General features: G+C 42.0%; 3 protein-coding genes and 1 long non-coding RNA gene across 5 annotated transcripts; 2 read left to right on the forward strand and 2 right to left on the reverse strand.

Annotated features, from left to right (window-relative positions):
- Positions 1-24861: 24861 nt before the first annotated feature.
- Positions 24862-29812, forward strand: si:dkey-8e10.3 (serine/threonine-protein kinase SBK1). Its single transcript, XM_049018473.1, has 4 exons — positions 24862-25091; positions 26530-26685; positions 27042-27244; positions 27819-29812. Exons 2-4 carry the CDS (start codon positions 26538-26540, stop codon positions 28473-28475), a joined length of 1008 nt encoding a protein of 335 aa, XP_048874430.1. The 5' UTR covers positions 24862-25091; positions 26530-26537; the 3' UTR covers positions 28476-29812.
- An 8246-nt stretch (positions 29813-38058) lies between these two features.
- LOC125744838 (deleted in malignant brain tumors 1 protein) lies at positions 38059-51987 on the reverse strand. The gene is made up of 16 exons (XM_049017112.1): positions 51889-51987; positions 48524-48841; positions 48137-48232; positions 47759-47956; positions 46773-46982; positions 45895-46194; positions 45471-45770; positions 44608-44910; positions 44229-44519; positions 43380-43664; positions 42388-42684; positions 42011-42292; positions 40958-41254; positions 39508-39633; positions 38647-38748; positions 38059-38443 (listed from the first exon to the last, which is right to left on the reverse strand). The coding sequence occupies exons 1-16, from the start codon at positions 51929-51931 to the stop codon at positions 38289-38291; spliced, it is 3603 nt and encodes a 1200-aa protein (XP_048873069.1). The 5' UTR covers positions 51932-51987; the 3' UTR covers positions 38059-38288.
- An 8143-nt stretch (positions 51988-60130) lies between these two features.
- kcnd1 (potassium voltage-gated channel, Shal-related subfamily, member 1) lies at positions 60131-119236 on the reverse strand. Of its 2 annotated transcripts, none has more exons than XM_049018472.1 (7): positions 119060-119236; positions 116020-117821; positions 68697-68859; positions 68221-68304; positions 63084-63179; positions 62283-62515; positions 60131-61417 (listed from the first exon to the last, which is right to left on the reverse strand). In XM_049018472.1, the coding sequence occupies exons 2-7, from the start codon at positions 117132-117134 to the stop codon at positions 61213-61215; spliced, it is 1896 nt and encodes a 631-aa protein (XP_048874429.1). In that variant the 5' UTR covers positions 117135-117821; positions 119060-119236; the 3' UTR covers positions 60131-61212. The 2 variants fall into 2 exon arrangements, with proteins under 2 accessions (XP_048874429.1, XP_048874428.1); XM_049018471.1 differs by having other exon boundaries at positions 60131-61438.
- A 19411-nt stretch (positions 119237-138647) lies between these two features.
- On the forward strand, positions 138648-139063 carry LOC125744522 (uncharacterized). The gene is made up of 3 exons (XR_007398422.1): positions 138648-138707; positions 138867-138921; positions 139013-139063. It is a non-coding gene; the product is annotated as an uncharacterized LOC125744522 (long non-coding RNA).
- The last annotated feature ends 2969 nt before the right edge of the window (positions 139064-142032 follow it).

The following is a 142032-nucleotide window of genomic DNA, read 5'->3' on the forward strand; positions in this document are numbered from 1 at the left end:
AAGAAGTAAGGTACGCACATTACTTGCTACTGCTTCATCTTGGGTGGTCCAGCATCATAGCAGGTGAGGTAATTGTCCTTTAATGAAAAAGAAGGGGGGGGGTGACTTCAGACACAGCAAAAACAGGACTGAAAATGATACTGAAGATTCTTTCTCAAGGAGTTACGATGCTCTAGCCAAACTGAGACTAGGTACGCAATTAGTATATACTGTAAGTGGAGTGAATGAATCTGACCTGGTGGGGTTCCCTGCATGCTCACACCCCGGCAACCATCCTTTCAAACAGCCCAGCACGGCACCCCCTGGTAGGTGGGAGCTTGCTACTGCTGCTGTGAGCCACCCACAGTCTCGGCGTAGTAAACATCTCCCTTTTTGTTTTTATGGAGCCTACTGCCATAGCCCCAAGAGAGTGACTAACGTCCAATTGTGTAAAAACAAAGGAATAATGCAAGAACATGCGGTGTGGCGTTGCATCACAGCTGATGTTCATTAGGAGGCGCGCCACTCAGCCCGGCACTCTGCCGCTGCTTTACCGGTATAATCTGGATCAAAGCAAGAACGATACAAATTTATGCTGCGTTTTAAAAGGCGTTACACACGTAATGAATACAGTAAGGGTCATAGGAAATATGGCAGATTGGGGTTGGGGGGGGCGTGTACCCCACAATATTTCATTCCCCTACAGGAGAGGAGACCAGAAGATTTCAGAAAGCTTAGTATATATAAATATCCATATATTTAGTAGTGTTGCAGTTCTTTTCTCAAAGGCAAAGCCATGTTTGTCCGCATATCATGACTGTTTGCCAGGAAAAGGAAGCAGTGCGCAGGAGAATGCAGAATGCTGACATTTAACGGAACGGCTGAGCATGTTGCATACTGCAGTGTTTTTTTTCACCCCTTAATGGAAACATGACCTCAACTGAGAATAACGGAGAGCCTTATATGGCCGAACAGAGAAGGGCATAAACCCGGCTTGACGTCGGCGCTGACCTAACCTTCCGCAGGAAGAACTTCAGCGGCCCGTTGGGTCACTCTGGCTGGAATGATCAGAGTGAGTGCCGGCGGCCCGAGGGGAGTGTGAGTGCGGTGAGGGGGTCACGTGTCAGGCTCTGTCACACCTCCTGAGATCCTGTGACTCCCATTGTGATCTGGAGACCGGCATTCAGACAATCAGTTGACTTTTATGTGACGCTCAGCTGGAACTTAGCAGCTGAGTCGCTGGCAGCCACAGGCACATTCCTGACGGCCGCGATGCGATAACGCCGACCCCGTGGCACACCTCCTGTGATCATGTGCCCACCCCCCCCCACCCCCCGATAACGTGGAACCCTGCCGACTGCGGCAACAGTCATATGGCTTAACTTTTATAGCCCCCGTGGCTCCCTTGCTATCGCAGAGCGATTCCACACATGATTGCGATGACGACGGACACGTGCTGCTGCACACTGCCGCTCCCGCACCTCTCTTGAGCTCACTGCACCGCCCTGCAGACGAGCTTTCATTTCTGCTGAATTATTTGAGCTGCAACGTGACCAGCCAGCCGGCAGTAAACCAGAACTTCATCAGAATTCCCTCCTGTTGGTTTTCCTGGAATTCCATTTGCACTCAAACAAAAACCCGGAGCTGGCAGGCGATTATAAATGCGGAGCCGGGACAGAGAAGCCTCGCCTTATTTGGTTATCAAAGGTGCTGCAATGTAAACAGCACCGTGACAGTGGCCAGAGCCTCCCAAAGAACGTCGGGGCCCGTTTCCAAGGAGACGCGACTCCCCGCACCTGCACTTATTACTCTTCCACAGCGAGGGCCGTCGCCTGGTATCATGTGACACCGCAGTTCTCATTAACCTCTCATCAGGAGGAGTGCTGCCACGCATTTCACAGCCCCTGCAGCCAGGGGGCACCCACTGTGGCTAGCATTACCGCCACTGATAACGGTTATAATAATAATGCTGACATGAATAATGCAAGCCGCACATGCACACTCGTGCGCGGCAGCGCTCATTCGGAGACACTTAAGAAATAATGTCTATAAACCATATTCCGAGCTTCCCATCCTTGTAATGTAGCTACTACCACTGAAATAGAGTCCGCACAGATTAATCCGGAATGTAATTCAGTGTCTCGGCCTATCCCCATTCTCTATTCGCCATTAGCGAAATAACATTCGGATTCTCAGTCCTGCCGGTAATTAAGCTCGGGGGGGTTACCTGAACGTGACAGGAGCAGGTGACCAGTGGTGCGTGCTGGTGAGGGGCTGGTGTCAAGTGAATGTGTGAACCGCGGATTTGCGAAACCCCACCGCATGCCACAATTTCAGAGTCACACACTGAATTCGACTGGCACCTTTCATGCATATTGCTTTTGGAGTCTTCATACAGTACATAGCTCCACACTGTTATATAATATCCATCCATCCGTCTTACATAACTGTATATGCGGTGGAGGGTGACGACCAGCCTGGAGCCCATCCCAGTAAAGACAGAGTGTCAGGTAGGGGACACCCTGTACAGGATGCCAGTCCATCACAGCTCTATTTATAACAGTCTACCATATTTATATAACTAGATAGTACTAAAAAAAAAGGCTAGTACTATCTGCCTATACAGGGTAATGATGAAAAAGCTACACGTATTTTGTTTTCATTATTCACTGACATTCTCTATAAATGTTTATTATTATTATTGTGCATTATGAATGCTTTATGAAGCTCTCATCTATAATGCACTGTAGATACCTGCATAATGCAGTACAAAGCATCCTTAATGTTTATAGTAACCAAAATAATGCATTATGAAGGTTTCAGTGGTATTTTATAGATGAGAGCTTCGTTGGAGCTTATGAGATATTGTAGTGCCGGGCAAGGTGGTCTTTACTTGTAGTGTTTAAAAGGACCACACACAAGCAACAACAACAGTAACGCATTGCATGGCATCGAAACATGGGGAGGTCGGGAGGGCTGACACATAGTAGATCATTACACAATGGCTAGAGACAAGCGAGGATCAGGCAAGTACCGAGTACAAACTCAGGTGAGGGAACACGTGACAATTTGGTACACGGCACAACAACTATTTACACTAAGAAATACATACAGGGGCTATGGACAGGACATACAAAGGGCTATGTACCGAATGTCCAAGCCTTCGAGAGGCTTACTGGGACATGCAGACGGCTCTGCTACTTGGAGCCATCTCACCGCCACTACACTATTATAATCAACATTATAATGCCTTATAACTGTCAATAAGAGATGCTGTAATGCTTTATTAAGTCTTATACCGACCATTACAATGCATAATGAATCCAATATAAAGGATAAAGCTTTAAATAAAGTGTTATCCAATGTGAAATTGGAGTGACTAGGCATATCTTATAGCTTATACTAATTGCATCTGATAAAAAGCGGAATTGATAATTAGAATGAGCTGTTGCTATGTGTCAGTTTGAAGATGATGGTTTAAGGAATGCTTGCTATTTTTGCTGGGAACAAACTACACCCTTCCTTCACATCCATTTTTTTTTTTTTTTGTCAATTAACGCTATAAATCACATTGTTAGATCAGTATTATACCATTATTGGTGAATCTGATCAATTCAAACTAAGTGCATTTTTTTAATTCACCACTGCAGTTGCGTAATCACCAGCCCTCCATCCCAGGATGGTGTAACTCATGCAGTCACAGAAAGTGGCCTCGCTGTCTATTCTGCTCATGCACACGTTGCAATAATTGCATGCAATAATCAGCAAGGGGCAGGGGAGGCATGCGAGAGAGTAATTAGTGTGAAGAGCTCGACTCGCAGGCCTCTATAGGTTTGTCTACTTGAACATGTGCCCTTGACTCGCCAACTGCTTAATTCAAAAGAAAAATGAGTTCAGAGATGTCTGTATTCTGTAGGAAGATCTGGAGATGTGGAAAGCTGTGCACTCGTGGCGCGTGAATCTTTAATCGGGAGCAGGGTGCGTAAATGTTTCCAGTGTGATGTATAACAGGACGTGTAAGAAGACACCTAGGAAGCGGTCAGTGTGATACAGTTACTGGACATGCAGGTGGCTGTGTATGGCGTCCATGTACCTGTATCTAGAAGTAGGACACACAAGGCAAGTATTTTTAAGTTGCACGGCCTGTAGGGCTGATATTGGAGAGCAGGGAAAAAAATTGGTTTAACTCTCACACTACACTGACATAGACGTGTGACATCAAGGGACAGATGAAAGAAGAGATGCTTCAATGAATCTTATTTAAGAGACCCCCCCCCCTCACCTCTCCATTCCGCACTACCATCCTCCAATGAACACACACTGCTCTATTTTCATTATACGTACCCCTCCCCCACCCTCATTATAGGAGAGGATTAGTCCAAGACCACAAGAAGAATGGAGAACTGGAGCTCAGCTGACTAAACTGCCAGTAAGGGAGAGATGGTTAGTATGCAGTCTAAAGATGCACATGCTGGCAGTAATTATTTGCGCCTGCTTGTGTCTGTGCACAGAGAGCACACAGTACCTGGAAGGGAGCAGGGAGCTGCTCCCCTCAGCCCTCCTCTGCCTCTGCGCAAAGAGCCGACTGTCTCAGGCGACATTTGCCTTTGCAAAAAACAGCATGATAAAGTCTGTAATATTGACTGAAGCTGTTTTGCTGGAAGAGACATAAAATTTCCTGCTCAGATGATGCTTCTGACACGACTCCTAAGTGCGTTGAAACCATGTCCCAGTAAGACCATGCGTCCGTTGCCCTTACCGCCATTTAATCTCCATGTCATCGCTTGACCTTTTTCCTCAGCGACCCACATGGGTTCTCTTTCTTTGTTTGGGCTCCCAGCTTTTGACAGTCGTAACTCCCACGACCATTAATGTCTCCAGGAACACCGAAGCGGCAAGATCAGTAGGGGTTAAACTGCTTCACAATGGCATTGTTGGGATAAAAGGTGAACCGTTGAGTGATCGCTGACCCTTAGTGACCACCGTCTCCTCCAAGCATCTGACAGCAGGGGGAGAGTGTGTGTGGGTGGAGTGGTGGTCTGACTATGGACTTGAGATGTTCAGGCTGAAGGGATCATAAACAGAGGGTGGCTTTTCTACATGTTATCAGAGCAGCAGTGATTAATGAAATTCCTTAAATTCACAAAAAAGGCGTATCTCACATGCACCGTGGAGATGGGATCTCAGGCCCCCAGACATCGCTGCAGAGCTCCCATACATGTTTCTTAAACATCTGACATTCCAGTCACCCAGATTCCAGAAGGGCAGACCACGCGCCCCGCCGTTGCTCCCTTAGCTGATCCCTGAGGTACCTCCCACCTGCCTTTAACATTGGCTTATGCTGAGGATCCTCCGGAATCCGCAGAACATGCCGGTAACCAGGGTAAAGCATGGAAGGAAGTCGCCAGGGCAGTCGGCTGGGGTTCGTAAAGAACACGGTGCACTGTACCCTATCAGAGTCTGTCTACCGCTGTCCTTTGCCAGGCATGGTAGCACCCACTGTTCCAGAAGACAGACCACAGTAAACCTTTCCTAATGTGTTTTCTTTTTTCTTGAAAACAATATTGTACCACAAAAAGTTTTCAGACGGAAAGTAAGGGGAAATCTGATCTATGATCATTGGCCAAATTAGAGCCGTTATTGGCTGAGGCGAATGTGACATTTTGAGGTTCCGGAATGTAGGGAGCAGAAAAAAATGTGTGTGCAGTGGTGAGGCAGCACTAATTACCCCCGGAATGATTTAGATTTATATTATAATTTCTGCACACCCCAACCCAGGGAATCAGGCCAGTTATGTACTTCTGTTCAGGGTAAGCTATTACTGAATAAAGAAATAAAATCATCAGACAATCTCAGATCTGGCTCCCATCTGAATCCAGAACATTTTTCTATGCCCAGACTGCAGCGTCTTTCGCATCCTCAGCATGGGAGACCCCCCCCCCAGCCAGCCTGCCTGACCATCAAGAAGCTCCCCACACGAAAGGGGCAAAAGTGGGCTGTTCAATGGCCAACAGCCCAGCACCTCCCCCAAAAGGGCCCGGCATTGAGAGCCACTGGCCATGAAACAGGATTCGGGAATGCAGTGGCGGGAATCCCACCAGACAAGGCTGTGAGAATTGTCTACCCCCCCCCTCCCCCTCAGGCCCCTCCCCCACCGCTGCAGGCTGGTGGGAGCAGTACCTCTGTCCTCCTGCACACAGAAAAGGTCAGGGCTCTTCCTGACTGTCCCGGCCACTGCTGCCAGAGCTACAGAGTGTCAAACAGCAGCTCCTTCACTTACTGGCAGGAATCCCCCGAATGCAGTAAGGACAGGAATCCCCCAAGGTCAGGCTGTACAGTGAGGGGAACAAGGTCTGCTTAAAATTTTGATTGATTGCATTGTAATTGGGGGGGAGGGGGGAGATACCAGGAGGAAGCATTTTAACATTAAGTATTTAAACATAGCTTTGGTGGGAGTTTCTGTGTACATGTACAATGACAATAAAGACTATTCTATTCTATTCTATTCTATTCTATTCTATTCTATGCTATTCTATTCTATTCTATTCTATTCTATTCTATTCTATGCTATTCTATTCTATTCTATTCTATTCTATTCTATGCTATTCTATTCTATTTCACTTCATATTTTTATTCTGGAGATTCCTAGAGATGTGTTACTAGCTTATTTGCCCCAGCAGCAGAAAGCGCTGTAGACCACTAATGGAGCTGATTCAATAAGCGATGCTATGACTTCCAGGCCGGATGCTATTAAACAAACCGCATCTCAGAGAGCTATTTAAACCCCACCTGTCTATTTCTTGGAAAACCTAAATGGAGCAATCTGTCCGTTATGGTGTTTATTTGATTTTGATTGTTGTGTTTCTCCCCGGCAGAACGGGAGAAGAGTATTTAGGCGTCAGCGGGTCTAATAAGGTAGGATAGCTTTGTTTTCCAGTGAAGAAGGGGTTCTGTCCAGGGAAACTGAAGACGATGGAAGAGCGTCGACCCCCAGCAGTGAGTCGCGTCTCAGTGAGCAGAAGATACGTTGCCATAACTGAACATTGATGATGCTGCTAATGCTGATGAGCCAAAATTCCATCCATCCATCACCCATTTTTCCAGTACAAGGTCATAGGCAGCCTGAAATCTGGTTGCCAGCCATAAAAACTTATGAATATGGCATTAAAAAATATGGCATGGATTATGAAACATAAACTGTTTATTGTTTAATTTAATAAATAAATATGATTTATGTGGCCCGTCATTATATATTATTTATTAATGCTAATTAATATATTAAATTTAAGAAATGCCCAGATGAATGTAAATGTAATCAATACTTCGTGGTAAAATTCTAAAGAATATGTTAATGAATGAAACACACACACACACACAGGTTTGTAATTATATCTTTGTGGGGACTCTCCATTCATTTCTATGGCAAAAACCCAAATCCCAACATAGCAACCTTAAGCCCTACCCAGCCTTAACCTTAAACATAAGTAGCCAAACTAAATACAAGACTTCTAGAATTTTTGATTTTTTGACTGAAGTTGCAGATTTTTTCTAAGAATTGGTTCCAACAACAGTTTTTTATCACTTTGTGGTAAGATTTGGTCACACACATATCCCCCCCACCACACATACACACACACTTTTCCTTGATGTCTTTGTGTGTCTGAGCACTGGAAAGCCCGACAATGGCCTCCACAGCAAACATATCCAGATTCCCGCCATCACAGCCACATACACTCACCTTTTCCTGGAAGGCCTCCCACACGCAGCATCGTGCAGTTTCAGCTCACACAGGCACTATGTGGGTAACCCAGGCTCACTGCACGGGTAACCCAAGCTCACTGCACGGGTAATCCAGGCTCACTGCACGGGTAACCCAGGCTCACTGCATGGTATTTATGATTTTTGTATTAAATGACACCCCCAGTTTTATATCAGCATGTGAGAGCTTCCTACGAAGAGCGATGGGTGGGTGGATATTGCGCAAACTAATATTCCGGATTTCACAACACCATTGATAGAGGACCCATCTGATCTTAAGCAGTAAACCCCATCTTTATGTTCTTTTAAGAGACTGTCCCAGACGTTGTCCTACTGAAAAAGGTCCACAGTGGCAGGGGAGGGGCCCTTCAAGTGGTTTAAAGAAATGGCCATAAATAGAAGCTAAACTCTTGTGAAAACTTCCTAGTTCATTTCCTTGCCTCTGACCCTATTGAATCCCACCCACAATGCCCTGCTGGATTGCCTGGTGGGTGGGCGGATCTCCGTGGCCAGCCACATTCCAATGGCTGGGATTCCAGCCGCTCACGGCAGATGAAAGGCAGAGGGGCCCAGAAGAGGGATGGTCTGGGGGCCTCTTCCCATGGCCTCAGCAGCCACAGGACCCCACAAAGTCCCACACTCAGGCTTATCCAGGAGAAAACTAGTCAGAAACAATTACCATTGATGGGGAGTTTCTTAGGAGGGGACGAGCAGAGAGGGGAGTCGGGACATTCGGTCATTTCATTCACCAGATTAGGATTACCCTATATAACTCCTATTATATTACTCTTTATATAAATATATTTTAAAAATTCTCTTGAGAAATCAGAACAGCAGCAAAGAGTGTATAGTTCATGGGTTCAACAGCTCCATAGATCATTTTTTTTAAAAGGTTGCCTTAATACTTTCAAACATGCTTTCTTTCGGAAGATGTAAGCATTAATAATACACGGCAAATCTTTGTGGAAATTCCTTATGTGCGCACATTCTTATTTTATGAGGAGGAGAAAGAGCAAACGAGCTCCACATCTCTGTACATTTTCATTTACATTGAGCTGTAATCTCCACTGCGTCCACTGCAAGCTGGCTGGGGAAAGCCACGTGCAGGAGCAGGAGCCATGCAGGGCTGTCGGGCAGGGCTAAGGCAACCCCCCCCACCCCCACGCCCTCCCCACCCCCCTGGAGAGTGCACACCGCCCTCGGGACTCTGAACTGACTGCACCACGCTGCTACAGAGAAAGTCTCTGTTCTGTGGAAATGCTGGCAGAGGCGGAAAATGGCTGCCCAGCTTTGAGAAATTAGAGAGAATGAATAAAAATTCCCCAGACCTTTGTGCTGGCTGGAAATACTGAAACAGTGTCACATGATCACGTCTGATCTTCCATGTCACGCTTATTCCTGGGAACTCTGGCCCGCGCCACTAACCTTCATAGATGGAATTTCTTAGCAGATATATTCCTTTTCTTACCCAAGGTCTGAGAGAATGTCTGATACGTCATTACTGCAAGGATTCATCTATCTGCAGGTTTATATGTGCTGAAACACAGGCAGCAAGAACGTGCTCATGGCACAGAGTTTGCAGTGATAAAACAACTTCCTCATCCGGTCATTTTCCCCTCGCTGCAGCATTGGAAGCGCGTGTCGTTTCCGCTATCAGAGACTGATTTGGCGGGCAGCCGTCATGGAATGAGTACAGACATCCAGTGTGTTCCTCAAGGGTGTGTGGGAGGGGGGGCTGCAGGGGCTGCAAGGGTTGCAGGTTCATGGTGACGCTCTGCCGTTTGCCCACGTTCTGATGGTTCGGCCCATTTTTGCCCTCTTCCTGAAGCCCCCGCCCACTCTCCTCATCCCTGGCAGCACACACACGCTCTGTCGTACGCTGATGAGGTGGGCAGACCGAACACTTGCCCAGAATGACCCCCCTTAAAAGGCTGTTTTTACATACTCTGATATCTACAGTGTTTCCATAAAATATGAATAAATATGGCCTTATGACTGTAATAATACCGGGGCAGCGGAAGGCGAGTTACGAGCAGCCTCTTTCCGAGTGGCGGTGCGCTGTGTACGGGTGCCAGTGTATTTTCGTGATGCATGTGTATATTTAGGTTGCTGTCTGTGTGGTGGCGCTCGGCACTGCAGGGCTTGGCTGCCAGCCAAAATCCCACTGTTACCTTGGAAACCATTTACTACAGCTTGATAAAAAGAGAGAGAAAATCCACGTCCAAACGCAGCGGTGGCTCGCCGGGCCGACGTCACACCGAACGAACCCCCGAAAGCCGTGCGTCCGTGCGTGCGTGCGTGCTGTGAATCACGACGACGATGACACCTGTGGAAAGTTACCCTTCGCCTCACAGTAAATGCGGCTGCAAATGCGATCGGCCTCGTTATGAAAGTGGGACGGATGGGTCGAGACAAATGAACAAGCTTTTCGGATTCGCATTCTAGGGGAGTGAGGCTTCGTCGCAAGGAGCTTAAACTTGCCAGTGGGATTGATTTGCTCCTGATTACAGCCATATCATGGGGTTAAACCGAGTTGCGAGTTCAGCTGCTCAACTGGGATTTTAAGCTCACTTCAAACATATGTACATTTCCCTGCCACAGGGGGCGCTGTGACAGGGATGGTGTTTTGGGGAAGGGGAGCATTGCGTGCAGTTGGGTTTCCTCACACTGCAAGCATCACACAATGATCGGCGGCATGATTAACATCCCAGTGGACCTGAGCAGGCCCCAGCATGAGGGCACGAGGCGAGCTCCAATCAGCAGGCCCCTGGCGAGCTGCTCAGCAGCCTGGGGCCGTCCTCCGCCACACCGCAGGGAAAAACACGCCGTACCATGTTGCGGCCACAGGGGCCCAGGCCCAACGGATGGAAACGTAAACAATAACACTCCTGCACGTGTGTCACTGGCTGGGAGGTGGCGCATGGCCGTGGCGTGGGGCTGGATGTCGCAGGGGGATCACGCCAGTGGAGCGTGCTCACACCAGGGACAGCTCAGCCAGGGCGCTGCTAATTAGGGGACACAGTACACAGGAAGGAGCCGCTGTGGGAGCCACAGTTGACCGTTAACTAGAGCACTTCTGCTGGGAGCACGGAGACAGCAGAATCATCTGTGCCGGAGTAATAGCCCAGCACCAAGAATATAATACATCTCATTTTACACAACAAGCCACACAAGTGAGCAGAAATGAGACAACTGGGCCTGGGTTCGTCATTCCTCATTAAATATAACTTAAGCTATCCTAATGCTTAATAAATACCCAAGGCCTAACTCCTGAAATATTATTAATATCGCCTAGTTAGACCACAGAAAACAGCATGGTAGAGGAAAACATTATGACTATCACTAATAAAAACCAATTAACGTAAAGCAGGGCGTGCTATTTGTGTTAAATGCAGTATAATAAAAATTAAGAATGGCCTGTTACGAGAAGCGAGTAAACAACATACAAAAAGTGAACAAATGTCAGAGGGCTGAGTCATTAAGGGCACCGAGTGAGAGATTCAGCCCAGACTGGATTTGCTCAACGTGTTGCATTATCTCTTGTCGCCCCCTGTAGGCCTCTGCTGGGAAAATCCTGAATGAGCATTAGGCTTTGGTGTCTGGTGTGTTTTCAGCGTGGATTTGGAAGCCAATGGACAGACTACAGCTGATATTTTCACAAAATTCCAGTTTTGCACTGGAATTCCAACTGCACATTTCTCAGTGGCCATGCCAGCCTACCTCTGCAGAGCCTCACAGTCCAAACAGAGGGACGGTCCACCAGGGAGACTCCTGCTGGCTGCCCTCTGTAACTTCATTGTCAATGGGGAACTTTACTCTCTTTGTATCATTTTAAGCATCACTCTAGATTTCAACTTCTGGGCTCGGCACTAAAAATGCCAGCATTTCATTGTGTCATAAGTGGAACTGCCACTAACTGGAACTGACTGGGGCTTTTCCAGTAACAGAACGGGTCACTTCTCCTTTCTTGTGAAGAGGAACCACTTAATCTCACTTTCCAAATTTGTAAATCCTTCTGGTTCTCATACAGTTGCTTATCGCTGCACACTGAGCTCATCCACAACAATGCAGCACTGACTTTGGGAAAAACACTCATGCAGAAAATAGGGCCAATTTGTTGTTTGGTCTTGCAAGACCAAAAACGAGCTCTGCTAAGTGAGTCACAATCACACACATGCACACATCAGCCCTGGGTCTTGCACACTTTGTGTGATTCATTACAGCCTGTTTTAGTCACTTGCAGCTGATGCTCATGAGATGCCGATTACAGTAGAGTTGGAGGTCCGGTTTTGAGGGAGCGGGGGGGGGGGGGGGGGGGGTCTGCTAAGGCTTCTCACACTCCAGCCTCCTTTCTGCCTGCTAGGGAATGAGAGTGGGGGCAGCACTAATGACGAGCTTTGAGGGGTACCACAGTTGAAGCGGGTACCACACACCCGACGATGCCTGAACCACCCCAGGGTGACCCCCGGCAGAAAGGCAGCCCCTGTATGAGCTTGTGTCAAAATCACAGCAGCGTCCATAACCCTGCGACCTCGTTGCTCGCGATAACGGTCCTCAAGGACGAGGCCACCCCACTTCCGTGATGGAAACACTGACGCGTTCACTGTCACATGCCCTTTGCGGGCACGACTCAAGCATTAGTAACGATCCCCACGTAACACCGACCCAGACACCGAGAGAGATCCTTTGTCCTTCAATAAAGAAATATTACTGCGTAACAGTCTCTCCTTACACTGGCATCACAAATCGTTAATAGCAGCTAAAATATATATGATGACCTTTATGGTCTGGTAGCCTATTGCCAGATTAAACATTATTCATGTTGTTGTGCTGACTTTGCCGTATTTGTAGTCCGTTCTCACGGGCCGCTTATTCACGCTAATGCGTGGCATGTGCAGCTGGACTAAAAAATAAGTGATAACGCAACTCTTCCTTTCGTTTTTCATAAAACAAGAAAGTGAAACTGTAACGTAGAACCACTGCGCTCAGCTGGAGCGGCTTCTCTTCCATGTGGACTTGAGTAACCTTTTGAGAGGGTTAGGGTTAGCTGTATTCGTTTTGAACTGAAGTCGTCCTAAAGTGCAGTGAAAGGATTGGCGAGGGAATGAAACATTCATCAAAGCAGCAAATGTGCATGTTTGCATTCCTCTGCGAATTAGGCACGGTTGTATATTCACTACACCAGTGGCAAGAGCCTAATCCATAGTCTATATTAAACTAAATCCAGATTTCATTCAGAATTTACCGGAGAAAGTTTAAGTTTCAGACCTGAGGGGTGACTGCCGGATCCTGAAGTACAGGCGTGTCTGACATCAGCGAAACACAGGCCTGCGGGAAAAGCAGAGACAAAAGGACGGCATGTGACTCCGCGTCTGTCGGGATGTGGCTGTTTCATTCAGCCTTTCTCAGACATGCAGCACCACCATCCATCCATCCATCCATCCATCCAACCATCCATCCCCAGCAGCATGTACATGTTACACACACACACAGGTTTGTAATTATATCCTTGTGGGGACTCTCCATTCATTTCTATGGGGAAAACTCTAATCACAGCATTACAACCTTAACCTTACCCTAAGTAACCAAACCAAATATAAGACTTTTGGCATTTTTAGTTTTTTGATTAGATTCACAGATTTTTTTTTATAAAATAGAGTTTCAAAACTGTTTGTCTAAGGACTACAAGAGGAAATGAAGGGCCTTGAAATGTTGGTTTAAATACATAAATCATGAAATAAAAATGTACAGTCTATCACAGACAAAATGTAATTTTTAAAATAATCATCAGTATCGTGTTCAGTAAGGTAGGCTAATATAGCCAAATGACATCACGGCTGCCCAGAACTTTTACGTTGCTTTTTCTCACCTCAAACAAAGAGCAGGTGGATGTACGTATATGGCAGCTACGATTACATCAGAGGGTGAGCATCACAGGCAACTGGTACAGTACATATAAATACTATTACAGTGGTACCTCAGTTCTCGAACTCATTAGAACCTGAATTTCTTAAAAGTCGAACCAAACAGTTCGAAAATTTTTTTCGAACAAATTAATTGGTTTTCTATTATTTCTTATGGGGAAAATTCTATCAGAACTCAAACTTTTTAGGATTCGAGCCCAAGTTCTAAACGGAAGTTCGAGTTTGAGGTACGACTGTATTGAGTAAAATATTGTTGTTGTTTTGTTTTCCCCTAGTGGCAGACTTCGGTACTTCAAGTATCTAGGTTAGGGTTGATGGTTAGTCTATTTTTCATTATAATGCTTTAATTAAAAGACATTAATGTGCATATAAAAAAACAGCAAAATTAACTTTTTAAAATGTCAATGTTACAGAGCTAATACATTGACATACCAAAAGAAAAACATTTCTAAAAATGCCTGTTACCTTCTATTAACCTTCATCCTTTTGTGCTTTCTGTTCCAATCTCTTAACATGTTAAACGGGTTGGTGCCGACCCGTGTCTTAAATCAGCCATAAAATACCCTCAGAACAATAATTTATCATCCAATTAGTTTCTTACCTCTTGGTTACCTTGTTATGCTTCCTTATCCATGAAAAGATTGGTTTTAATACTTTTGGTGAGGCTTTCTGGACCTTGCTTTTGACAGCATACCTCTTGTTTTGAATAAAAAATTATGGTAAAATAAACCTCAAGAGAATCATATAAATAAACTGAATTGGTCTCATCTTGCCTTACATATATCTTGCCTTGATTTTGTTTTAATTTGGTTTGTTTAAATAGAGATTCCTGACAAAATCAAAAAGCCTTGATGCTGTACACAAATCTATGTGGTGCTTTTATGCATTTTAAACTTAAAAACGGGACAGTGTTTACCCAAACACAATAGCAAGGTTAAGTTACGCATGCATAAAAAATTAAAATTATTAAACACAGATGTAGCACCTTAGCTTTGCAAGCTTTTGTATTCATGGAAGCTCAGGTCATATTGAACACCCCAAGAGACTGGTGACACACAGCTGCCTTGTTACTTAGGACTGGTTCATAGTAAAGGTTTTTTCGCTTTTATTAATATAAGGATTAGGAGGCTTATACATATAGCATTTTTGCATCATCTTTTTTTTAAGACTACAATGATAACATTTTATCTTACATCACAAGAGGGCAGCAAAAGCTTGCCAGAGCTTTTTTACGTTTAGCAATCATTGTCGCTAGGCTGCTTACTTTAAGCGACTTTGGGATTCTTTCTAAAATTACTTATAATTTCATTAAGGTGGTGCCGGCAGTTTCCATACTGATTTTTTATTTTATTTAGGTTTTTAGAGTTGCTGTACTGCCTCATTCCTCTTTTGATTCACACATTATGCATTAGTTTCCTTCATGGCTAGTTACTGCAGTTCTGACTAGCTCAGGTGATGTAAGAATTTACATCATTTTACATCTATTAATTAAAATTTTACTTTTGACCAGAATTTGATATTGAGCTTACATGACAATTCTTGTAATTGGGGCTGAAGGGGGTCCAGCTCACTGCTCACAAACTGTCGAAGGTGATTGAGTACGATCCTCTCCAAGCACTTCATCAGATGGGACATCCAGGCTACTGGCCTGAAGTGACTGGGCGCCCTGGGTTACGCAGTCTTGGGGACAGGAACCACACAGGAGGTCGTCCACATGGTGGGGACTCTCTCCAGACTGAGACTGAGGTTGGAAAGGTGGTTTTGGACAACTGGGCTCTGGTTGGTGAATCCTGATGACTTAGTGGGGGGCAGCATCAAGTCTGTTAAAAAACAGATTCAGTTTGTTGGCCCCCTCCCTGTCACCAGATTCTGGACCCCGTCCACTGACATTACCATGGCCTGCTTTTTTCCCCTGAAGATGCCCCTCCAGGTTCCTCCTGTAGGTGTCCTATCCCTTCCTGATTTCCCTCTTCAGCTCCCTCTGCACTCTCCTCCACTCTTCTTTGTCTCCAGATCTAGAAACCCTCTTCTAAAAGTGATGCAGCCTATTTGAAATGACCAACCTATTAATGCAGCATGATGAGTTTTCAGAGATCCAAAATAGAACATTTGCTCTTTGGTCTGATGTTATAATTTTTACCCTATTACCTTACAACATCATTACAATATCATAGCCATCAAAAAATTGCAATTTTTATATAAAGCCTGTAGTCTTGCAGAAATTAGCGCAGCTACACCTTGGGGAACAAAATTAGCTACTTGGAGAGATGGAACTATTCCTTTATTCCAAATACAATAATTTGATCCGGACTGCAGCTGGTCGCCCTCAGATGTTTCCCTCCAAGTAAAATACTCCAGCTGGTCAAAGTCCAGCACTGGTGATTCATCGCATTGTCCCGGAGGTGGCAGCTGAAACAAGGAAATCCAGGCCGTAGTCAGTATGGCGCTCATTTAATCCCTAGCACTGAAAAATGTCTTTCCACAGGAAGCAAATCAACATGGTAGCAAATGTTTGATGTGCTCTTTTTGGTGGTGTCTATAAATGGCAAATGATTTTGGAAATTCACTTCACAATAGTGTCACAATTCTGTTTGGGGAAATAAAAAATAGCTAGATGTTTTTGCATTACGCTACATGAACGGCTGAAAATTCAAAACCAATAAAGTTGTGGCAAAATTCATCTATCCTGGTTATTTATTGAGATGTGCATACACATTAGGCAGCAGATGCAGGCCCCCGCTCATATCCCTTAGCCCCATCCTCGTGAATTGTGGAAATATGCATAAACATCACCTACTATCCCTAACCCTATGAATCCTATGAACATATTGCAGTCTCCCAAATTTTTATAAATTAGATCCTTTATTTGCCATTTGCACAAGTACCTTAGAAGGCTTTTGCTCTCCATAAGACACGCAGACAGGGGAGAGCAAGCTTGGGGTGGGGAGGCATAGCATAGGGCCTTGCTCAAGGCTCCACAGACATCTGGCTGTTCTGGTAAAACCAGCAACCTTCCAGTCACGGCCCCTTCCATTCGTAACCCACTCAGCCACTCACTGCCCTCACAGTTACATAACTTGGTCTCTGCCCTGTTTTTTTCCCCCGACTGCATTGAAATATACATATTTCAATTATAGGATAAAAATTTTTGGGAGAGTCGATGGATAGGGCGGGCAGGGGTATTCCTCTCAGAGCTCCAGGAACCTAATGACATGCCCATTGCTCAAGATTTCCATAACACTCACGGGCACCTGCTCCGCAGCAGTTAGATCACAGACAAAGTCTGTTCAGCAGCAGTTACATCACAGAAATCTTCAAAGATGTTGCATAGATGAGCTTTTTGCCACATTGTGTCTCACATGTACAGGTGGTGATGTGTGAATCAAACTGATTATACTAAACAATGGTGCATGTTAATGATGCCCAAATCATTGACATGCACCATTCCTAGTTTAGATGTTGTGAGTAAGTTCATTGAAAATGCTATTAAAATATGAAATATTGACATTGGATAAGTTATATGTAATACAGTCACCATGCTAGTGAGGCTGCCGTGGTGTATCAGCGGGTTACAGTGTTGCCTTGCACCTTCCGGGCGGGTGGTTGGAATCCTGCCAACGATGTGCGTGTGGAGTTTGCATGTTCTCCCTGTGTCACATGAGTTACCAGCCAGTACTCAAATTTCCTGCTCATTAAATTGTGTGTGTGCGTGTGTGTGTGTGTGTGTGTGCATGTGTGTGTGTGTGTGTGTGTGTGTGGTGAGTGACAGCCTGTCATCCCAGTATGGAGTATCCCTGATCTGTGGCCTGCATTTCTTGGAATAGTCTCCAGGCCGCTGCCCCCAGCCCCCATGATCCTGGCCAGGATAAGCAGTTGGAAGATAGATGTGCTGGTCAGTGACAGAAAAGGGCCATTTTTTTTGTAATAATCACTAAATCAAGCCATTAATTACAAACAGAATAACTGCGCCAAAGGTTAACGCCCAATCAGCTTATCATACTTTTCCTGGCCTATCAAGTGCATATACTTCTAATTGTTGTATAAATCTAAATATTATATAAAATGTGTCTTTGGGCTTCTTAAAACTTGTGGCCACCATTTCAGCTGTGCAGCATCCCGAGAAACTGAAATGTGTCATTTCTTCCCAAGGTCGCTGGATGCATGCTTTCGCTGCAGTGTTTTGCTATCATCGCCGTACTTCTCTGCCTTCGGCAGCATTCGCAGGCTTCTCTTCTGTGACTCAGTCTGACACACAGACTCCTACCGGGGAGTGATGCAGGTACTGGCAGTGTCCGGGTGCCTCGTCGTGTTGACCGCTGTCACTGGGATGATCAGTGTCAGATACTCAGTCTTACCCCCCCAGTCTGCGCTGTTATAAAGGTTCATTGCCTTGAGGATTTGCATTTCCCTGACTTTCATGGAGTAATTTAAATCCCTGACTGAGGGACTGAATGACCTGAAATCAACAACTAGGAATCTGTCCCTTTTCTGATTGACAGCCGATTTGTGCAGATGCCGCTTTCCTATAGCAAAAGGCACTGAAGGCCTGGATGAAGGCAACCAAAACTTTTACATCTGTATGCCCATCGGTTGCAAAATTACATTGTATGATATTATCTTTTTTCGATAATATTTGCAGGGTAGGAGGTGAAGGCCAAAACTACGAATTCAGTAAAAATAATGTTATAATTGACCACTACAGGAAGTGACATCCTCCCTGGGTCACCCGGCTGTTAGCTCCGCTGTCTTTGCTTGTGAATAGAAGGTGAGGTACCACGTTAGCAAGTAGGCTGACTACTGGGCAGGGAAAGTGGAAGACGTTCCGAGGCCCAGACACTGGTCGGGGGGGGGTTCAAGGGCCTGATTATGTCTTTGTGCAGCCTGAGTGAACAAGGAGCTTAACACCGTACAACTCCAGAAAAGAAGTGTCCCGTTGATGAAGGTTGGATGACAGATGATGCGTTGCCTGTGGCTTTGGCAGATTTGGCAGACTTGCGCTTGATTTAGACATGTGTACGATTCCAGTTGAATGGCTGGCTGTATTTTCTTAACTGACAAAACATTCAGTACTTTCAAACAATGAATTAGACAGCTCAAAATGAATCATTGAAGCCTGTAGTCAGTAGCAAAGAAGCTAATAAGAAATTAGCTAAACTAAAAGAAATATACAGAGAATCAAAATATATGAAATTTCTTATTTTCGGTCATAGTGGTTTGTGGCTCAATGTCTGACGCAACAAGCACAAGTACAGGCTGTAAATCCCTCAGCCTTGTTTACAGAAAGCAGCCCAGGCAAAAACAGCTTTTGTGGTAGGAAAGAATGAACGGTATGGGTGAGTTCTCTCACCTTGTAGCCAGCATGTAATCGTCTAACATGTTACAGCATTTCACTTGTAATTGCTGACCTTTTAAATGACAGGCTCTCACTCTAACATATTTAGAGGATCTGAGGTGCTTTTGCCCATGGAGAAGCAATTATCCAAAGTCGTTTTTTTAACGATAGCTAACCACTGTCAAATATAGCCCCAATGAGAGCACGTATCTCTCTCGCTCTCTCTCTCTCTCTCTCTCGCTCTCTCTCTCTGATTCTGTCTTTCTGTATGCACACAGGCATGCACAACATATGTGGAAAATGTTGCCTAACCAGCCCCATCCATTAATAATGATCAAAGTCATTTGTCTAGCAGCAAGACCCAAAAAAATGTTCCTTGACATGGGTGTATTAATAGAATCGAGGTGTGTGCCCCTTAATGACCAGTCGGCATTCATGCCAGGCAAATGCTTAATAGTTAAACACTTAATGTCACCTTTTTGTGTCAAACCAAGGTAATCCTGCTGTGGAATTAATTACGCTTGTTTCACCACAGATGTCATCATGTAACACTCTCTTAAAGAGCTTAGACCTTTTACTAGCTAACAGATACAGCATCGGTATTTTCAAATAGCTTTAATCTATTAAGACTGTGGTTGGACCAAAAGCTGGCGTACATGAGTCCTCAAGAACAGGATTAAGATGTGTATTTTTAAAAAGTTACACCATATCCCAAGGGGACAGTCATTTTACATACAAACACTCAGGGGCCTCAGGACATCAATTCATCACTGAGGACAGGTTCAACTAGTGCCAGGAACACTGGCAGGCATGCTGAGCTGAAACTGTATACCACTGGTCTGTGCTCACACACGCTGTCTACACTCTGTAACCCATCTCCCCCACCAGAACTGTTTATTAACCTTTCTATATTAAGCAAGCGGCTTCCTCTCTTTAAACCCTTTCTACTCTCCATGCAACAGTTCTAGCTGGCAAACATTAAGCTCCCTGCTATTCCTAACCGACTTGAATCTATTTTTATGCTTTTGTTTCGAAAAGAAATTGTCTGTATCTTCAGTTCATTAGTGATTAGGTTGAGGAAAAAGAAGCAAGATGTAGTTAAAGGGAACAAGCCTAAAAATGATAAAAAATGATAAAAGTCAATATGATAAGTGGCCCTCGGAACTTCCAAAGCACCAACAAACAAATCAAAATCCCAAACCTAATAAAGTTTACTCTTTAGCTAATGACCTGGAATGCCATTAAACTCACAAGTTTAATTAGTTTATTAGCATTTCCACCTGTCTGTGACATTTCTAACAGACCTGCCTACTTGGGACAGGGACTTGGGGCCCTATTTTACTGTGCCGCAAAGCGCAAGGCAAAGTGGTTTTGCTAGTCTCGTAGCAGCGCATTGCTCATTTTCACGCCATGTGCACCTGCTTTCCGTGTCTCCCCAGGGCTCCTCCAGTGGTTGAGCTGCCTGGCCATGGCTGCGTCCTGATGTTGTCTGGCCAGCTTGTGCACAGTCCGTACATGCTCCCGTAGTCACCAGCGAGCTGAACACCAGTTCCAGTGGGGTCCACAGCTCACAGCTGAGGGTGGAGCAGGGTGCAGCCAGTGCTCTCCTGCACTACTGCACGATATGCCAACAGGACCAGGGGAAGGTAGGTGTCCCAATCATACAGGAGTTTGCCTATGCGGATCACCGGTTGTGCGACTAAGGTAGGGTGGAACCGCTGGACCAGCCTGTGGTCTTCGCAACTCCCAGCCGCCGGCAGACCTCACCAAATACCTGTGCCTCAAACTTCCGCCCCTGGCCTCTGTTTCAGCTCTTTAGGGGTCCCAAACCTGCAAAAGTACTCCTTGACCAGTTAAGTCGCTGTGGTGGTGGCATTCTGATATGCCTTGGGCCACTTTGTAAAATAGTCCATGGCCACGAGTATGTAGCTGTTCCTGACCTTGGTGTAGGGGATGGGGCCCAGAATGTCCACTCCCCACATGCTCCAGGGGAGCGCCCCCCCCCAGGTATGGCTGCAGGGGAGCCTGGGACTGCTGGCTAGGACCCTTTCCGAGCTGTGCATGTATCACAACAGTGCATGAAATGCTTGGTGTCCTGCAGCTTCCTGGGGCGATGCTGGACCTCGAAATCAAACTCCGCCAGCACATCCAACTAACAGGGGACGAGGGGTCCGTTCTCACCCAGAACTGCAGGCCACTGGGGTAGGGAGGGAACTGCTTACGTGCCTGCAGCATGGCTAGCAGTTCCCGTCGGGTCACACAGTAATAGTGCTCCTGCCTACTTAGCGTTTGGCTGAAATACAGAACCACTCGCTCCCCTCCGGCTGCTGCCTGTGAAAGCACAGCGCCAAGCCCCTCACCACTAGCAAGGATGACATAGCTCTGGGTACACTAGCATGGGAGCATCAGGAAGTGTAGCGCGGAGCTGGTTAAATGCCACAGCACAGACATCCAGCCACATGAAACCTCCTCTGTCTTCTCCAGGTCAATGACCACACCTTCCTCACTGACAACCCTTCCTATCAGATCATGGAGAGCACAGTTTTGAAATTCCAGAGTGCCCCAGTAAAGTCAATGACATGCGTGAGCAGACTGAGAAAGACAGCGCACAGGGTCCGGGGAATGTTAGCCAGGATGCACTCCATAAGCGTCTTGAAAATGGCTGGAGCATTGCACAGGCCGAACAGCATCGACTGAAGTGTCATAGTCCGAGGTCCAAGAAGCTGAATCACGTTGACCCGGCGTGTCATATCTTGGATTGTCTGCTCCACCTATTGTCAATTTGCCAGGGATAGTCTGCACGGATGTAGCTGGATGGGGGGGGCATCTCCTGTATTGATGTGGTCATGCACCTGGGATGTGGGATGGCACTCTTTGTCCCTGGCAGCGAAGATGTCCCAGAATGAGTCCAACAGAGCTTTCATCTCATCTCACTGCTCCAGCATCAGGTCCAGGCTGCTACACTGCCATAACTCCTGGACAGCTTGCACCATCTTGGGAGCTGCGATGTTACTGTGCTCCACAATCCGGGCAGGACATGGGGTTGTGTCACCAGTGATCTTCCTTCAGAAGCTTCTTCTTGCCCCCCACCGCTGTCCATGGCCGTCACTATCACACTGGTGGGCCGCCACGTTCATACTATGGTGGAGGGCTGCCCCCGGAACATTGATGGCAGCCCCGAGACGAACTAACAAGTTCAGCTCAATGATGCAGGGGTCAAAGATGTCGGCCAGTCAGACCTCCTGTGACACCATGTAGCCTGCTATTAGACCCCGTGTCCACCAGGGCTCGGCAGGGAGTTCCATCCACCAGGCAGTCTGGGTTGGACTGGTGTGCATTGCAGGTGGGGTCCCCCTCTCAGCAATAACATCCCCAGCCTTTTACTAGCGCGCTGTCGTAAATTCTCCAGTTTCTCTCTCATCTTCCCCTCTGACTGTCGGTGGCCGAACCGCCACTCCAGTACAGTAATCAGGGCCCCACAGTCTCCGTTTCTTCTGGAGAGAGGCTTAGAAGAGCCTTCAGCGCCACCCCTTCCAGTGACATGGCCAAGCGACCCGCCATTTCCCCAGGGGGCCAGGATCTGAGCCATGCTGCTAGCCGGACCTGAGTCAGGTAGGGCTCCAAGTGCGCCTTTCTGTCATAGTGGGACAACTTCGGGGGGGTCTTGACCTCGACCAGGTGCATCCCCGTTCCACGCTGCTGCCGCTTGGGTAGGCGTGGGGCGCTAGTGCCATGCGCTAGATTGCTTTGGGAAGGCAAAGCTCTCAGTTCCCGGAGCTTCCCTCTGGTTGCCCCTTATGTCTTGTGTTCTTCGGAGCTTTTCTTGTTCCATCTTGAGCTCCTCGATGATTGCCCCTTGTTCTGACACCACTGTAGTGAACTGACCGAGCATGGTACAGTATCAGAGGGCATAGTAAGAGCCAAGAGGCAATAGGATTGAACCACAAGGGGGTCCAGCGCTATGTTTAGAAAAATACTATTTTGCAGTTCATTAATTGCGACATGACATTTCCAAAGTAATCGTGTTAAATTATTGTGACCTCGATATCGACTAAAATAATCATGATTATGATTTGTGCCATAATCAAGTAGCCCTTATGCCAATCTTCTTGAAAATTTTAGCCTATTCCGGATACAGTGACTGCTCGCATAATGCGTAGCTATCATGTGCATCTTTTCAGCTCTACAGAGATTCTAATTTGCATTTGATAATAATTCAGTGTCCCTGTAACAATAAGATTTTGGGTTTAAAATCAAATTCTGGGATAGTGTTCGTTTCCCGTTTCTGTGGAAGTTAGGAAGGAAAAGATAAGTACGGCGACACCTAAAGTCAAACTGCTATGTAATGACCCATTACATTAAGCGATGAATTTTCAGTAGCAGCACCTTCATTTATTTTAATGACTCTGCTTTTATGTTTCGATTTCGAGATTCCACACCAAAGGTCAGGCCAAGAAAAAAAAAGTTTTAGCTCAAGGTGCTAATCCAGGCAACAGCTGGGCCTCAACATTCTGTAGTAATGATGTTTTGTAAACTAGATCCGGATTTAGGTGCCAGAGTAGTGCTAGTCTAAGGATCACCCCGTGCGGCTCTGTAATTCCATGCCCAGACTGAACTCGTGGCTTGCAAGGCGAGATGAATGCAAAAGGGGTGAAATGTGTCACAAGCCAATGTCAACGATGGAGGCTGGCATGCAGAATGGACACCAAGTCACTCCTGTGTGTAACCATGATACCAATTGCTGGCTGTCAGCTATTTCAGGCTGTACCCCTCAGTGTCTGGAAATTTATTTTGCTTTCGTGTTTCTAATTAGACTTAGTGAGATACAACTTGAGGTTCGCACTGCAAAGTTTTGCTGGAGTCCTAAACGAAAAGACTGGCTTGCAGGATGTGTCCCATGGCGGGAACATTACGAGATGTGACAGGCTTCTGTTTAATGTTGCAGCGTTAAGCATCCTTAGTGGTGAGTGACAGAAAGAAGCATGTGTTCGAATATTGTCATTACGGTAAATACTAACTGAAATTTCATGTCGTTTTGCTGTATCTTTGTAATTGTGTATTTCAGATTTATAATCATAATTCATATTATAGGAATACAAGACAATAAATGTTTGTATGTAGACAATGTAACAGTATAATTGAGCTTCTACTTGGTTTGGGGAAATCAGTAAATATTTCAAGGTATATAATGTGAACAATCTTATAGTAAAGACATGTAGAGAGGATTTAATGTCAGTCCTTGAGGTTAGTAGACCTACCTCTTCACAAGAGGCCTGCATGAAGATAGCAGGCCACAAAAACACCCATTGCTTGTCTACTGGGCACCTCCAACAGGAATGCAGTCATAAGCGATGTCAGCAAAGACAGAGGAGCTGCCTGCCACAGTGATACATCTCAGACTGGCTCATTCAGAGCCCGAATAGGGGAGAACATGCCCCATCTCTTCCCATAATTTGCAATAAATCCCAGCTGAGATCTCAGAGTCCATTTTGTTCCCAGAAAAGGTTTCAGTGTGAAAGCCTAGAAGGAGGCATCGCTCCCATAGTTACCTAACTGATCTGGAGCTAAAGGACACAACATCTATCTGCACATCTGCTTTGGTATCTGCTGCTTCTCCATGAAGGATAACTACCTGAAATTTTTTAAAAATAAACCAGAGCATCATTGCTTACACCTCGACACATTGTCAGATACTAAAAATACCAAGTTTACTCAATCTCTGTGCAAAAGCATTTATAATATAATATGTAGATATGGGATTAGATATCTCCATAGTGTCCAGGGATCTCGTTTTATAGTATTACCAGCCATACTGCTGGACAGCAGCTGTGCACGGGAGTGTTTGAGGATGCAGAGGGATGCTGGGTGCTGTTCCCAGTCAGTGGTGGGGCGGCGCCATGCTGAGGCAGAGATGCCTGGGCCATATAAAGCAGAGCCCATGCCCTCGGCTGAAGCCAGACCCCAGTGGTAGCGGTGGCAGAGCAGAGACTCAGGTGACACTCCATGTGTGGGACTGCCGCTCATACGGCGGGACAGCAGGACAGCGGGACAGCTGCAGCTCGACTCGGAGAGAGGCCCGGGGGAGACGCAAGCAGAGGGTACCTGCTCTTAGTTAATACATGCCTGCACGCTTTAGGAGAAAGAGTGTGTTTGTGTATGTGTGTGTGAGTGTGTGTCTGTATGGATGAGATGGTTAAAGGGACAACAAATATTCACCATGACGTCAAAGATCATTCTTCTTTTTTTCCTTCTTTCTGATAACGTGAATGTATTTTATAAAACATACACAGATATACACTCATTTTAGTATTTCATTTCAGTATTATGGTTATAAATATGTAAAATTAAGATTTTTGTGAATTCTCTTACAGTATTGTTACATTTAAAATCGGTTCTTAATTTTTAAATACCCTAAAGATTATTACACTTCTCTCTGTATTTATATTTACTCTTCTATACATTGCAGCATCACCATCAGATTTAAGACAAACAATAGACAATTGTAATCCCTGAAAAGTATCGGGACATTTACTTAAAAGGATACAGATTAAGTGTGTTTGTCGCTGTATGACTGAAGCAGTGTTTATTTAAAATGTACCATTCCCAACATCCCTATACTGAATTAGAGGTTGAGTGATAAATGCAAGAGTATTTTGGGAGACTATTTTGTAATACTTTGTTTAAAGGGTAACCACGTTTGTAGCTATGATATGACTTGAGGATTTTTCCAAAATTTTACAAAATTACCATATTCTTCGTTTTCCTTAAGCGTACGTAAATGTTCATACTGAATGAATATTGTGAAACTTGTAATAGACAGCTTAACATAGATAGATAACAGATACATCTATTGTAGTATATCCAAATACTTGCAATGCAAGTGGAAATTCAAATTATCCAAAAAGGACAGATTATTTACACAGTCAAAGTTTTAAACAGGAGCATTAGTAGCGATTTATGAAAGGGGGTCTAAGCCTTTACTATTAAGTTATTAAGGAAACTGAATAAGAGCACAATATTTAAACTCAATTACATGACATTTATTGGTGCGGCTAAAGAATATTTTAGGTTGGTTAGAGCCGCCCCGAAAGCCGCCCTAGCAGTGCCCTTCATTTGAAAGGTGAACTATGCATTATTTATTGTGATCAGTCACAAGAATTGTGCAAACCTTTTAAAATTATGGATGTTCAGAACGAACTTTGTATCGCCAGGCGTTCGATATAAATATGTTCAGTGTTGACAAGTAAGATAAAAAGCATCTCTAAGTTCAAAATTAAATACATGCTAAAGACCAGGTATTTACCTAGTTTAATAATATGTTTATTTGTTGAACTTCATACATTTTCTGATATAGTTCATTAAATTTCCAGGTAACACCATGTAGCACCATGTAGCTACATCTTAGAACTGCTTGTTAAAAGCGATCTCAAATTAGTAAACGAACAAGACCGACAACTTGCTGGTATTTTGTTTATGTTACTGTGTTTATGCTTTCCATGGAAAATTCCCCCCGATCTAACTCCTGACTCTCTCCAGAATCAGCTATGGCAGATGGCAGCCATATTGACGAACTGATGGAGCTGACAGCCCAGAGCTTAAGCCACCTTGAGATCAGTGAGCATTTCAACATCATCAAAGAAATTGGCCGTGGAAAATATGGCAAAGTGTTGCTGGTTACTCATCGCTGCAAAGGTGTGTCTGTGAAAGATGCCTGTGAAAGATTTGTTCATGTTTCATACTCATGGCAGGGATGTATCTAAATATGCACCCATCCATCAATCCGTCTTATCAGTGACATATATTTAAGAATGTATGTTTATTTGTTTTTAAATAAAAGAAATTGAATCTAAAATCTTACCTGAGCTTACCTGACCAATACTAGTAACTGCAATATTATAGTACTAGTTGCAAAATGTTGCTAACTACTAATTGTATAACCCTTACTCATTACAAAATCTTTCCTTGTGACAAGTTGCCGGCATGCACGTATTTTCTATAATATGTGTGACTGTTGATTTGATCGTCTCTTTTTTCCTGTTGCTCTGTAGGTACCCCAATGGCCCTGAAAGTCATGCCAAAGACCTCTACCAAGCTGCAAGGCTTTCTGCGAGAATACTGCATCTCACTGCAGCTGTCCTGCCACCCCTGCATCGTAGGGCTCTTTGGAATCGCCTTCCAGTCTGCAGAGCACTATGGATTTGCACAAGAGTTGGTGATAGGGAGGGACCTGTTTGCTGTGATTCAACCGCGGGTGAGTGAAGGACTAGTCACAGTGGGACATAGCCTGTATTTTGTGTGTCATGTTCTATTTTTGCATCAAACGTTTAGGGCCTTAAATTTTGATGGAACTCCACAAAAGCTTCCAATTCTTTGCTATGGTGATTTACACGCCTTCACTATGGTGATTTACACACCACTTTACATATTAGAATTTTTTGGTGGTGTCAGTTTCAGTTCAAGTTGTAATTTCAGAGATAAAATCTTTTGAGATCTGTGACTAAGCAGCCTTGAAATCTAAATAAGTAATTAAAGGCATACTCAGATCATTTTACAGGAAAGTATCTTGTTCCACATTCACACTTTAAATATCAAAGCAATAATGCAGTTATTGCAGTTTTGGTGTCTGGTTTACTTTGGGATGAAGCAGAACATATTCCACATCACCATGTTCTGTTACTTCCTTGGAGAATAGGGTCTGCTATTCCAAGTTGCAAGAACGATAAAGTGATGAATTAAATTCAGATTCTGCCTGAATGGGTCACACTGCAGAATTCAGAGTCATCACTATTTGCTTGTCACATGGTGCACTTTCTTCATGCTGATAGGTGGGCATCCCAGAGGGGGCCGTGAAGCGCTGTGTGCTGCAGGTAGCCAGTGCGCTGGAGTTCATCCACGAGCACGGCCTGGTGCACCGTGACATCAAGCCCGAGAACATCCTGCTGTCGGATCGCCACTGCTGCCGGGTCAAGCTGGCCGACTTCGGTCTATCCCAGAAGAGGGGAACACTGATCCGCTTCATCTCAGGCACCTTACCCTACATGGCCCCGGAGCTGTGTGCGATGACCTTGGAAGCTGGGCAGAAGGCTCCCAGAGCTGCCCCGCTGAGTGTAGAGCCAAGCCTCGACACCTGGGCCTTTGGTGTGCTCATCTTCTGTATCCTCACAGGCTTTTTTCCATGGGAGCACTGCACCGCATCTGACGACTTTTACCAGGAGTTCGCCGATTGGTGCCAAGAACCCGCCGGGGCTGCATTACCATCTCAATGGAAAAGATTCACACCAACCTCAATGGAAATGTTCAGCAGGCTGCTGGCGCTAGATGCTAAGACAAGGTGTAAGGTGACTGAGGTGAGAGCCTATTTGAATGCAGACTGGGTGAGGACAGTACCCCCTGATGGACAGACAGTAGATCATACCATGATCAAGGCTAGGTCGACCCTCAATGTGTCCAGGAGCAGCCCAGTAACGGTAGAGGTGGAATAAAGAATCTCGATAACTAATTATTTGGTAATTAAGCTTAATTATTAGTTTTTAGTTTATTAATAAAAGAAGTTCATACATCAAAGTATATTTAAAAAATAATGTATAGTTCTTAATACCACTGGCTTGCTGTTTAGAGAGCGTATTGCAATTTAGAAATGATATTTTTGTTATCTTCAACATACATCAGCCATAGCATCAAAACCACAAGCCTCATTGTGTACGTCCCTCATCATGCCACCAAAACAGCTCTGACCCATCGAGGCATGGACTCCACAAGACCTCTGATGGTATCTGACACCAAGACATTATCAGCAGATCTGTTAAATCCTATAAGTTCCTAGGTGAAGCCTCCATGGATCAAATTTGTTTTTTCAGCACATTCCACAGATGCTCGATCAAATTGAGATGTGGGGCACTTGGAGGCTAAGTCAACACCTTGAACTTTTTTTTCCTCAAACCATTCATGAAAAATTTTTGCAGTGCGACAGGGCAGATTATACTACTGAAAGAGGCCACTGCAGTCGGGGAATGCAGTTGTCATGTACTTGGTCTGCAACAATGATTAGGTAGGTGGCATCCAAATGAATGTCAGGATCCAAGATTTTCCAACAAAACAAGACCTCCGGCTTGCCTTCTTCCCATAGTGCCTCCTGGTGCCGTCGCTTCCCTAGGTACAGTAAATGATGTACACACACTCAGCTGTCCACCTGATGTAACAGAAAATGTGACTCATCAGACCAGGCCACCTTCTTCCAGTGCTCCATGGTCCAGCTCTGATGTTCACATGCCCAGCAGGCAAGCTGCGATGCACTGTGTGATCTGACATCTTTCTATCATAGCCAGCTTCTCAGAAAATTGTGCTATAGTGGTTCTCCTGTGGACTGGGAGCCAACAGGCTAGTCTTTGCTCCCTACACGCATCAATGAGCCTTGGGTGCCCATGGTATTACTACTGGTTCACCAGTTGGCCTTCCTTGGTACATGTTTGGTAGGTACTAACCACTGTATACCAGGAACACCACACAAGACCTGCAGTTTCGGCGATGCGCTGACCCAGCCGTCTAGCCGTCACAATTTGACCCTTGTCAAATTCACTCAGATTCTCACACTTGCCCATTTTTCCTGCTTCCAACATATCAGGTTCAAAAACTGACTGTTTACTTTCCCAGTATATAATGGCTCCCTTGACAAGTATCATTTTAACCAGATATTCAATGTTATTCACTTCACCTGTCAGTGGTTTTAATGTTACGGCTGATCAGTGCAAAACATTTTGTTTAATAATACTCATTGTAACAATTGTAGCATTGTCAATAAAAATGGCTTAAGAAACTTAAACTGAATGCTTTTTTTTTACAACGGTAAATGCAACTGGATAAAATACAAGATGCATGTCAACAACTGAAGAGTATTTGTTGCATGATGAGAGCATGTCTGTGGTTTTCTCTATAATTTGGTGCGATTCATTCATCTCATCACCATCTTAAATGGGCGGAGCTGTCACGATTGCGTGGTGTGGGTGGTGCTTTCCTGTCACTGAGGAACAGCAAGGGTGGCACCACCAATCAATTAACGAATGATTATCCCCATCCAGGGACGCCAAGTGGCTGCCAAGCTGTTTAGCTCAAGCTGTGATTCAGCAGTTCGTGCTGCTGTAGAATTTACCTCTCCTTGTGTTTGAAACCTCTTGGCTGTAGCTTTGTTGGCTTTCTCCATAATATGGCTTTGGAATAGCCCTAACCCCCATTCTGACTGATTCTTCCGCCTTGCTCTTGAGAGTGGACCAAAGACCAATGCGACCGAAGGCCCGGAGCAGATTTATATCAATCTGGTAAATGGTCTGGAGGCGGCTGAGTCCAGATGTTGATCTGTGGTGGGTGTCCATGTGACAAGAGCACAAATGACCTCAATGGGTAAATGTGTCAGTTCACAGTCGACCACCAGGGCAGAGATCAGATTTCCTTGTTTGCAGCCACCTCCGCAGCGTGTCTGATTGCGGTGGCCTTTCTCCCGCCCAGGGTTCAGCACTCTCTACCGACACCCGTTTCAGCCTCAGATAATCTCCTGGCAGCTGGTCCTCTTTGATGGATGCTGGCTTTTGTGTTGGCCGTGCCTCAGCAGGGCCGTTTCTGGATCAGTATTGGGTGTGACAGCGGAACAGCGGCAGTTTGGCCAGGGGCCTGGACTGACTCATCCTGCTGCTTTGCATTGTATTTAACCAGCTAATCCAGCCAAGGTTTACCCAACACAGTGGCTAAGGAAACCACTGTTGTGATTTTTCTTTACCCTGCTTCATCCTGGTGCTCATTCTGCCCATGCCTGCCCATTTTGTGCTTCGCAGCATTCCGCCATTCTCACACAGGCCCAGTCTTAAGGCATCATAGCGATATCAGGTTAGCTTAACTTCATTTTCATCAGCCAAAAGCCAAAAATAATCTTCAAGTATGTCACGCTGATTGTACCCCCCCAATAAATTGTGAATACACACACGCGGGCATTTATTCAGACTGTCAATAACGTAAGATTTCCTGACCATTACTGGAGGTTTTCGTATTGCTAGTATAAAATTAGATGCTCACTACATTTGAATCTTTCCCTTTTAGTGTAATTACAAATGTTACAATGTTACAGAAAGTTTTGATATGTAGTAGCACAGTGTCCTTAATATCTTGCATATTAATATGTAATATTTCCTCATGTTTTATTACAGTTGTCATAGATGATGTTTTCTTCACTGGAAAAAGGAAAACTTTACACATGACCACTATTTCACAGTAGTACTTCAGCAGATTCTCAAACCGTGAGACGACTGGTATCACCTTACACTTACCACCGAGTAACTGTATCAATGATTGCATGAATGAAAGCCTATCCTCTATGTCAGTTTTTTACTATGTCTTGCCTCAATTGAACCCTTTCTAAATGTCACCTATTCTGTCCTTCTAGGATTATTTCCGAGCAAAAAGGAAATGGCTCTTAGTGGAAGTGTTGTTTGTGTCAGTCAGCTGTGGGCATGTTTTAACGTTTGTGAATGCGGGTTTGCACTGTGCTTTAAATTTGCGGACTTTAAAGAATTGCTGCTCGCGCTTGTGTGGTCACATATTGTCCTCATAAATCATACTGAGGAGAGCGCTCGCTTCAGCACAGGGCGGGTGCGAGTCAGGGCTTAGAGCTGCCATCCACCACACACGCAGAACCATAATCCTCTTAAACCTGGAGCATCCATCGATGGCCGTGTCGCGGGACGGTTTGAGATCAAATGTTAGGAAGGCGGCCAAGCGGAGCGGAGTATAGACAATCTTGGCTTAAATGTCCCTTTATCTTTACATCTCGGGAAAGTGCAAGAGCAGGCAAACTCCTAGAACATTTCCGTTTCTTGTAGCGTGATCTTTTTCTTCCGTCTGCCTTTTTAAGAGTCCGGCCGTTGCGTAAGTGTGACAGGATGGTGAAAGGTAGAGGTGCGTGTCTCACGGCATCTGTGACGGTTCAGACGGCTCTGTCCTCCTGCCGTATGCCGCTTTGAACAAAAGCATCTGCTAAATGTAAATAAATAAAAATGATGGAGGGGATCTCACAAGCTAACTGAGCTGCCTGTCCTTTTTATCGAGTCATTAATCTGTCAGAGTGTAATGCAAATGAGAGATTCTCCCGATCATTCAAACCCAAGCTATGCCAGGGATAATCTTCACAGGGCACAACCTGCAATAAACTCAGCTGATAAACAAGCACCTTGTTTGAATCCCTTCATTTTTTTTTGAGGTTAACGATGAAAGATGAGAATGTGTGTCTGATTCGAGCTCCTGAGTGGTTATTTAATCCGTGTCATTTATTTGGCAAATATTTCAGCTCAGTAAATAAGCAGGCATTTTCATACATGGTTCTGGTAAATATTATGCACAGATCATGGGGCCCAGAATTCCAACCAGCTTCTGAATTACTAGGAATAGGGAATTCTTCAGTATTTCTGTAAGATGCTTTTAATGATCTAGGTTTCCTTTATTTAAATTGTTACTAAAATACCTCATGGTCTGGATTTATGAGGATTCATCTTATGTTTTCCCTGCCAATTTACAGCCAGTGCACATGCTTAGGGTTTGAAAGAGCTTTCGGAATGCAAAGCCATCTGTGGTGACAATGTCAGAAGGATTAAGATGAAAGTGACCAGTTTTATAAAAGTGCAACAGAACATGCAATCAAAACTGGTACAAATTGGAAGGAATTCACTGAAGCAACAGTGTCTGCCTTACTGGCAAGATGGAGAATGGTGGAGGTTCAAACCAACTATCTACCCAACCATCTTCCAAATGCTTAGTCTGATAAGGGTCACAGGGAGCCTGGAGTCTCTCCCAAGCAGCATAAGGCAGGTGTAAATCCTCAACTGGATCCCAATTTGTCACGGGGCATGCACACTCTCATTGTGTGCAATTTAGAGATGCCTATTAGCATAAATGTAGAAGGAATGACATACGACAGAGAGGGAACATGCAAATGGCCTTTAGCCTAAATGCAGAAGGATGGTCACGTGACACAGAGTGAACATGGAAATCCCCCTCCTCCGACCCCCACACATGCAGCGTGGAGACAGCAAATGGACTCCCAACCCTGGAGATGAGGCATTCAGTCACCAGGCTGCCCTTGATCAAATCACCTTTAACTTAATAAGTAACTGCATCAAGACCAGTATCATACTGAGTAAATTATGTAAAACTTTGAATAAAAGCCTTCATAGAAAAGATGCTAAACCAAGTCAGAGGAAATTACTTTACTCTGAACGATGAAGTTTACCTGGATTTTACTCTTTATCTGATGAAGGAACATGCTGCATGAAATTAAACATCTGCTTATCTTCACTGCCAAATCTCTGTTTTTGGACCGACCTGCAACAAAACGTACCAGTAGGTTAGATATGTTCAGATTGCTTCTATTCTACTTTTTTAGGCTTATGTTAGGGCTCATACTCTGCGCCCTCCTGGTCCTGCCCAGCAGTTCCCTCAGCGCCCTCCAATCCCATTTGCCCCTTGGTGCCATCTTGCTCCTGCCAAGCACTCTTCTTGGCACCCTCCTGCCTAGCAGTTCCCACGGCGCCCTCCTACTCCTGCCCAGCAGTTCCCTCGCTGCACTGCTGCTCTTGCCCTGTAGTTCCCTTGGTGCCCTCCAATCCCATTGGCCCCTTGGCACCACGCTGCTCCTGCTAAGCACTCTTCTTGGCACTCTCCTGCCCAGCAGTTCCCATGGCGCCCTCCTACTCCTGCCTAGCAGTTCCCTCGCTGCACTGCTGCTCCTGCCCTGCAGTTCCCTTGGCACCCTCCAACCCAGCTGGCCCCTTGGCTCCCTCCTGTCCTGCTGTCCTCTCAGAGCCCTCCTGCCCTGCAGTTCCCTGAATTTGGTCCCCTTGGTCCCCTGCCCTGTTCACTCCGGCCATGCTTACCTAAACATACTTGCACGCCTGATCCTGATGTGCTGCATCTAGTGCTTGTTACCTCTCATTTGTCCTTGATTTAAGTACCTGTTTGTCTTGTTAGTGCCAGTGCGGTTATTGACGTCGAACCCTTGTGTTGCCTGTGCCCTTCCTAGCTCCACTCCTCCTGCTTTGATCTTGTTTATTTCCCGCTTATGTTCTTTAAATTCAATAAACCCTCTTTCTGTTTCTTCACAACGCCTGACCTCAGGTCATTCGCTCCTCCAGCCCTGACACACCATTTCATTTTGGGGAATTGAGTACTTCCACTATGTACTGGGGGGCATCAGCTTTTTTTCATAAAACTGTATATATTTTGTTCATTAACATACATGTAGTCTGATACCAGAGGTACTTTTTTGAACAGGCTTACTCAGGCTGAAGCCGGGGACTCAGCTAAACGGGGGCCTTAACCAACCCTGTGGTTTAACCCCCCCAATATCTATATCATCTTAGAAAATAGTATCTGTTGCTTCTTTTGTTGGAAGAATAGTAATTAATCTTTAATCATTTCTAAGAGAATGAGTCATGTTGCCCCATCTCAAGCCTCTTATTCACGTCAGCTATAATATCCACCATCATAGTGCCACATAGGAAAACACTTATTAATGAGATTATAAGAAAAGGCTAAGCGCTAAAGTGACGCATTATTTAAATGGCTTGTAGCTGCATATATCTAACTCCACACCCGCTGTCTATGTGTAGCGCGTTGTCAGTCTATACACAGGAAACTGCAATACCGACAATGAGATGTTCTTTACTTACTGTTCAGGCACAGTCAGTGTCTTCTTGGCTTCCAGGATCTATCATTGCAAGTTCCAATTTCCCCCCATCCTCGTACCTAGTTGGTCTAAGGCAGTGTTTCCCTCCCAGGACATTCTGGAGGGGGGGGGGGAGACCAGGCTGGGGAATATCGGTCTAAGGAATTTCATCTGGAAACCTATAACTGGCCTCACTCGATGGGTTTGGCTTTCACTGCCTTATATAAAGTGCAAACACATTATTCCACTGAAAATGTAATCAAAAAAAGAACTTCAAATGATGCTGATGTTTTCAACTTAGAGTCCCTAGAAGGTTATTGTTGTGTAATTTCTGGTTTTATGCTATATGTTCATAATACAAGTCATGTTTGTCCAGATTTTGTTTACCCCTTGATTTTTTGAGAACCACAAGATCTTAAAATGAAATGGCAATAAAGGGCATGGATTAGAGCAATGGTGTAGAAATGAGATGGTCTGAATGAGGAAATGAGCTCAAAGCACAGGAGCAGTATAACCCCAAAGGCTGGTGTCCTGCTATTTCCCAGCTGTCCTGAGCCAAGGCGAGAACATTAACTGATTATGTCATTTGTTGCCCTTTTACATTACATCACCCTTCTAGGTCCCATTGTGCATTCAGACAAACAGATGCCACATATGCTGAGACCAACCCAATGTCAGGACATTGCGGGGTAGTTGGCAGGAACTTCGACAGATGCAATCAACTGATTCAATTGGAAAATTCACACAACGGAAACCTTCAATGAGCCAAGAGCTCCACCTTACAGCACCCCAAAGGTTTGTGGTGATGCAAGAGAGTAATGGAAGCTTGCATAAAGTCCCCCCCCCCCCCCCCCCCCGCCCCATTCCTAAGAGGCAATACGACAGAATGTCAGGTATGGGATGACATAGCTGAGGTTTCTAACTTCATTCCAAAACCTACACACTGTTTACAAATTCCTTTTTTGTACAGTGCATGACTTTTTACTTTTTTGGGGTGAGAGAAATGACAGCAGTCCCTTTAAATGTTTTGTTTTCTATTTTAATGTTAAAAAGTTTAATAGCAAGAAAGTGAATTTACAGTTGCAACCACCTTTCTCCGGCCCCAGCGCTCCCAGGCCCCAACGTTCCCAGGCCCCAATGTTCCCAGGCCCCAATGTTCCCAGGCCCCAACGTTCCCAGGCCCCAACGTTCCCAGGCCCCAATGTTCCCAGGCCCTGCCGCTCCCAGGCCCCAATGTTCCCAGGCCCCAATGTTCCCAGGCCCCAATGTTCCCAGGCCCTGCCGCTCCCAGGCCCCAACGTTCCCAGGCCCCAATGTTCCCAGGCCCCAATGTTCCCAGGCCCTGCCGCTCCCAGGCCCCAATGTTCCCAGGCCCCAATGTTCCCAGGCCCCAACGTTCCCAGGCCCCAATGTTCCCAGGCCCCAATGTTCCCAGGCCCCAATGTTCCCAGGCCCTGCCGCTCCCAGGCCCCAACGTTCCCAGGCCCCAATGTTCCCAGGCCCTGCCGCTCCCAGGCCCCAACGTTCCAAGGCCCCAACGTTCCCAGGCCCCAACGTTCCCAGGCCCCAATGTTCCCAGGCCCCAACGCTCCCAGGCCCCAATGTTCCCAGGCCCCAACGTTCCCAGGCCCCAACGTTCCCAGGCCCCAACGTTCCCAGGCCCCAACGTTCCCAGGCCCCAACGTTCCCAGGGCCCACTGCTCTTAGACCCCGCTGTTCCCAGGCCCTACTGCTCTAAATGAATTTTAAATTACAAACTTCTAATATCTAACATATTTACAATATACATTAAAATTAAGATGAGTGTGATGCTAAATCAAATATATAGGAAATAATTTATTTGCCTTGAATTAAGTTTATGATATTTAAAGAAATGTGTAACCATGCCTCAGCCAGTGACAGTGTGTTCCCTACCCCTAGACCCCAGAGGGTTAAACAGCACCACCATTTACATCTGCTGATTACTGGTGTTCATGTATGTTAAAAACTTTTATTCATTATGGTAGCACATGAAGTAAAATAAATGAAAGGGAAAACTTAAAAAAAAATGTAAACATTTAAAAAACACAGTGCGACCCCCTTTAGGATTTGAACCTGCAGTATTTTGGCAGTAAGTCCCACTCGCTGCCTGTTGCTCCATCTGCTACCAGCTGCTGCAGTGATCCATGGCCATAAAAGCCAATGCAGTGAGTGAAGGGTATTGCTATGTAAGCCACACGATGCTCTTCTGGGAACAGGAGGCACAGCAGAAGTGGACAAGTTGCCCCTTTGCGGGGGCTTTGGCATGCGTACGCGGCTCTTTCCCTGTCTGCCCCTTGAGACATTTTAAGCCTGCATCATTTTCCAGAGCAAACGCGAGGTTGCTGGGATGTTGTGTTTGTATTGTCCTGTAGGACATACGAGTGACAGATTAGCCCCCAAGGGTGTATCCTGTGACCATAAGGCTTTACTCCTGCCAAAACGTCCCATGTAAAGACCATGAAAGGATTTGTTTCTTTGGATTTGCCGTTGACATGAAATGATACTTCTGCCACACTTTGAGATCCTTCTGAAACGTATCATGAAATGATGCACGCACATCAAAAATATACAGCTTGCTGCGATTATAAAATCGAATCTCATGAAGCTCAGGTGTGGAACATGGTGTGAAGTGGAAATCCATTTCTACTTTAAGCACTTTTTAAGAATCATAATGCCTTGAAATTAAAAGTAACAAAAAAGAACATTTATAACTTAAATACTAAGCTCAAATGTCTTTGCAACTGATTACTCAATAAAACAATTACATTAGAATAATTACCTAATAATTACAATTATTTAATCAGACTGGGTGTATGTGATGTTGTAGAAAATTGCCCTTTGTGCTGTATATCAAACTATAGAACCACAAGTAACATACAGTTTGATGAACAACACCAAAGGAAATTCCCAGCTAAGAATGTGTGTTTGTCCCAAACTAACCAACTGCTCCATCAATCCCCCAAGTCACAGCGACACACTGGATAGTGGCTCTGCTTGAGTAGCTTAACTATAATCCATGACCTTTTACATCATTCAGAATTTTGCAAATTCAGGCTCTTATGCATTATTATACCCTACAGGACTATTATTTGCTTAAGGTATAGTGTGTTCCCTAGATTTTCTTAATTTAAATATTTATAGTATACATGATAAAATGATTCGCAAATATGTTTACTTTTATTACGTGTTTCCGCTGCTAATAAATATTTACTTTTATGCAAGGAAAACCATAGATACTGTATGTATCACTAAGACTGCATTTTTTTTATTAGTTCTGTCAAAAAATAATCCCAAGCACATTTTCAAAAGTTTCATATAAAAAAGATCCAAGATGGCATCTCTATTTCATTTCTATGTGCACATATGTTTACCGAAAGCTAAAAAAAACTAAGCGCAGGGAATTGGAGTAAGAAGTGACATGTTCTGTAGAAGCGGTTATCAAAATAAGAAAACAAGCAGTTTAGTAGAACAAATGAAGGTAGCCTTAGATAGCCATAGTTTCACAAGATACATATCTAAACCCAGCTAACTGACCACTTCTGGCTGGTATTTGATGTGTTGGGGATAATTTCTGTCATTCGTGCTCCCCTGGTTGACCCTCATTACTGTGCTCTTGAGAAGGCAGTGACCTTTGAAGAACAGCTGTCTCCTCCTCACACTCAAGAGGTGCGACATTGTCGTAGTCCTCCGAGGGAGCGGCCTCTATCTCACACACCACAGCTTCTCCTTCTACAACAAACAGGTAAAAACTGTCACATAACCAATCATCGATGGACAGTGTAACAGGCAGTTACAGTATCAGCATGCAACACAGAAATAAAGTTACAGTGATACAAAAAAAAAACAGTAGTTTTTTTCTCGACTACAGGAGTGGATCATGCATTTTTGGACTTTATTGTGCAAGAGGGGCAAGCCTCAGTCGTCATACTAACCTCCTTCATGCATAGTCATGCTCATCATTTCTTTGTCATCAGAGGCCACATCCTCGTATTCACCACTCTCAAAAATAGACGGATTTTGTTCTGTACGTGTCGCTGTAGAACACATTGTGCATGGTGACCTTTTAGTATAGCCCCCTGACCTACATGTCCCATATTTTCGAGGTTAAGAATACTAAAGTCAACATATGAAAACTGTTATGACCAAAATCAGGTGTCTAAAGCTCTGTTTTGATTGTGATAAAACATCTTAGTTCAACTATTCTTGGTTTTGAAGAAAACACTATAATTTACCCACCCACCCACTCTGAAGCCGTTTTATTTAATTTCAAGTTTCAGTGTCAACATAGTTACTGTTTTGCCTTTGTAGGGCAGAATGACACATCCAGGTTTTTAACTGAACAGTGGTAAAATATATATTTTTTATCACAATACTATCGTAACCCACCCCCCACCCCCAAATTCTATAATGATTCTATAATGTGTCAAATTGTCATCGCATGGTATTTTCACAAAAATGAAATAATGCTAAAGAAGCTGTCAAAACATTTCATTTGCTCGTAAGTTAAATTTTCCCTAAACTAGTAAAAAAAACAACAGGAAGAGCGCCCTCTGTTGGTAGTCTTCAGCTTTGTCTGTGATTCACAGCTGAGCTAAGTCTAAATGATAATTACATCTCAAATATTTTCCTTACATGTTCATATACTCTGTACTCTACCATGGAACTATGGTTCAGCCATGAGACAGGAAGTTTCAAAGCACTTCCTGTAACCTGAGTTATATTGTATTTACTGAGGGTTACCCTTCGGTATTCCTTTCCAAATCCCATCAAATTTAACCCCTTCCTTCACTTACATTTTCTGGATTTTTTGCGCCTTGCCTGCCAGAAGATGAAGGCAGCTATCATGATAACAAGCAAGGCGCCCAGGATCACTCCCACGATCAGACCAGCTGAGCCGCGGCGTGGATCATCTGTAAACTCTGAAACCAAACACATTAATCGGGATGAGCTTCAGCATAACGACACACATATGAATCACACTCACAACCCTCTCTTAATAGGATGGCATCAATATCACAATTTATGGGTCTAGTTCAGTGTTTCTTAACTCGGTCTTCAGTGACCGTAAGACAGTCCATGTTTTTGCTCCCTCACAGACGGTCCATGTTTTTGGTCCCTCCCAGACAGTCCACGTTTTTGCTCCCTCACAGACGGTCCATGTTTTTGGTCCCTCCCAGACAGTCCACGTTTTTGCTCCCTCACAGACGGTCCATGTTTTTGGTCCCTCCCAGACAGTCCACGTTTTTGCTCCCTCACAGACGGTCCATGTTTTTGGTCCCTCCCAGACAGTCCATGTTTTTGCTCCCTCACAGACGGTCCATGTTTTTGGTCCCTCCCAGACAGTCCACGTTTTTGCTCCCTCTCAGACGGTCTATGTTTTTGATCCATCCTCCCAGCTCCCTTCCAGATGATCCCTGTTTTTGCTCCCTCCCAGATTGTCCCTGATTTTGCTCCCTCCCAGATTGTCCCTGATTTTGCTCCCTTCCAGATTGTCCCTGATTTTGCTCCCTTCCAGATTGTCCCTGATTTTGCTCCCTCCCAGATTGTCCCTGATTTTGCTCCCTCACAGATTGTCCCTGTTTTTGCTCCCTCCCAGCTCCCTCCCAGATGGTCCATGTTTTTGCTCCCTTCCAGCTCCATCCCAGACGGTCCATGTTTTTGGTCTCTCCTTCCAGCTTCCATTTTGGACTGTCTTTGGATCTCCAAAGACCAAGTGAATCAGGTTGGGAAACACTGGTCTAGTTTAATTGATGACGCCGGTACGGTGGTCTAACATCATCCTGCACTGCTGCACATAAACTAACTGAGTAACACATGAGACATAAGCATCCCTGCATTATCTTCCCACACAGTCCATGTGAATGTGCTCTCAGAAACAAAAATAGCAGCTGCTTCACATGAGACACTTTAAGCTTAGATGTTTTAATCGTAGAAAGTAGTACAGCGGCGTAGGGGACAGGCTTTAAATTTGGCCCTGTGGCACTACATCGGAGCTCTCCTTGAATGTGAATGGGTTTCTCTCCCGTAGTCCAAAGATAGCAATTCCGATGATGTCGCCCTTAGTAAGCAGATATGTGTGTGAGAGTCCTGTGACTTGTCTCTCACCCAGCACGTATCTCGTTGTGAGTGCAATATCCCCACAAGCCCTGACTAGATGAGTGGCTACTGAATCTTGAGTGGAACACGGGTTAGCATAGCATAGCATTACCAACGCATATGTGTTGAACTAATATTTAGCCTCACTTTCGCAGTAGACCTCGGCGAATGTGTTTGAGTTACAGCCTGTTCTTCGTACACAGTACTTGATGAAGTTTTCAGGGCCTTTGCACTGCAGAGAATTTCTCAGGTTGAGAGCAGGAACTGAGGAATTTGGGATGCTCCCCGATTCGTTCCGGACATTTCCGCACGCCAGCTCTGAACATATCATTTGTTGCTCCTTTTGAGAGTAGGGGCCGAGGGAGCAAACGGGTTCACAGCTGTGTCCGTAGCAAATTTCAATCACCCCTCCACAATTCTTAGACAGCCGAACTTTGATGCTATCTGGAATGAGAAAACATTAAAAACGAATTAATCTCTCTCTACATCTATATCTTCATAGTATCTTTGCACTTATTTAGGCCTGGAAAGTCATGTTAGTCCCTTTGAAGAGCATCTTTTAACCTTTAATAACAAAATGGTAATAGATACTGTTCTGAATAAATTGTTTTACTTTATCCCAAATGCACAATCATTTAAGCAATTTTAACTGTACCCTCCCTATCACAACATTTAATTTCGAGAAAGAAATACAGCTGTTTTTATTCATTAAAAATAGTGGAAATAAGTAAAATAAAAAATTTAAAAAGTCTTTCATATTTAATGGCTATTTATATACCACTTTAATGTCAGATATGCATTAATACTGTAAATTTTTTTGCTTTCATTTTGCAATAATTTAAAATTGATTCACACAGCTAAGTATCTTTTTAAACTGAAATACATATTTTACTGGAAATAATCAAACTTAAGAAATGTGCTCCATTGAAAATTTTACGGAAATAAGTGACGTAGTGTTCTCTATCTTTTGTTTCAACAGTAATAAAGATTAAGGCAAATGGGCAGTTTTATGGCATTACCAAACAGCTCCATTTCAGAAGTCCATCCACGACTACTGTACATCCAGTTGAGTAAAAGCTTCCTTCCCGGTCTGGAATGCTTTCTACACTCCTCTGAACACATTGCTTCACTGAGTGGTAGCTCAATGAGTCTCTCTCATTTAGGCATAGCTAGTAATGTTTTTTGGATTGGGTCACATACCTGTGCAAGTCACAGAGACCTTACTATTACAGTAGCCCAGCTCTGATTTACACTGCCCGAGATTTGACTCTTCACCGACGCAGTCGAGATGGTAGGCCTGATGTTGAACTGAGAACGGAGTGATGTGGTAGAAAGCATCTCCACACCCCAGCTCCTGGCAAACCAATCTGGACTTTGTCAAGTTCCACCCGTCACCACAAATGTTCTGTATTGCACCATTATGGCGCATCTGTACCGTGCCAGAGCAACTGCTGCCATTAGATATCTCCACGGTTCGGTTATCTGTGAAGGAGAAACGAAGCACTTTGCCGTTAAAAACTGGTCGGCGCTAGGAGTCACTGTGACTTTAAGAGGGCTCCCCTCAGGTTCCATTTTACCTGAGCATTTGATATAGAGCTGCTCCTCAGTTATGCTCGGCCTGCTGCTTGTTTTACAATCCCAGATTTTATTCTCCTTCCCAGTACATGTGTATGCCTTTGGCCACCACTTTTCCAGAGTTCTTTTCAGGCCCTTGTGCCGGATGTACGTCCCACATTGCAGGTTTCTACACAGCACCTGGTACTCAGTTACAGTCCAGCCCTCCACATTCACGGGTTGGAGGCTCTCCCCACTCACCACAAACACCCTTCCCTCGCACGAATCATTGCTGCCGACCAGCAGCATGCGGGCCCAGCCTGGGAGCAGGACAGGGGAAGATGGGGTGAAAAAAAGAATTGTCAATTCCTGCTCAACAAGATGTGGCCCTGGAAAAGGCAGCAGTAATTGAATCTCAGCCAATCATTATACAGTATATAGTCAAAAGTATTGGTACACTTGACCATTACACCCACAGGAACCTTTTTGACATCCTATGGTAAACCCACAGGTATCAGTATGGAGTGCATACCAAGACATTTTGGACAATTTTATGCTTCCAACTTTGTGAGCTGAATGGGAGTAGAATGGGAGTGTCATAAATGTACCTGTGGGAGCAACGGTCAGGTGTCCCAGTAATTTTGTTTATATAGTGTATTGTCATTTAGTGTACTTACAGCTAAAGGCAACTTGGTATTTTGCCTCATCGGTAATGTATATATATTTTATGTAGCATTTAAAATAAGCACGCCGTACCATAGCCATGTCTTGGAAAAGTTCTTAGAAAACGCAGCAACGTTTGTAAAAGAAACTGTAAAAAGTATTACTGAATTACGAATTGATGTTAGCAGGGTAAAAGGAAAAGCTGAACGTCTTGAAGCAGTATCCACTTTCGGACAAGGTCGTAAAGCGTGTTTTGCACATGAAGACGAAGAGGTGATTGACAGCACAGTGTCCCCCGGAACACCGACCGTGCGTCGGGTTATAAGGAGCACCACATGCCGGACGTACATACCGGAGCACTTTAGGTTGACTTGATTACACTGATTCTTCCTATGTCCTATTTCACAGTGTTCTATGGAGGCCTCACTGTGGCATTTAATTTCCTCCAGTCCTAGCCTAGATGAGTTAATGGGGTTGATGCTCTTCTTTTTTCCACAGCCTGCTTGTTCACAGATCAAATCAGGAAGGTTTTCTTTTAGTGTGTCTGAGCAAATGGGACTCCACTGGCCCAAGTGGAAGATCTCGGCGGTGCCGGAACAGTGATCCACCAAGTCCCTCAGTTTAGCTTTTAAACTTGCTGAAAAAGACCCACAACATTTATGAACATGTTATTTGTTTGCAGCTGTTGTATATATGACGCATGCACATATGGACGTGTAGCTTCTGCAGCTCCGCAAGTAGAGCATCGCGTTAACACTGACAAGAGCCTGAGTTCAGATCCGGAGGAGCAAACGCGCACTGCATCCTTCACTTCTACTGCGAGTCACTTTGGAGGAAAATGGCTTAAAGGTGTTTCAAGCTTGAAAATAAAGTGTTTGTGAAGCCTGTAATCAACAGGATGTGGAGAGCGAGTAGCTTTCAAGCAGTTTCCGGGGGATGGTGAGAATCCAATCTTTGTGGGGGGGGGGGGGGGCATGATAAAATTTGGTGAGCGAGGAGGTTATTATCAACCAAAACATTGGTCCGGATGCAGTAGCAGGTAGATTTACCTTTACGTATGTTACATTACAGAGGCCAATTTAGGGGGATGGTGAATTTTTTTCCCACAGTGGGGATGCCATCCACATGCATTCCATTACAACGTGAAACCTGCTTTTAAGGAATAATTAACCTAAATACAAAATAGCAAAGATGATGCTACCTGAGCAGAACACATTGACGGCCTTCTTGCAAGAAGAATTATTCTGAAGCTTAATATTGCACTGCGTTATGTTTTTAGTTTCTGCTGGGCAGTAGATACTGTTATATCGGTATGAACTATTCAGGCTGTGCTTGTCCATCACAGGAAAAGATTTTCCACAGCCCAGGTTCTCACACAGCATCTTAGAGAGATCCAGTGTCCATGAGCTAGCACAGACAGGGCCACATGTCACATTTTTGCATAGCTCCACCTGCCCCCAGCAAGTTTTTTCCAAACGAACAGACACACTGCCTGCAAAGACAGTAGGTGCATTAGAATTCTGACCGCGATGCATTAAAAGTAATATTATAAAGAATCAGCAGATGTCCAAACACTTTACCTGAACATTTCACGTAGGCCACTGCACTTTGGTTGGCACGCGTTACTTTTTCACAGTCAAAGAGGGATGTCTTGCTTGATGAGCAGTTGTACAGGTACTTCCACCACATCTGATTTGCCTCTCTAGATAGTCTGCTTTCAAAGGAAACGGCATACCCACATTGCCTTTCTCTACACACCACGGCGGCCGACTGACTGTTCCAAGTCTCCTCAGATGCTGCAAGCCAATAGTTGTTGCCCCTGTATTCGACCGCTACTTGACCAGCACAGGGCACCTGACCCTGAAGGTGAAGAGTTCTGTACTCTAACAAGGAGGGAATGAACAAGAAGAATTAGGCAAGATCTGTGTGTAGTAAGTCACGGGGAAATGCCTCTGCCGTTGGTGGAGGGGCCCTGTGTGAAGATATAGTGCTAGAAATAAGGTCTTGTTAAAATATGCTTAGTTTAAAACAGGCAAATCCCTAGTCAGCTTGTATATAGATTATATTTCTGAATTTATTGTAAACAAAAAAAGGTGTGTATGCCAAAGTCCTAAGCTTTTACAGAAACCTGTTTTACTTTTCTGTTTTCCTTTCATTAAGATTCCTCTTTTTGACACGGAAAATTCATGCAATGTGAATTTCACATGCAATTTAATTACAAGGAAATAAGCCAAAAATTAAATATTTGCCTGTTGACAAAATAATTGTGAATGTTTCTTAAATGGGAAAAATTCACAAAATAACTTCATTGAACAGAATGAGCAGTATGTTTTTGATTGGATTTCTGTTGTGTTTGCCTGTCATCTGGAACTTAATACTCATTACTATGGTAAGAGAATGTGATGTCTGCAGAGACTGTCCATGGAAAACACGCCCTGCTTACCTTCACATGTTACTTTGATATTGTGGTCAACAATTATATTGGATTTAGTTAAATACCGTCCAATTGAAGAATCATTCTCCGGAGAACCCTGCACCTTAATCCAAACTGGTGCCTCTCCCTCCATATATAACTTGCCACTGTGGTTATAGCTGAGGCCACAACCTTGATTTTTGCAAATGAGATCTGAGTGATTCTTTGTCCAGCCGTGTTCACTCACACTCATCCAGGTGCCACCATAAAACACCTCCACGATGCCGGAACACTGGTCAATGCTGTGAGTAAGACGCACCTCTACACTCCCTGTACACACAAAACACAGCACATACCTTTATAAAACCTTTATAAAAGCCTAACTACCACCCATTACTGGACCAAACATGAGGATGAAACCATAACATGACATTTATTAAATGATAATGCTGACCTTCGCAAATAACAGTAGCTTTCTTGCACTTAGCGATCGGTTTATGTCGGGCTACGCAGTGCAGAAGGGAGGATTCCGAGCCATCACAATCCACGTGGTCAACCTGACCATCTCCCTCAGTCGTGGTTTGGCTAAAAGACAAACCTTCTCCGCATTTCAGCTCCCTGCAGACCACACTGGTGTCCTTTGTATCCCACGAATTAGCACACACTGCCTCGTACTTATCATTTCTTTTGAAATGCACAGCCCCAAAACAGTGTCTCTCCTTTTCTTCCACCAAGAGCACCAGTGTAACATTGTCTGCCACAAAAAGAAGGTGTTTGCACGCTGTCATATCGCTGTCATATCGCTGTCAGTGTGTAATATAGATAACCTGCTGTTCATTGACTCATTTCATTAGACCATGGCCACATGCAATATTAACTTCATCCATCCATCCATTTTCCAAACCACTTATCCTACTCGGTGGTAGGGAGTCCGGAGCCTATCCCGGAAGCAATGGGCACGAGGCAGGGAACAACCCAGGATGGGGGGCCAGCCCATCGCAGGGCACACTCACACACCACTCACTCACACACGCACACCTACGGGCAATTTAGCAACTCCAATTAGCCTCAGCATGTTTTTGGACTGTGGGGTTAAACCGGAGTACCTGGAGGAAACCCCACGACGACATGGGGAGAACATGCAAACTCCACACACATGTGACCCAGGCGGAGACTCGAACCCGAGTCCCAGAGGTGTGAGGCAACAGTGCTAACCACTCTGCACTATGCCACCCTACAATATCAATTTACTATTCTAAATCAAATATCTATTTTAAGTGTTAACATTTTCAAATAGAAGTGACATTAAGAAGAGTAAAATCTTTGCTTTACCAGAACAGGTGAGACTGACGTCTTGAAAAGTATTACAGGATAAATGTTGGTGAAGGCTCGAGGTACCACAGTGCAGAGCTCTGCATATAGTGTCAGGATCGACCGCAGGATAGCTGGTGTTACATACTGGCTTCCATGTCTTGCCCACTTTCCCCTCCAACCTGCCTGCACAGAGGTGTTCCCCGTCGCTCAGACGCAGATGTGTATGATCTGTTAAAAGGAAAAAAATGAATTTTTTTGCCCCGCGTGGCTCCAGTTTAAAATACAAGAACAAACCAGTGAAATAAGAGAGAAGAAATTCAAATGGAACTTAGTAAGTTGCTTCAAAATCACAGTTCTTCATTTTGTACAAATTAGTTACATTAGCTTTTCAAAAGGTTTCTAATAAGAACATGAGAACACAATAAATTTACGAACGAGAGGAGGCAATTCAGCCCATCAAGTTCGTTTGGGGAGAACTTAACTAATAGCTTATCTAGCTCTGATTTAAAAGAACCCAAGATTTTAGCTTGCGCTACACTAACAGGAAGACTATTCCAAACTGTAACTACATGCTGCGTAAAGAAGTGCTTTCTCAAATGTTCTCCCACTAATTTCTACCTATGAGTTCTTGTATTTGAACTAATATTGAAGTAACTATTAAATATTTAGAATTAATAATTCTACTATTAAAGATCTTGATGTGTTCTTTTTAGTTTCTTTTATATATTTTGCAGGAAAATGTAAATATTTTAAAAGGATGGTATGAATGTAGTACAAATGATATTTCAGTTATTTTATTATAACATAATAATAATAATAATAACAATTGTTGTTGCTGTTGTTAATATTATTATTATTATTATTGTTGTTGATTATATTATTATTGGTATTGTTGATATTAATATTGCTATTATTACAACAATATTAATTATCACCCTTGCAGTTAAAAGTACGCTGGTAGCAAGGAAATACAGCATAGGTCTGAAAAACGGTCAGAAACTTACTTGAACAAATGACTCCTGCGGCACTCGAGCAATTTTCTTTGATCGTTTTCTCACATTTCCAGAGGTGCTGCTCGTCGCCGGTGCACTTCACAGACATCATGGTAGTGAGCCCTTCGGCTGAAAAGATTCCGGCTTGTGGGGTGCGGTCAGCCTCCCCACAGCCCAGCTGACGGCAAACTACATTGGCTGCATTTTCATCTAAGCCGAAAGGAAACGCACGGCATAGAATGAGAGCCGCTCTTCAGGTAGCGACTTTCACAATAAAAATGCATAGTAATGTGTGTGCAGAGGTTGATAAAGGTTTCGCATTAAAGAAATGTCTCACTGGAGGAGGGTCATTGATAAGCTAATGAAATGAAGAGCCACTGACAGTCTTACCCCAGTTGTGATCGTGGCACACACGGCCAGTTCCATTTGAATTTGTGATCTGAACGGCTCCAGCACATTTGTTTGTTAAGTTCAGCACTATATTTTCTAGGGTGATATGAATAAACAAATAAACAATCAAACATCCCAATAGATGAATATATCTGGGCTACACCCTGAATGGGAGACCAGTAAACTTGCACTTGAAACACACAGAGACAGAACTAGCTATTGAATAAATAAAGTCTACAAAACTTTCGTACAAATAAAGTAATTTGCTTGACCGAAAAGCATGCTAATTGGGACGGACACGCAATGCATTATCCGTAGAATGCATTACGTGTTGCTAGCATGTTTTATATAAGTACTCAAAATGTTAATTAGGTAGCACTTTTGAACCTGAGCATTCGACGTTGGCGTGATCAGAATTATGGCTGCATGCACTGATGCCCCAGCCAGGGAACCTGCAGTTCCACAGATTTGTTTCGTTTCCCGAGCACTTGACATTATTCATCCACATCGTATCAGGTACGTCAGGGTAGCTGTATCCCTGGGTGTATGTCACAGGGATCCCGCATCTTAACATGTTGCAGATCACTTGGTCATTGTTCTCGCTCCACTTCTGGCTACAGACAATGCCCCAGCTGCCATTGTATAAAACCTCTACACGGCCAGTACAGGGCTTTTTGCTCCCCTGCAGACGAAGCCTCTGGCTTTCTGTAAGAAAGAACAATGGAAAAACGTTCTATATTCCGAAGATTGCATAAATTCAGGATAGAGTATTAACATACTTAGGTGGTAGGGTCAAGTCTTTTTTTATGAATGATCACTGGTCATTGGACATAGTATTATGCAGTCTGTCCATCGTGTTACATAACACTATTATGCAAGAATTCTGATGCAAGAAATAAGCAAATAAATGGTGGTAACGTATGTTAACTAACAAAAAAGGTTACATTTTCATGTTTAATGAAGGGTGGCAGTGTTAGTCGGAATTTACGTCTAGGGCATGTACATATAGTTTTCCATTATATATATATTATGAGAATCTAATGCTGAAATAAGTGGTTTTCTGAAGGATTCGGCAGACCCACTTTTGTTGCGATAGCGCCAAAGCAACATTTAGCAGAAAAATGGCTGACCACATTTTCTGCTGAAACGTACTTCGCTCTTATCACTGATGAGTTTGTGATGTGGCTATGAAGATAAGTACAACTCAGTAAGAGTCTGACTCAGCCTCATCAATCATTACAACCACAAATATGCTTTTAGATTAGAGTATTTTTTAAGTTCAAACTTTAAGGTAGTAGAGTTAAAAAAAAACTGAAGGGAAAAAAAAACTATTTATAATGATGAGCTCACTATGGTGCTACCTGGAAATTAGAATTTATATAAGAGCCAAATACTATATATACTGGATAGTGTGTATTTGCACTGGAAAAAAAACACAATTTAACATTGGAACATATGTAAATTAACAGTAATACAATAATAAATAAAGAAGAATTTCTTCTGTTCTACAAAAACTTTGTTGGATACCTGGATGGAACCAGCTCCTTAGAACAAGGGCACCTCAGTCATGCCAACCCAATTTCACCACTAGCTTAATTAAAATTAATGAATTAACTTAATTAGTTAAATTACTCAATGATGCATTCCTTAGCCAAACAAGGTGAGGTAGCAGTCAAGTCAAAAAATACATGGACACATATTCGACAGTTGCTGCAAATACTGGCATGATCTTAGGAGAAATTTTGAAATAACTAAGCTAACACACTTTAACAGATTTAATATCATAGTTTAATACCAACATGAATATTTGAGTATAATCTAAGACTTTTCCATAGTACTATCACTTTCGCTGTTATAACAATCGATTGCCACCAGTATCGCTTTGAAAGGTGAATGCGTACTCGTCTACCAGTTTTCTGCATCCCTGTATAAATACATACATATAAATAGCCTTAAGTAATACCTGTACATTTCACCTTCATTTGTCCCATGTTCACTGTATGTTACATTTTATCAACAATATTGCAAGTAGTATAGTTGTATATTTTTTTATCTGAACCGAGGAAGGGAAAATAGTCTTGAAACTATGGGCAGTGACGGTTATGGACAAGAAACCAGTCTGTCCTGCCGCTGGTGTGTTACTCACTTTCACGTCCATCCATGCACAAGCCACCCTTGCTAACCACTTATCCAACAGAGAAGTACTGTCACAAAAAGCTAAAATATTACTTTCAATGACTGACAATATTTTAGAGGGAGCTTTTCATTATTAAATAATCCAAATTAATAGTTTCATACATTAATGTAAACTGTGTGGCGCACAAACAATTGTGTAATTAATGATTACTGGTTTAATTACTCAGTACTCTATTAGGTTACAATACTGTTGATCACGTTAAATGAGAAGTCAAATGCATTCCTGACATTTCTTCTGAATGCCATATTCTTGGCAATTAATTTTGTAATTAAAAGTGTATGCTTGCATTTTTTTGCATTTGGTTACTGTATGAAATTTCACCAGTATTTGATTAATTATTCTATTTTTGTAATAATATGGAAGTGAATGTTACATAAGCATGTGTTTAGTATATTATTCATGCAAAATAAAATCCATAAAAGCTACTAATTCAGTTAATATGAGCTTAATGATTGTATAACTTTTTTTTGTCCATCTGTTTTCTGAAACTGCTTGTCCTGCTCAGGGTCACAGGGGGTCTGAAGTTCCCACACGACCCCTCAGAATGACACGGGGAGAACATGCATACACTCCACGCACATGGAGCCTTGGCCCCAGGTCCCAGAGGTACAGATGTTTTTAAAAAAAAATCTAAAAACCTATCTTTTTAGAAAGACATTTAGTTGAGTATTTTTACTTTTTACTCTTTATAGTCTAGTCTTTGTATTTTATATTATTTATATTATTATATTATTATTATTAAATTTTATAGTATTTTTATTACACTACTCTTCTACTTTGCAGCACTTTGAGATTGCTAGAATATAAAGTGTAATACAAATACAATTTATTATTATTATTATTATTATTATTATTAGTATGTGGGGCAGTTATAACCAAAGTGCCACCATGCAGCCTGCATTTGTTTTACAATATATAATTTTCATTACTTAATTTTTTAGTTAAATATGGACAACTTTGACACAGAGCCGCAAATAATTCAAATGAAAATTATGAGACTTCAGATTATTAATATAAATAGCAAAATATTCACCTAAATAAAGAATCAATAGCAAATTAATTTACTTCAAGCAAGAGGTTATTGATAAAATGATTTTATTAAGCTATGCTGCTATTATTGTTGATAACGCAAATGGTAATAAAGTGAATGTGAGATTCTGCTCCTATTCAGCGCAGGTCCAAAAAGCTCATATACGTTTAGACATTTATATCCAAATTAATTAATTATTAAGAATGCAATTAGAGTAATACAAGTTGCTGAATGTGAAAGTAATTATTATTAAATTTAGGATGAGTCTGAACCCTATTAGACAAAGGTTCTGCTAAAAGAACAATTAGTGACTTTTTAAATTATACTTTTATAAATCTAAAATGAATCTTTTAGAATTATACTATATATTATTATTTCAATTTTGTGTAGAAATTCATTTTTGCGTACATTAGTACAACTTTATTATTTAAACCAATTAAATGCTTCTTAAACATGTACTGCATAGGCTCCGTTCCCCATAAAAATCGCAGTGCAAGGCTTTTTGAATAACTGGTAAATTCTCACCACATAACATCCATGCAGACAGGAGTAGTAAGGTGACCCTCATGTTTCCAGCACAGAAGCCGCAGTGAGTTAAGCTCAGACGAAAAGCTGACGCCAGTGTACGCCTGCCAGTGTGATAGACATCCTGCCCATCTTGCCTTTATAAGGAACTGCATTCTAAAATGGTTTTAACCAAACTTCAGAATTAGATATTACATGAAAATAAAGCATTACTGTTTTATTATCTTACATTTTATTATTACTGTTTTTTATTTCTTAATGCTTTTGAAGATGAGTCAAATATTTGCATACAGTATATAAATACACGTCAGTTAATTCCTTATAAGGACATGTGATTTGGGTGTATGATGCATTAGGAATGTTTTGTACTGAAGTTTATATTAATATGAGATACATGTGTTTTTTTATCTGCATATTAGCAATATAATATTATGTGCGTTTGTGAAAATTGAGCGCTGTACAGTATATCGTCAATCTACCTCCAGGACCTGAAGGAAAACAGCTCTGACATTTACAGTATCTTGCTTGCAAGAATGTCCACCAAGATCTCATTTTCAACAACAGTATCCACTGCAGATCATAACACCAGAGTATATCTCGCCATATACTTTTACCCTTAAACGTCCATTAACCGAATGATTTTTATTTTATCACTTCATTAAATCAGGCATTCAGAAATACTTCCCAAAGATAGACAATCCTGTCTATCTTTTTCTTTCTCTCTCTTTCATTCTTTCTCTCTTCCCTTCTCTTCTTCCAATCTAGACTTTACCACCTGCCCAATTCCACCACTTCCAAAGATTTCAGTTTGTTCCGCTGCCTCTCCTCCCTTTTGCTCTGTGCGTCTGAGGGACTGGGTCCCCCGGCGCACTGGGAATGAATCCCCGAGCTGATCTGGGGTGGGGGCCCTCTGGCCCGCTGGGGATGGGTCCCTGAGCTGACCTGGGGTGGGGGCCCTCTGGCCCTCTGGGGATGCGTCCCTGAGCTGACCTGGGGTGGGGGCCCTCCGGCCCGCTGGGGATGCGTCCCTGAGCTGACCTGGAGTGGGGGCCCTCTGGCCCTCTGGGGATGGGTCCCCAAGCTGATCTGGGGTGGGGGCCCTCTGGGGATGGGTCCCCAAGCTGATCTGGGGTGGGGGCCCTCTGGGAATGGGTCGCCAAGCTGATCTGGGGTCGGGGCCCTCCGACCCGCCGGGGAGGTGTCCCTGAGCTGACCTGGGGTGGGGGCCCTCTGGCCCTCTGGGGATGGGTCCCCAAGCTGATCTGGGGTGGGGGCCCTCTGGCTCACTGGGGATGGGTCCCCAAGCTGATCTGTGGTGGGGGCCCTCCGGCCCGCTGGGGATGGGTCCCTGAGCTGATCTGGGGTGGGGGCCCTCCGGCCCAACAGTAAACCAATCAAACTCTAGAATAGGGATGGCAGGTTGTGCTAGGCGTGGTTTGCCTGACGCAGGGTCATTGGTGGGACGCTGTGCTGGGGGCTGCCATGCATCTCCCTTTAGCCTGCCCACGGTGCACGGTGGGCCCGGCCTGCCTTGGCTGGCCTTACGACAACCTTCGCCCTATTTGCTCTCCCTTTTTGCTTCCACCTCTCCTCTCTTCCATCTGTACTTCCTAATGTAAGTCTGTTATCTTCCCCAACACACATGCTCATGCACATGCCAGCCATCAAGGGGGGCCGTATCGTATGCAACCTAAACAGTTCACACATTCACTGATAATAATTATAATTTTTGCTTACTTATTTGAGTTGATTTAATTTTTCTTCATTCTTTTGTTCTTTCTTTCCTTTCCACAGTCTGATGACACCTTGTTGTATGTCTTTGACCCTTCAATAATAAAAAAGAACAAAGTAGATTATAATATTAAAATTAATTTAAAATTAAAAATAAGAAACGCCACTCGATGCAAAATTTAGCAGCGTTTTTCCACTTGATTTGTTCTGAAAGCTTGTCCTCAGGATAAATCCCCTGACTGAGCCTCATGCGTGTTGCATAGTCTTGCAAAACCATTCATTTCCTCTCAAGCTACCTTCATATTGTGGTTTGACATGAACCACCACCAGTGCTGCAGTAGGCAGCTGCTCTGTGGCCAGTTGTGGCCCCCCTGCCGAGAGATATGCAGTGTGTAATGATGAGCATCGGAAACACCAACATAAGATGTGCTGCTTCTTCCATATCTGTGAAATGTTAGTAAACTGCTCTCAAATATCGGAGTAGCTGAAATTTACGACGGCATTAAAGAGAGCATAACTTTATAGGGAAATATTCTGGACATTTCGTTCTCATACTATGATAGGTCTATTCTCAACAAGTGTCCTTAAAAATATGTGTTTTGCAAAATTACTTAAATAATTTATCACAACATATTAATGTCACTGCAGTAAGATAGGTTCCATGTTTCCAAAAGCTATTGATACATTACATAGTGTCAGTGCATTAAGTGGAGAAAAACAGGTGCTGGAACCCTCCTTGTTATTCAGAACCAAATGCTCGCTATTCAGTACCAAGTACCAGTACTCCTCTTGTTATTGAGTAACAGGTGCTGGAACCCTCCTTGTTATTCAGAACCAAATGCTCGCTATTCAGTACCAAGTACCAGTACTCCTCTTGTTATTGAGTAACAGGTGCTGGAACCCTCCTTGTTATTCAGAACCAAGTGCTCGCTATTCAGTACCAAGTACCAGTACTCCTCTTGTTATTGAGTAACAGGTGCTGGTACCTTCCAGTATTGGTACAGTACAGTATTGGTATTTCCCTTGTTATTCAGTACCAAGTTCTGGTCCTCCCTTTGTCATTCAGTATCAGGTGCATGTACCTTCCTTGGTATTCATTACCAAGTACTGTCATATTTTCTTATACATAAAATATATATTTCTGTTATATTTTATTAATTGTATTTCACTGAATTAACATGTAGTGCAGGAAATTTATCTCATTAGTGAAAAAAGATGCTCTTGCGTCTCCCTCTAAGATACGAACAAACTCCAGCCCACGCAAGCACTCAGATCAACTAGATGGGTTTTCCTTCCGCTCTTAAAATGTGTTTTTGTCAGCTAATCTGAATAATGAGGTCATAATGCTAACCTTAAAATCTAATAATAAATACCTTTACCCGTACTCTGGATTTCCTTTTAATTTGCTTAAAATTGCTTTAAATATTAATACCAAAATATACGTTTGGTACGAAAGGGTCGAAAGTTTTTCAGTTTGCAGCTTCGCTTTTTCATTTTAATGAAGTAACAATGCATAATTTCTCAAATAAGTGGATGAATTTACAAATTATCATATGTTTTGGGGGGGGGGGGGGGTATTTTAAACAGTGAAAAAGCAGCTAAGGCATCCTACACACACAGAGCACTTTCTTCAGGAAAGAATAATGAATTAATTTAACTGCAGAATAAATCCTGTCTTTTTAAAGGCACCGTTATCTCGCCAGACCGAATATCTGTATTCTAAGTAACAGGCATTTGTTAGCATAACATTGCTACGTGTCTGAGACACAAGGCAGCTGCTGTGGAACTTTCATGGACTAACGGGGGTGAGTTAAACAGCTGAGAATTCGTCATAATTGGACTCACTGGTTTTGCTTGAGGATCTCGCCTCAAGTTCAACCAGGATAGGGGCATCACTGACATCACCTTCCTCTCAGCAATGACTGCAACTTTCCTTGCGTTTTTGTGACATGAGTAGGTTCTCATCCTGAGAGAGACAATTTGGAGAAAAACCGAAATACTTAGGATCACATATTTTCTTACTAACATGGTAAATTCAATGTATATTGAATGTATGTTTATTTGATTGTTTCTTCAATACTGCTAAGTCTCCTAAGTTTAGTATTTACTATTTAAATAAGAATACCATTTTGGACACCAGAGGGCGCTGTCACGTTTTTTTCCGTTGCTGTACTGTGCCAAGAAATATGCAGTTTTTTTTTGTTCTTTTGTAAGTTCTGGAGAGAAGTTGCTACAGTGACTGAGTGAACCCTGCATGCGAGTCCCATATGTGCCACATACAGAAGCAACCAAAAACTAACTAAAAAATAGCTAAAACTCTAAAATATACTGTAAGTAAAAGCAAGCCACATTTAATTTAACGAAGTATATCTCCAGGGGCATTCAATTCAATTCAATTCAATTCAGTTCAATTACACACGTGCAGGTATTTTATGCATTTACACACAGAACCCCTTTTTACGTTTAGATAAACTTGGCATAACATTTTGTGTAGATGATTTTATTTATATAGGTCTTTTTCATTTTGCCAGTTTATTTGTATTTTATGTGTATTGCGTGACATCACAGCACATGCTTTAAAGGCAGTAATTGGCCTAATAATTAATATATGTGCATGACTGTAGCATCCTTTATTGCACAAAATTCTTGTTGGTAAAACAGCATAGCTTATTTAAACTATTTCAAATTCAAATTAAAAAAACTTTATTTGTCCCCGAGGGGCAATTTAAAAGGTACAGAGGAGCAGCGCACACAAAACAGCTGTAACATTTGACACAACAGATGACACACAATAGACACACAATGAACTTTGAATTTTTTTTTTTCAATATGTTCAGTTAAGTTACATTATGTTCTGCATGACTGCTGGAGTCTTTATTGAAAGGGTGGATATTTTTATTATTTACCTTGTGCTATCCGTGCCCCTACTGCGTCCCTGGGTAGGGTCCCTGTAAAGTGCTGGGCCTCCCTTAATTTGGGAAATAAGTTCCTATGCATGTTTTTTTGTGTTACGCTACTCATCTGAACCATTTATGATCATGCCTGCACTTCAATAAACTGACTGTCGCCGTCTCTCAGTGACCAGTTCTTGTTCGCTTTTCACCTCCATGCTCATGTTTGTTGACTTTCTCACAAACACACCCACCTGTCTTTGAGTGAGCAAGGACGAACAGCAAGGACGAACAGCAAGGATGAAAACTGTTATGAATGAGTTGGAGAGCGCGTGTAGAGAGCGCGTGTAGAGAGCGCGTGTAGAGCTCCTGCAGAAGCAGTGGTAGTAAACTTTAGTCTGATTTTAAAGCATATACTCGATAATCGTTTAGATTGCAGCTCCCTAAGTTTTGTTTCCTGAGACAATAAAACAATGTTTTAGCTTAAATTATTGACGGTCTAAGCTGAGTTTTGAGGTTTCTCAGCTGAGCGATACGTAGGGCGTGAAAACTGTCACATTAGTATGGTGTGACGTTCATGATCGATCTGATTTCAGAGAATAAGTGCCTTGCAGGAATTATTGTTTACTCCATGCACAGACTGACAACTGCTCCCCTCCTCGACCGTGGCCAGTGAGTGTCAGCGACGCATGTAAGAGCATCCTGTAAGTGAGCAAATGATTGGTTGCAAACTAAACCTAGGCCTGAACGTATACACTTATAGTGAATGAACGAACAAGAACAGTGAATGAAACTTGAGCAAGGGGTTGAACAAGAGACTCAGATAGGCTGCCTCTTGGTCGTGACTGAACAAGAGACCTGAAGGAGTGGACCAAGTTGGAGAGTGATTGGGTGAACGAGAGATTCTTTAATCTATGAAAGATGTGCCACATATTCTAGCGAAGCTGATAATTTGGTTATTATTTGCGTAAGAGCTATGAAGACTACATAAATTACCAGGAAGAATTCCATATCTTAATGTTACAATTGATCTTCAAAATGAAACATTCAGATGGAAAGACTCCATATTTCAGTATGGATCCACACATGCCTAATAGGCATAGTTACATCTGATTAGTTAGGCCAGTAGGCCTACCAGAAGCATTGCATTGGACAATTTTCATTATCATGCCAAACACTACGTTGCCCTTCTGTTCTCCAGCCTGTTTTCAGATGTGAAGAACTGTAGTAATAGCAGGAATACAGAAATATTGTTGGTCATTTTTGTAATGTTTCTTCTGTGAATGTGTTATCAATGTTCCATATTTTTAAGTACTGCTTAGCTTCTGTCTCATTACAGTTAGAAGGATGGGATACTTCTATAATAATTTGGATACATACAAATATTTTACTAAAACAGGCCCAATATCTCGATCAGCTAAAATACAGGCGTACTGTACCTTATTATAAATATTTCGCTCCCATTCCATGTGCTCTGGTCTTTTTATATGGCATCCTTTACAGAACAGAAGGTTTCATTCAATCGGAGTTAAAGCACTAATGTCATTAAAATGAGGCAAGATTGCAAAGTACAGCTGTTTGGTTTGGAAACTGAGACTGGTGGTGCAAGATTGGTTCTGCAGAGGATTCCATTTTGCACAGCTCAGACTGTGATTACATAGCAGGAACCTACTAATGCAAAGTGAGGCTCGGCGTGGTACAGCCATCAGGTGCTGTATTTACGCAGAAGGGGTGCTGGTGAAACACTTTATTTTCCATCCATAGAAAGCTGTTGTTCAGGTTCAGTCCAAATCTTACAATTTGTTACGGATAACGGTGTGGCAATCATATGGTAGATCTTTAATTCCACATTGAAATGATCAATCAATTATTATTATAATTCTTTTTATAATTATTATATTGCACATGTGTTTCCACAAGATGTGGATTATATATATTTTAAATAGTACATTGAAGAAATGTAATCAGGTCAGTAGAACATCCCGACACTATTATACTTCCACCATCATTTTTGACTATTTGTATGATGTATTTGCTTTGCGCTGTGTGATTCAAAACGTCCCACTTTATCCACAGAATGTTATTCCAAAAGGCCTGAGGATCATTCAGTTGATTTTTAGCAAATGAAAGACAAGCATTGACCTTTATCCCGGTTAGGCCTGTTTTCCGCTTTGCTACATTACCATTAAATCCCATTTTTGCCTGGTGTCTTTTGTATTTTTGCATTGGAGTCATGGACGCTAACGATGCCTGAGGTTACATCGGCCTGAAGTGCTTTGGATGTTTCTGTGATTTTCTTGATGAGTAATTACTGCATCTTTATCATAATTTTAGCGTTCCAGCCACTCCTGGGAAGATTCACCACTGTCCAAGTGTTCTTCATTCGGAGATAATGTCCCAAACCCAAAGAAATGCTTTGTACCGGTAACACTTTTCAGACTAATGTATCTCAACATTTTTTTCCCTTATTTGGAATTTCCTTTGACCATTATATAATGTGCTTGTGGAAACGTTAATGACCACTTCACTCTGATGGTAAGGTAATATCAGTGAGGCTTAGATTCAACAGCACTGGCTGAAATCAAGCCCAGCTCTGTTGAACCAGATCATTCTAATTATCAGTTAAATTTCGTTTGTCAAGTGGCTGCCACACTGACACAGTGGTTAGCTTGGTTCCCTTACATCTCTGGGGACCTCTGTTCATGTCTCCCCCCAGTTCTATATTTGTGGATTTTGCATGTTCTCCCCATGTGGTCATGGGGTTTCCTCCAGGGTCTCCAGTTTCCCCCCACAGCCCAAAAACATGCTATTCAAAATAGACTCCAGATTCTTGTGACGTTACACAGGACAAGTCAGTATGGAAAGTGGATGGTTTATTCAATAAATAAGAGAGTGTTGTGTTTCTTTTCTCTCGGGTATATATTCATATATTCCATCATCCATAGCGAGTCAGTAGATGTCTGTTAATGACAACGTTCAAGGTATTTGACTGAATTTGCTTTATTGGACTTTATTAAATTAATTTGCAAACACAACTGTAGTAAAGTGTCAAACAGTAAAGTGACAGACAATGTCCAAAATCCCTAAAAAGAAAACTTGCGAGAATATTTAGTGTGTATGACACTAAACTTCCAATTCTTATTACAGTGTGCACAGAAAAAAAAGTGAACAAAAAATAAATAACAAACTATTAATATTTGGGAATTCTGACATAAGTTAGTGAGCATCACCCACATTTCATATTACTCAGTTCATGAGTGGCAATTCATTAGATATCCAGTAGGGGGACATTGTGAAACATTGTGAAACAGCTGAAAACTGAATGCTTGAATCAGTGAATTAAGCTTTAATTGTGAACTTGACTAAGCTGTCGGTGTTAGCCAACTCGTTTTGGTGCACCATCGTCCTTCTAGCCAGCTTTATGTTTTCCGTGGAAAGATCCGTGGGCTCCTAGTGTCACATTAATGTCCAGTAAAGCTGAAGCTCTTCACTTCATATATATATATATATATATATATATATATATATATATATATATATATATATATATATATATAGTGATTTTCTAACAAGAAGAAAACACGTAAAATACCTACAACGGTATCCATGCATATTCGTGATCAGTTAACGTAATTCCTCCCAGGCTAACACACACACACACACACACACACACACACACACACACACACAAACACACGCACACACACACACACACCGCCCACTTCCATGCATTCCCCTTTCATTCTTGTGAGGAACATGCCTGATATTTTTTTTTCTATTTGATAATTCTTATTCAACTTTTTTTTTTATTCAAACCTAATGTACACTTCCAGTGCAGGACCTCTTGTTTAAATATTCACATCAATGATATCGGGAGAAAGGAAAACTGACAAATTGAAGGGGGAAAAAAAAAGATATCATGCATGCGGAAATGAGAATAGAGGATCAGCAAATCTATTCTCTGCTGGCAAATGTACAAGAACATGCACTGTTTGTATTAAGCTAGTCAGTACACTCATCTTTTTTCTCGTAAAGTTGGAAGATGCATTGGATTGGGAGAAGTTAGATATAAAATGTTATATATGTACCACCAAGATCTTTAGAGTGACTAAATCAACAGCAGAATGCAATAGTCATAGTAGTCTTTTTCAGCGTCTGTGCATCTGTGTGTGTGTGTGTACATATTGAGGGATTTCTTTAATTACTATTTCCTAATTTTGCATATTTTTGAAATTTAATAGGTCTTCAATGTCACCCAGAGTTTTCTTTGTCTTTTTTGTGTTGTTGTTGTTTAAAAAGTCTCTATCCAGCTCATCAGTGTCCATTAAAGGTTCCTGGGTTCTTGTCACAGTTTTATTCTTTCCCAACAAAAATATGACTTGATCATTATCTATGCTAACAATCCTTTTATTAACCTGCACTCATCCAACCCTTATTTGCTCTGCATCCACCTGATCCATAAAATCTATATATTTTCCAGCATATCTTCTGAGTTTATTAAAACGTGATTTGCATAATATGTTTTTTTTTCTTCATTTCTGAAGTATAACCTTTCAGGAGACATTTCTCGTTTTAGGACTGAAGCGTTTATCCAACAGTATTGAAGGGCTACTCTCTATATTGTCTTTTGTGCTCCACTGTCCTCCATAGTGAATGCCTTTGCTTCACTGGGCAGTAGGGGGCGCTCTTGTGCTTGGTACGATTATAGCGAGGAGATCTTGACCGTTTCGTGGGTGAAGCTGCCGGAGCGAGAGTTGCGCAGGATGCCTGGTACGGCTGGTGAGGGAGGTAGGCTTTCATCGGGGGTGTTGGCTGGAGGGGTGGGGATGCTGATGATGGCTGCAGTGAAGTCCCTGTCGTCACAGTTCAGCTTCAGGTCCTCGCTCCTCGCGTTGAGACTCGAGCGGCTGCTCGCGCACACAGAAAGCCTGCAATAAGTTCCACACTATGCACTATACCACATGCTGAACTGTAAGGTGCCGTTTCCATGATGCGTTTTCAATACAGTTGTTTAAAACAAATGTGTACAGCTGTTATTTTAGCTCTAGGATCAATCCTCTGTTTATTTCTTAATGATTACGTACCCAAATATAGTCTGCCCTCAGTGACTATTACCATTCATAGTGTACGTTGTACCGTATTAGCTATTGCTTGTAGCTTTAAAGATGCGAGATAAACTGTTATCATTTAATGCAGGAGAAATCCGCTTCACCCTGAATGTTCTCCTCTGGTAAAAAATGCAAATTTCCCACAACAGATTGGGTTCTGTGTTGATATCTGTTTATAGACTTTATAAATTTATGTTATATACATCCATATAAATTATATGTTTTAGTTTTATATGTTTTCTTTCATTGTCATGAGCAGATTGTCATATTCATGGAATCATTCATTTTTATTAAACGCAAAGTGTGAGAGTTTCATCCTACTCTCTGCTTTTAAAAAATTTGGTATTTAAGATAATCTTAGGATCACAGGTGCAGTTGGGTAAAATGTCCAAAGACCAGGGTATACAGTATCTGAGGAACCATGAAAACTAACGTCTATATAAACCTTGTATGTGTACCAATATATAGTGACAAGGCTGTGGGCCGAGACCTAAGCCACCAATTTCTGAGGGGGGTGCCGACTTGGCAGCTAGTTTCACTTTGGGGGGGGTGGTGAAGCTTGCCTGGGGCGGCACATGGAATCGGGCTGGTACTGGTGTACTGGAGGAATATGGGAGGGGGCGGGTAGGATTTCCTGGAATTCAACCGAAGTGGTCATGCCTACCTCTGGTGAGCGACCTTCTGAACGTGCAGCATGTCCAGCTCCTGCACGCTGCCCCTGCTCACGGACACGGTGGAGTTGGCCAGGCGGATGGCTCGCCGCTTGGGTCGCCGGGGGCAGCAGGAGGACGACAGTCCCTGCTGGCTGGACAGCGACGTGCTCCGGCTGGTGCGGTAGCCCACCGACTCCGTCATGCAGACCTCGCTGTACGTCAGCTCGTCCGTGAACTCATGGTTCTGCAAAGACACAGCGTGCTCCTCATGTGTTCTGAGCTCCTGCAAGACTCTGACCTTGACGTCAGTTGCTCTGTCATCGCTGAGAATATGCGGAAAACAATGTTAGGGGGGGAATTACTGCCTTTGAGATGCCGTGGAATAAGTTCAGAGACGTAGACCTGGCTGCAGAGACTGCAGTGAGGAAGCTTGAGATTTTCTACGCTATCTTCAGAGAACACGCTCAGATCTTCTCTCATATACTGTCCTTCAACCTTCAGGAGGCAGCCAGTCAGTCACAGAGCTACAGTAACTTTGAGCTGTAAAGCAGCACGTCTAGTCGCAACTTTATCTTGTCTAAACAGAAAGCCGGTGTCCCTTCAAAGTGAATGTAGGTGTGTCGCTGGCCGTCCTTTCAAACTCAATCCAGGTGTGTCGGCTATCTGTAGTCTGCAGGGCAGTTCGGGCGGCTTATAGGTCTCCCATCATGTACTGACAATTAATTTCCACAAAGATCAACCATCAACATCGTTTTGAAACCAGAATGTGGAGCAAAAGGAACTGAACATGGGCTATTAAGCCACGGTCTTACCGTTGTCTTTTCCAGACAGTGTAATAGGTGATGATGTTGGTGTTCAAAAGAGGACCTGTTCTTCACGCAGAGGGCTGTGCTGTCGCTGTCACGATCCTGAGAACGACAGAGACAATGGAAACTTCACTGCATATAAACAAACATTAGATAACTGTCAATTGTAATAGCGATGTAATTATGCGCTGGAAATGTAAATCGGTTTAATATTAAAAAAGAATCTTTATATGCTTGTTTAATTCCTAAATCAATTTGTAAACAATGAATATATAAAAAAGAAACATTAGTTTATTTATGAGTTATTTTGCTGAAATGTCTGTCAGCTTAAATGAGGTTTTAGCTCTCTGTGGCAGGTGTATCTCTTGCACGCGTCTGTTACATACAGAGCTCACAGAAAGTCTTCGGAGGACGATTACATGATCCTGTAACAATGCTGCAAATGTATTGGTTTCACAGCAAAAGTCCATTCACAAGCAATGTGTAACATATCTGCACATATTTTCCACACAGACATTTTCTTTTTTATTTTTTATTCTTTATTTATTTTTATTGACATAAATAAAAATATGACTCATTCGGCTATGTTTAAGCCATTTTGCTATTAATTGCAAATGCAGTCATTGGCTCCAAAAAGGATACTTCAAACCAATGTTTTTTTGTTTTATGTTATTGCAAATATAATTTGGGTTTCGATTTATTACCACTTGAAATCAATGTTGTAAACACGTGTCCGAAGATTGCTGTGAGCACTGTACATTTCAAAAACATACATCCAGCTCAATGTACTTGAAACATTTGAATTTTGAATTGTAACATTTTCCTATTATATGCTGTTAATATAATATTCAAAAATGTATGAAGGTATGTCAAGAATAAATGCGGCACATTTTCAAAAAGGTAATTGAAGTGACTCTGCTGTTTGTGATTAAAGACAGGCTCTTTCACAGCTGCAAGCGGTACAAGTTGCTCCGTAATCATTTTAGTTATATTGTGCTCCATCTTTGTTCCGAGATAAAAATCTCAGTCTCACAGTGTTTCTAGGCTGTGGTGGTTTATCAAAGTTACTGCTACAGACAGGGAGCAGCGTATAATTTAAAGTAATTTAAATTAAACAGATCCTATCTTCCAGACTTGGAAGCGCAATCTGAAACAGTCTGATACTGTAATGAGGAAGGGCAGAAATGGCTCTGTTGAGGAAACTGGACTAGAGAAAGGAATTGGTATTTGTGCACGGCCCTTATATTCAATATTAATAGCAATAACAATGATCGCCAATAAAGCAGAAAATCGACGTAATGATTATGAAATTGTTAATTTAGAATTTGTGAAGGTCATGGCTCAGCACACTGAGTCACATGGATATTCGACTGTCCAGCCGGGGGAACCAGCCCATCCCAAGACTAGCTGATGCTACTGCTAGACTAATATAGTTGAGGCATCCTGGAATGCTACTCAAAAAAGCTTTTTTAATGATTCTGACCTGGTAAGGCTTAGATCATTAAGGTATAGTCAGGTACTACTGAAAAAACACTGTGTACTGTAAGTGTATTCAATATACTGATTTAGAAAGTAGGAAAAGTCATATCTCAGATTTTGCTCTTTACAAATAAAATGCATCAATTCCAAAGCTGAAATATCACATTTTCGTCTTTCCTTTCAAACGTGACACATGCACGAAAAACATTAACTTGCCATCTTCTAAGAAAGATAATAAATGGACCTGAGGTCAATGTACATGACAGCAACAACAAATTAAGCCTCCAGGTAGGTGGGTTGTCTTGTTACTTGTCAGGAAGAAGTGGTGGAAAAATAGGTGAGACAAATGAGAGAGCAGAGGACAAAATGTAAAACACTGTGCAACCTGAAAGAGAGCACCAGCGTTTATAAATAGCTCTGCAACACGGTTAGTAATGGGTTTATAGATCCATGGAGGAAGAAAATACTCCTCACTTTGGGATTGTAAATATTGGATTATAGTGGCTTTCAGCTGCAAAGGAAAACAGAATTGAGATTACTCAGTCTGAATTTAACCTGGTTGTATTAGTGCAGATGAGATTTCAATCTCTTTCCATCTCCGATTTTTTTTTCCTCTCTCATTCTTGGACTCAAAGGACCTTCGTCTCGCTTTACTGAAGCACTTTATCTCCTTCGCTGGTAAACTCTGGGAAAAAACACCCCCTGGTGTGAGTCCCACTTTAAATGCTACAAGTATGTATTTCTGAATATAAGGGGGAAATATTTACTGCTATGCTTAAATGAGAATCATAAAAGCAGGGGAAATTCTGAGACCAAATATTGCAGCAATAAAGCAGCAACACGATTCCTGATCGATATGCACGGTGATGCTTTATCCGGAGCAGTTTATAATGAATAAGTCAATAATGTGCTGAAGAAGTATAGCTAAAATTCTGTCTAATATGGAATACAACAGGGTTTTAATGAGCACCGTTTAATATGTGGGTGGGGCAGTATTCAGACTTCTGCTACTGTCTCTCCCTGACCTAATATGCTTCCAACATAGCAAACCAGCAATCGATATCTGAGACATAATATTTTGCCTCTGCAGGAACATAGAATAGATTCCAGACAACTGTTCCCTTTGTCTACTTCACTCCGTTTTGGTGGTTATGGAAAATACTCTTTGAAAGCAATGTTCCTTAGAACATTTTGCCTCTTGTAAATCCCGAAATAATGTGACAAAAAGGACCCGAACTCATGAAACGCTCTGCATTTTTTCTTGTTTAATATCTGTTGGTGTTTTTTAAAAGTGATTTTTTAAAAATCAGTTGATACCCAGATACTCTGGGCTTCTTGGTTAAGTGACATCCAGCTGTAGTACCCCCCCCCCCCCCCCCCCCCATGGCTGATATTACTGCATGTCTTTTCCTAAGCACCACACTCTGCCCCCACCTGTCTCCAACATCTGGCTCTCGTCTGATCTGCAGACACCCCCTCCCTGGCATCACATTTGCTCTGAAATTACACTCACATCACAGTCCCATCTTCAACAAAAGGTCACTCATGGGGGGGGAGGGGGGGGGGGGGAGTATATTTAGATGCTCTTGGTCTTATGGCTGCCAAAAGTTAATTATGCATAAGAACAAACTCCTCTCATCCTCATTTGTACAAAAAAATGCAAAAAAGGTCACTTTTATTCTAATATATTTATGATTTTAAGAATTAAAACTTATTAAAACATTAATCTATACTCTACAGTGTTCTATTGTGTTTTAGTCATAATTATGATAAAATATTAATATTAATGACTAATTATGCAACATCAGGCATTTGAAGTTACTCTAATTGTTCTTTGACCTGTTTATTAGTGCTGTAGGCATGATAGTCAGCGCCCATTTTACTAATTGGCTATATTCCTAATATTGGCTTATCCCAGCTATTTTCTTAAGGGTTGAGGAGTACGGAGCCTGTCTTAGGAAAAGCACAGGCAGGTTATGAATCCCAAGGTTATCACAGGACATGGACACATTTTCTCACAGAGGATCACTGCATTTTTCAGTTAAAGCATTGGCATTAGATAATGACAAACTGGAAAGTGTTACTTAATCTATTGTCCCGTAAAATGTGTATGTTTACATTTTTCACACGAAACGTTAGTAAATTATGTTTTACATTTGACAAAATAGATCTTATGTGTACAAATAACACAAAGAATATATATATTTTTGGAATAATTTTGAAATGCATTTGCTTTTGCGTGAAAAATGAATCTTCTTCTCACACCCAACCACTCATAAAACCACATTAAGAAGCGAAGTCTGCAACCAAAGGCTTCTGATAGTTATTGTTCAGCCATTTTTAGCAATTTTATTCCTTTTCTCCATGCAGGACTATTTCTACTCAGGGACATTTTCAGCTTAACACGCTTAATGAGCTCTAATATGTTCTTTCTACAATATCAAAGGGTTTTAGGTTTGTAGTATAACTAGGCCAGTCCAAAGTTTTAATTTTCTTGGTCTTAAACCATTCTGATTTACATTCTCCAGCAGATTTTCGGTTACTGTTTTACTCCATAACCCACTTATGCTGTACTTTCAGCTTCTGGAAAAATGGCTCGATATTACATAGCAGAATTCATGGCTGCTTAATAGCAGGACTCATTTTCCTGGTGCCACAGAACTTTCTAACAGCATACAGTCAGATGTTACCATTCAATGAGAACTGTGATTCCCAGATATCCATTCTACCAGGAACTCACCAAGAAAATTAACACCTGCTATTTCCATAAGTAAAGCTCAATGGGGGTTTAGAATACTATAGAGGGCAACTGTGGCACAAAATACTTATGACTGTATGTCATAATAACCTCTAACAAGAAGTTAGATGAGTCAGCATCTCTAAATTGCAAGTAGTGTGTCGCTGTGTGTGGTTTTGCCTTACTTTATACTGGGGCGGACAGGACACAGAAAAATGTATGCAACATGTAACATTTAATTGAGTTTAAGTTGAGTTTAATTATTATGACAGTTATAAGACGTGACAAACTGGAAGAATACGTGATTTGGTGTGCTAATCACATAATTATTTCTATTTGTTTTCCTTATTTTAATTCCTGCCTTTGTGTTCACTTTTATCAGAGCGTGTTTCCGAGGGGAATGAATTTGGGGATGCACAGGGGGGGAAAAGAGAGAGAGTAAGATCTGTGCATGTGACTTCGGTTGTCTGGTGCTTGGTTGCTTATGACAAGTTAATAAAAAAAAATTCAGCTAATGGTGAACTTAGCCTTAATCCCCTCAACTGCCCATGGCAAATATTATCAGATACGTACAATTAAAAATACAGTTTAAAAGCTAAATTAAAAATGGGCAATGAATCAACAGGAATGTGTAACGATAGACTTTGGTTACAGTGTTATAAGTCTAGGGCAGAGAAGGGGGAAGGTTAGTCCTTGTAGGAGATCCAGTCTTAGACTGGGAGGAGCCAGACTGTTCTGCTGTCAAACTGCCTGGGAAAAAAGCAGCTTTTAATCCTCACTGTCCTGACTTTGGGGTTGCAGAACCTCGTACTAAACAAGCTGCTGCTGCTTCTTCTTCTTCTAATTATTATTATCATCATCATCATCATTACCATCATCATCATCATTTGGAGGATGACAGGGCATATGTGTGTTCTAGAGTCTTACCTGCAGTCCTCCATCCTCCTTATACTGTAGGAAAGCATTGGTCGTCCCCTTTTTGGCCAGTCGAATTCTTGCCAGTCTTACTTTCTGAAAGACGGCGCAGACATAATTAATCTACAGCGTCTGCTTCACATTCACATAAAATTCTGCAAAGTTTGCACGAAACCCTAAAACAAAACTGTAAAAAAATGTTTCTGGATTGCCAGCAAAGACAATCATGTATACAACTCTGAGTAGAGATGATTACCAACCTATCCTATCTGCTTGCACTATATGATAAATTTTTGAGTAGCGAAATGCATTTTGGGCATGCAATGTTGCATTATCTAGTGAAATGTCAGTAGTGACACTATTTTATATAGATGTTGTATAATAAATCATATAGAGCTGACAGTGGTGCCAGATTGACATAATAGCTAAAGTTACATAATCAGGGCTATGATTTAAAGGTCCTTCCGGCAACTTTGCTGCATTCTCACCTGCTGCGCTCGCATTTTGTCGGCCCTCTGGTTCTGATGGTAAATGCGACTGAAGTTAGAGACGATGACGGGCACAGGGAGTGCAATCACTAGCACGCCACTAAGAGAGCAGATGGAGCCAAAGATCTTTCCGGCGATGGTGTTGGGAACCATGTCCCCATATCTGTGAAATGAAACAGTAAAGATCTTTATTACCCTGCGTTAGCAATTAGCACTTTTAATAGTGGGACGTGTCTCACCAATCGGTAGAAATAATGTACTTTACTGCAAAAAGAAAGAGATTTTTTACTTGTTTTAACACATCTTAAAACAGACTATACATTCTAGGACCAATTTATCTGGACCAATATAAAATATATTCTGTAACGCGTACATAATTCACAAACCACAAACAGCTTTCATAAAGTCATTTCAAAATATATTTGACCTGATTATATAAATACATTGTTGATTACAAAAACATGATATGCAGAAAAAAACATCACTATTCATTGCTATAAATGACCATGCACAGGCTCCTATGGATACTGTGTAAATCTCAGAATTTACATCCAAGTTCCACACCCTTGCCTTTGACCACAGTGTCAGTGGTTGGATCCTTTAACAAAGTTTCGCTGAATCATGCTTTCTCTTTATTGCCCACAAGTTCACTTACAATATGAATGGGTGACTGAGCAGACAGAGCACTAAGTAGATTGTGATTAAGTTATTGTCCCTAGAAAACCAGATTGGCAACGGTCAGCAAGTTTTTTTTTTTTTCATCTGTGCACCCAAGTTGACACACTAAATCAGACCAGGGGGGGTTCAGAGTAAGTGCAGTGGTCACTGATAACCAGCTGAATATGTGATCTTCAATATTTAGTCAAGCAAGTATTTATCCAACAGCAGCTCTATGCATGAATATTTAAAACAATTAAACTGCCAAAGAGTAGTTTTACAAAGTAAACATTCAAAGTCTACAGGCACATCAGTGACTTGAGGTGCATAGTAATAAAAAAGTCAATTGCGGGGGGATGGAGCAGCAGAACCCATTTGCAGCTTACTTCTAATATATGGAGTGCGGTCATGTATATATTACATTAACAAATGTCCCCACGATGTGATACACATCTGTTACTTTGCGTGTGTGTGTCTGTGTGTGTGCATGTGTGTGTGTCTGTGTGTGTGCATGTGTGTGTGTCTGTGTGTGGGTGTGTGTGTATCCATTCGTGAGGCATTGCTATCAGCAGAGCCATTAAAACAATGCTAAGGTCAGTGTTGACAACATTGACTAGCTGTGGTTGAGAATCACTGCATACAACACAGGCACTGACACGGAAGGGACATAAAGTAAGGGAGGGGCTTAAAGAACACACCGCACAAAACCCAATTCCTGCAGTAATTTATCTGTACATTTATTACAAAAGCTGAGAGGGCAGTGATAATTCACAGAAAGGGCCACACTGCCATATTCTTTAGAATAAATCCAAACCGCTGTCGTACGTTTTCTCATTCGCAGCATGTGATGATGCTGATTAGTCTGGAATGTGTACAGTGGACTATACTGATATGGATATTCACAAAAACACACAGAGAGAAACATTTACAGCTCACCGTATTGCACAGTGTCACCTCAAAGCACTTTGACCAGTGAATCATTACAGAATGAGGCTTAGAGAAATTGAAGTAAAACTGAAGCAAATATGTCAGAAGGGGGGGGGGGAAGCTGTGAAATTCCTTAAAGATCAAGCCTGAAAGTGCAATAAATGGAGTGGATGTAGAAATTAATGTCAAACACGTTTTCTTAAATTGATCAGTATAATTTTTTATAGGGTAGTGTTTTTGCTCCCTTCCAGCTCCCTGCCACCAGTCCATGTTTTTGCTCCCTTCCAGCTCCCTGCCACCAGTCCATGTTTTTGCTCCCTTCCAGCTCCCTGCCACCAGTCCATGTTTTTGCTCCCTTCCAGCTCCCTGCCACCAGTCCATGTTTTTGCTCCCTTCCAGCTCCCTGCCACCAGTCCATGTTTTTGCTCCCTTCCAGCTCCCTGCCACCAGTCCATGTTTTTGCTCCCTTCCAGCTCCCTGCCAGCCAGTCCATGTTTTTGCTCCCTTCCAGCTCCCTGGCACCAGTCCACCAGGAGCTGGGAGGGAGCGAAAGCGCGGACTGTCTGTTCGTCCCTGAGGACTGGACTGGGAACCACTGCTACGGAGTAAGCAGATTATTTGTCATAAAGCAGATGTATTATTGTCCATTACACTATATAAAATAATAATTAAAAAAAAACATATCTTATCTAAAAAAGTTGAGCAGTTCTGGATTTAACATTCTATAAAGATATTTAAATAACAATTTTCACTGAAAAAAACCATTGCCGTTATATAATATATTTTTGATATATTATATATGATAATAATAAATCTTTGAAATTAACCATTTTGTAATCTTGACAAGAATGACTCACACAAGACACATGCAAAGTCATGCTTCAGTACTGCAGCGTTAAACATGCTCACTTCAACTGAACCTCAAGTAACAACCTTCTCCCCACCAGACTTTTCTAAACGGAGAAACCAAATACAAACACTTTACTTCAAGTTAATGCTGTTTCCTGTCAGACTTACACATCTAGCACTGAAATCTATGCTCTGAGCTAAAGGCACTCAGGGGAAATGGAATTGACACAAAGAGAGCCGAGATATATATGTTTTTTCTGTCTGCTTGCCACCTGCATAATGTTTGCTAATCATGCTCCCCATTGTAAACAGAGATGAAGTCTGCTAAGCCTGAGCTTTCTTTGGCAGCTCTTCCCCAAATGCAGGTTTGTTTGCTTGTCCACCGCACTGACAGACCTCCAGGTGCAGCACATCCACACGTCTCGCATGCGCCTTTATCTGGCAGGAACGCCCTCTATATTACTCTGTATTCAATACTAACGTTTGGGACGCCTTCTGAGACTAGGCCTTCATTGTCCTATTTTTATATTCACATTTTCATAAGCTACACTATAATGTTTAGTAGGCTAACTGTATATTGTATTGCATTCTGAATTCTATACACTTTGGGAATATTGAGATATAACTTGTTTTTAAATGCATTATAGCTTTATATTTTTCAATCAACTTCATTCATATATGAACTAACCCGTCATCCATTACCTAACACGTCAAAAGCAATAACTGACACCTGGATGGAACACCTCTGACTCAATGTTTGTGCTTGCAATTTGCTTACAACGCAAATGTTTTTGTTTATTGGGTAACACTTCACATTAATTGCACCTTCATAATGCATTCATTATGCACTAAAGAACATTCATAAGCAGCATGTAAGTATACCTTATCATCCTAACATACCTTAACGGCTTTTATATACATTAATAGCAAACATTATATGATCATGAAGCCTCTTTTTATCATGCAGTGTTTGCTATTAATGTGTAAGAAAGTTGTCACGGTATATTAGGATGTTAAGGTATACAAACGTTCCTCTGCTTATGAACGAGATACGTTCCGAATGGCCATTTGTAACTTGCAATGTTTGTAAGTTGTTATGCAACATTATTTTAAGGCTATACACAAGTACAAAAGACTAGGATGCTGGGAGTACGCACGCTACGTTGCTGCGTGGCGGGATTAACAGCCAGACGCCGTACTGCGCGGAATTGATACGCAAAAAAAATAATTGATGTTGCGGACAAGAAACGGGAGCCCAAGGAACACAATTTGGACTTAACAGTCCTCTTTGTTCGTATGTCTGACAGTTCGTAAGTTGAAAGTTCGTAAGTAGAGGAGCGTCTGTACTTACATGCTGCTTATGAATGTCCTATGAATGTGTTATAAAGGCATTATGAAGGTGCACTGAATGTTCTATGAATGCAATATGAAGGTGCAGTTACTGTGAAGAGATACTGTTTATTTTATTTCCATTCTAAAATAATAATTATTAATTTAAAGGATCACAATCAGCAACTGAACTTTCAAACTTGTGTTTTGGTTGTTAGGAGATATAGGGCTCTTTGAGATGGACAAAGCATTTAGCTCATAGGTTGGATGATGGTTACAGAAAAAAAACGATTAATCAGACATAGTTTAAATCTCTTCACTTGCTACCAAGGGCTAAGTTTGTTACTGGTTGTAAAAGATAGTTATTCATTTAGAGGTTATTGCTGACAACATTTGACATTACGGAAGGGAGACTTTACACCTCAGCTAGCTAATGCAGAAGTGCCTCCTACACACCTGTCAGGTGCCTCTGTTCCTCCAATCAGCACCAATCAGCTCTCCGGCAAGGAGCTGTAAGACCTGTAGTGCGCAAAAAAAGTAATTGGCTGGCAAGAAGAGAGCATACTGTATACCATGCCTTTAGGCTCGGGATAAAGCGGCTCAGGAAATGTTTTGAACATGTAAGGAAATACATATTTGGATTCCACTGCAATTTACCAAACCTATGATTATTCTGGATATTTGTTAAAATATCATAATGATGAGTTCGCTTAAAAACATTTTTTCATGAATAAAAGAAATAACACAACAGCAATACTGCAACAACTCTGTTACCTTCACAGCAGAAAATTGATATTTTGAAGTTGGGCTCATTAATCAATGGCCATCGATTTTCTAAACTTCAAGGGGGTCTATAATGGCTATAACTGGCTAAGACACAAAACACTAATGAAATCCAGGCCCCAGAAACATCAATTAAAGGCTTTACTCTTTCGAAAATGGCCATTTCCTAGACATCAACACAAACCAGCACCAAATGACCTTATGGGGAAGAGAAACCAAACAGAAAATGCACCGTGTGCAATTAAGCCATGCATATACTGCATAAACCGCATTTACTGCATATGTATATGCTTCTGAAGTGCTGGTAGTACAGGATTTTAAGTGGATATATTTGAGTCATCTAAACAGGCTATTATTGTTATGTAGCTTATCCAATTTTTATATTTTATATCATAGAGATGGGTAGCTTCCTGGAACGATGAGAGCTACATACAGTGCCTTTCTCATGGTTCTCCAGTGATCGAACTGGGCAACCCCAGAGTCCTTAATTACCATGCCACCAATGACAGAACATCACCATGCCGCCAACACTGCATTTTTTATGAGAACTAAATGGGTTTGTCTTAACCACCTATGAAATAATTATTCCTTCATCCATTTTCAGTACTTACTTATTCGGGTGGGGCCATGGTGATCAGCACCCTACTGCTGGATCTCAGATTACGCACACGCACGCACAATCGACCACCAAGGAAAACGTTCATGTAGTTCATCAGAAGAGACCATCATTGCACTGTAGGAGTGATCCAAAGACCCCAGACCAAAACGCACAAACAGAAGCTGGAGGGATGAGAGGGAGCAATCTGCTGAGGCACATGAATGTACATAAAATTAGAGGATATTATTGACAATTATATCCAAAACATAAAGTAAAGAACTTAATAGTGCTGATGTGAGTAACCTGTAAAGACACCTGAATTGTTGTCCAGAATAACTATTACAGATTCGTTCCAGTACATGGCTGCTGTTATGTTCAGAAAGTTGATTTTTGTGAAGTGGCAATCTAAATATACTTTGAAGTCTACATTTCAACTTTTCATTCAAGTTTTTATAAGTGCAGAATGAGGAAGTATTGGTCTGCTAATACTACATAATTGGCTGAGGTGCTGACATAGTACTGTTGATGTTTCGTTAAAAAAAAGGATGTTAATTGTCTTTCAAATAACCAATTTATTTTCACTTCAGTGGCAAACGGGCCACGTCGGGGGGAGCATGGAGTTCTCTAGAGGAAACTGTGCTCTCAAAGATGTATTTCTTTTCATGGAAGCAGGGCAAAAATAAATATCCTTCCTGAAATATCAAAGTTCACAGACACTAGGGAAGTCTGTACCAATGCATTCTAAACAGACATAATTAAACTGCTAGGTAGGTATAATTCCACTGGAGGTCCTTTGAATTTATATAGAGTTACTGTATAATATGCTGCCCCCCTCTTCCTGTACAGCTCAGCCTCAGATAGGGGAATAAACCGTTACATAAAGAGTTTTGCCACATTGTCCCCTCTTTCTGTATGGTGTAGCCTCAGATAGGGGGAGAAACTCCACACTGCCCCCTCTTTCTGTATGGTGTAGCCTCAGATAGGGGGAGAAACTCCACACTGCCCCCTCTTTCTGTATGGTGCAGCCCCAGATAGGGGGAGAGACTCCACACTGCCCCCTCTTTCTGTATGGCTCAGCCTCACATAGGGGGAGAAACTTCACACTGCCCCCTCTTTCTGTATGGTTCAGCCTCACATAGGGGGAGAAACTCCACACTGCCCCCTCTTTCTGTATGGTTCAGCCTCAGATAGGGGGAGAAACTCCACACTGCCCCCTCTTTCTGTATGGTTCAGCCTCAGATAGGGGGAGAAACTCCACACTGCCCCCTCTTTCTGTATGGCTCAGCCTCAGATAAGGGGGAGATACTACACACTGCCCCCTCTTTCTAAATAGCCCCAGATAGGAGTAGAAACTGTTACACCCAGCAAATACCAGGTTGTAGAAAAGGCACATATTAAAGGAACTGAAATTATTATTACTGTCAATCAGATCCAATGCATTATATGTATTATTTCACTGAACACTAGGTGAAATTTATTCGCTGGCTCAGAGACACGACGGAAAAGGACTAAAATTGGCAGCATTTTTAATACAAATCCACACCCTTGACCATTATGCAACCTGTTTTTATATTATATGGTAATGTGACATGCACTTAGAATTCATCAAAAGTAAATGTAGCATACAAGCATACAATGAGAATTAAACAATGTCACTGACACACCGATGAGTAATGCATCCATTATAAAATGCATTTCTCATCTTTCCATGAGGTGTATTTTGTACCTATTGTTATTATTATGATTAATTTAAGTATATACAATCTGTGACAGCCTGCCACAATGGGCAGCACTTCACATCTGCAGGATGTGGGGGTCTGAATCCTAGCCTTCCCCCCCCCCCCCCCCTGTGTGTATGCGTGAATTGATCTCTCTAAATTGGCCATATTATGTGCCCTGCGATGAGCTGGCATCCTATATGAACTGGATCAATGTGTTACAGTATTGGATCAGAACAAACCTTTCCTTTATGCCTATCCAATACATTTTTTTTGTGGAAATAACATTATTAAAGAAATTCTGATTCCCCCCATGTCTCCGAGGGGAGCGAAAGCAGCCTGGCCTAGATGTCAAGCCAGAAGGGGGTCAAACAGGTTTCTCTGCAGTTCACTGGGAACTCTTGAAGCAGAAAGGCAAGTTCAACACCCCCTGAAATAACAGGCCCCATCGTATTCTGGAGGTGCCTCTGTATTCACTTTCCGAACACCGTACCTGTCACACCATCTGCGGCAAAATGCAAGCAGAGGATCTGCAACTTTTCCAAACTATTATAAGACATAATTAAAATAAGTGACATAAAATCTATGAAGTTATTTCTAAATGCAGTGCGCTCTAGTCATCTCAGGGGGGTGGGATATTTATACCCCTGTCTGTACCTTATTTGAAGTGTGAATACCGATAATGAGGCAGACTTCACAGGCTTTACAGCCATCAAAGAGGGCAGGGAGACTGAGTCTCTGAAGCTCAGAAAGGGAGAGGTATACTGTAGAATGGCTGCCTTTAGTGATTAACAACATGCAGACATGTCAAGCGATGGGCTTATACAGGTTCTGGCGTGTCCATAAAATATAAAACAGTTGATATTAAGCATTTAATTCCTTTTTTTAATCCTCATCATATCCAATGTATCATAAATTCAAAAACGCTAATATTCCTGACTATGTTCATGTTCGTGTGGGTGTATGTTAGTGTTTGTATGTACACCATTTATGCTTACTCTTTGTTGGAACCTTACAAGGAATGCCCACGTACGCCCGATTCTCCTCTGTCTTCTGATAGCACCTGAGAACTAATTCACAGATGAAAATCTGATTCATGAAGTCTTCTATTAGTAACTAGTATTTATTTTTGTACAACTTAACACTGATAGCTAGATAGCTAGCTAACCAATGTCATTTTTAATTATTTGCTTTTATTTTTTCACGTTGCTGAAATGATGGATTTTTGGAGATTCGTGTTTTTCATTGGACAGTAATGATACGGAATAGCTCCTAAAATTTTGGCACCATTGGCAGAAGGGTGTAACCAAATGCTTCACCCAGATGTTTATGCCGTAGTCAAAGGGGTAAAGAAAGGTCAGGGCTTTAAGGTACATTACGCCAAATTTTTATTGTATCCGTCAGTGTTTAAATGTTTCCTTTCCTGCATGAGCAGCTGGAAGATGGATGAACGGATGCTGTACTATCTAGATATTTTGCCTTGTTTTTGACAAAGATCAGGAATTCTTGAAATACACTCTTTTACTCATAGTATATCATGTTTCACCATACCACATACTAATGATTAACTGTACAAACGTACTGTACAGGCCTGGATCTAATTTCCAAGGACATGTGGGAGCTCACAGCTGAGAGATTGTTAAAGACCTTGTACAGTGGGGAATGGAGAAGACAGTATATATTTCAAATGACTGCATTTCTGGGAAGCTTCTAGAACAATCTAGCCAATCTCTTATGTTAGAGGGGTCGGTGCCGACCCGTGTCTTAAATCAGCCCTAAAAGACCCTCAAAACCACAGGAAAGCTAGACATAAATGTCATAACAAACATATCACAATGATGTTAATCCGATGGTAATTTAAACATGTATACTGCCTTGTTCTGGTTAACTGAGATTCCATAATAACGAAGAGAGATGCTGCCATACTGCACAATACAAAATGTTATTTAAAATCCGGAAGTTTACCAGCATTATGTTAAAGTTTAACTTGAGCGGCTTCTGCTGTCAAGCTGTGTCAGAAAACTGTAAGTGCTGCCTCCTGACAAGACTCTCAGCGTTATCAGCCCTTAACTCCGTCACTCCAGCTTCTGCCACGAATAACGTGACAGGCGGCTGGAGACCCGTGGTTGAAAACCATGCGTCAGGCCTTTCAAAGTCACTGTGGAGACTTTGCTGCTTAGCAAGGAGGGCATGCATACTCAAGACTGCTGTGTCATAAAGGCAGGATCTCAGAAACTGTTCTATGTTACGTTACGAAAGTTCCATATAAAGTTTTAAGCAATATTTTATATTTTTGCCCATGACTCTAACCTGGACAAGCAGTTGGAAGACAGATGGATGGATGGATGGATGGATGGATGGAGGGATGGATGGGATTTTCTTATTATACTTCCATCATTTTCATCCAGCAGCAATTTAACATCCTCATAGTATGTTCAATATGGCATAGAGAAGAATATAATATATGATCTATGAATTGGAGTTAAAGATTCAATAGTGGAAGAGAATTAGTCATTATTGTTACATTGTCTAACAAAGAGCTTGCGCAGCTTAGCAGCCCTCTGCTCTGCCTCTGCGATGTGAACCCTTCAGCAATGTGAGTCTGCTACAGGTATCACACTCTCACTCCGCCCATGCGAACTTATGTACCCAAGAGTGCACATACGGAATGTACTGAATGTACAGAATTCAGGATATGATTCCCACAAATGTTACACTTTTGTGTGAGAAATCAAATCCTTCATGTTCTTCAGTATACTCTCCTCCACATTACAATAATAATATAGAAAAATTATAAAAAATAAAATGTCATAAAATTGTGAAAATAAAATTGTTGTGAAACATTGTATTATCGACGTTCCTCCCTCATGTTGAAATAGTAACTGATACAAAATACCTGCTTTTCCTGTGTAGTGTGAGGGGGGGTATTGAAAGGAAATGAATGGCTTGATACTGTAATATAAAACAGAGAATTGCTTAAATAATTTTCACTTTGGATAAAATAGGTAGCATTTTGCTGGCCTTGCTCGTGAGTATAGTCGGCCTTAAAATGTTGTAATCTACTGCAGCCTGAGAACACAGACATCTTTTCAAGCACCCCGTACTGCAGAGCACTGCCTGTGTCACTGAAGATGGATTAATCTGCCATAACACTGCCGGCAGCCCTATGTGCGCCTCCTTCCTACTGATGACAACCCCATATCACCAATGACGATATTGACATCTTTCCAGTCAAGGCCTGATTAGGTGTGACAGATCTGACTGTTAAACACAAGGCTTCTCTTCGTGACATTCCAGCGCTGTCCCCGACCCACTGATCAGCCCGTTACCAAGTGTCACCCTCGATGACTTAACTGAATTTGGTTTCGACTGAGTTTATTGTGAACAGTTCTGCAAATAAATTGGAAGTAGAAATTCAACTATGCATGCTAATATCAGTAATTATTTTAAATGCACCTGTCTACTAAATTACAAATTATTAAACTTCCACGGCTTCAGAGCAAACAAGGAATTGAAATGCATATTACTGTCAGCTTCTTTAAAGACCAGCCAAAGGAAATTCTCCATTTGGCTAAAAAAATATTCAAAACAATTAATGGTAATTCAGAGTAGCATATTGACATATTTGCCTTTTGTACTGTAGGCTGCTTTTCACATGGCAAAACATTGTGCCCAATATGTAACAAAATATACCCATTTTACTTGTGTGTTCTGTGTGTCAAACTATATCTAATGCATTAATCCAAACTGAACATAACTTAAACACGTCTTGTGAAACAACAACTGAACCTGCAGACAGAGTGACATTCCAATCAGGGCTCTCTATATACTGTACTGTACTCCCCATATGCTTCAAAGACAATGGGAGACGACTTGGGGGTGGGTAGGTGGTGCCAGGAGGTGTACAGGATGTCTCATGAAGATAGCCAGGTCATTTAACGCTCACTGCCACAGAGCCCCACTAGCAGCTTAAATTGGACGAATAAAAGACTGACCTCTAACTTTGCTGTGACCCAGGTAGCAAAAAGCTGATCAAGCTAAAGCCGTTTTAATGTTTCATTTTTCTTACCGATTAGCACCATCTTCGGAATGAGAAATACAGCTACTGGAGTTTGGAATTGCTTTTCAGTCTATTTTAATAATCCCACCAATCCATGCTTGAAATTCTCCCACCTGCCATAAAACCATATGCTTTGCCCAAGGTTCTATTTACAGCATTCAATAGACAAAGCATACAGTATGTGTGGGACTTAATTCTCTCATTTTTATATTTAAGTGCAGATGTTTTATTTAGCAGCGAATCCTTTCATAATCAACATTTTGTATGTTTGGCTTATTCCTTCAGCCACAGCTCTTCACTGTCCTGGGATCCACGTGAAGTTCTGACACCCAGAGCTTCGGGGTGTGACATCAGGCTGCATTTGCTAAATACATGAGAAATCCAGAATGATCACAAAGCAGGTACAGCAGGTGCTAATCTGCTTTACTGCCTCTCGCCTGTAATAACAGAAGCACAAAATATGCTACAAGATATTGAAAATATTGATAGAAGCAGCACCAAGTGTGAAGAGATTATTTGTGATTCCCCTGCTATTCCAGAAAGTCTTCGGGATTTATAAGTATCGATGTCGTCTCATCTAGACAGAAAGTTATATGAATATAATATTTATAGGTATTGATGCTTTCACCTGACTAAATGTACTCCATGTTTTGCACTCACACACACACACACACACACACACACACACACACACATATATATGCATGTGCAAAACATGGAGGATATTTCGTCAGGTGAAAGCATAAATATATATATATATATATATATATATATATATATATATATATATATATACAGTATAGTTTTCTTCATTACAGGGTGAATATATTTAAGTCCACATGAATAATGCATGCATACATTGATATATAATGCTTATTTGAATGTTAGTTACGGCATATAATATTATGTGAAGTTATACCAAATAACGTCTACATTTTTCAGCAGATAGCATCAGATTTCACATTTATACAGTAATGTGTACATCAGGCTTCTCTGGATGTTTAATAAAGTACAAACAAAACCAGAAGAATTGCGTATAATTCTGCATGCTGACAGGAAGCTAATAAACCAATAAACACACACCATTCCGTTTGCAAACAGACGTGCTTCTCCATTTGCATATCCTGGAGGGCAGTACATACAAATAAATAGTGGAGTGTTTTATATGAAAAAAGCAATATCTGAAAGGAACCTTTCCCATGCAAGGGGGTAGTGTAATTTCTCAGCCTTCGGGGGATGACTGCTTTGTACTTCCTTTCTGAAGCATGTTCCTCAGAGGAGAAAATTAAGCCCCTATTAAACCAGGCATGACTTAAACAAACAACTGACAGGCAGTGAATAATGATTACTTTTCCTTCTCGGTCTCTGATATCTGCACTCCCTGCATCAAATGCTATCCCACGAGCAGTCGACCGTGACAGCGTTCGCGAGTAATGCAAGTCACCGTCCCCACCTAAGCAAGACCTCTGGCTTTTCATGATCACGCCGAGAGCTGCTAACATATTTATCAAGCCCTTTTTTAAAACAAGGAAGAACAGGGACGGTAATATATAGTTATTTAATTGTCCTCTGTACTCCCATCACACGCACAACAGCAGTGCCCCATTGGGGATTTAGACTAGAAATGCCTTCACTTTCAGGTTGTCACCTTAACCCCCAGGGGTGCTTCACTTTCAGGAAGCTGCAGTTGTGTATCTGTCAGACGATGCAGGTCATGAGAAATAATATAATTCATATAATAAAAAAAATCACTGGAGATAAATCGCATTTTCTCCCCATCGCTTTCTGCCAGATGTACATGGGTTCAATAAGCTGTACTTGGTTGGAGGGACAATCAGAATTCGCCCTGAAAAAGGGGCATTTCTGTAGTTGAGAAAGCATGCAAACCCAGGTTTTTGTAAGACAACTACAGTGAATACTGAGGTGCATTTTTAGTTAGTTCATGTCATTACGTCTGGCTTCATACAGCAGCACAGTTGATGGTCACCTTGCAGCTTCTGAAACCAAAGCCTTAGGTCAAGTCGGGTCTTGCCATGAAAATGGTTGAAAACCAACCGCAAAATCCAGTGAAATAAAGAACAGACATTGTCAAAGGAATAGCATACTTTGGTATGGGCTCCTGACTGACATGCAGCCTGAGGCTATTGGCCTGCTGGTTACACCAATAATTGGCTTCTCACACTGTTCAGAAGTGGTGGTGTGAGGCACCTGTTCTGTGGCCAAGAGGCAGCCCCAGGTGAATCCTACAGCGCTCCCACTCACGACCTCGCTACAGCACAAAGAGATCAGAGCAGAGACAACTGTGACTGAGCTGAATTCTCTACTTCTTTTGCCGAACATTAAGTGGCTTTTAATACACCCGGACACTTCACCCGCTACCAAGAATTTCAGTGTGAAAGGCGTAAATCTCTTGAAACACGCTTTCTATGTGTAATTTGTGTTCACCTGGATTTATATCCTTCTCACTATATCCTCAAACCTGCCCTGCAGCACATATAAGGGGATCACAATTAAAAAAAATTGTGTGTGTGCTTTGTAGATCATGCAAAAATTAAAACGTAATAAAATACTTCGCTGTTGACAGTTCAGATTAATCAACGTCTGTTAGAGTTACTCTGTTAGAGACTGGCTACTAGCTAAAGTAAATGTCCATCCATTAATTGTAAACATTTATTCATGACAGGATGGCTGCCATCCTGGTAACTGTCCCATAAAGGTCAGGGCACAGCACTGGGGACATCCTGGATGGGATAGCAGTCCATTGCTGGGCAGACACACACACGCACGCACACGCACACACACACACACACACACACACACACACAGCCACTAATTCATCTAATTCCATCTTTTTGGACTACAGAAGAAAACACACACAAACCCAGGAACAAGTTGTAAACCCTTCAGGCACAGAGATGGGATAGAGCAGGGGTGGGCAATCTTATCCGCAAAGGGTCAGTGTGTATGCAGGTTTTTCGCTGCAACTCCCTAATTAGGTCACTAATTAGAGGACTGATTGGCTGAAGAGTCCTCACATGTGGGTTTGAACAGCTGACCTACAGGTTACCCCAAAAGCCAGAATACAGACTGGCCCTTTGCGGATATGATTGGCCACCCCTGGGATAGAGAGTCAAACATTGAACCCTGGAAGTGCTGCAATGTTAACTATGAATGAGGCTGTAATAAAGCACATTTTGAAGCTGTAAGACAGTATTTGTATTAAACATTATGTCCACTTTAAGTCTGTTGTTTTTTGCTTTGCCTTGACTGTAAATGGCAGAGTAGCCTTTCAAAGAGAGAGCCTCTCTCTAGTGATTCTGCAGCTCCACATAAGCCTTCCCCTCCACGTTAGACTGTAGAGGCATCATTTGGCAGGAATGCCTCCCTTTCATGCCCACGAAGCATCACCAGTGTCCAAGACCCTGAGTGCTGTAGGCACTAAGAAAAGCTTCCCTTTGTCTTTCATCATCTCTCACTTTGCTGATCGGGCACTTACCAACTCTCATTGCACACTGATTTTTATTTGTTTGTTTTACTGCCTGCACACAGGTTTTCGATTTTCTCCCCAGAGTTCTTCTGAGGACAAATGTTCAGTCATTGGCACAGAAATAGATACATATATATTTCTTTTGTAGGTGATTGACGTAATGGAGAATATTTTACTTTCTATTTCTATAAACAATACTACACACTGCACTACTAAGCAATAAGAGTGCACACATCAGATAAAAAGTACTTACAGATATGTCACAAGAATAGATTCCCTAAAATGCTGACAGCAGCTTTGATGTAAAGTATATTGTCACTTTAAAATGGTATATTGTCTTTTCAGAATGCTAGGCCATACAAAACTACAACTGACATTCAATTATTAACAGATTCACAACATAAAATAGTAGGAAAATGCTAGACACAGACAATAAATGTTCTAATCATTGATACAATTTAAAAATAGAAATGTGGTGGTTTGTTGACACAACCTAAGAGTATTCCTAACATGTGATATATGTGACGTTATTGGTATTACACATATTTTTTTCATGTATTTTTATCCTGCTGTACTTCATACGTCCCAGATGGCTACAGATATTAGTGCTGGATTCTTGACATATACCCTCCCCCCTCCCCCCATGTGCTGTTTAACAACCATGGACTACAGCAATTAACAACCGTAGATTCAATACTGCTTTCATTTATTTCAGAAAAAGAAAAACTACTTAAGATTAATCAATCACAATATAATCAATAAGAATGTATTATATTCATACGGCTTTTAACTACCACTTTGAGGAAGCCGTGTTGGTGGAAATGCAACATGAGATGCCGACGTCTCCATGAAAGGAAGCCAGCTTCAAGGGCAGATGGAGCGCAGAGTCAATTTCTGTGAGCACAAGCCACTACCTCTCAGAAAAAATGCCAGTTTGAACATGGATACTTTCGTTGACAAAATAATAAATGTTAGATTGTTAGTTCTGTTTAAAACCAAGATCTAGAAAGTGTCAATACAGAGTGAGTACAGAGTAAAACCCTCCCAGACACTGAACTAAATTTTACAGAGTAATGCATCACATTTCCAGGACATTACTGCCCCAGAATACATAAGCGGGTTGTTGTCACTTAGAATACACAGTAAATTTACTAAGGAATCAGTGTAACATTGTCAGGAGACAGCACTCCAAATCACACTATAGCAGTGTTACTCTACCCTCCACTATGACTGTATTGCGGTAGTCTTCCTGCCTGCCACCTTCCTCTCACATCCCCTCTCACTCTGCTCAGTGATCAGACTTCATCATTTGTATGTTCCTTCGAACCAGACAAACATCCCATAGTGTAACAAACCCAAAGACTTCTTTTCATTGTCGCTTTTTTAAGTACTTATTTTGAAGGGCAATATCAAGCCTAATAAACTACATTCATGCCAAAAGGGATGACGTCATCTGTCGTATCACATTTTCTTAGACACTTCAGTGTTTGAATATTCAAAGTGCATTGCTGTCCTTAACAGATACAACATTTCATTTAAATAATGTCATCAAATGTAATGAAGATGAATTCAAAAATTTGACAATTAAGATCGGGTTTATCGCTGATTATAAAACCAAGGGCGACAGAAGCAGGACAGCCTCGCTTACATGACTTGCCGTCACCCTCCCAGAAACACTTTACTTTGTTTGGAGTTTGCAGTGCTACATGTGGAATAGTAGGGCTGAAGTCAGGTGGCTCTCTCCTGTGTGCTGAAGGAGCTGATTCAGGCTGAGAATAAATGACACTCTTATATGGGCACTGCGTGATGAGCCTTTGTTCTGCTCAAAGTAACGAGCACTTCATGTGGTCGGTCATACAAAGGCTTCGTTTTGTCAGTGGCCACGGACGTTATCAGAAATGACACAGAAATATAAATGAAACATATTTAACAATGTATAAGATCACAGAGTTGGAAAGAGCTGTCTAAGCTGAAATAGGTATTTGTGAATGTGTATGAAAACTGTGTGACAGAACTGACAAGGCCTTGAATTTCTTTTTGCAAGTTATACAAAAACAAATTTTTCTAAAGTTTTCATTATCTTATAAGATTACAGAATTGGAAAGAGCTGTCGAAGCTGAAATATGCAATTGGGATTGCGTATGAAAACTGTATGACATGAGTGAGAAGGCCGGGAATTCTAGAAGAATGACTGTTCAGAAGTTTACATTATCTTAATTAGTCTATATAGATAAGAACAAGTATATTGTTTGGTGATTTCTATAAAATGAATTTGAATTATGCATAATTTTGTAAAAAATAAGGAATTATTTCAGTTGTGTGAAAAACACAAAGCTGTAGCATTCCAGTTTATTAACTAAGAAATAGTTGATACCATAGGGTCATTTACAACGTAAACAAGCAAATATGTTTGTGCTCCACCAGGAGAATTAAATTGCTAATCTGAAGACCAGCTGGTGCTATTTACCATGTACATATGAAATATGGGGAGTTTTGTGCTTCGAGAGCTCATTTGGACCATAATATTTTCCCAAGAGAAAAGCAAACAGCAAAGTGACCGAAAATGTGTAATTATATAGCAGTGCAGCCACCTCTTTTCAATCTGATAGCCCTACGCTGTCCGCTATCTAGATCCCTGTGGAGGTTTAGAAGTAGGAGACAAAAGGAGCAGACAAAAAAGTGTATTACACATACAGACGAAAAAGTGTATCACACATACAGGTACAGACGAAAAAGAGTATCACACATACAGACCAAATAGTGTATCACACATACAGACGAAAAAAGAGTATCACACATACAGACAAAATAGTGTATCACACATACAGACGAAAAAGAGTATCACACATACAGACGAAATGACAGCTCCTCAGTGAGCTGCAGCTTAGCAGAGCAGCACTGTGCAGAAATCCTTGTAAGCTGCTACAAATGGGTGCTTCACTTCATACTGTAAGAGCCCATCCAATGGTCTGAACACAAGAGGGCTGCTGTCACTATAGTTTTACAGTATGACTTCGACTGAATTGTGCAATCAGCTTATGCAGCACCATGTCATATTAAAACTATCCATCCATCCATCCATTTTCCAAACCGCTTATCCTACTGGGTCTCGGGGGGTCCGGAGCCTATCCCGGAAGCAATGGGCACGAGGCAGATATTAAAACTACAACCTTTTAAAAAGAAAAAAGGAGTATTTTTGCATTGGCTTCATCAATTTAATAAACAAACAAAAACTAAAGAAAAGAAAATCTGCCACCCAGATCTCCTTCGAGAACTTGCACACTGCTCTTATGCAATTTCATAGACATAATCAGTTCATTATTAATGAGCAAATTAAAATGAATTTCGGAATGTAAAACACTTCTTAGCATGTGAAAGGTAGCATTGGTAGTCTTTATGCAGGGAACAGTTACTGTACCAAGAATATACCAAGGAAAGTACTGATCTGAATGTGACTAATCGTTTACTTGATATCATAATGAATCTGATATCATAAGCCTATCCCAGGAAGCACAGGGAAGTGGGACACCTTGAACAGGCGGCCAGTCCATCACAGAGCACACACACACACACACACACACACACACACACGCAGTCAGCCTACAGGCAATATAGAAAAGTTACTTCACCTAACATGCATTGTACTCTCACACACAGAACAGGCAGGATTCAGACCCTTAACAACGGAGCAGTCAGGCAATAAGCTGAACCACAATGCTTTCTTAAAAATTAATTAAATGAATTATATTAAAAGTATTTCAGCATTTTTAAAATTCCATCAAACAGAAGTCATTATGCATTTAAAAAAAAAAAAAAAAAAAAAAAAAAAACTTCAGCTATCACTAATAGGTACACAGAACCGGGATGTCAGCCCCAAAACCCGCGAAATGAATTTTAATAATTGAGCAAAGAAACTTTTACACATGAATTATATTTACAATGATAAAGAGTCACATTAACTCAAGTTTCAATTGAATATTTGAAAAGGAGAATTATTTTTTGTTTGAGATAACTTTGGATCGAGATATTTTTTCCACACTGAGTCATATCACACAACTAACAGTCAACCCTGTCTGGCTCACTTGCATCCTTCTAACTGGTTGTGATTATCGGCCAACATGGTTAGTCCACTAAAGCCCACGGAGCCAATCCATGGCATATCCCACGTCCGGGGGGTGGGGGGTGTGGTCGCAGCATAACGTGGATTTGTGCACCTGTATGGTCAATGCTGTTCACGTCTCCATTTCAAGAAGCATGCAGCTCTGGCACCAGGACAGCACTGCCCTGAGGGAGCTTGCGATGCAGAGTGAGAGAGTATAAAACAATTGTGAACATTCAGCCAAAGTCTGCGTAAGAGTTTTAAGAAAAGTTGGGAGCCTACTAGTCACTGTCATCATGCACATAATCATCATCATCACGCCGAAGAAGCACAAACAGCTCATTTTGTATGTAAGGGACCATAAGTTATTAAAAATGTAGGGGATTATGTCAAGTAATTGTTTACCAAAATTTACATTTTATGCAAACAAACATATTTATTCACAAATTCTCACTCTGAATGCTTCCCCCCTTGGGAAACTGCATTGTTCTTCCTTAAAGAGAGATATTTCTCAACTCTGCCAAAGTCACATTCTAAGCTGTTTTAAAGCTCTTCAAAGGGATAAAAAATAACTCTCAATGATGGGCAATAAAATATTTATAGCTTCAAATATTTATAACTTTTATTGCCCTTTTTCTTAAAACATTGATGAAAGATGTACTTATGGCTTGTTGCAATGTAGTGAACAATAGCATGGCCTTTTGACTTTCTCTTAGGTAAAGCTGACTTAAACGGAAATACACCATACTGTATGTAATGCACTAAAATAATCATAAGCAGCTGTTTTGAATGATGGTTGCTGATTAAATACAAATCTCGAGACAGCCACATTAGTATTTCTTTTAAGCTAATCATTCTGTCCGTTATTTTAATGAACCTGTCATTATCAATGCATCCTTCTCCTACTCTATTCACCAATGCATCCCTCTCTTATTCTATTCACACCTTTCTGCTTCACAGAGTACAGCATATTTCGCTTTACCTTTTTCAGCCTTTTGACAAAGAAAAAAACTCCTGTACTGTAATCTGTTTTTAACGTACAGCTAAACATTACCTCAACATTAGGGTACAGACATTTACTCTTATGTACACTACCAGTCAAAAGTTCAGACAAGCTAGGTCGTCTACAAAGGACGGTGACAGAGTGTCGCGTCACATGACCTGGCCACGAGACCTAAGCACAGCTGAGATGGTTTTGGAGGAGTCTAGAAAGAGGTCAGTGGGTGCTCGGCATATACGTGGGACCTCATTAAGGATGGCTGGAAAAGCATCCCAGGAGGCCACCTCATGAGATAAGAGAGTAGGATCAGCCAGTGCCTGCAGAAATTGGGGTTAAAGTTCTTGCTCAAAGGCCCAGTGATGGATTCACTCTGCCAACACAGGAATCTGAACCAACAACCTTCTGATTCCCAACCCATACAGCTCCCTGCCCCCAACAAATTAATTTATTTTTTAAGACTTTTCTCATCAGTGCATAATTCAATATATGTTATTTTGCAGTTTTTTATCTTTATAATTATTCTAAAATGTAAACCTTTCTATGGGTATTGTATATGTGCATTCTGGTACAGTTAATATTATTATATCCATCCATTTTCCAAACCACTTATCGTACTGGGTTGCCCAGAGCTTATCCTGGAAGCAATCCTTGGATTGAAACAACCCAGGACGGGGGGTCAGCCCATTGCAGGGCACACTCACACACCATTTACTCACACATGCACACCTATGGGCAATTTAGCAAGTCCAATTAGCCTCAGCATGTCTTTGGACTGTGGGGGGAAACCGGAGTACCCGGAGGAAACCCCACGACGACATGGGGAGAACATGCAAACTCCTCACACATGTAACCCAGGCGGAGACTCGAACCCGGGTCCCAGAGGTATGAGGCAACAGTGCTAACCACTGCATCACCATGCTGCCCCAAAATTATTATATTTAAAAGTAATTTTAGGGTATAGTTTTATGGTTAGAGAACAGCAGCCTCACCATCCACTGCCTGCAGTCATCCATCAAGACAGCAATATTTTCATAATAATTTATTGATAAACATTATAAAACTTGTAGAAGAGAAGGCTGGTATTCTGTGTTCCCTCATTGAGTTTCTGATGTGGAACGGTTCACCGGTTCTGGCATTTCCAGTCTCCCTGCTGTCTCAATACAAATCAAAAAGCTACTTCAGTCTCATTCACAGCAAATTGCAGGGCTGCACAGGCCAGAAAGGGGCATTGTTACATTTCTGTCCGATTCCGCTTGCTGATCATTAATGCCACTACCTCCTATCACCTGAATCACAGGCCCTAGGCTAAGCAAGGCTGACTGGTTGGCATCAATGCCAGTAACAGATGTGAAATTGATAACAAGAGAGTTTATACATTTGAATGTATCTTGAGTCAAATTCATAATTTTATACAGGGTTTTTAAACAGCTTGTGTCTGCCATCAAAGATGGCCGTGCAGAGTCTATTTGATGGGCAGGTGCTAGAGATGGTAAAAGTTGTCAACACAGGGTGGGGGTTGGTACTGGCAGTCAAAAGAAAAAGGCTGCTTAGTACTATTAAAAGGAAGCACTTCTAACAGAACGGGCAAAATGGATGGGTGCTTAGCCCCCCTGCACATGCCTGCCATGAATATAATTATGTGGCAGTATGCATACAAGCCGAGCATGACTGTGCAGAAACATCATACAAACAGGCTTAGGGAGAGCACAGGTTCCAGATAAATGCAAAGATGAACTGAAGGACATCCATCCATAAATCCATCCATTTTCCAAACTGCTTATCTTTCTGGGTCGCAGGGGGTCCAGAGCCTATCCCGGAAGCTAAAGGCACGAGGCGGGAACAACCCAGTACAGGGGGCCAGCCCATCGCAGGGCACAATCACACACCAGTCATTCACACCATGAACACCTATGGGCAATGTAGTAACTCTGATTAGCCTCAGTCTTTGGATTGTGGGGGGTAACTGGAGTACCTGAAGGAAACCTCACAACAATATGGGGAGAACATGCAAATTTCACACACATGTGACCCAGGCGGAGTCTCGATCCCGGGTCCCAGAAGCGTGAGGCAACAGTGCTAACCACTGCACCACCATGCCGCCCCTAACTGAAACCTGAATGAAATTTATTTATTTATTGTAAGAGTTAAGGAATGTCTAAAGGTTTGAAAGCACTGTACTGTATAAAGACAAAACATGCAGATCAATAAAAGAAAAAGGATTCAGGGGATTTCAGAATGGCACCTGTCTGTGTGAATGAATGGCATTAGGAATAATGATTTCTTAACTCTAGGCAGTTTTCACTATTTCATTCATAACCGCACCCTACATAATGTGCTTTACACAAAGGCATCATGGAGCAATATGCTTTGAGTGAGCTGTTTCAGATTTAATAGTGTTTTTGTTTGGTAGTCATATGCAAAATATATCATTAGTTTAATTGGACATCCATCCATTTTGTATACCCACATGTTCCATGCAGGGTTGCAGGGTTAATTAGACATTTCTTGGTTAATTAGACATTTCTTTTTCCTCTGGTAGTTCAGTGTTTACAATTAGCCTACTTTTAAATGTCTTTGGGTAAAGTAGCCAAGTGTGAAACTCAGCAATGTGCCAAGGTCAGATATATCAGTGCCTGCCTTGTATCTGAATGAGACCGATGCCTCTGGGTAGCAAGCAGCCAGGATCCCAACCAGTTTTCATGCTCAGCTAATTTCTTGGTTATGTACTGTACTTTGCTTTACTCTGCCAAACAGGTTACAAGTTAAGCTGCAATTTCATAATTACTATGATAATTATCATTATGATATTGCTTCATAAGCCCAGTATTGAAGCTTTGCCCATCTGTGTAGAGCTCGCTAGAGTTTGCAGTGGGGTTTGAGTATAACTGCATTAGGGCCAGTGTGTTGGTTCAGTGGGCTTCACTGTAGCTCACAACTGTACGGTTGTGGGTTCAATCCGCACCCTGGTTGTGCATGTGTGGAGTTTCCGTGTTGTTCCTGTGTTTTGTGGCGGTTCCAGGTTTATTTCCATAGCGAGACATAGAGGCACATAGCTACGTAGCCTGGCTAAATGACAGAAATCATTCACGCCGTCTCTTGGAATTACTGTCTGAAATGACAGCGGGGATAAAATGAGGGCTTGCTAATTGAGCACAGAGGTGGTAATGGCCTGTATGGAGTACTTAAGTTGACTATTAATGCTGCCTCACACTCCACTGGACTCCAAGCAGAAGAAAATGCTCCTTCGTTAAAAAATACTACAGCAAAACAAAAGTGCCAGTTTACCCCCGAACAGCCTTCGCCACGACAACTGCCAACATCATTCATGTTAAGATGTTTTTCTGTGCAATAAATCAGTGAAATGCAATTACTAAAAGAAATTAGGTAAAGATGTATTAGCTCACCAGATAGCATAGTGGCTGAGTGTGCAGCTCAGCTGCCGCACACCTACCGGCTTGGGGGTGTGACTCCTGCATCATGGAGTAACTTGGGTTTCCTCCCACCTTCCAAACATATTCAGCTGGACAAAGTGGAATCTTTCCATTAACTATGGTGTGGTTGTATTAATCACAACTACTTCCATAATTCCAACCAATTTGCCTTGGGTGATTTCAAGGGCGTACAACTGGATATGGAAATATCCCTACCAATATTGTGTGTGTGTGGGGGGGGGGGGAGTACTGTGTGTGTATGTGGAGGGGGGGAAACTCCCTTAGATTATTGTTTTTGGTGCTTCAAAGACATGAGCGAAGTAGCATATTTGAGTTTGTTTGCTGATTTTGCATAGCAGTCACCTAACTGCCTTTTCAAGGTGTTCACTGTGCTTTCACATGGTGACCTAGCATTGGCTAAGTGCTCATGAAAAATGAATGGATGAGTGAATGGATGCATGGAAGGATGGATGGATTTTCTACTTTTATTCATTGCTGACTGTACGCCAGTTTTATCTGCTCTGTGGCTGATTCCTAGACTACTACACTTTGCACTGCAGTTTGCACTGGGTATGTTCACCTTCCTCAAGCTTCACTCTTAACATGTTTAACAGACATATTGCCCATTGTCCACCCTATATACAACAATTATAAATACTGAAAATAAAAGCCTATTATATAAAAAATTCAGGTTAAATACAATGGTTTGTAACAATGCACGCACATACTACTTTGGGACGCTTGTGAAGACATTCCATGGCTTCAGAGGTTCCTTGGCTTGAGGTGCAATACAGTACCATATGTAGTTATTATTATATTTATTATAGTAATAATAAAAGTAATATGAATAATAATGATAATAATAATAATAATAGGGCTAATTATTATTATTATTGTGCTGTATCGTTATTTTTCTGACTTAAAGACTGACTTAGGCAATGGAACTCGTTTGTACCCTGGAGACTTTGCCACGCCTCACTCGTCCGCTCCTGCCGTGTGCCACGCCCCCTCATTAACTTCGTGTGGAATCCCCGTGTCACCAGCTGTTTCGAGTTGTTTTCGTTAGTCCTGTGTATTTAAGTCTGCATTAGAGTATGTTTCCCCAGTCCAGTCATTACCTGACTCCCCATCTCCTGCACCTGGTTCCCCAGAGATTCATGACAGACTGCCTGTAATTGCACCAAAGGACTGAAAGTTTCCTAATTTTAGACTAAAGGATAATGTGTAGCATCAGTGTAATTAGGAACACAACACATGTATTTATTTTCTGTTGTGGTAATAAATTCCGTTTCCTGGGGAAGTTTTATTGTTACGAGGTAATAAATATTGAAACAGATGAGATTTTTGGGCAATGAAGTGACAAGTGATGAACATTCAGTTGAAAAGGGCTGTGCCTTACAGGCCGCATGAGCACTGGTTACTGGATCACTGCTGTGATGATTCCCACACGCTTCTAACAGTGGCACCATGCTGGCATGGCCTAGCAATTAGGATGATAATCAATGAAATATCACACAGCTGGTAAGCAAAGCATGACAGCAGATATGATGAGATGTTAATTTGCACCAACGGTTCTCAAGTACTTGCTTGACCCATGTAGGATTTATCACTCTGCTCTCCTTCATTTGTCTCAATATTACCGAGTCTTAATACAAATGTAAAACATGTCTGGCAACTACGCATAGCTCAGCTTTGGAACAGAACCTTGTATAAGGGGAACCCTAACTTAATGTGTGTGTACATATTATTGTCATTACTCAATGGAAATGTCAGATGTCCTCATCTGATATGAATATGGATAAAATAAAAATGAATTACTACAAGGTCTGGATCAGTGATTTTCAACCCATGGGTCGTGAGGCAGAGTTGGAAACATAAGCATTTTAAAACTATCAAGCTCCTGTGCTGATCCACAATCAGATTTCCTATCCCCAATCCAAGAATTAACCTATATAAACGGGCCTTGGGTCTGTAAATGCTTAGCGCAAATTTAACGAACACTCAACCAATCCAAGCAACCAAACCACAGATGCTTAATTTAAAATTCACTGGTACATCCAATCAGATTTGTGCGATAGGCATTGTTTGGTGCAAATTGCAGAGTGCTCTGCATGCTTGATCATAGCGTAAACTTAAACCTATACTTGACATAGGGTCATGACTGAGCTGGCATGGTAAAAATTGGGTCACGGTGCAATAAAGGTTGAGAACAGCTGGTCTGGACCACATCTTATATGGAATTTTGACATCCAAACTAGTTACTGTATATAGTTGTTTACCTCTTAAATATACATGATATTAAACCATAGATGTATAAATATGTCTTTGTGGTGCCAATTGATTAAGAAATTATTCCAGTAAATCACAATAATAGGTTGGCAATCAGGATTGCTTCGTGACTCAGACATTCAGTGACTCAAGTCATTTTTATTCTCCGTAAAAAGCTCTAAAATATGTTTAGTTCTTCCTATATATATTTGAAAAGCAGACTGTTTGAGGTTTCTGGGGGTGTCTTTCAATGTTTCTATGACAAAAACTCATGGAGTTCTTGAGACAGTTTTGGTGAGATTTCTGTTTTATTCCACTAAGAATGCATTCTGCCGAGGGTTAATTTGCGTTAAAAACAAAAAAAGTGCGTTAAGGTTTCCAGATTAATAACAAGCATTTACGTTAAGTGCTAACATTGACAGTACTAATTTCCCAGCTAGCATTGGTTCGTTGGGCTGACGTCAGCTGTTGGTCGTTATGTCGATGGTCAAAAGCGGACGTCTACACAATGTCTGGCCAACATAATGGTCTACATAATGAAAATAAGATTTTTGGATATTATTGTTTGTTAGATACACTAACTGCCTTTTAATAGGCTAATTTCCTTTCTTTCTGAATCGATGAAATACACTTGATGTCGTCCAAATTTTTCGTCGGCGTAACGTCTGGCAGACGTCTCATAGACCTTTACTCTATGTCCAAGATCGACTTTATACAGATTTCTTTTCAGATCAAGATGAACTGTACAACCTATACCTCCACAGAAAAAGTTTAAAGGATTCCATAACAATCCCTTTTCTTCGTTGGCTTCATGTCCTGACAACGTCGGGTATTGACTAACTCATGGTCAGTCCCGGACGTTGTCCAGACGTGCAGCCAACGTCCAGAATGTACAGTATACCACAACCATGACAGCATCCCAGCTAACATTTAACGTTGGCCCAACGTTGGTAGAACGTCGGACATAACGTCGGCCCAACGTCATTAGCAGACATTGGCCGGACGCGCATCTGCACATCGGGTTTACGTCAACTCAATGTCTGCAGCGAACGTCAAATGCACGTTGTCCCAACGTACAGTAAACCAAGTAGTGATAAGCAAATGTGTGCAATTCCCAGTGGCCAACGTAAAACCAACGTCCCACGGACATTATGGGGACTTTCAATGTCTGGGTTACGTCAACTCAACGTTTGCGTTGGTAGAACGTTGGACATAACGTCGGCCCAATGTTAAATGTTAGCTGGGTTGTCTTAAAATATAGACTGATTCTTACAGTAATGCATAAACACAATCTGTTAACACACAAATGATTGTATCGCATTTCTCATGTAAAAAAAGGTTGAATGTTTGATTGAAATTTTATGTACCTTTTATGATGAGCTTCCAAAGTCACTAAATGTTAAAATGTTAAAAGGACAGTGGTTTTAATTCATTTTTAATTAATTTTTCTTTTTTTTTGGGTTAGTGCTCAGTATCATGTAAATTTTTTCAATACCAGTACCAGAACGATACCTTGATTTTGATACCAGTTCCTGAACGATACTTCTTTCAATGGTAATATGTTTTTAAGTCAATAATAACAACAACAAAAATACATTAAACATTACGGCACAAATCTGCGTGAACAAGTCTGTCTGTTAGTTATTGGTTAGTTACTGGGGGTATCGATCGCAGTCATGGCAGGACACCATTTCTTATTTATATTTTACTTTTATGATCTGCGACATGTTTGTAATTCATGAATTAATCTGGCCAGCACCCTGAACTTTCATTTTCCACTGAATAAAAAACAGAGTAATGTTATCCCACCCATAAGCACTGCCAAGTGTCACCACCAGGACCAGCAATACATGCAAGCAAAAAGGTATTCAGTCTTATTGAGGTACAAAATAATCCCATCTGCTCTATCTTGTTTTCTGTATTTTGCGTAACTTCCATTTTAGTGTCGGTGCTTGTGGTCAAGCAATCAACAAGTAATCACTGTAAGTGTCTCCACAGTAGTGCCTCTGAGGACCTGCAGTTGGACCGAGTCCATTGATCTTACATGCGCACACACACACAAGCATATGCATACACACCAATTCTCACTCTCTGAGGGTGTTTCAGGTGATATACTGTACAACAATGTATATTTGCAAGTCACACTGGTGAGTCTAGTTAAAATGGTCACAGACTGGAACCCTGTTCCGATTTCTTAGGCATTTTGCATGGACTCTGCATACCAATATGAAAACATCATGCCAAGAGTGGAGTACAGAGGAGAGAGCATCTTGAGTTGGGCCTGTTTTGTTGCCTCAGGGCATGAACAGCTTGCAATCACTGCGGGGAAAACAAATTTCCAAGATTATAAAGGTATCCTACAGGATAATACCAGGGTGGCTGTGCGCTGCAGCAGGAAAATTACTCTAGACATCAAAGTGAATCAACTACAGAAAAAGGAAAAAGGAAAGAAAATCCACTTCTTGGAGTAGCCCAGTCAAAGCCCAGACCTTAACCGAAAAGAGTTCAAGAGAGCCGTTCCCACCAGACCAAGAAAATGGCTGAGCTGCATCTCTTCTACAAGGAAGGATGGTAGAGAATTCCTGACAAACATTGCACACGTCTGTTCCACAGCTACTAGATGCACTTGTTTGAGGTTATTACTGCCAAAGGAGGTTCTACCAGTCATTAAATCCATGGATTCAGTTACTTGAGATTTAGATGAAGAAAAGATTGCATTTTATGGCCAGTTAATACGGAAATCAGGTAATTCCAAAGGGCTCACATAGTTTTTCTTGCCGCTGCAGTTCCCATATGAAAATAAATGTAGTGAAAAGAGCTTGGTTAATTTGTTACCAAATAAATGTCAGCGTGTTTATGTCTTTTCATGAATGTGTGCCTCTTGACTTTTTGTGAGTGAGTATGGGCCTCCGCATAGCACTCTGAATGGGAACGTCCACCGCGATGGAGAGACAATCCATTTATCTGGTGGCACCTGCCAGAGGAAAGCAGCTTATTGCTTAATGTGTTCAACGGCTTTGAGAAACACAGAGGAGGTGGTGTACGGTGTGTTTCTGGTGGGGAGGGGCGAGGGGGTGCCGCACTAACTGTCCCATCGATGCTTTTCAGATACTGTAGCCGCAGTGTCATGATGTTAACCCCTACATGCAAGATTTAAGGGGAGAGTGAATGATAACAGGGATAGATAGGCCTTTTACACATTTACCGTTTGTCATCATAAGTGGATGGAACAACCAGCTCTAACCGTCTTAACCAACTATAACCATATTTCATGATATCTGACATGCTTCCAAACTGACTTTTCAGAGACATAGTCATCCACCCCAGGCCAGAAGACTCTTTTATCAAGTCTGCTAAATGGTAAATAACAGGATTTTAAGTAGGACAAATATGGCTTTAATAGTTCTGAATCTGAATGAAATGCAAGGCCAGTCAGTCCCTATACTGTAACTGAGGTACCTTCCCAGCGGAGACCCTGTGAACAGCCAAACACGATGGCACAAACAGCAGCAGCAAAGTCACTGCTGATTCACTGCTCAGCTGTTTACAGTTTAATATCGGAGACTATTATTTGCCGCAGAAAAATGCCACATGGCAAGCAATGTCAGTATGTTTCTATTATTTACCCTATGTAGGTTTCCCAGGCAGTAGAGAATGAATCTCTCCAAAAGATTTTGTCATGAGGCCTGTCAGTGAGCAAAATACGTGACCAGAGAGCAACTGCAAGGTAGGGATTTCCAAACAACAGTTTGAAGAAACATCTCCTAAATTGAGAAATGGACAAAGAACCCCCCCCCCCCCACTCCTTCAAAGATAGGCATAGTAAAGCATCAGAAGTAAGGGGGGTCCCCAACTTGAATGTATCTCATTTGAAGGTCCCTGGTAAGAAATGTCAACGAAATACTATTTTAAAAGGAGTTTCCAAAAGTAGTGGGGCTAGAAAAACTACCCATGAGGTATGAATGAAGTCCCTCTATGAATATGGACGTCACTGAAGATGAGTAGCCAGGAGTGGCTCAGTGTGGCCAAGAGGCGGAGACACTGCAGATCGGCTCTGGAGTCGTGGCTCCATTCAGCAGAGGCTGACAGGGAGAGGAATTCCGCTGCTGGTTTATACCCTCCTACAAAAGAAGCAGAGAATCCCACCCTGGTCCCCAGTAATAGGGTCTTTTTAGCACAATGATAAAATGCCAATGGAGGGTAAATCACTTACATCGCTTAGCCTTCGATTTATGCCTTCAAGTTCGAGTTTAGGCTTAAATCAGCACTTCTTAGAAGGTAACGAAAACCCCTTTTGTTATAGCGTGCATATCATTTGAACATAGAATTTATGCAGCAGCGAGTTTTCTACATATTAGGCAGGTCGTTGTAAATGATTCAGACTTGATCTCAGTCTATTCTGGGAACAGTTACACACTTTCTAACCAGAGTATGAATAAGAATATTGGAAAACTAATACAAATAATAACCCCACCGCCATTATACATGACCATAGTGCAGTTCTACAAATATTCATGACTCTCAAAACTCTCTATATTACAATGATTTTTATTATATCTTTAAATTAAATAAAGCAAGTTGGAGTAAATTTCCGCAATTCCCATGTCAAAGGCTTCTGTGTCTTTCAGCATAGTCAACATTTGTGGTTTTAATATGCCCATTTCCTGTATATTCTAATTCCTACACGAATCATTCGTTTCTGATTAGTGGCATCACACAAACATCACAACACTTGACATTTAAATAGTGGAATAAACTCAAACCAAAGGTCCAGAAGTAAACTTCATATGTGGTTATATGGATGTAGTGGGAACATGAACCGAAACATCAGGAATCATTTAGCTCTTCATTATTATGTTGGTATCATCTTACTTATTCAACATTCATCTGCATGCATAAGACATGATAAAGAGAACTTCTTACTCTGTGGAACTGTGAACTGTACATTCCCAGAAAGCATTGCACAGAAGTCTGGGCTTTAATAACTTCTTCTTTTATTACATAAATACATCCTGAGCAGGTACTGGGTGATTATCCTTCAGGTTTAAGCAGCTTGCCTACAGGGAACACTTTGCATTGATTTAATCTATTTATAATATTTGTTATTCGATTCCCAACTCTAACCTTGAAGATTCAGTAATTACTTAGGCTTACATGTACAAAAGAAAACTTGTGATCCTTTCCCTTATCTTTAATCCCACTATATCTAAGTGCCCCTGTCCTGTTACAGTGTCAGCACTCGTCACTGTTTAAGCTCACTGTTCTCTTCCTTGCCTGTGATGATTAAAAACACCTAGACTCATTTCAATATGACTGCTTCTACTTCTGGGACAGTTAGTAAAACATCACAAAATAACCCTAAAGAGTATAAAGCAGGTTTCCGCCGGGGGCCCCGGTTTCCTCCCACCGTCCTGAAGCGTGCAAGGCAGGTTAGGGCTGGTGAGTCTAAATTGGCCCCGTACTTCTGTGAGTGTGCTTGTGACTGTGTGAGTATGTGTAATCTGCAGTGTGTTGGCGGCTGCCCAGGGTCAGTTCCCGCCCGCGCCCCTGGTTCCTGGGATAGGCTCCGGTCCCCCCCGCGACCCAGGTTGGGATTAAGCGGTTACAGTAATGGATGGATGGATTGAGTATAAAGCAGCCTGTTCACACTAAGTATGCAGTAGGTCTCTCTCTACCAATGAGAAAAAAACCTGATGCAATTAATAAAACTTTTTCTATAAAGAACTCTTCATGTTCATACAGCATTTCTGTAGCTGATCCCTTTCAATACTGCCATGCTGCTATGGGTAGAAGCAGTGATTTAAAGTCTACAGCACTATTGGGCTAATGTGACCCCTTAACTATAGTGATTAATGAGTTCTGAGGAATTAGACTTACAGCAGTACAGTTTCTTTGCAGACACTGTGTCCTGGACACTGACCTCTACTGGTCTGACAGTGTTATTTGGTGTTGCCTCCAATTATGAAGTCATTGATGCAGTTCAAACTCTACACTAATTTTGATCAAAATCAAAAAGAGGCCTACCTTAGACTGCTTTCATGTTGGGATATGATTGCAGCAGGCATGGCATTGACAAGGTAATTACTTCTGCCAGTAAGCTTTACTGTATGTCTGTAAGCCTCTGTGATTCTAACAGACAACGTGGACCTGTCAGAATACCTTGCCACCAGTTCATTCACCTTCTGCAACCTGGTAGCTAACTGTCTCATCACTTGTCTCCCACATCAGATTTTCTCTTGTAAATATCCACCTAACACTGCGCTAATGTTAGTGCTTCTCAAAGCTCATGACACAGCCCAGCCACAGGGAACATGGAACCCTTCAAAACATTAGTAAATTCTTAAGCTTCTGAAATCAGCTGTTTTGTGTGCATTTATCACATCTATAAGAAATCTATTATAATTATCTATCTATCTGTAACATTACACTCATTCACTCCAACAGTCATCAATAGTTAAACAGTGAAAAGGGCCCCCTGAATTTGATGGATTTATCTAGGGAACCCATCACAACAAATAATTCCACAACACCCTGGCAATTAGAGTACATGTGTCGGTTATAGCACCCGCAGCCATTAGCCACATGGCTGACGTGTTCTCTGGCCCTTTGCTGGCCCTTAGTGGTCGAAAAATCAATATGTAAGTCCAGAGGTGTATATGACCTATTACATATTAAGGTCACTTGGTTACGGAGCCTTAATGAGAAAAGATCATTTGTAATTTCTCACATAATTACAACACTTACAAGGAATGATTCCCTGTGGAACCTAAGCTAAGTGGACACTGTTGTCCCTAAATTCCACCTCAGTCGGTTATTACATGACAATTACATGACAATGGACAGAGGTTTTAACACCAAGTGATCTCTTCTGGAAGCAAAAGGCAAAACAAACCAGTAGGTGTTTCACTTTGGTTACCTTCTGTTCCTCCATGCTTGGTACAATACACAAGTCTAGAGTGTCAACCTCAAGCACCGCTTAAAGATTTTGAGCACTTTAGACGAGTCCCTGTATTACTTTCTGCAGAAATTTGGCAGGTACCAATCTACCTCCTAAACATTCTGTTCAACCTTCTTTTCTCAGTGTTAAAACCTCTGTCCATTGTCATGTAAATGATAATGCAGCTCTTTTAAAAACATGATTTTAAATGAGTTCCAGCATCGAAGTATAATTTGGACAGGTGTGCCGCTTCCAACACAACCGCTGACACGCCATGATGAGTGATACAGTGTGATACAGTAATTATGGCTGACAGGTATACAGTCCGTGGCTACATCAATAGGAGGAGAAGTGCTGTTGAGAGACAAATAGATTTGTCTTTCTCGTGGTTCATTTTGTCGTAGTAATGCCACGCGTCATTTAAAAACTATAAAAAATAATACGTAGTTTAGTCTGCAGAGTGATTTTTTCACCAAGTGAATTATTGTGGGACTAGCAGAAATGATTTTCCGTCGGCCCACACACGCTACGATTTCCGGCTCCTCTATTGGATGACACAAATGCGTTCCTTCTGTCCACCCAAGAGGTAAATTGTCCACATTTCCTTTCCTCCCTATAGATATATTCTATAGGCATCTGTCACACCATCAACCCTAGCCAGCCTGCTGTCGTCAGACTTAGACTTTTGACATTTGTATCATGTGACGTGTCTGGGAACTGGGTGTTCTCTCCTGAGCAAAAAATACAGCATAGCCCAACGCCTCCAGCAGCCAGCATATGTACAGGAAACCTCTCATATTTTTTTTGTTTGATGAGGGTCACAATCAAGACATACTGTAGCTGGTCCACACTGAACACTCAGCAAGCTTTCCAGCATGGCTACAGTCAAACAGGAAATGCAATTGTCAAAAGATTCTGGTGCAAATGTATATTAGGGCTGTCAGTCAATTAGTCTTCTTAATCGCAATTAATCACAAAAACTGAGTGATTAATTGCATATTCATTGTTATAATTTGTTGAAAATACATTGTACTTATATTCAAGAAAAAATATTACTGGTAAGATACATTAATACATTGTCAAACAAATCAGGCAGAAGCTTACTACTGTTAAAATAATTTTTCAACTACAAAAACATTAAACATGATAATACGATTTTCCCTGGTAGACAATCTATAACAGGCTTGACTTTGCATGTGCTTTACTGTAAATAAATTCCAAGATTTATCAATAAAAATTACTATAAGTAATATAACTTAAACCTGTTTGAGGGAAAGAAGAGAAAAAGACTATGCAAGTTAGACTATAATAGTAGAAATAATTACAAAATAATTAGAATTACAATAAATTTTTAAATGCAGTCTAGATGTTTCCATTTGTGGATTAAACACATGAGTAGAAAAATTGTTGGTGAGACTTCATCATCTTTCCATGGATTGTAGACCAAAATCTCTGTTCAATTTGCATTTAAAAATGGCAGAAGAAACAATAATATTTCTATGTATGTATATTATTAAAAATCTACTGTCAAATACCTTTAAGGATGAAATTCAAAGACTCCAATGCGACTTGTACCTGCTTGCTATTCCCAACAGTGGAGTCAAGATACATTCCTAAGGAGTGTAAGGTGTAATAAGCGATAACAAGCAAAGGACTTCATTTTGTCATTATAGAGTTTGCCATTGTATTGTGCAATTGTATCAAGCGTCGTAAATCAACATCATAAAACGAGTGTCCTCATTCATGCATTGTCCAAATCCAGCTTCCAATCAGAAACCGACTACAGGAACCCCAAAAGGCCAAAAACCATAATGGTAGCGGATGAAAAACGTAGTAAGGAAAACTCGATAGATGCAATCTCCTGAACCCAAATGTAGCTCTACAGTAAGCTGTTTGAGTGAATACAACTGAAAAGTCTTTAAATAATAATAATGCATTATAATTTTTTAATCAATCACACACATTAGCATGTTAATTTCGAACACTCCTAATACATATTGATCTAGTGTAATGATGCTATGGAGAAGTCAATTTTACTTCTTCTGAGTAAGAAATTGATTTGACAATAGTGAATGGGTTATCTATTAGAAAATCCTAAGTAAAAATGGTAAGCTTCAGCCTTCAATCAATATACAATATCTGTGTGTGTGTGTGTGTGTGTGTGTGTGTGTGACCAAAATAAAAAGTTAAATTCTAATTCTGTTCCATGTGTTTTTAAATCTTGCACAAAATAATTTTAATAAGTGTAATGCTTATAAAACTAAGTCCATGACAGCAGTAATAAAATCTTATTTAAAAACATGGTCAGAGATAAAGCCTTAAATGTCATTAGCCCTTCTTGTTGCATGCATCTCTGCCTCCATCAATCATCTTAGCCAACTAATGAATTATATATAGAAATTGGATAACAGATTAGGGTTATTATGCAAGAGAATGCAGGAATGTTTTTGCCTGTTTAAAACTATTTGTGTCAGAATTACATACGTGTGAGAAGATGTGGTAAGTAAATGTAAAACATCTATAAACATGTCAAAAAGGAATCCACTCATTTTCAATACCCTATGTAGGCCAAAATCTGCACTGTCAAAAAAGGAAGGATGATTACAGTAATTCATAAATACGACAATTTCCACCTGTGGATTAATTTGGGACACCAGATACACTACATGACATTTTCGGTTAGTTATTTTTGCTTTCCACTGAGGTAAATTTCTTGTGCAAACTTAACTTCATGCTGAAATTGCACCAAAATGTTACTAAATGCTTATTAAATAATATGTACTTTGGGATGACCTACTTTTTCACAAGAGTAATTTGTAGGGATAACTGTCGATCTACCCTATGAATTAAAGTTTCATGTCATTCTCTGTTGTCTTTCTCTTTAAACTTGTTTTAAACTTGCACACTGTCAGTGCGTGGCAGTCTTCTCCCCGTGGATACAGATAAGTAAAAATGAATTACACTTCTCAGAATGCAGTGCAGTGCATCTTTTTCTGTGGGAATGATACAGAGTGAGTCTTTCCCTGGTATTTATATGTTCCAGTGAATATGAAATCGCTCTTGGAAGATGATTACAGAAATGATTACAGAGACACCCTGAGGATATCTGCTAAAATGCATCTTGACAGCCTTGACAATAACGTGGTTAAGCAATAAATAAATAAATAACAGAAATAACAAAAATAACAAAGGCAATATCCCTCAGGTCCGCTGCTTTACCTGGCCTGAGCAAGAAACTAAATTAACAGTCATTGTTACCTTTACCGGCACACGGGTGTCTTCAGATCAGCATAAGTATCTTTTTTCATGAGTTCAAAGGAAATATTCATGTCATTGTGCGTGATAGAATAGAAAATGCAAACATTTCTGGTGAGTCAGATATATGTGAAGAGGATTTGCCAAGGATCTATTTTAACTCTTTACGCTACATGCTCAGCAAACCATGCATTACATTCAAAGGGCTCAAGGAACAAGTGTTTAAAGAAGCTTCTGAGAAGCTTTCATGTTAGAGCAGGAGTAAAACGAGGGGAAAAGCAGGATCCTTTTGAATAATACGGGTGTGAGCAAGCAGGGGATCATGTCACTTCTGCATGGGTCAGATTTAAAGAAGCAGACCTTAATCGGTGCTGCTGTGTGATGTTTAGTCATTGCTGGGCATCCCATGGGATGCAGCACAGACACAACAGGGCCAGGAGGTAAGGAGGCAGGAAGACCGTCAGCTCACTCACTTTTCTGCACAGGCAGTAAATAGGTCAGCTTTAGAACACAGAAGGGCCACAGCAAGAGGCTGTCCGACAGAGAGAGCAGCCCAATTATTTTTAGAAATAAACACGCTGGTGAAAAGTTACCTGGATCGCAGGCAGAAGGAAGAAGACACTCATGACTTTGGAAAGGAAGACATGCACTTATAGAAACGGCCATAGACCCAGCTCCCGCACTCGACTCGTCACACGGTGCTATGTACCATTGGAGTCTGCCACTGGTAATCAACTTCATGCTCAAGTAACCCATCCCATAATCCATCTGACTGCCACCCCCACAGCTGTTACCTGGTCAAAGGGCCTACAGCAGCCACTGACACTTTGTCCTCCCAGGGACCAATCATTTGTTCATAACGCAGAAAACATTTCTTTTTCGCATCCATTTAGCCTACTTTCCAAATTGCGTGTCCTTTCTATGAAACTGGCGTGTTGGTTTCTGCATCTGAAATTGTCTGACTGTGAGGTTTCTGCAGCCTGTTTATACATCCTGTAACCAGATTACTTTTTCCTTACATTGGTGCTGAGAGCTTATTACTGACCGTCAATACCTTCAATGCATTGTTTTATTATGAAGTGATAACTGAGTGACTGCAAATGCTACGATTACATACTTCCCAGGTTTACTTTCACTGCTTATCATTTTTTCATTTTTGTACTTGTAAAATTAGCATTTTTAAATTATGAAAAAAATGTCATCAACATAAGCATTTCTCCATGCACCCATACTTGATTATATAGCTGTGTTACACAATACTGTTATGAAGGTATGAATGTATCTACTATACATTCAGGAGAAATTCCACATACACACAGACCATAATTAATTTTCTATCATTTTAATCCTGATCATTACCAGCTCTTCCTCCTTAATTTGCAATTGCCCTACCAATGCTCTGGCCATCAGCTCTGCTCTGGCCATCAGCGCCCCAAGCAGTTCTTTGAATGCTTCTGCAGGGTTTGATGGGCGTCACAGGGTCACAGTGTGTCATAACTCAGTCAGCTCTGCAGCGGCACCCAAAGCCTTCGATTCTTATAACGTCAGAGGAAGCGATTTATTGCTGACCACCTGTACGGTGCATATAGCCTCATGCAGCTGTCAGCATGTTAATGACGTGGCAGGTCTGTCAGGCTCATCAGTCTTCCGTACCGTATCAATGTTATCCCACTTGTTAACAATTTGTGGGTGGTAGAGACTTACTGTCATCCTGCAGTAATGTATATTGTTCCATCATGTAGTGAAAGCTGGATATCTACCCATCTTCTAACCACTTATACTGGTCAGGATTTCAGGAGGACCCATAGTCTAACTTAAGCAGTACAGACCACAAGGCAGGGGTAGACCCTAAACAGGGTTTCAGTCTATTGCGGGGCACATACAGGCACAAACAGAACCACTCACCATGGCCAAGGTACCAGTCAGCTTAGCCACAACTCTGGAAACTGCAAAAGAAAACCAGAGAACCTGTACAAAGCCCACATGACGTGTAAACCCGCATGAAAGACACACACACACACATTGGACGGAAGTAAGAGCGGACATGAAGTCAATGGATGACTTTATAATGTGTGTGGTGTTTCTCACGTACATCACATACAAATTCCATACATTTTATTGTAATATATGCACTCCCCTTTTTTACTGTTATTCTCAAACCAAATATGAATTTATGTTTGACCCTCTGTTTCCCCAAACCTGCTAAACATTCGGAGGAGTCTGAGGTGCTTCTGCTTTGAGTAGCTATGAATACAGTAACACGCTTAATTCCTCATGCTAAGAGCTACATGTCTGCCTGCCACATGACATCCTGTCCGCACTCCACATCACATCCTGTCCGCACTCCACATCACATCCTGCCCGTATTCCACATCACATCTTGCCCGCACTCCACATCACATCCTGTCCGCACTCCACATCACATCCTGTTTTTTTGTGCCATTTCTTCCTTTTTGTTTGCACTTATCACTTACACTACTCACCCAGTCCCGACAATCAGAATGCCACCTGCAGATTGGCTCCAAAGAACATGTAACTTTAGGACACCATTACAAGTCCCATAGTGACACCCTAGTGGCGAGCAGTTGACATAGCAAAGCATTTCACATATAAATATCTTGAAACTAATGTTTTATTCTGAATGATATCACGAATGATGTCTTGAATTGCATAGCAATCAGTATCACCATATACCTGCAGCAACTTTTTCCATATCAGGATTAATTCTGAGCTTGGAAATCAGATCATGGAATTTGGATTTAGATCAGAATTCAGATCACATTAATATCAAATACTGCAATGATCTGAGGGTCATGGTGTGGATTTCTGGTTACTATGTGACACTAATTTCCACAATGTAAACATTCAGATCCTCATGGAAACATAAATCCTGTTATTTACAGCGTGTCCACTTGTCTGCATCTTAAAAAAAGATTATTTTTGACTGTCATCTGTCACTGCTTAACCAAAAAATTAGTATAGGCAGGCTATAATTTTATTCAAAGCAACAAGGTTCAAGGTTTCCAAATAAAAATATATACAGAAAAGGTTTCATTAATGTTTAGCACAGGCTTTTGTCAGTGTCTCTCACTTGCCCTGCTCACTCCTTATTTCTGTGTACCGACATCCACCCCCAAAAGCCGGCTTTGGTAAGGTCAGACAGCCGTGACATTGCACAGCTCAATAGGCTGTCATCCAGACCAACAATTTTCATACAGATAAATAAATTGCATCTCGGCCACAGCTAGCTGACAACTGTTTATTGCATGCGTTTAAATATAATAACAAGCTGTCGTCAAGGCTGTCATCCAAATTAAAATGTGTAGCTGCTTGATGGAACTTTTTCATGCTGATGAATCTCTTACTTGCGCTGGATCTCATACAGCAGGCTTAATATTCGCCTCCGCCTGTGTCGAAGAACAAAGATGCTACATTCTGTGTCTAATAAGCGATTGTGTTATGCATTGTTTTTGCTGATATTCCTTTCTGTTTTCCTTTTGTTAGCTTGTATTAATTATCATATTATAAGGGCAGGGAAAAGGCCAGATAGTTTATGAACACCTGTTTTGACAAATGACACAAGAGACAGGTTCACACTCACTCACATGTATTAAATACAGAGGCTGCTGGTACCCAGGGACAATTTCCAGGCCTCTTCCCCAGTTCTATTGCCTTGTCAGGGCCGGGGAGGGGGGGTGGAGGGGGGGGGGGGGGGTGGTGTGCATCCTTGTAGTGTCAAGTCTTGTTTTTTAATTAGGATTATTTGAAAAGGAGTTTTTGTACTCTTGGGATGGTTGGCTGAGTACTGTCTGTGATCAGAGACAACACAGGGAGAATGTGAATTAGTTTGAAGTTAGGGGGGTCTTTGGATCTCACTGGGGGCTTGTAGTTTCTGAAGGCAACTGCTGGGGTTGAACATTTATTGACTGTTTTGGGAACGCGTCAACAAAGGAAGCACCTTACTACCACTCTAGTGTAAAAGTTCATTTTAGCCCGTCTGACTGGGGGGAATTCAGAATTCAAATATGAGCTAGCTAGTGACGATCTTCTTCCATCACACAGTATGATTTAACCATGCAAGGTCATCCACACTGAACGGTCCGGAACCTGTCCTGGAAACAATGAGCACAAGGCAAGAAATAACCATGGCCGCCAACCCATTGCAGGATAATTTATTTCAAACTGCATAAATTAGCAGATTGGTTACAACCTGCAGTCTAATGAGATGACATGTGGGTTACAGATGGTCAAGGAGTTTGAGAGATTATCGTGTTGCAGCACAAATTTTGACTAAACATACAGAGAGGAATACAGATATAAAGAGTCAATGATGCAGAAATGGATACAACCGGCAGCAGAGGCAAAATGTGACGATAAGACCATTAATCAATTACTGAAAAGCTGAAATGGTAGAAACAGTGGACCAGATAGGACTGTCACATACAGGCTATGGAAGCTTCTAATGATAACACTTAAAAATATTACAAAACTCTGCCATGTTAACTTTAAATAATAACACAGTCTGATTTAAAAATGAGCATCATTGTGTCTTTACCAATATTTGGGGTGGTTATCTCTTAAAAGAATTTATCAGGTGTGGAGTGGCTTTCCCCTTAAATATTTAATTAGAGGAATACTGACTAACCCAGCAGTAAAAAGAAGATTTTTCAGGATTAACTGGATTTTCTTGTACTTGACGGGGTGGGGTGGGGTGGGGTGGGGTGGGGGGGACGGACATGTCAGCTCATTGGGTGGGACTGTTGCCACACACGCCCAGTGTTGGGGGTCTGAATCCTGCCACCACGCTGTGTGTACAGTTTGCATGTTCTCTCCATGTCACATGGATTTCCTCTGGGTCCTCCGGTTTCCTGCTGCTGTGTGAAGTCACTCGGTGTGAGTCATTCAATACCTGTGGTGTGTGCCTACCCTACAACGAACAGACATCCTGTCCAGGGTGTACCCCTGTCCTATTCTGATTGGGATCAACTCCAACGCCACCCCCCGAACAAGTATTTATAATAATACTGAAAACAATTAGCTAAAAAAAAATTATTCAATTTAAATTTTTACCAGCAAGGACTGTCGGTTGTGCGCCCAGATGGTCCCTTGCTGTGACTTTAGATCCATAAAGGCTGATTGTGTGAACACTCCTTGAAATAATAACCATTCCAACAAAATAATGTTTTATTAGCAAATGTTACAAAACTGGATTAGACGGTGCATTTCTTTTCAGCCCATGGTAGAGGGGAGGGAATTCACACGTCTCAGCTGTGGACCGGTATGACTTTTTCATTTTGAGTTAAATTCTCGAAACCCCATTAGTGGAAATCCATTAGCATTTCTACAGAGACACCCATTAGGATAACATAAGGGTTGGCCACAAATTAGAGTAAGCTCGGCACACATCCACCCATCTGACTGTAGAGATTTACGCATTGGTGAGCGAGCAGACTAAGCGCGATACCATGAAGAACTGCCCAAATTGAGGCTCCACCTGTGGTGGTGATCGGGTGTGATGTACATTAGGTAGATCAGGTTCAAAAACACTAGCTAAATTTTATCGTAACCTCACCAAACTTTATTTCCTTAAACCAGCTGCCTGCTTTAGAAAAACACTCAAAAATTGAGTTCTACTAGAAATAAGAAAATGCAGCATTCTGTTTATAAGGAAGACAATTACTTGATATCTTTGTAAAATTTATCTGCAAAAGTTTGCATACATATGTTTGATGTTAAGAACATAAGAAATTTACAAACGAGAGGAGGTCATTCGGCCTCATTTGAGTGAGAACTTAACTAATAGCACAGAGCTGTTAAAATCTTATCTAGCTCTGATTTAAAGGAACTATATATAGTAAAACATACTATATATATTGCCAAAAGTATTAGGAATCATTGAATTCAGGTGTTCCAATCTCTTCCATAGCCACAGGTGTATAAAATCAAGCACCTAGGCATGCAGACTGCTTCTACAAACATTTGTGAAAGAATAGATCACTCTCAGGAGCTCAGGGAATTCAAGCGTGGTACCGTGATAAGATGCAGTTTGGCGGTTGCCAGTAGAACGGCACTTGCCTGACTGCATTGTGCCAAGTGTGAGGGTTAGCTGAGGGGGGATTATGGTGTGGGGTTGTTTTTCAGGGGCTGGGCTTGATCTCTTAGTTCCAGTGAAAGGAATTCTTAATGCTGCAGCATTCAAAGCCATTTTGGACAATTTCATGCTCCCAACTTTGTGGGAACAGTTTGGGGATGGTCCCTTCCTGTTCCAGCATGACTGCGTACCGGTGCACAAAGCAAGGTCCATAAGGGCATGGATGAGTGAGTCTGGTGTGGAGGAACTTGACTTGCCTGTACAGATCCCTGACCTCAACCCGGTAGAACACCTTTGGGAAGCATTTTGGGTAACTCATATACATACCATATAACAAGCCTAAAATCAAAGGCATAGAAAAACGCTCAAATATGGATAGGATTGAAAGGCCTAATCTCTAACCCTAACCCTTAAGACTGACCTCATCTATGCCCTTCAGATTTTTGATCCCTAGATCATGCTCCACTCAGCTGTCTTTGCCCAAAAAGATTTAGCTCTACTGAGATATACTTGAATGGTGACCCTTTGAATTCTGGCACTATGAAAGCAATGACAGATTCCCTGAGTGTTACAAATGCATGACTTTCGTTGATTTCGGTTTCGCATGCATGCAAATATGGCATGAAGAAGACATTGGGGACAGTGAAGTACAAATCCAAATGCTTCCCTTATGAGCTCTTACAGTACAATGTGCCCTCTGCAGTTTTCATTTTTCCAATCCTCTCCATAATTTTTGCATGTGATAAAATTCTTGCTGATCATTCTATGTCTGCGGCACTGGCTACTTTTGTGTCTTAAGCAACACGAATAAAACAAGTAAACAAACAAAAAACAAACATGAAATAAATAAATAGATAAATAATAGTAGATAGATTAATTAATTTAAATGTACTCTGGAATTTCTGCATTTTAATGCACATCTCAGGAAGAGTTTTGACCCAATGCAGGGTCTCACAGTGCGGTATTATTGTTAGGATTATTCGCTCCTGCGTGGACTTTCTGTGTGTAACTATGTACATTTACCGAAATTCCTGCATTCATCTCGACAGCCCAGCTTTTACAAATTTATTTAAACGTTTTATTAAAGTGCTCAAGTTACACATATCCTTACTGCCTCAAAAAATATATTAAAATAAGCACATGTCTGTGCTGACTATGCCATGCAGTATTCTTGCTCTACTGACAGCCCACAACGTCAGCCTGACTTCCACAATCCGTCACTACTGTACCCTTAAAGCAGACTTTAAGTTCTTTCATTTTCACACTGCTCCTGCTGTAAATAGAAGGTACTTGCTCTTTATCGATGGCATAGATTTGGATATTGGTGATAAGGTCATGTCCCTACTAATATTGTGGGAGTGCTGTGCATGTTTAGGTGACGGGCAGTTTGGGGGCTGATTTTGTCCCTAACAATTTTGAAAGCAAACCTTCACCCTTGCACTTCATTACTGTACAGCATTACTGACTTTATGACTGACTGATGTATTATCCTTGTCTAGTTGTAACAATGAATTAAATTAAATTCTGCATTATAATTTTTTTCATCGCTTTTATTCTGTACTTCAAACTTTAAAAAGGTAGTGATATTAACATCCTTCAAACAAATTTTTATTTTTTTTCACGATGAATTTCAATATGATTTTTTTTCAAATCTCGTGCAGGACACTTTTAGGGGGCATCAATGACAGCAGACACAGCAATGGAATCCATTGAAATATTTGAAATAATTGAATATTGAAAACACAGATCATACTAGATAGATAATAAAACTTTTAAAAGTATCAACTTTCATAACAAAAGTCAATCACTCAAAAGTAATACATTTTAATGCTGGTGTTTATTTTATATATTGTGTCTTTTTTATATAATTTTTGCTCCCTATAGGTAATGAAATTAATATATAAAATTACTTAATTAATTCAGTTTGTGTAGTATCCCTCTGAATAGTTACCTAGTGCTTTTTATTATTCTGTTCTGGGTATTATTTTTTAGAGCATTATTTCAGTAGTTTGAGATATGCTACACGTATATTTAAAGACACAGATATTTATCGTTATGGAAATGTTATTCTATTCTATTCTGTAATATGAAACATCCAGATGTCCTCTTAGAGCTGTATTAAAATATTAATACATCTGAGTCTGTTTCACTTACAGCAGTGGGAACCTGACAGAAATGGATCATCACTAACTGGGTTACTGTCAGCTTATCTTTGGGGGGTTATTATGAAACTGAACCATGTGTGATTTCACGGCTAAAAATGTGAGGTATATGTTTTTAACTACTTTAAACTGTTAGGATTTGCTACTGTAGGTATTTCTTCTTTGTTACATCCAATGACAAACGCTCTTGGAGGCCTGCATGTCTCGCACAAAATATGAGTTAATTGTTTGGTGCTGTTTTTGTTTATGCACCAGCACTCGAATGTCTGTCCAGAATCTGGCCAACTTCCTATCGACGTTTATGACTGATGCACGCTGCTGAAAAAAGACGAATCTGTTGTGCTATGAAGCTTTGTATTGTTGAAGAAAATGTATAAATATATAGAAGAGAGTTCACACATTATGCAGTATTCGTGTCTTTTGGATCAGTGGAGATTATAAGAAGTGTTTTATATGAAGCTTTGCTTTAAAGGTAAAATATATATATTTGGTATTCATTCTGTGATTGGTGCTTTGTTTAATTCCTGCTTGGATTATTGGAAAGTTAAACATTAATCGTTTTTAATCAAACACGTGATACCTTAGCAATAAAAATCCGACATCAAACGCATTCACAGAAGAAATGCAGACTGGCGGAATGCTTTCAGTCTCATTTAAATATGTCAACATTCTGTGCTAACTCAAATGACTTCATTCCTTGAAGATTATTGGCCTGGGTCTGGAAATAGGCCCAAGGTCAAAAGAGGAAGAAAAAAAGGTAGATATTAAGTTCCATTAATGAGAAATCAAGTCAGCCGCCGCCAGAGACAGGGTCATGTAATTGCAAATAGAAACTTGCACTCATTGAGCGAAGTCTCAGAAGAGTGCAGCTCTCCCACTCCACACATCACACATTATAGTCCTTTCTGTCCTACGCACAATAGCACTGGAGGGTAACACTTAACAAGCATTAATCAGTGAAAACAAAATCAGGGACTAGTTTAACAGAAATGTCGTATAAGTTACATGTAGTCATGTTAAAGTAATGTGGGTCTGACACAGAAACCATAACACAGGTATTCAGATAGGAAATGAATTATGTGTTAGATTATATAATCTGACAGACAGAAAGGCAGAGGTCTCTCACCTCTCAGCACAATTAACCATACGCATTATGCTTCTTTGATGTGCTCATTCATATGCTTGTAGGTTTTTGTTTTGATGACATTCATAGCCATTCCTATAGAAATCGTGTGTTTCATTTTGCTTTTTCCTTCTTAAACTGCCAGTCTCTCCGGGGTCAGGTAGCATCTGGGATCTTTTTGCTGCATCCTCGAAAGGTCAATCCCCCATCAGGACGATAATGGGTTGTTAACTGCATTGAGATCCCCTCAAGGCAGATACCTTACAATATGGTGCAATCTGTTATTCGAAAGCTTTAATATCCATCACAGGGACAATCAAGTGCCTGATGTCTTATTCTTTAAACCTCAGTGGGGAAAAAAGCTAATATACATACACTTCCTGTGCAATTTTAAATTTTGCTAACTATCCGTCAACATTCTGTCATTTTTCATCTCTTATGTCCTGTTCTGTGCCACATTACTAAGGTATGTGTGGACTTCAGATCAAGATCCGAGCAGATTGAGAAATTTTAGCGAGCCATTTTTATCCAGTTAAAATTGTGTATGTACTGAATGATGTAATTCTACTATATGGAATAAGCCACCATTAATTTAGAGGGTTAGGGCCATAATAACTTCGCTGCCTGACAACATACAGAGTACCAGCAATATATCGATTCATAGTCATAATTTCCAAAAGTTTTATAATGCGTCTGTCTGCCATATATACACACTGTGGACTGTAACTGCAGAACTGTGTACATTGTGTACAAATGTGCATGCATTGTGCATTTCTGCTTGCCTTACACTGCACTGTAATTCATCCATTTATCCATCCATTCATCCATTTTCTGCCCACTAATCCTGGTCAGGTTTGCAGAGGTCACGACAACCCAGGAAGCATATGATACAAGGCTGGGGATCAGCCTGGAGAGGATCCATTAAAGATGCCATTAATTCCTCCATCAGTCTGAGAACAGCGGACTGACAGTTGACAGACATCTTTCATGTCCCACTAAGGTAGCTTTATGCGGCATGTATGTTAACCTGGAAAGACTGCATTGCTTATCTTCACCTTCTATGCTTAATTGTATCTCAGTCTCCCAAGCGCAGAGCAAATGACTGATGCTGGATTGATGCTACAGATATCAATTTTCAGCAGAAAATCAACATCACTCTTAAAACCTTTTTCCACGTGCAAACCTGTATCGATTTCAACAAACATTTTAAATTTAGAACCATTCAGCTCAATCTATAATTCCAGAAGGAAAAGCACACCCCACAATGCAGGGTCACACGTTTTTCCTACATAACATTCCTTTAAATTCACATTTTGCTGCAGTATTGGCAGCACTAAGACCATCACAAATGTACAAGCAGAAATACAATGGAAATGAAAGCAATTCCTGTTGACTGAATCTGTTAAGTGTTCAGGTACATACTGATTTCTGTTTAATGGACTAGAGGATTGCCAACTACCAACAAAAAAGGCAGGGTGATTCAGGAAGTACAAACAAAAAATAGGCTTGACTTGAGGACAGTGTTCATCTTCAGTATTATTGTTTTTGAAAAACCACCTTTTTCACTTTGCGTGCATCTCAGCTTCATGTAATCTGCATACACTCATATTACAATACGATTCACAAAGCCAGAAGAAAATAGAGTTATTTTTTTTTATACGTAATTGAAATTTGACTTTAATAATGTTGCTTGTAGCAAATGAAATTGAAATTAAAAAAAAAGATCATAATGTTAGGGGTCATAATAGCGTGTGGCATGTGTACCATGTACTTCACAGGTTTGTGTGATTTCTCCCAAATATCTCAGAGTGTCAGTTTAATATGGGAACACAATGATGGTACATAATTTCCTGAACCTTCTGATACTTCAAATGAGCTACTGTGTCATAGCATCTACTATGACAAAACCATTACAATATGTAATACTGCAACATACGATAGATAGATAGATAGATAGATAGATAGATAGATAGATAGATAGATAGATAGATAGATAGATAGATAGATAGATAGATAGATAGATAGATAGATAGATAGATAGATAGATAGATTATTCATTCACATGAACTTCCCTGGTTCTGCACGGAACATTTACTTGCTTATTTATCGTTGCTTCCCGTTTCATATAGCAGTGAAGACCATTCATTGCAACTCAATAATAGCTCAACAATTGAACAATAAAGCTAACAATAAACGCTGAAATGCTTCATATCTGTATGCTGTACGATGCAACAGTCTTCAATACTTCAATACTAGTAATAAGCCTTCAGCACCTTTAAGTATCATTCGTGGCACACATGCAACCGAAGAGAGCTGGATTGTGAAAGTATTAGTCTTCGGAGCAGTGTAGCTGAGCGCTGTTGGTTCTAACTTTTGAATACTCACTGAGAGCTCCATGAGATCTACCTGAGAGACTGTTCCTGGAGTAGGATATCCATGTTTTAACATTCACACCTTCTCAAAGATGTGTAGTCAAAAAGCACACCTCACAATCTGAGATTAATATACTCTAAGAAACGAAAGTAGCGTATGGAACACAAGACACTTACCCAAGGGTGGTCATAGTGACAATGGTGTACCAGAATGAAGCTGGGATGCTGGTGAAGTTAGTGCCCTTGGTTCCCTTTTCAGCATAGTACATGACAGTGGCAAAGATGATGATGGCCATGGTAAGCGAGAAGAGCAGGAAGCCAAGCTCGGAGGCGCAGCTTTTCAGCGTGTAGCCTAAGATACGGAGCCCCTGGGAATGGCGGGAGAACTTGAAGATACGGAAGACACGGAAAACGCGCAAGGTGACGAAGGCTCCGCTCACATCCTCGTTTTCTGGCATGACCAGACCGATGTAATAGGGCATGATAGCCACCACGTCGATCACGCTCATCACTGAGCGCATGAACTTGCAGCGACTGGGCGCTGCAAAGAGCCTCATCAGGTACTCAAAGGTGAAGATGAGTACACAGGCGGTGTCCATGCAGAAGAAGGCTAGTGAGTACTTTTCCCCACAGGGGAGGTCCTTAACACTCCCCTTAGGTGGCCGGCAGGGTACGGTTTCTACCACATTGGCGATGACCGAAACAGCAATGAAGAAGCCAGTGACATAGTAGAAGACCAAGGCCATGGTGCTGGTGTGGGGGTTTTCAAAGGCTCTCCACAACCTCTCACGTGAAGTACTGTCAGGGGGCAAAGGGATGTCACTTGCCATTTCAGCCTCTGTATCTTCAGCTAGCCGCTCTTGGTTCTCCTTCTTGCGGTCGCGGTACTCCTCCATGCAGCAGTCACCAATGATCTCAGGTACAATGCCGTAGAAAGCCAGTTCCTCATCGAAGGCCTGTATGCACTCATGCCTAGGGTAATGAAGCTTACCCGTGCGGTAAAAGTTGAGTATGTGGCGGAACATCTCAGGGTCTCTGTCGAAGAAGTACTCTTGGGTGTCCTCATTGTAAAAGAACTCCTTTTCTGAGCTGCCCAGCAGCGTGTCGGGGTAACGATCCAAGGTGTTCTTCCAGGTCTGGAAACGCAACCCGCTTACATTCACAAACAAGATCTCATCATTGCGGCTCTTCTTATCCACAGGCGGCTTGGGCATTGATTTCTTAGCCAATGGGAGCCAGCCCACAGCAGCCGCCCGAGCAAAGGGGAGCCAAGTCGCCACTCCGGCCGCCATGTCTACTTCAGTGGTTCACCTTGTGACTGGAACCGCGTTGGTGATTAATGACAGAGTATCTGATGAGTTAAGGCCGGACCTTTTCGAAACAAAAGGAAAAGAGCCAGCCTTTGGGATCTGGTCATTCGAACAGCAGGGGATCAGTGGCCGGTCTGGCTTGGTGACTTTTACCCCTCTCTGTGTTTCTCAATGACACAAGAATTTAAAATGTGGGGAGGGTCTGTGGAACTTTATTGTGAACATTGGTCTATAATCACATTGTCAGAGCATTAGCTAGAGGCCTCTAGACACTAACTATTAAACAGCTAGTATGCTCTCATGTCAATCCAAAAAACAAGAAGGAAAAAAATTGTTGCACTTGTTCTGCAATAATGTATGGCTTATGCAAAATGCATTGAAAGGCTTCCAACAGTGCTTTGGGTCTCTTGCTTGAAGCTTGATGTTGATGCAGGGCTGTGGCGTTTCAGATTCACATGAAACCGTGATGGTGGGTTCCGAAGTTGCAAGGCAGACGATTTCCCCTCGTCATTCTCCACGGTCATGTAGCTCTCCAGGTTTGATTATACAGTCCCGCTGTCTCTCCCCTCTAGCATGTGTTCAGCTTTCCTGCTGTCTAAAAGGTTTTGTAAATTGAGAACGTTGTCGTTTAGACATCGCTATTCCTTGTATGGCTGTCCTTCTATGTACCTGTCAAGACACACAACACAGGCAGCTTAGAGACTGTGCAGCACAGGCTGGTGAAGGCTTGATGGAGACACTCTAACTGTTTTCATCAAACTCTGTTTAAAATGTGGAGCCTCACAGTACAAACATTGACGGCGCCTCTTGCGAATAAAAGAGCAAGACGTACTTACACTAAAATAGCGACATTCATTTCGGAAAAAGTTTAAGGCTGTTGTGCTAAAAATATAACACAGACAGTAGTACTACATTTCATTTAGCAAAGTCGCCTAAAAAAAGACTTCAAACCACTTTTTAATTCAATAATATGTGTTCAGAATCTAGACTGGTAATAAAAAAGTTAAATATTTCTGGTAATTATCTCTAGCCTGTAATGTCTCAGCAGCCACAGCGTAGATATGAACTACGGTAGGTTTCACGGTAGCTGTTCCTCTGCAATTGGAGAAATATGTTACAGTTAAAGAACAGCCACACAAATAACCGGTAGCACAAAATACAGAAAATACTGTCAAAATATTTCAGAAGAAATAAATTAGTTTCATTTCAGAAGGCAGGAATGTCGTGTTTTTGTGTCTTGTTAATAGAACTATATAGAGTATACATTATATATAGCAAATGCTTGTGTCCCTCTGGGTGTCCCTGTTGCACATACCAAAGTAAACAAGGGAAACAGTCGAAAGGAATACAGTCACATTCCCCAGAGCACGCTCTACAATCAGGACCCTAAGCATATCTGACAAAGAGATGACCCAACCCAGTTATCTCCTTACTGCCTTGCACTACAGCCTAAATAAAATATCAATGCAACTACAGGCAACACCGCCGGTGAATTTCCAATTTCCAAGACACAGCCAACTCAATAAAAAATCAGCAGTTTGGAAATTGAAAACCAACTTTAATACTAGTGTGACTCCAATAGGTTCCTGAGCGTGGCTGCAGTCCTGCTTTTACCAGATACCCCTGTCAAGACTAGGAGAGTCTTAAACCAATAAGAAACTCTTTCTGCTCATGCAAGGAATTAAAAATTACAATCTTGTTCTAAAAGTGCATCCAAAACCTCCATGTTTTAAGCATGCACTGTCTGTCAAACCCATATCATAATATTTCAAATTTATACTTCCTGTTTCCATCTCCACCATGAGTGCTGATATATAAGCATGAATAACAGATTTCTATCCATATCTGCCCATTTAGTTTATGTAGGTTTCTTGCTCCTGGAATCACTTATTAAAGATCATAGTTACCTTATAATATGTCTGGATGTGGAGACGACGGGCCTGGAAGAATCCAGTTTGTCAGAACAGAGGAGGAACAAAATGTGAAGGCAAAATGCAAAGCGAAGAACGAGGACTGCTGCAGCAATCGGACCACATCCTACACAGAAAGTATACGAGTAACTGCTACACTCTGCTCCAGCTTTTACATTCGCTCTGCTTCTCCTCTGTGCAGGGTTTGCTCGGCCTTTTCCAGTCTGCCTCTCATTCGCTTGCTCGACCCCCCTCCTTATTGCTTAGTGCTCTCTCTCTCTTTCTCTCTCTCTCTCTCTCTCTCTCTCTCTCTCTCTCTCTCTCTCTCTCTCCTCACAATGTTTGGCACATAATGGCACTCGGGCGAATCTGATCATAGGAGGGACTGGGAGAGGAGTAGATGAAGTCAGTGTCGGATAAGTTTAGGAAGCACGTTTGTGATGTTTTGAGTTTATTGTAGAAGTGAATCACGCCCAGCAACCCTGAGGATATGTACACATTGTACATACACATTCTGCCATAGATTCCACTTGACAATTTTACACTTTGTATTAAAAAAGTGGGAGTGAAATAGTAGGAGGTGAGTGACACTTTGGCATGTTCCTTAATCATGATGTAAAGTATGATGACAAAAAGTTTTTGTTTTTAAAAAAATATTTTTTTTTTGTAGCGTATGCAGTAGGAATCAAGAACGGCAGATCAATATATTACATAAACATTTTAACTGCCACCAATTAGCATCAATTGTGAATGAAAGTGCATGCCATCTCTGATATGTTTCATCAGCATTTTTCCACCTGTGCAACACTTACTATAACTTCAACTGTGGCAAATCACTTTTTAATATAAAACTCATATATGGAAGGGCTGTTTGATTTAATGTTCTTAACAAAGTAAAATGTCTGAGTGATATAAACATCCACAAACTCGAGGGGAAACTCCTTTCCTTAATATGTGTATGACAAGAAGCATTTTATTTTCATATTTTGCCGATATTAAACCACTGCTGAAACTAACAATGACATTGTTACTCCAAAATCAGTTATGAACGATCCAAATCCAAAAAAGGATTTGGATTTAGATGGAAAAAAAACACTGTCCATAGTCTCTTGTTTGAAATGAAACTTAAATATAACAGAAACAGAAAAATACAGTATTTTACCACCATCTGAATTATTAACGTAAATTAAATCTTCATTCTGCAACGTAACACTGACATGACATCTCTTTGATAAAGATGTAAATTGATAAAAAAAAAATTCAGCACACTGAAATTTCCTTGTTGTTATACCTCATTTTGCTCTCTTTGAAACTCACACATGGTACAGTAGTTGGTGGTGGCTAACAGGCAGACGTCTCCACGCTAAATTACAATTGCTGTGATGCCACTCAGAAACTATATTGTAAACTTTATACCTAACAAACTTATTGAACTCCATCCAGTATCAGTTACCAAAATTTCACCAGAACATCCATCCATCCATCCATTAGCTTCCGCTTGTCCGGAGTTCAGGTCGGGGGGGTAGCAGCTTCAGGAGAGATACCCAGACCTCCCTCTCCCCAGCTACCTCTACCAGAAATTCGGGGGGGATGCTGAGGCCTTCCCAGGCCAACCAAGAGATATAATCCCTCCAGCATGTCCTGGGTCTGCCCCGGGGCCTCCTCCCTGTAGAACACGTACGGAAAACCTCTCCGGGTAAAGGAAGCATCAGTGCCAGGTGTCCAAACCACCTCAACTGCCCTCTTTTGATATGGAAAAGCAGCGGTTCTACTCTGAGGCTCTCCCGGATATCTGAACTTCTCACCTTATCTGTAAGGGAGAGCCCAGACACCCTGAGGAGAAACCTCATTTCGGCCACCTGTATCCGCGATCTCATTCTTTCGGTCATTACCCACAGCTCATGACCATAGGTGAGGGTTGGGATGAAGATGGACCAATAGATCGAGAGCTTTGCTTTCCGGCTCAGGTCTTTCTTAGCCACGACGAACCGGTTAAGCGCCTGCAAAGCTGCAGACTCCGCTCCGATCCGTCTGTCCAGCTCTCGATCTCGCCTACCCTCACTCGTGAACGAGACCCCGAGATACTTGAACTCCTCCACTTGAGGCAGTACCTCCCACCTGACCTGAAGAGGCCAATCCACCCATTTCTGGCTGAGAACCATGTTCTCAGACTTGGAGGTGCTAATCCTTATCTCCGCCGCTTCGCACTTGGCTACAAACCGCCCCGGAGCACGCTGGAGGTCCTCAGCAGGTGAAGCCAACGCACCGCAAAACGCAGCAACACAATCCTGAGGCCACCAAACTGGACACCCTCAACACCCTGGCTGCACCTAGAAATACTGTACATCAATATTATAAACAGGACCGATAACAAAGGGCAGCACTGGCGGAGCCCAACACGCACGGGGAACACGTCCGAATTATCACCAGCAATGCCGACCAATCTTGTACTCCAGTCATACAGGGACCCAATCACCCACAGTACTGGACCCCGAACCCCATACTCCTGAAGCACCCCCCACAGAGCACCTCGGGGAACCCGGTCGTAAGCCTTTTCCAAGTCCACAAAACACATGTAGACTGGATAGGCAAACTCCCAGGTCCCCTCCATACCCTCGCAAGGGTGCAGAGCTGGTCCAGTGTTCCACGGCCAGGGCAAAAACCGCATTGTTCCTCCTGAATCCGAGATTCGACTATTGATCTCACCCTCCTCTCCTATAGTTGGAACACACCCTCCGGTCCCCTTTCTTAAATCAGGGGACCCCCACCCCCGGTCTGCCAATCCAGCGGCACTGTCCCTGATCTCCATGCACTGTTGAGAAGGCCTGTCAGCCATGACAGCCCTACAACACCTAGAGCCTTTAGCTACTCTGGATGGATCTTGTCCACCCCCGGGGCCCGGCCACCACGTAGCTCTTTAACCACCCTGGCCACCTCAGCCCCAGTGATGGGCAAGTCCACTCCAGCCCCCCATGCTCTGTGCCCTCAGATGTCTCAAAGGCAGTGTGCGTAGATGCATCTGAGGCAGATTGGTTCCAGAACCCACGCTATGCGTTGAGGTGAGCCTGACTATATCTAATCGGTATCTCTCAACCTCACGCACAAGCTCAGGCTCCTTCCCCACCAGAGAAGTAACATTCCATGTCCTGAAAGCTAGTTTTGTCAGCCGGGAATCAGACCACCAGGGCCTCCCTTGGGCGCCACCCAATCCACAATACACCGAACTCCTGACATTCCCCTTGCAGGTGGTGGGCCCACCTGGGGACAGTCCCGCGTGCCTCTTTCGGGCTGGACCCGGCCGGGCCCCACGGGCCAAGGCCCGGCCACCAGGCGCTCATCAACGGGCCCCGCCCCTGGGACCCTTTTGCCTTGGGAGATCCTACCAGGGGCTATTGCCCCCGACAACATACTGTAGCCCCCAGGGTCACTGAGGCACGCAAACCCCTCCACCACGGCAAGGTGGCAGTCCAAGGAGGGGTTTCACCAGAACAATAGAATGTATATGTTAGCATTCACATTTACATTTACACAATTTGAAAGGTATTAGTGGTTCCAGGTTCTATTTTCAAGTTTTTTCCTCAACATAATGCATAGTATTGATTTTTGTACTGAAATGTTAAGATAAACTGCAAGTCAAAAGGCATCTGGGAAGTTGTAACTGATAACAGAGACACTTCAACAATAACAAAGCTGATCCATCATGGGACCATCTATTGATTTTTTTCTGGCATAGTTGCCCTTAATTTTATTTCAGAATAGCAAATAAGGAGAAAAAAAATCTAATAAATGGAAAGATGACAATGTGTGTGTGTGTGTGTGTGTGTGTGTGTGTGTGTGTGTGTGTGTGTGTGTGTGTGTGTGTGTGTGTGTGCGTGGTCCAGGTATACCTTATGTCTCCACAACGTGATGAATACCCATTTTTTGTTTACCTTATGGGGACCAGTTTCCCGCTCCCCATATGGGAAAACTCTGTTTTATCAAAATCCATGACTGCGATGAAAAAACTAAAAATGCAGATATTTTGTTTAGTTACTTTTGGTTATGGTTACGGCTGGTTTGGGGTTCAGGTTGTAATAGTCAGCATTAGCAATTCTCTCATAGAAATGAATGAGCGGTCCCTAAAAAGATATGATTGCACGAATGTGTGTGTGTATTTGTGTGTGTGTGTGTGTGTGTGTGTGTGTGTGTGGCCAGTTAACACAGTTAACAGTCTGCTCCTCCAAACAAGTCAGTGACTACAACTGAATATATTAGCACACAGACAGGGTCAAGATCTTCACTTACTGCTTTACTAAGCATTACAGTGGCTAATATTTGTGATCTAAGCGATTTAGAATGTGGCGTGATATCTGGTGCCAGACGTGCTTCCTGCATCTCACAGCAACAGCGGCCACTTTCCTGGGATTTTCACACACAACAGTGTCTGCAGTTCACAGAGAACGGTGCGATAAAGCAAAACCATCCAGTCAGCAACAGTTCTGCGGGCAAAAGTACTTTGTTAATGAGAGAGGTCTGGGGAGAATGGCTGTAATTGTTAAGGCTAACAGGAAGGCCACAGGTGCAAAGATAACAGCTCAGTAGTGTGTAGAAAGGTTTGTCTTACCCTCAAAGTAATTCTGTAGGCAAAAGCAGGTCCAGCTAGATGGCCGCTAAGTGTGTCTCCAACTTTTAGATTCAAACATGCCAGAAATGTAATGTTCGGGTTGAGAAGGTAATATCCTCTGAATGTTTTCGCAGAAAACTGCAGACTGACTTGCCAAATACGTCATCTGGAGGTAACTGCGCTGTCCTCTGCCTCTTTTTATTTTCAAAATAAAGACCGACAGGGGCCAGTGGTGTTTGCCCCAGGACTCCATGCATGTAATGAGACGGGAGCCAGTTCAAATCCTGCAGAATCCTGTAGAATCCAGCAGAATCCTGTACAATCCTGTACAATCCTGTAGAATCGTCTCACCTCAAGCAAGACCCTTAATCCCCATTTTCCAGGTATTGGCTGATCCTGCTTTCTCAATTGCACATCACTTTGATGGAAGGCATTCGCTAAATACTGTTGATGTAAACAAAACACGAACATGACTTCACAATACCAGTCAATAGGGGAAAGCGATGATGTAACCATTTTACCTGGGATATGCCAAACCTGCCTTTTGTACAGAATGGTCTAAGTTGAATTTACTCTTTAATCTTCTATCCACTCTATTAAATTTACTCCCTATCGATTGTTTACTTTTTTTTTTGTTTTTGTGTTGCTGGTTTTGTTCTGTCATTCAGTATAAATTGGGATGTAATTCCAATGAAATTTATGAGCATATGGGGAGTGAATAATGCATTTTTACACACGAGAAGGAAACTCCCATCTATCTTCATAATATGCTTTTACTTACTGGCACGTAAACGTGATAACAAATTGCACGAATCCTGAAAGATGGAGCACGCACTCAAGATGCATAGTTGTACCTTAAAACACAACTAGGTAAAGTGTGAATGATGTCCCTCCATCAGTCACTTTAGACATGGCATGGTTGTGAGTGCATGTTATAATGATGCAGTGCAGTAGATTATTAAATAAGATCTAGTCTCCTGTCTGTCATAATGCTTTGATGAGATTGAGTCCTTTGTTGTCTTTCGTATTGTTTCTCATATTCATTACCCCAACAATAGCCAGAACTTTACGATTTACCCTTTTCTCAACATATTTGCGAATCCAGTTTCATTTGATACAAGGTGTTGGCCAGTGTGTTTTATCCTTAATCTTTGCTGTTGCATTTCTTGACAATCTGAAATTCATCAGACCTTTTTTTTTAAAATCATATCCTAAGTATCCAGCCCCATCCTTCATGTATAGAAATAAAAAACTAAGCTGTTTTTACTCAGCTGTGTTTACCGGAATTAACATATTAATAACTAATATTAATCTGTAGTGCATCTTGATATTCAGAAATGCACACTTTGCACTTAAATGTATTGTCACACACACACAAAAGATCTTTTTATAAATGAAATAGCAGATGTCTCTCGTGCTGACTAGCACACATATTTGCCTCTAGGCTGACATACGCTTTGTTTCATGTTTAATTCATCCGTATTTTTTTTTCTTTTTCTTCTATTCAAAGGTTTATGCTGGGCTGTAGTAAGATGTTGCCATCTACACCCTGACTTACTGTCCTTTGCCAAATATATCAATAAAGTATCATACTATTCATGGTCATGTCGGCATCTGTAGCAGGACTCGAGGGAATGGGCAAATTTAACGTTTAGGGGGGGGGGGGGGGGGGCACATTTCACCTGTAGTAAATAATGGTGCTGGATATATGAAAATATTTGTTATATAATACAGTTCAACCAAGGTGACCTCATAGATAGTTGACATGAGTGTTTATTTGATGAAACAATTAAAATGAGCATGTGAACATTGATTTGACGAAGCCCGTCACTTGGTGGTCAGTTCCATCGACTCTGAAGCTGACAGATCTGGCTGGGTGACCAGGCAGGAGGCGAAGGAGGCGACCCTGAACCAGGACGGGGAGCCGAAGGAGGTGGAGGGGAGGAGGTGGGTGAACCGAGTAGCTGTAACGGAAAGGAAGTGGGTTAGACTTGCTCTTTATATAATGTAAAACCTGGACCGATGTGATTGGATACGCTGGCAGTCATTAGGTCTCCTCCTTTGAACTTTTGTATTCACTTTCATTTATACATACTGTAGGACTCTTTAAAAAAATCCCTTAAATATTTTTAGAATCATAATTAGGTTCATTACACAGGCATGATATTTCAAAAAGGCAATTACAGAACAATGTGACTTTAATTAAAATTTAGAGCATAACAAAACAGCAATACGACTGCAGGTAAAACTAAAACACAATTTCAATTTTTGTTTTTCTGCTCGAATATCAACATTTACAGTCATTTCTTTTCAGATGAGCAGATCTAGCCAATCACCACATGCGCTTTTTTATCATCAAGGCTCCCCGTGTAACAACCACTTATGTCATGGAGTTACACAGATCCCGCTGCAGCAGAAAAATGCCGGTAATGCTGGGGAATGAGCAGACTAATCCAGCACGGGTCACCTTTTGGGGCAGCAGACACTGTGTGGTCACACTTATCGCAATCATGCTTAGGTTCAGCATCATGGGCTCTCTGCTCAACCGAGACTCCCGCACCCTTCTTCATCTCCTTCAGAAAACTGACATACTGTCATCTTCTGTATCTGCCAAATATAAACTTGGAGATTTCAGGGCTTAATTTCACATACACAAAATCCACAGACCTCATTGATGGCAATGGCAATACAAAAAATATCACATGCAGTGCACGGCAGACTAAAAGAGGCTTTTGAATGTACGAGAACATGAAGTGATTAGCAAAGTCACCTAAAACCTACTATGTGAGTAACTGCCGAGAAAGAGGAGAAAAGACAAATGTTGCAACATCAAATTAGGTGTTGACTCTGCTGACCTGCACACTTTCAATACCCCATGGCGAACATACCAATCCTGCCATCTCTACTCCAGCATCACAAGGGTAGCGTTTCAGTAGATCACCTCAGATAAGCTTTGGTCACATTTGTGGAGTGTGTGTATTTGCAAGGACATGACAATGATGGGTATGACCATAAAAGTTAATGACAAAGCCAATCATCTCAATGTCAACTGGACAAAGATTGCCTGTATAGTGGATGTGGTGGAATACTGTATATGGCCTGTATTACTTTTGATCGTGTCAGGCATCACGCCTCTTCCCACTGAGAGAACGCGGCTCCAGTGGTTTTTAGGCAAACATTCATTCTCAGCTCAAATCATATCAGATATAGCAACACTCACTACTTCCTGTAGATTGCTGCTTCAGAAACACATGCTGCCACAATAGCAGCTAACACAGCACCTGGCCTTTGAGAAACTAAAAGCTGTTCATTGCACCAGATCCTCACAGCAGATTGTCATACAAGCAGATGCACCCATAAACACATCTACAGTTTTCCTAGTAAAGGGCTCAATGGATTGAATGCACACTCTAAGTATCGTCTGTGGAGCAATACTGTGTTCAGCAGGTGTGTAATGCCCCTGGACACAATCCTGACCAGACCAATGAGCAGGGTTCTAGCTTGACTCCAGAAGATGTTGCTGCTGTTCCAGACATACAATTCAACCATTGTCTACACAGTCAGGAATGCAGAGGTGGGTAATTCAGGTCCAGAAATCAGGTCCGGATCAAGATTTTGTTTCAACCAACTGGTTGAGTATAAAGAGTCAAATCACAGAGTACTCCACTGGTGGGTTAAAACAAAATCTTGGTCTGGACTCTTACTTTATAGACCTCAACTACCCTCTAAAACTACCTCTGCATGAATGACCTGAATCTCACATTCTTCAGAAGTAGTGCAACCCAGTAAGCACTGTGATGGCATTGACATTCAGCTATGCAAAAGGACAGAATATGTACAGTCCTGATGGACGCATCATCATAGAAGGCAGGACATGACATTTGGCCTATTTGCACTTTCATTGAAGACGTCTTCCTTATGGTTGGTATACTGAAAAGATCCCATTCAGCTCACTGGAACATGTGAAGGGAGAAACGTAAAAGGCAGGTGTTAATACAAGTAAAACATGTGCACATGTGGGTAAAGTGTACAAGCCCTGTTAGGTACAGTATGTTTATTTACCAAGCGCATGGAGCCATTACTTCAAACAGTGGGTGTCTCTCAATAGCAAGGATGCAAATATCATACCTATGTTCTTGCCAAGAGTGGTCTTGCTAACTTGCCCCCCAAGAACGAACTTACAATGAATCTCATTGTTGAGGATCCAACTGATGCATTCTTGATATTTGGAACGGGGCAACGACATCCGGGGATTTTTACCATCCTCTGTACTTTTGTTCTTAGTATTGTAACTGGTCTTTGGCAATGGAAGATGACGCCAAATGGGAATGTGAGAATATGAGCACGGTCAAGTACGCATATTGATAAAGACCCAATGTGCCCTTGCTACCAAAATGGCCAACAAATGGACACGAAGACTATTCTTTCAGGCAGATACCAGAAACCAATGGTGAAGAAATATTAATCACTTAGCTCCACGCTTTACAGTGCTGGAACACTGTCCTCACATCTGTGCCACTGCCGATGGGCCATGCACTCCACTCCAGATTGCAAATGAGCAGTTCAGCACTCTGTTCCCACAGATTTTGGGGAAAATCCCCACAGAAGACAGCTCCTGCAAGAACACCTCATCCCTTTCGTTTTTTAAAGGCAGCAAGTAGTGTACATGAAAGTATCAAGAGGTCAGCAGCCATCCACAGTGCCTGAGGTTCATGATGAGCCGAAAGATTATACTATGACAGGGGTCAGTTATCAAAGGAGCATGTTATAGCTATCTGAGCATCGACAGGGCAGTTCGTCACAGAAGCAGGAAAGGTGCCGCATCTGTCACAATCACGGAGAGAAACGCTTCCCGATACCCCATTTTGACTATGTTTATACCTTTCTCTTGCTTCTTTTTTGAAATGTTCATTCATGAAGAACATTACAATATATTTAAAGGTAGTTTGTTACATGCATTTAATAGAATGAATTGTTAACTCATCATACATAGATCGTGAAAAGTATGCAAACACGCCACAGGGCCATCACAGGGCACACACATTACAGGGCCATCACAGGGCACACACACCACAGGGCCGTCACAGGGCACACACACCACAGGGCCATCACAGGGCACACACACCACAGGGACGTCACAAGGCACACACACCACAGGGCCATCACAGGGCACACACACCACAGGGCCATCACAAGGCACACACACCACAGGGCCATCACAGGGCACACACACCACAGGGCCGTCACAGGGAACACACACCACAGGGCCATCACAGGGCACACACACCACAGGGCCATCACAGGGCACACACACCACAGGGCCGTCACAGGGCACACACACCACAGGGCCGTCGCAAGGCACACACACCACAGGGCCGTCACAGGGCACACACACCACAGGGCCATCACAGGGCACACACACCACAGGGCCGTCACAGGGCACACACACCACAGGGCCGTCACAGGGCACACACATCACAGGGCCGTCACAGGGCACACACACCACAGGGCCGTCACAGGGCACACACACCACAGGGCCATCACCGGGCACACACACCACAGGGCCATCACACGGCACACACACCACAGGGCCGTCACAGGGCACACACATCACAGGGCCGTCACAGGGCACACACACCACAGGGCCGTCACAGGGCACACACGCCACAGGGCCATCACCGGGCACACACACCACAGGGCCATCACAGGGTACACACACCACAGGGCCATCGCAAGGCACACACGCCACAGGGCCATCACAGGGCACACACACCACAGGGCCATCACAGGGCACACACACCACAGGGCCATCACAGGGCACACACACCACAGGGCCGTCACAGGGCACACACACCACAGGGCCATCACAGGGCACACACACCACAGGGCCATCACAGGACACACACAACACAGGGCCGTCACAGGGCACACACACCACAGGGCCGTCACAGGGCACACACACCACAGGGCCATCACAGGGCACACACACCACAGGGCCATCACAGGGCACACACACCACAGGGCCATCACAGGGCACACACATCACAGGGCCATCACAGGGCACACACACCACAGGGCCGTCACAGGGCACACACACCACAGGGCCATCACAGGGCACACACACCACAGGGCCATCGCAAGGCACACACACCACAGGGCCATCACAGGGCACACACACCACAGGGCCATCACAGGGCACACACGCCACAGGGCCATCGCAAGGCACACACGCCACAGGGCCATCACAGGGCACACACACCACAGGGCCATCACAGGGCACACACACCACAGGGCCATCACAGGGCACACACACCACAGGGCCGTCACAGGGCACACACACCACAGGGCCATCACAGGGCACACACACCACAGGGCCATCACAGGGCACACACACCACAGGGCCGTCACAGGGCACACACACCACAGGGCCGTCACAGGGCACACACACCACAGGGCCGTCACAGGGCACACACACCACAGGGCACACACACCACAGGGCCGTCACAGGGCACACACACCACAGGGCCGTCACAGGGCACACACACCACAGGGCCGTCACAGGGCACACACACCACAGGGCCGTCACAGGGCACACACACCACAGGGCACACACACCACAGGGCCATCACAGGGCACACACACCACAGGGCCGTCACAGGGCACACACACCACAGGGCCGTCACAGGGCACACACACCACAGGGCCATCACAGGGCACACACACCACAGGGCCGTCACAGGGCACACACACCACAGGGCCGTCACAGGGCACACACACCACAGGGCCGTCACAGGGCACACACACCACAGGGCACACACACCACAGGGCCATCACAGGGCACACACACCACAGGGCCGTCACAGGGCACACACACCACAGGGCCGTCACAGGGCACACACACCACAGGGCACACACACCACAGGGCCATCACAGGGCACACACACCACAGGGCCGTCACAGGGCACACACACCACAGGGCCGTCACAGGGCACACACACCACAGGGCCGTCACAGGGCACACACAGTACAGGGTTTTTTGGACTGTGGGTTGGATTGTGGGGGGGGGGGAGACTAAATGAAACACCATGATGACACAGGAAGAACATGGAGGCAGGGCAGGGAGGTTTTAACCCTTGTCTCTAGAGGTGCGAAGCAACGGTGCCATCCCACAGGACAAGCAGGTACAGAAAATGATTGGACGGACGGACGGACGGACGAATGGATGGATGGATGGAGGAGCCGTTTGGGTAATCTAAAACCTGGGAGCTGCCATTTGTCTATCTCTAGTCCATGCACTTTATACTGCATATTTTATTGATGGCTGAGCCCTCTGCTGTGCTCCCTGTTCACATATGACCCTGTGGCTATATGCAGCTCTAATTCCATCATCAAGTTTGCTGATGATATCACCACTGTGGGCAGAGTGATGTCCAGACAAAAACTTCACCCCAATGTCAGCAAGACCAAGTGTCTTGTCATCTATTTCAGGAAGCATGAGGCAGGCTGTGGTCCCATTTACATCAGCATGGAAGCTGCGAGCAAGGTCAGCAGCTTCAAGTAAGTTTAAGTTCAAAGTCATAGACAGCCTTACATGGCCACAACATTGGCAGCAATCAAGAAGGCAAACCAATGTACGTACTTCCTCAGACACCTAAAGAAGGTCCTGATGTTGGAAGGAGACATCGTCAGGTTCTACAGATGCTTGACAGACTCCATCCTTGCCACATGCATTAAATTGCGATACAGTATGGCACTTGATAAGCTGGGGACCTCAGTAGACTGTAGAGGGTGATGACGACTGTTCACACTGTCCCCGTAATACATCTGCCTTCACTACAAAACATTTTCAATGCATGCTGCAATCAGAAAGTCAGGCAGCATCTCTGCAGACTCTAGTCGCCCTCTTTTCACCCCAGTCCCTTCTGGCATGACACAAAAAAGCGACACTTAAACCACAACGCTAAGAACCAGTTTATACCTGCAAACCACAAGGCTTTTCAACAGTTACTGGGCACCGATTAGTAAAGCAAGGTAGACTAAACTGATGATCGCATATATACTCTGTAATTTCCCTGTTATTTTTGTATACTTTTTTCCCATTCATCATCTCATGCATCATTCATAATATATATTATTTGTGTTATTTATTGTCTGCATTGCCATTTCTGTTATTATCATTGTCTGATGTTGCTACTCATTGTTATTCTTTGCAGTATTAACTGTAAGTAGTCAGGAGACACACCAGTAAGCACATTAAGTACATATGACAATAAATCTGTATCTGAAATGTCACCTCAATGCATGAACCTTAATATTGCTTACATTTCAATTATCTCCTACACCTGACTGGCTCTGTTGCCTTCCCATCTATGCAGAAAACATCAAAGCGAAAAGAATACGGAAGGGAACATTCTGTGACCGGCTATCCCTCTCGCCCTCCTATTTCCCAAGCCACAGAACCGCTAGTCATAACCAAACTTTAATTGGAGCTACCTAACCCTTACACTTGAAACCATCTATACCACAAGGCTGGGATACACTATGAAGATGATGTCACTCCATCACAGGGAACGTACACTCACACACTCAATCATTCTTTATGAGCAATTCAGAGACGTCAGTTAGCCGTATGTCTTTAGGCTGTGAGAGGGAAGCAAAGAAGGCTTCAATGATTTGCACTTTGAAGACTTTAAGAACAAGGTGTAAAACTCACTGACGAATGCAAAGCATACCAAAGTTTACTCTAAGGGCTGACACAAAACCTAGGAAAATTCTGCTGAAATTATGCTATGGTATGTTAAAAGTGTTGGAACATATTCAAATATGTAATTGAAAATACATTGAACACCATATCCACCCCTTACCGCTCATTTTTGGGAAGACAAGAAGTGAAACATCGGTCCTACTACAACCTAGGATTACCTTTGCTTTCATCACACTTTACAAACCTTCATTTTAATAAAGGCATATGTACTACATTTAGCATGAAACTCTAAATGAAAGGTACTATAACCTGGAGGTAACAGTTTAATCAAATTTAGAATTCATTGAGAATTGAAGTAAATAGGTAGCGGTAGCTAGATTACTATGATTACCATGCCCTCAAGTGCCAAGTTTATATATGGATAAGTAACCAGCACTTCCCCCCATGCCGTTATCTCCAGGAAATCGTTGGATTGGGTCCAAGACTGAACCAATAATGACGTTATCGTATTTGTCATCATAATCACATCAGACAGTATCTTTTCAAGTAAAGTGTCTAAAAGCAGTATGGTCCTTCTGCTGTTTCATGTTATGATGTAGTCTTTGACCTTGGGGGGACGGGGGGGGGGGGGGACGGCAGAACAGATGTATTCAAATAGGGAGTCATGTTATCTACGCCACCATTCTTAGAACTGTAATTTCACTAACTGGATCTAAAATTCAAACTCATGTAGTTAGCAGAATACCTGAAATGCTTTTTCTTTAAAAGCATTGTTTGGATGTGGAAAAAAAAAAATCATTAACCTCCTAGAAATGCGGATCATCTTGATTTTTCCAGGAACCTATTAGCATTTCTCATTTGAAATATTTAAATCTGAGGAAGCAACCAGAATCAGTGCACATTTTTCAGTAGATATATGTATGCAATTATTCCTGTGCAGGCATTTATCATGTCCCTGGAATAAAGCCAGATTACTTGCTAGTAAAGTGGAAGTGACTAGAATGAATTAGGCACCAGAGATATGGAACGGACCATGCGGGGACCAGCTCTGGCATGTAGTCGGATAAGCACAGGGAGACTTGGGAGCAGCTGCATTTTCATAATGGAAATTTGGGGCTTCAGCACAGCTAATCAATGTCTTTGACAGGTGAGAACAACCATAAATCACCTACAGAGTATCCCCAATGCACTCTTCCACAATCTGGCTGACAACAATGAAAAGAGTTTTGACAGAAATGTGGTTCCTAGTGAGACAGTCAAAACAGCTAGACGTTAACTATAGTCGAATAATGAAATCATTGTTTTTATGTACTGGCATGAAGACTGAGCAAGAAAAATTGTTGTTTAACACAATAAATATTATATGGACTTTAAATGTTTTCAGATTCCTGTTGGATTCAATATATTGACATAAATACAGTATACTGGATATTGGATATGATCATCAAAGTAGGATCCAGTAGAAGATACAGTTTCGTACCTTGATCAGCATTCTGCTTTAATTTTAGACAGCCTGCTATTCTGTAAATATCCCAGTATTAGTAATAGGTCTTAAGATGTTTTATCGGGACATTCAAGAAACATCTCAAAACCGATCCCTTCAGGTAACATCTCAACTGACTGCATCCTATGACTGACCCTCCCTATCTCACTGTCTCCACTGACTGTTCCATTGAAGTGTTTTTACTTCGTAAGAACATAAGAAATTTACGAATGAGTGGAGGCCATTCAGCCCATCAAGCTTGTTTGGGGAGAACTTAACTAATAGCTCAGAGTTGTTAAAATCTGATATAGCTCTGATTTAAAGGAACCCAGGGTTTTGGCCTGCACTACACTAACAGGAAGACTATTCCATACTCCAACTACATGCTGTGTAAAGAAGTGTTTCCTCAAATTCATTTCAAAATGTTCTCCCGCTAATTTCCACTTATGGCTACGAGTTCTAGTATTTAAACTAATATTGAAATAGCCATTAGGCTGAACAGCATCCAGACCTGTTAGAATCTTATATACCTGGATCATGTCCCCCCCTTAGTCTCCTTTGCTTGAGGCTAAGCAGATTCAGCTCAGCTAACCTCTCTTGATAAGACATTCCTCTAAGACCAGGAATCATTCTCGTAGCCCTACGTTGCACCTTTTCCAAGGCAGCAATGTCCTTTTAAAGGTTTGGTGACCAAACCTGCATACAATGTTCTAGGTGGGGTCTTACCAAGGAATTATATAATCAAAACATCACCTCCCATCACTTAAACTCCACACACCTAGAGATGTAACCCAATATCCTATTGGCCTTTTGTATTGCTTCCCAAGACTGGTGAGAGTGGGACATGGAAGCATCACCATACACACCGAGGTCTTTCTCATAGTCAGCTACCTTATGTCAGTGGAACCCATAAAATATCTATAAACTATCTTTATGTTTCTTCTCCCTGCATGGATTACCTTACATTTATCTATGTTAAATTTCATCTGCCAGGTATCAGTCCAGTCGTTAATTAAATCCAGATCCCGTTGTAGCCTCTCTGCTACTAGATTAGTATCTGCTACACTACCCACCTTCGTGTCATCTGCAAATTTAATCAGTTTACTGTATGTATTGGGGTCAATATCATTAATATAATTAGGAACAATAGTGGTCCTAAAATTGAACCCTGCGGTACCCCACTATGAACGCAGGCCCACTGTGACATTGTGCCTCTAATAACTACTCGCTGCTTCCTGTCAGTTAACCAGTTTTCGATCCAAGCTGCTACAGTTCCTAAAATCCCTATAGCTTTGAGCTTAAGCAAGAGCCTCTTGTATTGCATACTTAATATTGCTACAAGAAAATTGTTGAAAGATGTTGTGTAGCTCTTCTTCCTACACTACTTCACTGGAAGTTCAGCCTAGCCACATTTACGTCCAGTGTACTCCTCAAAGCTGTATATTTGTAATGTAGTATTTACCTCACTTGTACGTCACTTTGGACAAAAGTGTCTGCTAAAGGAAAATAAATGTATATATAAAACGCACCCTAACATTTATTAGATTCTCCTAGTAGATTTTCTTCCTACTGAATTCTTTTGCTGTTGCTTAGTTGTACAGCCCCTCTGATGTTAGGTTCTAAGTTTGTGTTGCTCTTATTCTCACAGTCATCATTGGTCACCCATTAGAAGCTCAGTCTAGAAGTTTGTGATATATACATTTAAAATATAAATGCAGCACAAAAAACCTATCTTTCTTCCTCACCCCCAATTGTTTTACATATTTTACAGATTCCTAGAGGTAACTAGGACAAGTGTTTTTCTAGTGAGAAAATTACAAACACAAAGGATATGTTCGGTCATGACTGGAAGCCCTCATTAAGTACCAGATTTGCAAAAACAAATTTGTATGCAAGTACAACCCAGTTTCCAAAAAAGTTGAGATGCTGTGTGAAATGTAAATAAAAACAGAATGCAATGATTTGCAAATCATATAAACCCATATCTATTTAAAAATGGAACAAAGACAATCAACATCAAATGCTGAAACTGAGAAATTATTGTTTTATGCCAAATACATGCTCAGTTTCAATTTTTCAAAAGAGTTGGGAAAGGGGTGTGTTTACTACTGTATTCGTATCGCCTCTTTTTTTAGTAACACTGCAAACGTTTGGGAGCTGAGGAGACCAGCTGCTGGTGTTTTGAAAGTGAAACGTTGTCCCATTGTTGCCTAAAGTAGGATTTCAGCTGCTCCACAGTTCGGGGTCTCCTTTGTTGTTTATTTTATTTTTTCGTTTTTATGATACATGCTACCTTTCATGGCGGCTCTGAGGCTAGGAATCCTGTGAGTGTCTGGAGTGATTCTACACCATTGGGCCTTTGAGCAGGTCCCATATCCTGGAATTGCTTTGTCCTGGGTATGACGCTAATCTACATCCAGCCCAGGTCCTCCAAATTACAGGAAAAATCTAGGGGTTGGTGGCAGGATTGGCACTCCAGCCACCGGAAAAAAAAAAAAAAACTTTACACTATCCCATTTCATTTGAACTAGTAGGGTGTTGAGGTATCATCCGCCGCACTGCTGCACTCGATTCTCATCCCTGAGGTGGATTGTCATGGGGGTAGGTGGGCAATGCGCTGTATCAGCACGAGCTCCATACCTCTCTTGATACTGCAAAGTGAGTGACAGGTCTGGACTGCAGGCAGACCAGCCTGGGACTCAGATTCTTCTACTATGGATCCATGCTGCTGTAATATACACAGAGTGTAGTTTGGCATTGTCCTGCTGAAATATACAAGACCTTCTCTGAAATAGACATTGCATGGATGGCAGCACATGTTGCTCCAAAACCTGTATATATCATTCGGCATTAATGGTGCCTTCCCAGGTGTGCAAGGTACCCAAGCCATGGGCACTAATGCACCCCCACACCATCACGGATGCTGACTTTTGAACTGTCCACTGATGAGAAGCTGGATGGTCCCTCACCTCTTTAGCCTGGAGTATGTCCATGATTTCCAGAAAGAATTTGAAATTCTGATTCATCAGACCACAGGACAATTTTCCATTTTGCTTCAGTCCATCTTAAATGAGCAGAAATGAGAAGTTGGTGGCATTTCTGGATCATGATTATATTTGGTTTCTTCTTTGCATTGTAGAGTTTCATCCTATTGCCCCCATCCTAACTTTTTAATGTTTTACTGGCATCAAATTCAAGTTGAGCATAAATTTCAGCATATATAAACAATAACATTTCTGAATTTCAATGATATGTTTTCTTTGTTCTGTTTTCAATTAAATGTGAGTTTCTATGATATGCAACCATTGCATTCTATTTTTATTTGCATTTCACACAGCATCCTAACTTTTTTGCAGGCGGGGTTGTATACTCACAAACATTTGCACTTAAACAAAATTTTTTTTTTTGGTGTGTCAGGGCTAGAACACTGAGGCTAACATTGCTTTGCACCTGAATGACTTTATATATATAAAACCCATGTATTGATTTTATATATATATATATACACACAGTAATGTTTTGTCTTCAAATTTATGATCTTTCTCTGTCAGCAGGTTATATTCACTGTGAGCTGCAAAGTACGCAATATCTGCTTGTATCAAGGGACCTGTATCCTAAGACATTATGTATACGCTCAAAAGCCATTGTCAGTTGTGCACACAGGAATACTTATTAGTGCGTGGATACCTGGATGCCTTTCTCAAATGCAGACCTACCAGAGGCAGTAACTTACAGTAATGCTCAGCAGATGCAGAACTATTGCTTCGGGATCAGTAAGGGCTGCTGGCAAATTTGCAGTTTTCTGGCGTCCATGTGGAAACCTTTTCCTTCCAATGTGTCTGTTCTGTTATCTGTTGTCCTTCCCTTTGGTTTGCATCACGTCCCAGATATAAACTGATGGATTTAGAAAATAAACTGCATCTGCGTTAAGTGAGAGGAGCTAAACGAGGGATTTCTTGGAAGGAGCGGCCTGACCCCTGACAGCTCTCACCCAGAGGGCAGCCACAGATGGGCTATAGTGGCTGTTCCATTTCTGAGTTTAAGCCTTAGTTTATCATTTTTATTAATATTTTGGGCATGCAGCCTCAATTAAGTTTCAAATCACAGTACATTCAATTTATCCAAAATGTAACTTATAAATGCACAAACTTACAACTGCACCTTGAAAGACGAAGGTAATGTTGGTCGTCCAAGGAAGTGACATGTACTGTATAATCTGTTATGAAAGTGGCTGGATGAGTTTTATTTTGAACTTTAAGTGAGACTACATGCAGGCCTGCCTTATATTTCCTAGAATGTAAAATCTCATGTATCAATGGTCAATAGAAATGTCACACATATATCCAGCCAGGCCTCCACTCAGTGACACCTATCTGTCTACTCAGTTGTTACACACCTGTGGCTCACTAATTCGGGCAGCTACGTGGATACTCTACGACATTGCTTTGTTATCGCTGTAGTGAGTATTCATTTTGCGGCTATCCTGTTTCCCTACATGACTTTCACCTGATCTTTCAGTTTTCTTGTCCTTTGTCTTGTTTTTTGTTTCTCTCACTGTATTTCTCGCACCATTAGGGGTGGATCTAAGGCAGGGATGGGCAATCTCCCTAATTAGGTCACTAATCAGAGGACTGATTGGCTGAAGAGTCCTCACACCTGGGTTTGAACAGCTGACCTAAAGGTTACCTCAAAAGCCTGCATACACACCGGCCCTTTGTGGATAGGATAGGTCACCAGTAATAAATATGGGAAACCACAGAAGAACTCAGTGCTGTGTGGCTCCACCATAAAGTTAACCTGCTCCTGAAGGACATCCCAAACATTTTCTACCGGCGCTCCCTGGACCTGACCTCAGGTTTTCTCTTTGGGGTTATGATTTTCGTTTGGTTTTTTTGTGTGTTCCCTTGCCTGGTTTTCGACATAGTGGCTGTGTTATTTCAAGCTATGATTTTTGGGCTACACTTCTTGGGAATATGCCTTGTCATTCCTGCTATTGGATCCTCTCTTTCATCAGTAATTTACAAGAGGTGCATGCAGTGGCTCAGACGGTGGAGAGCAAGATGGGATATGTGAGTATTACCCAATTTCCCCATGGGAAACAGGAATCCGAGTTCCAGGACTAACACAAAAATAAGTACACAGGAAAAGCTGCTATTTCAGTTGGGTCAGACGAGAATCAACCCGGGACGTGCGGCACAGGGACAAAAAACCCAACGGGTGCTTTGCTTCCATGGATCTCATCGGGTGTCTGTGTGGAAAGGTACTGTAACCCAATCATTTATATGAAGATGTCTTTCGCTAAACATCCAAAGTTTAATTTACATTGCCGAATTTAAGGATCAAAAATAGATTGATCACTGAAAACTGTATCCAAATAACAGGCATCATGATTGGTGTTACCAATGCCTGCTTAGCATCAAAGCAATAGAATCAATTAAGTTCCAGGTATCTGACTAATGCTGCCAATGACATAACACTAAGTTTACAGTCCAAAGATACATTTGATTAGTAGATATAAAATTGGAACAATTTAATCAATATCTTTTGCCCAACATTGTATAATGAAATTTTGTCGGTTTCCATTAAATTATATGCAGATATTTTTTTTTGTGATTGCCCACCCGTGCATTTTTAATGACGTTCCAAAAGTCACCCCGGTGCAACACCCACCCCCATTTATGCAGAGTGTGATCAGGCAAATACTTGACTTTTCCTTTTTAGTAATAGATTCTCATCTTATTTGCAGAAGTTATCGCCGTCCGGTTACGCATACAGTACTTACTGTTTCCATCCCAACCACTAATGCAGCTGCCAGTTTAAGGTCAGCAATGGGCAGACAGTACACTTCTACACACTGGCAGGTGGTATCGTCCAGGCTACATCACAAGATCTCTCGATGTGATGATGTCAATGCTTTTTTCCTCCCGCCTACCTCTATGTGAATGTGACAGATATACAGTGGGATGCACGGAGCTATCAGCATCCTTCAAATTCTCAGGCCCATTTTCAGCATGATGTCTTTTTGTTAACTTATTGTAGATAGCGTTTGATGTCAGGGGCAGCAGAACGCGATGGAAAGAACTGGGCATGTATCAACTGGCTATGTGTAAATCTGATATATTAAGAGTGTAATGGTACATGTACAGTATTCGTATGGAAAATTTGCGGTATGGGTCTTTCAGTTCGGTACACGTTTGTACCGAAGGAATGCAGCGAATGTGGAACCTTTGTGTGTTTGTGTATTTCCCCCCGAGCAGCACTTGGAAAGACGCAGCTGAAACCACACCACTGGGCATGTACGCATAGCTACAGCGAACACAGATAAACCACCTGAAGACCTTCCATCATCACTAGTACAATGTTTTTTTTAAATGCTGCACCATAATGGATATTTATTTTGTTGTAGTTCATATTTTTTGAGACAGGATTTGCGCTGCACAGCTCTAAAACGAAGCTGAATACTGCTCATTTGAATACAATACAGATCAGGTTCAGTTAATTTCATAATTGTGCATCTTAATGGATATTAATTTTATTTCTATTTACTTGAGAGAATATTTATTGATGTACTTCATTTAAATGCGACTTTTCTATTGGTTGGTTGCGGCAGTATTGACAGAGATTTTTTGTAAGAAAGATAGTCTTACTTGTTTAGTGAGCCACTGCTTAATAAAGAAAGAAAACAAGCAATTTATGCTTTGTCTCTTTTACCCTTAGATTTACACACACACAGGTTTTTAATTATATCTTTGTGGGGACTTTGTCATTGTGCTTTTTATATAACTGTGCACTGTAACATTTGGGATACCAGTCTGGACTTTATGAATTGATTCAGTGACTGATGAATGTAATTAATGAATAAAAATCAGTCATCAACAAATAGCAAAACACCCTTATAAATCACACAAAAAAGAGCCATTAAAATCTGTAATATGACAACATGACAATATGGTGGTTTCTTGTGGTCCGGAACAGGCTTTGATTAACAGCCAATGAGCTGAGAACTTTGATCTGCAGAGCAGCATCAGACCACAGACTCTGCCCCTGACTCTACTTCATGAATTTTTTTCCCGATTCATTAGATCCGCACCTCAGGCTGTACCTCTGACTTATTAGGTCTCTTCCTCTGGCTTTATCTCTAACTCTTTCTGCGTAAGCAGTTTGCCTCTCCAGAGAACACAGGTGTTAATCAGAGTGCAGACATTCCTTTCATTTGTATTTCATTAAGTCATCAACATGGCTACTTTGTGCAACTGCCATCCATGCCCAAGATGAGCTTTAATTTAAGCAGGCACTTGACCATACTCATCTGGGACAACAGTTTCTAACAGTCTGAGTTAGGACTCTGTGCCTGTGTGTGGGAGGTTGCGGATTCATATCCTTTACACTCGTAACCCCAACTACTCCAAGGTCACTGGATGCAGGTATTGTGATACTTTTATATTTTCGTAACACTTTCTGGGTATTGATCTGCTGTTGAGCAAAATATAGGGGAAGAATCATCTGGTTGATATAATTAAGCACATGAATAAGAAATACAAGTTAAGTTTACTAGTACTTAACTAAACAAAGATGATGGAGAAGGTGTACTTCAGCATGGAGAAAAACAATAAGAAAGTTGTGGTACATACGGTAACGAAATATGTACAAGTATAACATAATACCTTATATTAATAGGAGAGAGTTTTGCGTCTAATATTTAAGTGGCATATTACTTTATATTATTTATCCATGAGTCACATGCTATTTTGCAAAAATATAGATTGACAAATAAAAAGAACATTATAATTTAGTTTTATTTTTCAGATATTGGGGTTTAAATCAGGCCCAGTATTATGAACCAAACCAAAAAAATATATATTAAAGCCAAAACTTTTGATTCAATGAGCTCGATAATATCCTAGAACAGTCTTTCCCAACCTGGTCCTCATGGACCCCAGACAGTCCACATATTTGCTCCCTCCCAGTTCCCTGGCAGACTGTCCACATTTCAGGGAGGGAAAAAAAAACATGAACTATCTGGGGCTCCCTGAGGACCAGGTTGGGAAACGCTATGCTAGAAGATACCATTCAGGCCAACCAAAAAAGCATAGCTTTAATTAATTACTGATTAACTGCATCAATACCTGTGCTATTTAACTTCCTGATCTTCCTGAAGGTGGAGGAGATGAATATTGTAA

Source organism: Brienomyrus brachyistius, chromosome 6 (assembly GCF_023856365.1).
Source record: "Brienomyrus brachyistius isolate T26 chromosome 6, BBRACH_0.4, whole genome shotgun sequence".
NCBI classification, from domain to species: domain Eukaryota; kingdom Metazoa; phylum Chordata; class Actinopteri; order Osteoglossiformes; family Mormyridae; genus Brienomyrus; species Brienomyrus brachyistius.

Bases quoted from the DNA above. Each gene is read 5' to 3' on its own strand.
- si:dkey-8e10.3 (XM_049018473.1), top strand. From the start codon at position 26,538: ATGGCAGATGGCAGCCATATTGACGAACTGATGGAGCTGACAGCCCAG. The intron at 26,686-27,041 runs GTGTGTCTGTGA...GTTGCTCTGTAG, and splicing joins GGTTACTCATCGCTGCAAAG to GTACCCCAATGGCCCTGAAA. The intron at 27,245-27,818 runs GTGAGTGAAGGA...TCATGCTGATAG, and splicing joins TTGCTGTGATTCAACCGCGG to GTGGGCATCCCAGAGGGGGC.
- LOC125744838 (XM_049017112.1), bottom strand. From the start codon at position 51,931: ATGAGGGTCACCTTACTACTCCTGTCTGCATGGATGTTATGTG. The intron at 45,771-45,894 runs GTCAGCATTATC...TTGTGTGTACAG, and splicing joins AGCTACTGTTATTTGCGAAG to GGAGTGTAGAGGTGCGTCTT. The intron at 38,444-38,646 runs GTTAGTATGACG...TGTTTGTTGTAG, and splicing joins CATGACTATGCATGAAGGAG to AAGGAGAAGCTGTGGTGTGT.
- kcnd1 (XM_049018471.1), bottom strand. From the start codon at position 117,134: ATGGCGGCCGGAGTGGCGACTTGGCTCCCCTTTGCTCGGGCGGCTGCT. The intron at 62,516-63,083 runs GTAAGACCGTGG...GTGTCTTTGCAG, and splicing joins ACTGTCTGGAAAAGACAACG to AACCATGAGTTCACGGACGA. The intron at 61,439-62,282 runs GTAGGCATGACC...AACTTATTGCAG, and splicing joins CAGAAGGTCGCTCACCAGAG to GCTTTCTGTGTGCGCGAGCA.